Source organism: Sinohyriopsis cumingii, chromosome 5 (assembly GCF_028554795.1).
Source record: "Sinohyriopsis cumingii isolate HCF-2022 chromosome 5, ASM2855479v2, whole genome shotgun sequence".
Classification (NCBI taxonomy): Eukaryota; Metazoa; Mollusca; class Bivalvia; order Unionida; family Unionidae; genus Sinohyriopsis; species Sinohyriopsis cumingii.
The window spans coordinates 44,131,682-44,275,860 of record NC_142965.1 but is presented as its reverse complement, the minus strand read 5'-3'; the positions used below and the strand labels follow the sequence as shown (position 1 = coordinate 44,275,860).

Below are 144,179 nucleotides of genomic sequence, written 5' to 3'. Positions count from 1 at the left end.
AGTATTCTGAGATCAGATTGAAAGGATTTGTCATGAATTTGTTACCTCCCATCCACACGCACAGGATGTGACATCATTTTCAGGCAAAAAGAATGTTTCCTGTTGCTTTGGTTTTAAAATTAGGGTAGTTAGGTAGGTTTTTTAATAAAAAACATATCTTATAATGATTAGTATATATAATGTACTAAGTGTTTCAAGTACTAAGCAAAACTTTCTCAGTTAGATGCACAAATCAGTTTTGGATATATATATATATATATATATATATATATATATATATATATATATATATATATATATATATATATATCTCTGTGTGTGTGTGTGTGTGTGTAGAAGTGTTAAGAAGCACACTCTCACCACTCTCAGGAGCATCACTGGCTCACCTTTCACACAAGACCTGCATCCTCATAGCATTGATGACAGCGGGCAGAATCAGCAAAGTACATACCCTTTCAATGGACCCAAATTACATGCAGTTCTATAAGACAGGTCAATTTCTCTCATGATGGGATCCTATTTACTCACCAAGAACTGGCTTCTATCCATTGGTAACCAGACTTTTGTAATTTGTAATCAAACAACTGTCTATTCTGGACACTTCATCACAAGGCCATCTACAAGACCCAGGATGGGCTTTTAAGTGGTATCTTATTAGGTCAGAGGCACTGCATTAAAGGAGATCACATCTAGTTTTACCTCTCAAAAAAGAAAAGGAAGATATATCAGTGAAGACTTTCATCCAGGATTAAGTGGGTTATTCACTCTGCATATCAAGAAATAACCGCAATGAATTTAGTATGCAGTTTGGCTAAAGCAGTTGCCACCAGCATTTGATAGGAACCGTTTTCAGATATTCAGGCCATGAGATGGCGATTGGAATCCACATTCTCCAGCTTTTATCTTCAAGATGTGTCAGCACCCAGATCAATCTATTGTGTACATGGTAATTATTTTTCTAATACATCTTGGTTTACAAGATGTTGGAGGGTGTATGGGTGTAACAAGGTGAACATAAATCTATTTCCTAATAAGCAAATATTTTACTTGTACTAAACAAGCTTTTGAGTTTCAACATCCAGCCATCAGTGTTGCCAGGTTTTACATATCTCGTGTATTGTATCTCTCTTTCTGTCCCTCGTACACACAATTCTGCTGAATCAGTCCTATATTTTTTGTTTTAAAATCACACTTGATAAAGTGTTTGTGATTATAAAAATGTTCATTAAGAAATAATTATTTATGGGCTTTAATTTTTCTCCAAAGGAGATTTGTTGTTAGTGTTGCAAAGTTAGCACTCACCTGTGTATATGGTCATTCTCCCTCAGTTTACCATTTTCTTGGACATGATCATAAAATGAAGTTTCTAAAACATGTACATTCAAACAGTTTGCAATGAATCCTTTATGGTTTATGATAAAGGAACATTCTTCACATTTTCTTTTCCAAGACAGACTGAGATTGGCAGAAAATATTCTCTTCCTGGTTGGACATTGGCAAACATTTATTACACATGCACCTGTGTGGGAGAAACATTAAAATTAATGGGAAATAACAATATTTTACTTTAAGGCACCTTCATGACTGTTGATGTATACTTTAGGTTAGGACTTTATATTCCACAAATCCCATATGCTAAATATATTATGATTAGTGTGTAACTGGTAAGTTACAATGTAAATATTATTCACTATTTTCATAACTCACTTCAGATAGTAAATTTTCACATTATCATATCTTCATCTGTTCATGAGAAAATGCATAATGACCTTGACACAGATTACAGGATGGAATGACAAACTGTATAATGTGAAATAAAGGGTCAAGAAATGAAGAAAGAAAACTGGTATTATTCATGCAATAGAAGTATGCGGTATGGAGCTCTCTCCCTCTTCAGGTTTTTTAGACTTGCTTGTTTGCAAATACCTTGTGAACTTGGGCTTGAACATGCCAAATTAGAGCTTTTCCTGTGCATTGGGCATATGTATTTGTAATATCATGTCAACTGGTCTCCTTAGAGACCCTCATCAAGGTACGTATGTACAGACAAAACTGGAATACCATGTATGTACAGCAACAAAAAAACCAGTGTGTAGCACAAATCCACTAGCACATGTATAATTATTTTCATCCCCTTACCTAAAGAAAGACACACACACAGACTAATATCCAGTAGGGCCTAAAGATAGGTGTTAGTAGAGAAACAAGTTGAGGGGGATAGAAATTGGAATGTAGGAATAAAGGGCTTGCTTTAGATTTTATATAGTTACATAAATCACATTTTCAATTTAACTTGTATCATAAGTAATTAATCTTCATGTATATCAAAGTGAATTGGAATTGTGTTACTCATCGAAATGGCATGTAATTTCAGATAATTGTTGCTGGTCTTGTTTATTCAATTCCAAATTTGCTGTTTATGAATCCAAAGCAAGGAAATTAGTTATCTATTAGTTTGTATATTTTTTATTAATTTACAATATGAACTGTTACTTAAACTTGATCTAGAGAAATAAAACATAATATTAGATAACTACTGACTTTTACAGGTGCTAGTTCTGGCATTGGAGCTGGGACTGCAAAGCTTTTTGCTCAGCTGGGTGCTCTGTTGGCTTTGACTGGGCGTGTGGAAGAGAATTTGAATAAAATTGGAGAAGAATGTGAAAAACTGTCCCCAAGCCATTCTAAGGTGATTATTTATCCAGTTAGTGGTGGCTCACTAAAATTGCCCTTAGTTCGATTAATAAAGCAGATATGGTCATGTGTCCCATGAAATTGGGTCAATTTTGTTTATCCATTGCGTTGTCAATATTATCACAGTCATGAACCAATCAGAATTCACTTTTCATTCCTTGGAAGAGGTGGTTTACATGCTGCTAACACACAAAGCCCTGTAACTTAGGTCACAGATACAGTTAAAAACATAATTTATTTTTAGTATCATAAAAGGCAAAATGACACATATTTTCCCATAAGAATTGGATCCCCTCAAACAGCTGTAAACTGTATACAATATATTGAACACTTCAATATTACAATCAGTTTAAAAGAATTCTAAATTGTTTATTATTGGCATTTGCTGCTGTAAAAGTGTTGACCCCCCCCACCCCCCGATGTATTTTGAACAATAGGTATGTGTTAAATGTACAGACTTTTCACACCAGAAATATAAGTGACTTTAACTGTAAAAGCCTGAAGGATGATTGTAGATCTCAGGAGGTTAGAGGTCATGGGGCCCCAGATGCTATTGGGGTCTAGATCTGAAAGTGATTCTGGCAATTTCCTGGCTTGTTTTTAGAGACCACTGAGAAACTAATTTTAAGGGAGAAATGTTTTATTCACTGCAGGATATAATTCTTGTTAGCTTTCCATAAATTCTTCAGTAATCCAACAATTATAAAACAGTTGATTAAAATTTACATGTTTAGCAGCAATGTAGACAACAAAAAAACGAATTTGCAATGATGGATATACATTTTGAAATATAACATTGTTGTATTTTAATTAATGTCTCTTTTTCTTTTGCCTCACAAGTCTCTTCGGTGAATAAACTTTTTTATTTTCAATTGTCAATATTGGGTATTTTTTGTATTGAGTTTTTTTTATCTCTTATATTTTTCCTACCATGAATGTTTGTGCAGTTCTCTTTTCCCTGGTGACCCATACATAATCTTGTCATTGCATATGCCATATCAAACAGTGCATACTATACATCCTGGGATGTTTATTTTTTGACTGTTGTCCAATAAAAAATCCTCCATTATAGTCATTTTTTTGCAGCCATTCCCACTTGTTTTTTATTCCTGATTAAAGTGATTTGAAATTTGCATACACATGACTAGTTATTTACTAAACCATTTCTAACTGACCTATCACCACTTGTCAGTCACTCTGTTTGATTTGATCAGTCAGCAAGTGTAAATTAGACACACTTCCATGCATTGTTTATGTCCACCATTTTAGTCTGACAAGCTGACTGCCATGATAATTTGTTATAGTAAATATTTATAAAATTTTGAAATGGTTTATCAATTTTTCAGTTATTGATGGTGAAAAGGAGTCAGTCAGGGTTTTGTAATTCAAACAGTCAGTATCTAAATTATCTAAATCAAGATGTTGGATTTATTCCTTTACAGCAACATAGACAAAACTTGGATAAACAGTTGTAGCTGCACGCACGATCAGCTAAACAAGGACACAATTGATGGCAATTACCAAGTGTATGTTTTGGACAAAAAACAATTAATTCAAAACCTGAAGAAGAAAAAAACCAGAATTTGACCAGGTATACAAAAATAAATCAATGATGTGTGAAAGCCAAAAATCCAGAGCACTTGCATTATTGTCACAGGCAAAGGGTGTATATTTTTTTTCTAGTGGCATCATGTGCAAGAATTAATTATTGTTCATTTGTTTATGGTGTATTTCCTTGGGTACTGTAGTTATTTCACCACAATGATGATTGTATAACAGCAGTGCCTTTGAAGGCACTTTATTGTTCTTCATCATGGATGGCAGCATATCTTGTACTAATGTCAATTTTGATTTTACATTTAACTTGATTTTGTCCTATCCTTCATAGTTACATATGCCTGCATGTCTACATATCCATCCCAGAAGGCTTGTTTAGTACAATTACACAAGTACCACTATACACCGATGAATTCAATTTTGTATGCATGTTTACTTCCAAAGGTAGATGACCTTATTAAATTTTCATGCTACATGTATTTGGATAAGTTTTGGATTTTTTATAAATGCTTTGAAATTGAGTCACAAATCTTGTTTCTAAGTCGGGTGGGTTTTTATTGACCTCATTTTTTGCATGCAGACAGACAAAACTGGCAACTGTTAAACAAATTTCCTTTTGCTGTACTAAAATATCATCTCATCAAATCAGTCCTTTCATGGTATTGTCTTACTGTACTAAAATATCATCTCATCAAATTAGTCCTTTCACAGTATTGTCTTACTGTACTAAAATATCATCTCATCAAATTAGTCCTTTCACAGTATTGTCTAACTGTACTAAAATATCATCTCCTCAAATCAGTCCTTTCATGGTATTGTCTTACTGTACTAAAATATCATCTCATCAAATCAGTCCTTTCACAGTATTGTCTTACTGTACTAAAATATCATCTCATCAAATCAGTCCTTTCACGGTATTGTCTTACTGTACTAAAATATCATCTCATCAAATCAGTCCTTTCACAGTATTGTCTTGCTGTACTAAAATATCATCTCATCAAATCAGTCCTTTCATGGTATTGTCTTGCTGTACTAAAATATCATCTCATCAAATCAGTCCTTTCATGGTATTATCTTGCTGTACTAAAATATCATCTCATCAAATCAGTCCTTTCATGGTATTGTCTTACTGTACTAAAATATCATCTCATCAAATCAGTCCTTTCACAGTATTGTCTTGCTGTACTAAAATATCATCTCATCAAATCAGTCCTTTCATGGTATTGTCTTGCTGTACTAAAATATCATCTCATCAAATCAGTCCTTTCACAGTATTGTCTTGCTGTACTAAAATATCATCTCATCAAATCAGTCCTTTCATGGTATTGTATTACTGTACTAAAATATCACATTAAATCAGTCCTTTCATGGTATTGTCTTACTGTACTAAAATATCATCTCATCAAATCAGTCCTTTCATGGTATTGTCTTGCTGTACTAAAATATCATCTCATCAAATCAGTCCTTTCACAGTATTGTCTTACTGTACTAAAATGTCATCTCATCAAATCAGTCCTTTCATGGTATTGTCTTAGTGTACTAAAATATCATCTCATCAAATTAGTTCTTTCACAGTATTGTCTTACTGTACTAAAATATCATCTCATCAAATCAGTCCTTTCATGGTATTGTCTTACTGTACTAAAATATCATCTCATCAAATCAGTCCTTTCATGGTATTGTCTTGCTGTACTAAAATATCATCTCATCAAATCAGTCCTTTCACAGTATTGTCTTACTGTACTAAAATATCATCTCATCAAATCAGTCCTTTCATGGTATTGTCTTACTGTACTAAAATATCATCTCATCAAATCAGTCCTTTCACAGTATTGTCTTGCTGTACTAAAATATCATCTCATCAAATCAGTCCTTTCATGGTATTGTCTTGCTGTACTAAAATATCATCTCATCAAATCAGTCCTTTCATGGTATTGTCGTACTGTACTAAAATATCATCTCATCAAATCAGTCCTTTCACAGTATTGTCTTGCTGTACTAAAATATCATCTCATCAAATCAGTCCTTTCATGGTATTGTCTTGCTGTACTAAAATATCATCTCATCAAATCAGTCCTTTCATGGTATTGTCTTACTGTACTAAAATATCACATCAAATCAGTCCTTTCATGGTATTGTCTTGCTGTACTAAAATATCATCTCATCAAATCAGTCCTTTCATGGTATTGTCTTACTATACTAAAATATCATCTCATCAAATCAGTCCTTTCACAGTATTGTCTTACTGTACTAAAATGTCATCTCATCAAATCAGTCCTTTCATGGTATTGTCTTAGTGTACTAAAATATCATCTCATCAAATTAGTTCTTTCACAGTATTGTCTTACTGTACTAAAATATCACATCAAATCAGTCCTTTCACGGTATTGTCTTACTGTACTAAAATATCATCTCATCAAATCAGTCCTTTCATGGTATTGTCTTGCTGTACTAAAATATCATCTCATCAAATCAGTCCTTTCACAGTATTGTCTTACTGTACTAAAATGTCATCTCATCAAATCAGTCCTTTCATGGTATTGTCTTAGTGTACTAAAATATCATCTCATCAAATTAGTTCTTTCACAGTATTGTCTTACCGTACTAAAATATCTCATCAAATCAGTCCTTTCATGGTAATGTCTTGCTGTACTAAAATATCATCTCATCAAATCCGTCCTTTCATGGTATTGTCTTGCTGTACTAAAATATCATCTCATCAAATCAGTCCTTTCATGGTATTGTCTTGCTGTACTAAAATATCATCTCATCAAATCAGTCCTTTCACAGTATTGTCTTACTGTACTAAAATATCATCACATCAAATCAGTCCTTTCACGGTATTATCTTGCTGTACTAAAATATCATCTCATCAAATCAGTCCTTTCACAGTATTGTCTTACTGTACTAAAATGTCATCTCATCAAATCAGTCCTTTCATGGTATTGTCTTAGTGTACTAAAATATCATCTCATCAAATTAGTTCTTTCACAGTATTGTCTTACTGTACTAAAATATCATCTCATCAAATCAGTCCTTTCATGGTATTGTCTTGCTGTACTAAAATATCATCTCATCAAATCAGTCCTTTCATGGTATTGTCTTGCTGTACTAAAATATCATCTCATCAAATCAGTCCTTTCACAGCATTGTCTTGCTGTACTAAAATATCATCTCATCAAATCAGTCCTTTCACGGTATTGTCTTGCTGTACTAAAATATCATCTCATCAAATCAGTCCTTTCACAGTATTGTCTTACTGTACTAAAATATCATCACATCAAATCAGTCCTTTCACGGTATTATCTTGCTGTACTAAAATATCATCTCATCAAATCAGTCCTTTCACGGTATTGTCTTACTGTACTAAAATATCATCTCATCAAATCAGTCCTTTCATGGTATTGTCTTAGTGTACTAAAATATCATCTCATCAAATCAGTCCTTTCAGGGTATTGTCTTACTGTACTAAAATATCATCTCATCAGATCAGTCCTTTCACAGTATTGTCTTGCTGTACTAAAATATCTCATCAAATCAGTCCTTTCACAGTATTGTCTTACTGTACTAAAATATCATCTCATCAAATCAGTCCTTTCATGGTATTGTCTTACTGTACTAAATTATCATCTCATCAAATCAGTCCTTTCATGGTATTGTCTTGCTGTACTAAAATATCATCTCATCAAATCAGTCCTTTCATGGTATTGTCATACTGTACTAAAATATCATCTCATCAAATCAGTCCTTTCATGGTATTGTCTTGCTGTACTAAAATATCATCTCATGAAATCAGTCCTTTCATGGTATTGTCTTGCTGTACTAAAATATCATCTCATCAAATCAGTCCTTTCACAGTATTGTCTTGCTCTACTAAAATATCTCATCAAATCAGTCCTTTCATGGTATTGTCTTACTGTACTAAAATATCATCTCATCAAATCAGTCCTTTCACAGTATTGTCTTGCTGTACTAAAATATCATCTCATCAAATCAGTCCTTTCACAGTATTGTCCTACTGTACTAAAATATCATCTCATCATATCAGTCCTTTCACAGTATTTTCTTGCTGTACTAAAATATCATCTCATCAAATCAGTCCTTTCACAGTATTTTCTTGCCTTTCATACTCTCCTTATATCTAACATGTTTATCCTTTCTTAGTAGAATATTTCATGGATTATATTAGTAGCAGTCCTCATCATTGCTGATCTCACCAATTGATGTATTGTTACTCGATCCATATTTCCTTTAGATTCAGCCTTAAGTTTCATCAAGTTAGAAAATGTCCTCTGCTGCACGAACCAAGGGTGTTGGCACTCATTAAAAATATATGCCAGGGTACTTGGGTTACTCAGAGAGTTTATTTGAAAATGATGCAAAATTCTAGATTACATCCATGGGTGACTACCCCATACTAAAAATGTCCTCCCTGGGTACCAAGTGTATTTTAATGGAACAGCCTTAAGTTTAAATTGTTTCCTACCTGTGGGTAGATACAGGTTGCTAACTTCCAGAACTGCTAAAAATTGATATTATCTAGGTCAAATTTGGAAAGTTTGATTTATAATCAACTTTACAGGAATGGCAAATTGCATATTCACATAGTTTTGAACTTAATTCCAAATACTGAAATTCCTTTTTCCATCCATTAATGAATTTTATGTAATATTTTGGTTGTTAAGATTTTGCCATTTCAGCATTGGGAGATAACTCATGCTTAGATATATGGAAACTGTAAATACTGAAGTCAATCTAACCCATTTTATGAGTTCTTTAGTAATGACTGAGCCAATGTCTTTAATCCTTTCCAAATGACTTCTGATCACACACAGTATCATCCATCTCAACAAATTTTACTGTAAATACAAAACCAAACTTAGTCTGCCAAAAGAATCCTTGTAATGTTTAATGTTTTATAGTGCTTGAGCTCTTTGTAATCCAAACATAATCAATTCACATCTTGAATCCTTTGTGAATTACTACTGATCACAGATAGCATAATCCAATGATTATTTTGTGGCTATCGTCTAAGTGTTGTGCTCAAATAAGCGATTTTACCGCCACATGATCAGATGATTACAAGTTTTTAGCTTAAATATACTATACACTGGAAGCAAGGTGGAGGAAAAAATGAACAAATATGTGTTCTGGAATTTTTCTTTTTTCTTAATAATTTTGAGTACATGGGCAATTTCAGTATGTGAGGGGAGGGATGGGAGATGCCCCTTATTTCAGGAGGAAAACTTTCCCAGCCAGAAGAGTCACATGTATGATATATAGAGGATGGTTTTCACTTAATTTGAATTCTTTCTCAGTTTTAATGTTTCTCTAGCTTTTGGTCTTAAACCTTAGTGAAATCATTTTGAGCAAGATTATGGAGAAACCATTTGACAGAGGCAGATGAGGCTTGGTAGGCAAGAGTATGCAGAAACAATTTGATAGAGGCAGATGAGGCTTGGTAAGCAAGAGTATGAAGAAACAGTTTGATAGAGGCAGATGAGGCTTGGTAAGTAAGATTATGGAGAAACCATTTGATATAGGCAAGTGAGGTTTGGTAAGCATGTTATGTATTGATGTAGTGGCAGGAGGAATGGGAGCTGCTCATTTCAAATGAGGTTTGGTAAGCAAGTTTATAGATGTAGGAATGGGATGGATGGGAGACACCCCTCATTTCAAATGAGATTTGGTATGCAAGTTTATTTATAGATGTAGTGATGGGATGGATGGGAGACACCCCTCATTTCAAATGAGGTTTGGTATGCAAGTTTATTTATACATATAGTGACTGGAGGAATAGGAGACACACCTAATTTCAAATCAGGTTTGGTATGCAGGTTTATGCATAGATGTATTGATAGGATGGATGGGAGACACGCCTCATTTCAAATGAGGTTTGTTGTGCAAGTTTATGTATAGTGGGTGGGATGGGAAATGTTCATCATTGCAAATGAGGTTTGGTACGCATGTTTATCTTTTTATGTAGATAACCAGACTAGATATCAGTGCTATTTACCAATGTATTCACTTAAGTCAGTTTCAGCTGCAAGCTTCATTGACCATAGTCTGATGGCAGTCAGTCTGATGACAGATATTGGTCTGTGTTGTTTGCAGTGATTTCTAAGCAAGTATATCCATACGTTTTTCTGACAATAGGTCTTAAACTTTGGTGAATTCTTGTTTAACAAACTTCTGCAGAAACTATTAGACTTTGACAAATGAAGTTTGGTATGGAAGTTTATGTATATATGTAGATCGCCAGATTAAATTTTGGTGCTGTTTACCTTATACATTCACAAGTTAGGTCCAACTGCAAACAACATAGACCCTTATCTGCCATCACATAATAGTCCAGTAAATCAGGACATATGTTATTTGTTATACTGATTTCTCTTAACAAACTGCAAAGACCCAGATCTACCAGTGCATTATGTGATGTCAAATCTGGGTCTGTGCAGTTTGAAAATGGATCTGACTTATAAGTGAGTATATATTATATATGGTAAGTGATTATTATTGTTTTTGCAAGCTTTAAAAGGTATTTTTACTTTGTGGAATTGGATTCTGTTTTAATATGTAGTGGGAGAAAACAAAAACCTAGAATTGGTTCCTCCTAAAGTTTTTTTTTTGCATGTAAAATGCCTTGCATCAGAAAAACTGGTGATTATATTGTTTGAGTTTGTTCAGAAATGTTATGAGAGTGAATACAGTTTAAAAAATTTTTATTGGTTTTTATTCTCCATTTTTCAGCCATTTCTAGCTGTGGGAGATCTTGTCAATGAAGAGGACATGAAAAGAATTGTGGCTGAAACTATAAAACATTATGGAAAATTGGATATTTTAGTGAGTTCTCTGTGTCACAAAAAGCAAAATATGTTCGTTTTGTAAAACCGTTTCTTTCTAGTTGAACTTGATTTACAAGATATAAACTGTCAGATTGTTCACCATGAATTTTAATATATACTGCATGAAATCTTATATTATTGGAGAGGGTCTATGAAGCTCAGTAGTAATGAAGATACTTTGCATGGGTTGACTGCTTGCAAGCACTGCGTGCAAAACTGATGGCTTCTACTCTGAGATTGATGGTAATTGTTGATTTTGCTAAAGTTTAAAAAGATGAAAGTTGTTTGGAGTAAGCAGAAGAAATTAAACATTAAATTTTGCATGTGAAATATATAATTTTTAAAAAAGGCTTCAGCAGCATTAGGATTGTTATGACCAGTGAATTCCAGTGGCTGCTAACTATTAATTCAAACAGATCGTTTCCTCCATTTGAGGATCACTAAACATAAACAAATTAGCAGTGGAGAATAATAGTACTGCATAAAAATAATAAAAGAACATGTTGTAGGAGTCAGTAGCAATTGCTATACTACATGACTTTGTGTTACTTTGTGATTCATGTTGCTAGTCATACTAGACACAGTGTTTCCCTTTACACACATTTGTTTGCCATGCATTTTTTTGATGCAAAGGATTTGCATAATACGATCAGGATTTCATGCATTGTGTATATTTCCAGCATGGGCATTAACTGGTTCCCCACTTTGTCTACTGCCTGCATTGCACTCCTCTATTCATAAAGCGGAGTGCAACGCAGGGCACATACGCAATAAGGAACCAGACTAGCACAGGCAATGTTGTGATGGAGTAGTTTCCCCATCTCTCGCGAGCTCTTCCGTGATTTCCATCGAGCTCAGCAAAATGTTGTCTTTATGTTTAACCTCAATGCTTGTTGCACTTGAAAGTTACCTCCAGATTAAAACGTTGTGCACTAAGAATCATTAGCAAAGAAGTGAAAGAAGCAGAACACAAAAGAGTAACTGTGAATCTAACTTTAATGAAAAATGGAGAAAATAATTCCCTTGACTGGAATACGGCACATCCATTAGGATTACCAGTGTGACTTATGATCGCATCATTGCGAGGACTGCAAAAATGAATAATCCTTTCGCGACAGGGTTTAAGAATTTTTAAAAATCTACCTTCATTCACCACAAGATATCTGGAGAACACATAACCCAAGACATTCTTTCACAACAAAGAAATCAGTAAACTTGCAGAGAAAAATGCGTTTATTTGGATTGCAAAGTCAGGAGGTCAGTGCAGATTTTGTTGGTTTTTAACTTTGCTGTAATAAAATAGTTCAGGTGTAACTTATTAGAAACAAGATGAATCATTAGCCTCCTTGAGTTTTGGATAAATTTGTTCTAAGATGAAGTACAATGAAACCGATGATAGTACACATTTTATGACAGTAAATCAACTGCCATCTGGTTGCAAAAGATTTATTATGCTTTTTGTATTGGCTTGTATGTAATGTGTTGGTCTATAATATTGCTTCAAAAAGATTATAAGGAGACTGTTAAATGTATGATTTTAAAAGAAAAATGAACTAATAAAATTATTCATTGAATGGACAATGCATTTGTTTGTTAATTGTGCATGTTGGTTTATTTGTATGTTTAGAGAGAGAGAGAGTATGCTGCGCAAGTTGCATTATCCTATTTCAAGCTTAAAAAAATACGAGTCAGAGAAACAATTTTGACCCCCACATTTTTTATTTGACCCCCAGTTCTGACACCAAGGTATTTTTTTACCCTCAGTTTTACCCCCCTGGGGGATACACTGTAGACATTTTACTTTGTGATTCATGTTGCCAGTCATACTAGACATGTTACTTTGTCATTCTTGATGCCAGTCATACTACACATGTTACCTTGTGATTCATGTTGTCAGTCATACCACATATGTATTAATTCATATTGCCAGTCATACTACATGTGTTACTTTGTGATTCATGTTGCAAATCATACTACACATGTTACTTTGTGATTCATGTTGTCAGTCATACTACACATGTATTAATTTATATTGCCAGTCATACTACATGTGTTACTTTGTGATTCATGTTACCAGTCATACTACATGTGTTACTTTGTGATTCATGTTGCCAGTCATACCATATGTGGTACTTCGTAATTCATGTTGCATCTTACTACATGTGTTACTTTGTGATTCATGTTGCCAGTCATACTACACGTTGCTTTGTTATTCACATTGCCAGTCATACTGCATGTGTTACTTTGAATGATTAATTAATGTTCCAAAGGCAACAAATTTTGAGTTAACAAGGATAACCATGGCTCCTGCCTCACTTGACATTGTGGATGACACAATTGTGGTTGCCATTACTGTTTGGAGGCAGATTTGAGGAAGTGAGGAGACAAGTAGCTCAGGAACTGCTCCTCTAACTTAATGCTCAATCTTCATAGACATGAAACCCAGTTAGCCGCAACCATACAGGAGAGATGATTAGAGACAAAGAGATAAGAGATTGTTTATTGCCCAATCACATAATAATTTTTTATTCCAGTCCAATGTTAGGCGGTAACAATCCACCTAGTTTCGGAAACAACCTTATTGAGGGGGCAAGAAACAGAGTTTCTCATTTCCCAATCCTCCTAACTCCCACCATTGACTCACCACCCAGCCTACCCATGGACAGCCTACCAGTGGGAACCAGGTTCCTATACTTCCACTAATGTTGGCTTACTCTGTTTCTGCAAGGTGACTGAGCAATCCAAGTCATTTCAAAAGGGTTTTAATTTATTAACCTCCTCCTCTTTCATCTTGTCCACTTATGACGGAAGTACTGTCAGATCAAAAGAAGATGAAATTGCATTAATTTGTAAGTGAGCAGTGGAGATTATTCAGAAACTGTAATCTCCAGAGTTATATTCCAGGCTCTTTCTTGTGCAAGAGACCAATGGCAGTTTCAGGCTGATTACCAACCTAAGCTGCCTCAATCAATACATAGTTTCACCAAAATTTATGGGGGCCCCGAGTGGCCGAGTGGTCTAAAGCGCTCACCGTTCCGGATCACTGCCATCTCACCTCTGTCTGCGTGGGTTCGAGTCCAAGGCTCGGCTAGCGTGGGTACGTGGGAAAGCCTGCCAGTAGCTTCTCGTGGGTCGGTGGTTCTTCCTTGGGTTTTCCAGGGTTCTTCCTCCACCAGTTATACTGGCCGCCATGTATAGCCTATATTGTGCTGAAAAATGGCGTTAAATCCTAGAACAACAACAACCAAAATTTATGATGGAGACAGCTTGATCTATTTGACTCTACATCAGAAGGGACAAGTTTGACATCACTCTCCATCAGAAGGGACAAGGTTGACATAAGCCACCATCAGAAGGGACAAGTTTGACATCAATCTCCATCAGGGGAGACAAGTTTGACATCAGTCTCTGTCAGGGGAGACAAGTTTGACATCAGTCTCCATCAGAAGGGACAAGTTTGACATCAATCTCCATCAGGGGAGACAAGTTTGACATCAGTCTCCAACAGAAGGGACAAGTTTGACATAAGCCACCATCAGAAGGGACAAGTTTGACATCACGTGCCATCAAGAGAGACAAGTTTGACATCAGTCTCCATCAGAACATACAAGTTTCACATCATCCATCAGTCTTCATTGGAAGGTAAAAGTTTGCCAACAGTCTCAATTTGACCAGTGGAATGTTTAATGTACTCATTCACCTGGTGTCACAGAAATTCCTTTGATTTGCAGATTGGGGAATCATTTACCAATTTCATGCTCTTTTGTATGGTCTAAAAATCAGTCCATGTGTAAACTTAACAGCTTTATATTCATCAGGAATCAGTAAATCCTTTTGTATGTTTTTTTCACATGCATCTGGTCATGAGGTTTCAGTTTAAATATTTATAAAGACAAATTTCCAATATTTGGTATGTTTTGCAGGTAAACAGTGCTGGCATAATTGAATTAGGGTCTATTGAAGCAACTTCTTTGAAACAGTATGATCATGTTATGAATACCAACTGCAGGTATAGTGCTCTAGGCTTTTATTCTTAATGCTTTCTTATCTGGTCAGGCTAAATAGATATACAAAGTATATTGCTTATCTTCAGTATATATAATGCATCCATATATAAACAGATAAATATGTTACACACATATATACCTTAATACACACATATCTCTTTGTTACATAACTAATTATTAAATAGCTGTCAGCTTTAATCTTTTCCCACTGTTATTTTTTTTGTCCTTGCCAAAGACTACAAGTATGCAGAATATAATTCTATGTGTTTTAACATTTTATTTGTTCCATGCCAGCCACAAAACTTGATGCGCAATTTTTAATTCTACAGGTATATATGTACTTCTGGAATTTTTAATTCTTCAGGTATATACATACTTCTGGAATTTTTATTTCTACAGGTATATACATACTTCTCGAATTTTTAATTCTACAGGTATATATGTACTTCTGGAATTTTTAATTATTAAACTTAGGGATACATTAATGATCCCCAAATGTGGTGAATTTTGAGTTTCATAATAATACTTTGTCTTCTGTTAAAACTAACTCAGTAGGAAATTACATTCTCATTAAGAACTGACATCAAAATGTATCAATACTGTTTTCACAAGATGAGATAAATGAAATAGAATCTGTTTGGCTTCATTACAAAAAGTACATGAGGAAGAATGAGATTTTCATTGTAAACAATCTACTATTATTAATATGGAGAAATTCTACAACTAAATCTGTATAAAAAACTCTGAAGTCCTGTATCCTCAGTAGTAAAGATGGGATGGAAAAATTTTGATTTCCAGTCCTTGTGTGAATAATTATAATTTATAAGTGTTCCATTTAGTTCCATTTGAACTGGAATCTTTTATTTTCATCACATGGTACTATAGCCTGTCTAGATGTGTAAACATACAACATAGCATGAAACTCTTCCAACACATTTTATGATGGAGTCTTGAAACTTTAGGATGTGATTGGATATGATTAGTAGGTGTGCACCAGTTTTAAAAGTTGGATTCATCATCAAAGGGAGATGACTGGAGATGATGAAACTTTTACATAAATGTGTATAATGGGTGTGTTTGGCATAATTGAGAAAAGAAGTTGGCAGAATGCAGATTTGTCATAAACGGCTAGTTTTAGATATAATTCATAAATTGATATAAAGTTTTTTAGAGGTAAATAATGACCTTTTAATTTTCAGCAATGCAAAGAAAAGAATTACTGCTCATACTTCATATTTCTTTAAAATGTTAGAAAAGTTTGCCATGTAAAATGTACACAGTAACAGCAGGTGTATGGACAAAGAATTGGTTTATGTAAAAACAGATAAATTTTAGTGCATTTTATGTCAAGTTTGTGGCTTCCTTTTCATGGGGCCTCTGAATTTCTCCATTGCAAACCAATGGTTGTATATACAAGTTTAAACAGCCAAAAATGTCACCAATAAAAATATCACCAGATGGTATAATTTGCAGCCAATAAGGAAAAAAATCTTAATTTGTGACATTGGCAGAGCCCTGTGCGATCCCTAAATAAACTTTTTACACATTATTTTTCATACTTTTAAGAAGAAAAAACTATTTTGTTTTGTGTCTGAGAAAAATACATATAAAATGTCAGGAGCCATACCACAATTGTCTTGTATTATTCATACATGATCTCATCCCTAAAATGCTAATAAACTTTTTACATTTTATTTGTACTTTTATGAAAGATTTTTTTTTTTCATATACGAGAAAAATACATGTATGAAATTTTGAGAGCCACACTACGACCATGTTATATCCGAATTCATGATATGGGGGTGCTCACCAGTTATTATGTACTTTTGAGAGAGTGACGTATGTAAGGTGAAGTTGTTTGCATTTAAAACATGCACAATGGAGAGAATGTTGGCAACCCTCTATGCTACATTAACGTAATGTGGATGATATTTCTTTGAATAGTGTACTTTTGGAAACTGTACATGATCTATGCACACTGCTAACTAAAATGACTGCTCACTTGTGCTAAAAAATCAGCCTGAATTAATTTAAAGCACTCTATCCATAGCAGCTATTAAAATAGGGAAAATTTTTATTTTGCCAGACTAGACAATACCATCTTCTGAAAGTGCAGTGAATGAATTAGCAAATATATAAAACATAAAAAAAATTATTGGCTTTTTTTAAATTCAATTTATCTCTGAAGTTCAGGAAGTGAAAATGACCAAGTGGAGCTAGCACTTTTTTGAAAGGTGCACATCTGGAGTAAGGCCAAGCTGTATACTCTATAACCCATATTACACCCATCAATCATACACCAAAATAAAGGGAATTAAAGGTTTTTTGAATTATACCTAAGATATACAAGGTCTTTTTTAAATAGCCAGTATAACCAGTGAGGAAAACCAGGGAAATTCTTTTTCTTTAAAATTCTAACCATATGCAAAATGCAAAACTGTAGAGCGCCACCTATAACAGAGCATGCTATAGCAGGGTCACACTGTAATATGAATTACAAAGTGCAGATAATTACTTTTGGACTAAATCACTATTTTGGGATTGCTGTGATTCATTTAGAGACATTTTTTTATTATATCATTGTGATGCATCAAGACTGTTACCATTTCCACACTATTCCAGGCTGTTGGTACATCAGCACATTCAAGATTGGAACTCATTTAAAAGACCACTGGAATTCATTCAGAATGCTCTTTACATTTGGACTTGTCATAGAACTTTTAGGACTGTTTTGGGATTTAATTCACAATATTGTAAGTTTATTTTAGCTTTTCACTTTGAATTCTAGGGTAATAATTTATTTTTTTAATTTTACTAAACTTTGTTTTCACTCATTTCTGTTACTGAGTTTAAGACCATAGAGTCATAACACTATAAATATGATTTAATAGCTGTGACTTTGTATGACAATCAGAAGATATAATTTTCTCTCTTACGCTCTCTTTTTGTTCAGCATTTCTATGTAAACATGTGGGGTTTTTCATTCCAGTTTCCAAATCTGCTAGCATACTGTATGTCCAAGAGTGCTGTTGATCAACTTATTAGATGTTGTGCTTTAGGTGAGATACAATTAAACTCATGTGCAAAAGAAAATGACATCATTATCAATTGTTCAGTTGTCAAGTTTCATGAGTAAGTTACCAGCTATGTATTAATAGTTATGTTGTTGTTGTTGTAGGGTTTAACGCCATTTTTCAGCACACAATAGGCTATACATGGCAGCTAGTATTAATGGTGGAGGAAGAACCCGGGAAAATCCCCCAAAAGAACCACCGACCCACGAGAAGCTACTGGCAGGCTTTCTCACATACCCACATTGGCCGAATCTGAGACTCGAACCCACGCAGACAGAGGTGAGATGGCAGTGATCCGTAACGGAGAGCGCTTTAGACCACTCGGGGCCCCTAATAGTTATGTAGTTGAAATTAAACTGTTCTGCCAGCAACATTTACCCAGGGCTGTGTGTGCACCACTACCTTATATACTTACTTATAAGTTGTTACAAACAGCATAGACCTTGATCTAACATAATGCACTGACAGATCATGGCCTTTGTTGTTTCTTGTACTGATTGGTTCTAACAAGCTGCATAGAACCAGATCTGCTGGCACACTTGCTGAAACGTTTAACAAAACACATTCATTGTATTTTCTTTTGTTTAAAAGTTGACTAGAAAAAATATCCTTGCATAAGAAATGTATTATGTGAGAAGGGCACTTGCGGCATGAAAACTGTGATTGTCCATAACTCTGTGATGCAAACAACACAGACCCTGATCTGCCATTGCATGTGAAAGCAAATCAGGGTCAATGTTGTTTGTTCTACTTATAAGTAATAACTAACTGCATAGACCCAGATCTGTCATTGCATCATGTACCAGAATATCTGGGTCTAAGTTGTTAACAAATATATTTGTTTCATATGCTGGTATATATGGTATATGTCATAAATTGTCAGCTGACTATAGCATGACAGATCATGGAGTAATTGGTCTATATTCTATTAATTGCTGAAGTTACTTGACATATTGGGGTTTCTGAAATTTTTCTTTCTTTTGTTTTTGTCTTCCAGATTTAGCACCAAAGTAAGTCAGAGTAAACAGTGTCAAGTAAGTTGCTCCAAAAAACTACTGTTGATACTTTGGTTAGCAGAATACTGTACCCCTCTTGACCCCCGTCCCTAGCTATTGAGCTTTGGCCAAGTCTCTAAGAGTAAATACAGACCCAGGGGCCGACATTAGCATATGTTTGCATTAGTCTTTTTATATATAATAAGTGCATAATATGTTCCCCCTCTTATAAACCCACTCCTTCTGCAGCAGAAAAGTAATTTTATAAAAGGGATGGCCTTTCTTAAGGGATAACAAATTAAAGTAGAAGACGTAAGCAAGAGATAACTAATTCTGAAACATTTTTGTTTAAAAATTAATGCATGTGGAATAAATGTGAAACTGTTACTAATGACATTTGAAAAGGAATTGATGAGTAATCATTTGCCCTTAAAAGGAATGTTCTATTGTGCACAATACAGCACATCTTAGGTGTTAGCTTCTCAATCATCTACATTACCTGATCACATTATATTAGGATAACTTCATTTGCCACCTCCAAATCCAGCCCTCCTAGAAATATGAAAAGCCACTATATATCTATCTATCCATCTATCTATCTATCTGTCTATCTGTCTGTCTGTCTGTCTATCTATCGATTGATCTCGATCTCTCGATCTCTTTCTTTGGGGCCCCGAGTAACCGAGTGGTCTAAAGTGCTGTCCGTTTTGGATCACTGCCATCTCACCTCTGTGTGGGTTCGAGTCTAGGATTCGGCCATTGTGGGTATGTGAGAAAGCTTGCCAGTAGCTTCTCGTGGGTCGGTGGTTCTTCCCGGGGTTTTCCAGGGTTCTTCCTCCACCATTAATACTGGCCGCCATGAATAGCCTATTGTGTGCTGAAAAATGGCGTTAAACCCAACAACAACTCTCTCTCTCTCTCTCTTTACTGACAAAGGGAAGCAACTCTTACAAGCTAACTCCCTTCTCTACCTGCTATGTAGTTACCTTTCACTGTCATGCTGTAAAGATGACCTCCACAAAATCCATTTTAATCTTGTATTTAAATTTCATGATCCACATTTTATTTTCAGTGGCATAGGCAGTCAAAATGTTGTAAATGGTGCATATGATGATTGTACCATTTGTTATTGTCACATGTGATTTTATCTGTAGCATGTAGTTTCACCACATTTTTATTTATCAACTATCACACTTTTAAGTCATTTCAGTAATGTGATTTACTATATATGTATATATTGCAACTCTACGTACATGACTGTATCTACAGTATGAGTAATTTTTGTTCATGACTAAATTGTACTGATCATCTATAATCAAGATATTAGATAACTAAATATTGTATACGTGAATAGTTTTAAGATATTAATAGTGTAGATTGCATGGTATCAATAAATAGCTGTTTAGTTAATTGTTTACAATAATTAATAATATATTAAAAATAAAATCTATTTACAAATTTGGAGTTATTTCCCATTGGATTGTTGGGTTCTTAGAAGAATTAAGTTATTTCCCATTGGATGGGTTACATCAGGTAGGTTCTTTTACAGTGTAGGATATTTGCAAAATGTTGTGTAGAAACAGGTGCAAAATGTGTTTTCACCCTTATGCTTTTGCATATAAGGAGGTTGGGCTGGACAATTATTTCATTCTTATTTTCTATCATAACATCAGTCTGCAGATGATTTTAATGTTGTGTTTAGATATTATTTGAGAGGAAACATTTGTTTGGATTATTCAGTTGGAATTATAAAGTGCTTTTTGGACTGAAATATAATTCTAGTACTATTGAAAAGACTTATGAACAATGCCATTGTGGTAAATCAGGACTTTTGGCAGATCAGTATATTCAGAGATATGGAAATTGGAACATTTGATTCTTTTAAATGTGTGTGTGAGTTTATCTCTCTCTCTCTCTCTCTCTCTCTATATATATATATATATATATATATATATATATATATATTTTAGGTACATGTTTGTTCCTCTTTATTACAGAGATGACAGCCAAGTACAAGAAGTGTAAACAATTTAAGATTGTGGAAGAAATACATGGGACATGTCTACACATTGTTATGACTTTAGGATTAAAATATGTAACAGAAAGACACTGAAACCAGCAGTTTAAGTAATTAACAAGCAGTTTATTTTGCTATAATGCAGAGTGAAAATTCAGGATATAATATTGTGAATTAAATTCCAAATAATCCTAAATTTACTGTCACAATTCCAAAAATAAAGAATGTTCTGAATGAGCTCCAGTAGTCTTCATTGTCCTGATATAACATACTGATGCAATCCAGACTGCCTTTTCAATGAGTCCACAAAATACAAAGTACAAAAGTCAATGAGTGCTTTAGTAATTCCAATGAATACTTAAAATAAATAATTCCTCATGAATTATATCTAATATCAGCAACACAACTGCAAACTTTGAACATGGATTTCCACAGACTGATATAGATCATAAATTAATTATTTATCAAATCCCTATTTATACACATTTTCACTTGTAATAGAATATAAAGCAATCCAACAGAGAAATCTAGTATAATTTTAAACAACTTTGAACTCAGGTGATATGTAAACATTCTGTTTACAACTTACAATCATTGAAGAAAACAAATTTACAGATCAAAATAGAATTGCTAGCTGCCACTCATGTAATGTGTATGCATTTTGGTCAGAAATAATTGGTTCAGTATTTTGACAAGGTGCCTCAGGTGCTGCAGAACATGCGTTCAACAGTACCCCATAGCAAGATATAACATAACACCTCACATCTGATTATTAATTAGTCTTGTGGTGGACGTCAAGCTGCAGGGACCTATATTTCCCATTTTATAGACTTTGGTGAATCTTTGGCATTTAGCCGCACAACTTATTTGCATGCTATTTACATTCTATCTTATTTAGTCACTTGAAACTTGCCAAGTTATGCATCTTGATGAGTGCTATACACTCATTGAGAAATTGGTCATAATGTCGTGTCACGAGAGTCAGTATTTCACAGGTCAAGGTCATGTTAATCAGAATTTATTTTCTGTATTATAGTTGCTGTTTACAATAACTTATCGAGTCTAACCAATAGACTACTATAGTACAAGTCACACAGGGGCCCCGAGTGGTCTAAAGCGCTCTCCGTTACGGATCACTGCCATCTCACCTCTGTCTGCATGGGTTCAAGACTAGGATTCAGCCAATGTAGGTATGTGAGAAAGCTTGCCAGTAGCTTCTCGTGGGTTGGTGGTTCTTTCCGGGTTCTTCCTCCACCATTAATACTGGCCACCATGCATAACCTATCATGTGCTGAAAAATGGTGTTAAACCCCACAACAACAACATCAACCAGTCACACAGGTTATGTAAGTGCATTTACGCATATAAGTGTAAAAAATAATTTTATTTTTAAAACTTAATCGTAATATAGTTATAACAAGGTTTATTTGGTCATGATTTTTTAGTGATGTACACACTAATTGTCATAATAAAAATTCCAGACAAAAATTGTCAATCGCTATGGACTTTTACAATGGCAGTTCAGCAGTACACTGGGTAAAAAAAAAGTCATAATTGGACTGAAAGATTACTGGTGCAGGGGGAATCAAGCATACGATCACATGAACAAGAAGTCATGTGCATGTTCAACCATCTCCTGTTTAGTTGTTCAACTATAAATGGGACAGAGGAATAACATACCATAAGTTTTATTCTTAACATGTACATATGACATTTCTTCATAATGATACTATAGCATGATGTAAAATCTAACTAAAACTGAATTGACAGCTGTCTAATCTTTTACATGTATGAAAGCACATACATGTAGAGGAAAAATAGGTATTACCAGTATGTTTGAATTGAAATAAAAGATATGACATAGCGTACAGAAGATATAAACAAAGTTACATAATTGCCTCCAATTGATTGGACTTGTGTACCAATTTTCTTCCTGCAGGTATTTCCCCAGGCTTTGTTTATAAATGACATTGTCGCGTCTCTGTTTATGTTTGTAGAACAAAAAATTTCCCTACCACATGCGTGTACCCTCTTATTTCATAGTGCTCGGCAAAACCAGTTTAAATGAAATCACTCCACTTGCTTGACTATGCCTAAAAGTGTCGAAGTACGTTATCATTGAATTTTCCTTTAAGCATTTTTCAAGGAATTTATACAATAATCTTCGATGAAATTTAGATGGACAATGTGCAAAATAAAGTGAAAAAGTGCCATTTAAAGGTATGTGTAATCAAATTCTTCAAAATGACATGTAGCTGCAAAAAGTGACTTAGACTGCATGCATGAGCTATGTTACTTGTACTATACAAGTTTCACAGAGGTGAGCTGTGTAACCAATGATTACATTCTGATTATCTGACCCATTCCCCCTACCTGATGCCACTCCACAGCCATGACTGTGCCCCATATAGTGTAACCCAGAATCCATTACTTTTCTGTTTTTACTATGACTGCATGTTCAAAGTTAAACAAAAAGTTTCAGTGTTGTTATATCTACAAATTTCGGATATTAGACCTTTGAAACCCTGCTATGGATCACATAGACAGACGTACACCATGGACTCTAACTTTATTGTAGATGGATATTACTTGAGCAACCTGTGTTCCAAGTTTAATGGCCAACCTATGTTCCAAGTTTAATGGCCAACCTATGTTCCAAGTTTAATGGCCAACCTATGTTCCAAGTTTAATGGCCAACCAATGTTCCACGTTTAATGGCCAACCTATGTTCCAAGTTTAATGGCCAACCTATGTTCCATGTTTAATGGCCAACCTATGTTCCACGTTTAATGGCCAACCTATGTTCCAAGTTTAATGGCCAACCTATGTTCCTAGTTTAATGGCCAACCTATGTTCCAAGTTTAATGGGCAACCTATGTTCCAAGTTTAATGGGCAACTTATGTTCCAAGTTTAATGGCCAACCTATGTTCCAAGTTTAATGGGCAACCTATGTTCCAAATGTTGAAAAATATGCAACATATTTTCCTACTCTGTTTCATACTTTTTCAGCCCAGGTGTGATTGTGACAGAAATCCACAAACGAGGAGGATTAGATGAAGAAACCTATCAAAAGGTGAAATTAATGAACTAGAGGTTTTGATACATTTTTAGATCAAGTATAAATCTTTCTTGTATTTCTGGTGTAAGGATTGATAGAAATTGTGATTAACAGTCACATGACTGATAGAAAGTGAGGTTAGCAGCCAGATGATTGATGGAAAGGTAGGTAAGCAGTCACATGACTTACAAAGTGAGGTTAGCAGTCACATGATTGATGTAAAGTTAGGTTGGCAGTCACAATCATTTCGTCACAAGTGGATAACATAATTAATATCTATGTTTAGTTCAATTATTACATTTCCTATTCACTCCCAGAGTTGACTGTGCTTTTCTCCATTTACCTCATCTGATACCTAATACATGAATCATGACCTATGGATTGTCCATTCAATCTAGTGGACATGGACACAGGGACAAGTTGTTTAAGTGTCCAGTGCAGATAATGGATGTCCACTACATGTGGATTTTCCATAAGTTTGCTGGACATCCACTCAATCTAGTAGAACTCCATCACTGATTTTATTGCAGCTGCTGTGGGTTTTCTAGCACTCCCTTTAATTTAATTGTATTCATTCTGCTAGCTGACATAATAAAGAAACAATTGGAAGAAGCCCTGTTGCCATAAACCTGATCATGGCAGGTGTCAATTTAATACCTTTACCTGCACAAACTATTTTGTAGTTTCATTTCATAAACCTGACCATGGCAGGTGTCAGTTTCATACCTTTGCCTATACATACTTTGCAGTGGTTACCTGTATAAACTATGCAGTGGTTAATTGTACAAACTATGCAGTGGTTACCTGTACAAACTATGCAATAGTTACCTGTACAAACTATGCAGTGGTTACATTTCTTGAGTTATTTATCAATGGCCTGGTTAGAGATGCACACCTGGTTAGGGATACACACGGACAAATGCAGGATAAAATACAAGATTTTAAATTTCTTGTGTTTCCTCAAAGAAAACATGCCTAGCTACAGTGTGCATCCCTGTTGATCAAATACTTGTACATGTAGCTTTCATATATTTATATGCAGAAATTAACATACTGCTCAGCACCACATGGTAACTTTGATGTTTTTAAAAAAAAAAATTATATTTCATTAAGTGTTTGTTGTACTTAGTATTAATTTGTCACTTTCACTTTAATGTCCCTACTGTTTCTGAAACCTCCTTTAAAGGAATTATTGAAAGCAGTATACAGATAAAACATTAAATGCTGCATTTATCAGAAATGCATAAAACATTTATCTAAGATAGTTATAATGTATTACATTCATCCTTTAGATAAGATATAAAACAAGTTTATATCAAGTAAATAGTTCAGTTACATTTATCAAATATAATAATTGTCAGGGACATATGTACCGGTAACAACTTTTGAGAATGAAAATATCCCCCAAGACTAATAATTATGACCAATGGTGTTTACAAATGCCATTCAATTTACATGTTGTTGTTACAGAGTTTAGCGCCATTTTTCAGCACGAGATAGGCTATATGTCGCCCAGTATAACTGGTGGAGGAAGTACCCTGGAAAACCCAGGGAAGAACCACTGACCCACGAGATGCTACTGGCAAGCTTTCTCACGTACCCACATTAGCAGAGCCTGAGACAATTTACACGTATATCGTACATGCATGATGAAGTACAAGAGATACAGTAATGTCTGTGTTATAATTCTTTTTCAGTTTTTTTAGTAAGAATTATGTGTCATCATATAATGAAGCTTTGAAATGCAAGCTATGCTAGAAATGTTCTTGTGTAACTTTACACACATAATCAGAAGATGACTGTCTGAGAGCATGACAGTGTTTAATTGTGCTGAATTCATCTACACTATATTCAAGACTGCTGTCGGTCATTGTTCAAGCCATAAGTTAAATGATTTTTATGAGAAAGATATCTTTCTTCATCACTTTTTTTAATCTACTATCAAGAACCAGCCGATGAGTGATATTTTTAATTCGAGGTCAGCCACTGTACTTGTTAAAAATGATCCAACAGGAGGGTATTTTAGCACTGATGTTTTAGATAAAACAATAACTTCTGAATGGGAGGTTTTTTTTGTTTTTGGAGAAAAACTTTTTAAACATAAAATTGGTTTCCAGAACTATATAAAACAAACCATATAACATTGTTGTTGTGGGGTTTAATGCCATTTTTCAGCACACGATAGGCTATGCATGGCGGCCAGTATTAATGGTGGAGGAAGAACCCGGGAAAACCCCGGAGAGAACCACCGACCCACGAGAAGCTACTGGTAAGCTTTCTCACATACCCACATTGGCCGAATCCTTGACTCGAACCCACACAGACAGAGGTGAGATGGCAGTGATCTGTAATGGAGAGCGCTTTAGACCACTCAGGGCCCCCATAACATTGTTAATTTTGCCATTAATTTTTCAACACAGAATATATAATGCAAATCTATGTTAGTAGCACATAGCTTTGATATATTTACAGAAGCTCTACTACACTACAGGATTTCTTTTCGTTAAATGCTTCTTTCTTTGTGATAAAATTTGTTTATCATATGCAAAAATGAGAGAGTGATTATGTACCATAATTTTAGATTGATGATGCAGCCAAGAGTTGACCAATACTTCTTGTGCTTGCTAGAGCTGAAACGAATACCAAATTTGCCTATTCACTGAATGTATTCTAATAGTATTTCAGTATTTGTCAGTATTATTAAAAGTATTAAATCCATCTGCTTTTCCTTGTCTGCTTTGGCATTTATATGCACACACACAAACACACACACACACACACACACACACACAAAGTCCCAGCCAAGCTACATTAAAAACACAGTGAACTAAGTGATCAAAATCTAATTACTAACCTATGTTTTCTTTGTTTATGTTAGATAAACTGGCCAAAGCATTCAGTGTATGCTTTTTATAGGCCATTTTACAGTTAGATAGGGACACAGCATTCAGTGTATATTTGTATAGGCCATTTTTACAGTTAGATAGGGCCAAAGCATTTAGTGTATATTTGTATAGGCCATTTTACAGTTAGATAGGACCAAAACAATCAGTATTTAATTTTATAGCCATTTTATAGTTGGATAAGGCCAAAGTTTTCAAAGTATGCTTTTCATAAGCATTCAGTATACTCTTTTTTTTTAAGGCCATTTTACTGTTGCATTTAATGTGTAATTTTTATCCGGCATTTTACATTTGGATAGGGTCTAAGCATTCATTGTATGTTTTTTTATATAAGACATTTTACAGTTAGATAGGGGCCAGAGCATTCAGCATTCTTTATAGGTCATTTTACAGTTAGTTAGGGTCAGAGCATTTAAGTTATACTTTTTATATTCCATTTTATTCATATAGGCCAAAGCATTCTGTGTATTCTTTTTATAGGCCATTTTACTGTTAGATAAGGCCAGATCATTCAATATATACTTTTTATAGGCCATTGTACAGTTAAATACAGCCAAAACATTCAGTGTATATTTTTATAGGCCATTGTACAGTTAAATAAAGCCAAAACATTCATTCTCTATGTTTTATTTGGCATTTTACAGTTGGATAGTGGCCAAAACATTGTGTGTGTGTGCAATTTTATAGGCCATTTTACATGTAAGATAGGGACAAAGCATTTAGTGTATATTTTTATAGGCCATTTTACAGTTAGATAGTGGTCAAAACATCAGTTTATACTTCTATATAGCTTTCTAAAGTTAGGGGTTCAGTGATGTGACTTAAAAGAAAATAATAAGATGAAATGAAAAGTCACAACACAGCATACATGGAGTGGAGTCAAGTATTTGCAGAAGTTAGTTAAATGGTTCTAGGAATTTAAGCTTGTCCATTCCCATGTTAATCTTTTTAGTGAATGCAACACTTTATCTCTAGGGAAACTGTTAATTTCAAAATTAAACATCTTGCAGCAACTGATAGAGATTTCTCACTTATTATAACAAATGATATATGTTAATTTGAAGAAATAAAAATAGCTTTTTATAATATAAACTTCAGAAATCATAATATTTTGGACATTGCTTCCCATGATACTTATATAAAACTCAGATTATCTTAAAATGGGAACTGTTGTGTCTTTTGTAAGGATCATACTTTCTCATGCATTTCATTTTTCAATACAGGATAATGTTTTAAACAAAATTATTATGTGTTTCTTCATGCAAAATCAACTGTAACTGATCTTATTTAGTGTGTCCAAAAATATTGGGTCAGGAATAAAATTACAGACTCTTGCTGTACATACAAAATAGTAAGAGAAAATGTTTGGGTGTCCAGAAACTTAGCCCCAAAACATGGGAAGAGACAGTATATATTTATGTACTTTTTGCAGGATGAGAATTTATTTTAGCATACCACATAAAATCTGATGGGATGGCCCTGTGTCTGTCATGTATCATTGTATTTTGTCTGGTCACTCTGGAGTCTGTACTTCTGATCCAGCTTTTATCAGACTGGGAGTAAGGGCTTATATCATCAAAGTATCTGATCCAGCCTGGGAGTAAGGGCTTATATCATCCAAGTATCTGAACCAGCTTTTATCAGACTGGGTGTAAGGGCTTGTATCATCAAAGTATCTGATCCAGCTTTTATCAGACTGGGAATAAGGGTTCATATCATCCAAGTATCTGATCCAGCTTTTATCAGACTGGGTGTAAGGGCTTGTATCATCAAAGTATCTGATCCAGCTTTTATCAGACTGGGAGTAAGGGCTCATATCATCCAAGTATCTGATCCAGCTTTTATCAGACTGGGTGTAAGGGCTTGTATCATCAAAGTATCTGATCCAGCTTTTATCAGACTGGGAATAAGGGTTCATATCATCCAAGTATCTTATCCAGCTTTTATCAGACTGGGAGTAAGGGCTTATATCATCCAAGTATCTGATCCAGTTTTTTTCAGACTGGGAGTAAGGGCTTATGTCATCAAAGTATCTTATCCAGCTTGTATCAGACTGGGAGTAAGGGCTCATATCATCAAAGTATCTGATGAGTTTGATAATCAATGAGATCCACACAAGTGGTCATGCATCTGATTAGTTAACCTTGTGATTACAACCTTGGAATATCTGCTTATATCATCAAAATCTGGGTTGGTAAGGAGTGAGATACATGCAGATTAATGAGGTAATCTAGGTAAGGCAAGGTCAGTAAGGAGAGAGATACATGCATATTAATGAGGTAATCTAGGTAAGGCAAGGTCAGTAAGGAGAGAGATACATGCATATTAATGAGGTAATCTAGGTAAGGCAAGGTCAGTAAGGAGAGAGATACATGCATATTAATGAGGTAATCTAGGTAAGGCAAGGTCAGTAAGGAGAGAGATACATGCATATTAATGAGGAAGTCAAGGTAGGACCAGGTCAATAAGGAGAGAGATAGATGTATATTGATGAGGTAATCAAGGTAGGGTCAGGTTGGTAAGGAGTGAGATACATGCAGATTAATGAGGAAATCTAGGTAGGACCAGGTCAGTAAGGAGTGAGATGCAAGTATTTTAATGAGGTAATCTAGGTAGGACCAGGTCAGTAAGGAGAGACATAGATGCATATTGATGAGGTAATCAAGGTAGGGTCAGGTTGGTAAGGAGTGAGATACATGCAGATTAATGAGGAAATCTAGGTAGGACCAGGTCAGTAAGGAGTGAGATGCAAGTATTTTAATGAGGTAATCTAGGTAGGACCAGGTCAGTAAGGAGAGACATAGATGCATATTGATGAGGTAATCAAGGTAGGATCAGGTCGGTAAGGAGTGAGATACATGCATATTAGTATTAAAATCAAGGTAGGACAAGGTCAGTAAGGAGTGAGATACATGCATATTAATGAGATAATCAAGGTAGGCTCAGGTTGGTAAGGCGTGAGATACTTGCATATTAATGAGGTGATCAAGGTAGGCTTAGGTTGGTAAGGTGTGAGATACTTGCATAATAATGAGGTGATCTGGTATATGTTGGACTAAATTAGTTACTACTCTAGAAACCATATTTCTGATCCAATTATGACAAACTTTGGTGACCGCTCTAGTGGCCTAGTGGTTAGAGTGTCTGCCCTGGATGCGGGATGTCATGGGTTCGAACCCCAACAGAGTCATACCAAAGACTTATAAAAATGGTACTAACAGCTGCCTCGCTAGGCACTCAGTATTAAGAGGTTAGTGTTAGGACAGGTCAGCCTGGTGTCAGGATAATGTGACTGGGTGGGACATCATGCTACATGTCTGCAGCATGGTGCCCCAGTGCTAGACATCACTTTAAGCTGCCACACTGCAGACATTGTAGCAGTATGACTGGAAAATTGTTAAAGCTACGTTAAAAAAATCTAAACCACAAACTTTGGTTATCTGCTGATATTGTTAGGCTCTTGAATGAGTTCAATAATTCCAAGATGCTGGCATATTGGTGAGGTTTTCTTGCATCTGATTGGATGAGCTTTTTGCCAGTCTGGAGGCCATATTTTTTATCCAGTTTTGATTGAACTTCTGGGTTTATATAATAGCATGCATGATATCAATAATGAGTGAGATCCTGAAATATTAATGAGGTGATCTTGCATCTGTGTCACTGAGAAAGTTGCCATTACAGAGACTGTATTTCTGAGCTGACGTAAGTATGATAAAATAGATCTAAGTCATGATGATCCTACATATGAGCATGATCAATGCATATTGATCAGGTGATTGTGCATCTGTTTGGCTGATCTTGTCAGTGTTTTGGTGATCAGTGCATATTGATGAGGTGATCATGCATATAATTGGCAAATCTTGTCAGTGTTTTGGTGCTCAATGCATATTGATGAGGAGATCGTGCATCTGATTGGCTGATCAATGCATATTGATGACTTGATCACATCTGATTGGCTGGCTGATCTTGCCAGTGCTTGAGTGACTGTTCCAGATTAAGAGTTTTATTAAACTTAGTATATACCCTTATATTATGCAGATGTCCATTGTTTTATTACAAGTGAGATCTGTGCATATTAATGAAATTCAGCACAGTTATAAATAGTTATTAATTCATATGTTTTATAATGCCTTTGTTTTCTTTTAACAATCCTTCTTGTCTCTAAAGTAAAACAGGGGAAATAACTCATACTATTGACTATTTTGAATAACATTTTTGGGGCTTCACCTAGTTCTTCCCCTTTCAAAAAGATGCAAAACCAGATTTTAAAGAAACATTTTTACAGTACAAGATATATACATCTGATGTAAAGAATGGATACGGATTAGCAAAATAATACCTTATGGCTGTTTTTCTAATATATCATACTTGAAACCATGATGGACATTTTAAGTATGGGATAGTCATCACTAGATGCAGTTTAGAATTTTGTATCATTTTCAAATAAATATAAACTATTTGAGTAATCAGAGTACCATGGTATACATTTTCAAAAACTGCCATTCCTGGGTACCATCTGTGTTTAAATGGAGCATTGTTAGAGATTAAAATGAATAATTTTTCATTTATAAGTGTTGAACAAAGGCACAAAACTAAATTGTAACAAGTAACAGTCAGAATAGTTGAAATAATTGGCTACAAGATTGGTTTGTAAGAGCAATGAATTATCACCATCTTAAGACACCTAGTTTGTAAGAGCAATGAATTATCACCTTCTTAAGACACCTGGTTTGTAAGAGCAATGAATTATCACCATCTTAAGACACCTGGTTTGTATGAGCAATGAATTATCACCATCTTAAGACACCTGGTTTGTAAGAGCAATGAATTATCACCTTCTTAAGACACCTGGTTTGTAAGAGCAATGAATTATCACCATCTTAAGACACTTGGTTTCTAAGAGCAATGAATTATCACCATCTTAAGACACCTGGTTTGTAAGAGCAATGAATTATCACCATCTTAAGACACCTGGTTTGTAAAAGCAATGAATTATGACAATCTTAAGACACTGTTATAATTATATATTTTTGTAGACAAAGATAACTTTGCAGTATTTGATTTGATGCATTCGTGTTAAAACCAATGTACAAATTGGAGTCTATCATAAACTATGTGCATTGTTGTCCTTAGAGATCAGAATTTCTTTACACTAGGGGTGGGGGGAGTAGCTGCATTATTTTCAGTAATGATTTTGCTCCAAGAAGAACACTTCCCCCTGAACAAATGTCTAACTTGAAAAATTTATTTGCAGACAAATTAGAAATTATTCACAAAAACTTCCCCACATTTGATGTTCTTAAATATCTGGAAGCAAGTTTTGTATGTTGAATAAAAGAGTATGACAATAGCTAGTATTACCATGTTAAAGGACCTGAAATATTTGTAATTGTGCTAGCACATGTATTGTGCATTATTTTATGGTATTGTCATAATTGATTTCATAATTGATGCTGTGTCTCACAAGTTATCTAAAATTTGCATCTTGTACCTTTTAGCTTGTAATAAACAAAAGAAACTATCCCAATATACTTTTCTCATGAAATGCTTCCAGATTTAATTACTAAGAATAAAATCCCATGGCTTTAAAACAACAAAAACACCTGTGAATTATAATTTAAATTTGTGCATGAAATCCACTGATGAATTTTGAGCGAGAGACTATGCATATTATATCTTTATCTTTGGAAAGAAATTTTATCAGACTTGAGTAAATCTGGTAAGACTGACATGATACAAAGCTTGTGAGATACTTACATAGTTGTGTTCTTATAATTCAACATTATCCCACATTCTGAAATGGTTAACTGTTTAGTAATGTCTGCCAGGTGAGTGATACCAAGCCCACTTGTGCCTCATGTTGATAGTGTGCTATGGCAGACAGACTTTTATACCCCCCTCAACTGTTGTTATGAACCTACTGTTTGTACTTGCAGTTGTGACATCGTGCTTTGATTCTTTTTTTCTTTCCATAAGTCTTTCTGTCCATCCCTGGAGTTTTGTTACCACAGTTATCAATAATGACATCACACAGACTAGGTTAATTTGGTTGGCATGTTTCTATCTATATGTAGATGATCTGTTATATCTTCATGCAGTTTAAATGGTTTTTATATATTTGTTACAAGGTGGGTATTTTTTTTCATTGGGTGTGAAAAGACAATATCAGGTAACAATTATATACATACATATGCCCATGAGTCTTTTTTACCCCAAGGAACTTGGCCCCTGGGTTATAACATGAACCTTTTGAAATACCCACCATGTAACCACATGCACATTTATGGTATCAAACAACAAATTTATACATACAAGAAACCAACATGGACCCTGGGGTCCATCATTTATCTCCTGGAACCCTGGTTTATAACTTGGAAATTATTGAGATCCCATTCTATAAACCATATATGCACTTAGTGGGCATCAATGGACAAATTTATACATGCAAATGACATTTCCACCCTCAGAGATTCAGCCCTTGGATCAATACCAGGAAATATTTTTAGATCCCATGCACCCTGTAACCATATACATGTATGTACACATATTGGGCGTATAAAAATGAAATTAAGGTATGCAGCTAAACTTGGCCCTTGGGTCTGTGCTCACCCACTGGGACTAGACTCTAGAGTGACTGGTTTGGGAGGAGAGTACAATGTGGGAAGTACAGGGAGAAGTGTTTTACAAAACACTGAAGTTTAATATTCTTTTGTAAATTTTGGGGGGGACTTAGACTTTGTCAGTGCTAACTTCAGCGCACAACTATACCAAAAAAACGGAATTGACCCAGATGATCTGATTATTTGAATGAATTGGGTATATTTAATACTTAGCATGATTACACAGATGACACTAAACCATGGAATGGATATTGACAAGAAAATAACCAGATTTTTTCTGCCATTTAAATAATTTGCAAGCTTTGTCACATCCATTGGGTTTCAGAACTATGCCTTTTTCCTTCATCAGTAACACACATTCTGCATTCATAGATTTATTTACATTTAACGATTTTTAGTTTCTCTTTGTTCAGTCTCATGTTTCCTTTTCAGTTTTTGGAGAGAACAAAGTTTACACATGCCCTGGGTCGTCCTGGTCAGGTGGAAGAGGTTGCCAACATGATAGCTTTCCTGGCTTCAGATGATGCATCCTTCATCACTGGTGTACAGATTCCAGTAGACGGGGGCAGGCATGCCATGTGCCCTAGATAATGGATGATTTGTATGATTGGCTTCTTAAAACTGCAACTTTACAGTGAAAACATGATTTTATTGATTACTTATTGCAAGACTCTACATCTTGAGCGGCAGTGACTGAGTGGTTTGCATGCTGGATTGACAACTATAAAGTGCAGGTTTGATTCCCACCATTGGACCATCCTGGATCAGCTACCATACTGTGTCCTTGGGCAAGGCACTTTGCTCCCAGCTCCAATTGTCTCTGCACCATATAACCTACTCCAGCTGTAAAGCTTCAAACCAAAGGCCTTTAAATCTAAAAATTAAAATTATTAAATAAGTTTCAACAGTTTCACAAGAGACACTTGTATTCTTCAAAATATTTTGATAAAACATTTATGCAGAAACATAATTGATTACTGATGATTTTTTGTCTGTGTGAATGAGTTCTGTTGATGAAAGATGAAAGCATTTTATAGACATCTAAAACAAATCCTGCTGATGCATGTACCCTTTTTGTTTCAGAATCATATGAGCTTTATTTGTCAGAACATGGGAGTCAATAAACAAATTATCACATCTTCATATTTGTTTTACATTAATATTCTCTAGGTACCTATCAAAATTTTACTTTAGAGAATGAATGCACTGTCAGTTGAATAGTAGTCAAGACATGGATACACTTAGTGAAAGTAAAATAACACCAGACATTTAAATTTCTGGTTTAATACTCTTACATATGTAAGCAAAAGATTTATTTATTCTTTGTCGATGTAAGTCATTTAATAAACAACTGTCAGTAATTTTATTTTATTCTAATGTGAAAAGATGTTTATGTGTGAAAAAAATCAACCATTATTTTTTAAGGTTGTGAACAGTTAATGTACAACATTGATTTTATAGAAATGAAATCTGGAAATATTCAGTATTTACATTGTTGCCAGATGGTAGTATGTTACTCGAGAAAAACATGATTTTTTTTTTAAACTCCTGAAACCCCAGTGAGTTTGCATTTATAAAAACATGTTTTCCAAAAAATCTTAATAAAAAAAAGAAGAAATATAAGCAAGACCTTTGTTTGTAATGCTTATAGAGTCATCATGACTTCACACTTAATTCACATGGAGAATCATCACCCCTAAGCACTTTGTACACTGTCATAAAGGAAGTTTAAGATTAAAGGAACTCAGTGATTCATTTCCACTATTTTACAAATTACTTAATTGACTGACAATAGTTTGGATGATTTTGTGTGTTATAGTCATTTGAGGATTGCTGTGTGAGAGCCCATTTGGCTAATTTACAAATTACTTAATTGACTGACAATAGTTTGGATGATTTTGTGTGTTATAGTCATTTGAGGATTGCTGTGTGAGAGCCCATTTGGCTAATTTACAAATTACTTAATTGACTGACAATAGTTTGGATGATTTTGTGTGTTATAGTCATTTGAGGATTGCTGTGTGAGAGCCCATTTGGCTAATTTACAAATTACTTAATTGACTGACAATAGTTTGGATGATTTTGTGTGTTATAGTCATTTGAGGATTGCTGTGTGAGAGCCCATTTGGCTATTTTACAAATTACTTAATTGACTGACAATAGTTTGGATGATTTTGTGTGTTATAGTCATTTGAGGATTGCTGTGTGAGAGCCCATTTGGCTAATTTACAAATTACTTAATTGACTGACAATAGTTTGGATGATTTTGTGTGTTATAGTCATTTGAGGATTGCCGTGTGAGAGCCCATTTGGCTAATTTACAAATTACTTAATTGACTGACAATAGTTTGGATGATTTTGTGTGTTATAGTCATTTGAGGATTGCCGTGTGAGAGCTCATTTGGCTAATTTACAAATTACTTAATTGACTGACAATAGTTTGGATGATTTTGTGTGTTATAGTCATTTGAGGATTGCCGTGTGAGAGCTCATTTGGCTAATTTACAAATTACTTAATTGACTGACAATAGTTTGGATGATTTTGTGTGTTATAGTCATTTGAGGATTGCCGTGTGAGAGCTCATTTGGCTAATTTATTGAGGTAAAGTACATGTAGTGGAACAGTCCAATTTGTTTGAAACTAGGCAAGTCAGAGATGAATGTTGAGCAAACAAGTTGTTGCACTAAGTTGCCCTGAATGAGAATGATTAAGGAATCTCAGTTAAGATTTTTGGCTACTTTGTGATCAGTGACAACACTTCTTTCATTGCTGCCCTGTCTATGAAAAAACATGGATTGAACATTGCATTCTCTGTTGATAACTTTGTTTTCCCTAAATTAAAAAATGAATTGTGCTTACAAGTCGTGTCCAACTGCAAACAAACTAGACTCTGATCTGCCATTGTATAATGTACAAGCAAATCAGGGTCTATGCAGTTTGATTTACTGATAACTATTAATAAATTACACACAGCAGTTGTGGTTCTATGCATTTTGCAGTTGGACCTGACTTAGAAGTGAGTAAATACAGTAAATTATTGATTAGACCAGACTAAGAAGTGAGCATATTGCAGTCAATTATTGATTGGACCAGACTTAGAATTGAGTACATACAGTAAATTGTTAATTGAACCAGACTCAGAATTGAGTACATACATTAAATTATTAATTGGACCAGACTTAGAAGTGAGTATATCCCAGTAAATTATTAATTGGACCAAACTTAGAATCGAGTACATACAGTAAATTATTGATTGGATCAGACTTAGAATTGAGTATATTGCAGAAATTATTAATTGGACCAGTCTTAGAATTGAGTACATACAGTAAATTATTGATTGGACCAGACTTAGAAGTGAGTATATCCCAGTAAAATATTAATTGGACCAAACTTAGAATTGAGTACATACAGTAAATTATTAATTGGACCAGACTTAGAAGTGAGTATATTGCAGTAAATTATTAATTGGACCAGCTTTAGATTTGAGTACGGACAGTAAATTATTAATTGGATCAGACTTAGAATTGAATACATGCAGTTAATTATTGATTGGACCAGACATGGAATTGAGTACATACAGTAAATTATGAATTGGACAGAACTTAGAAGTGAGTATATTACAGTAAATTATTAATTGGACCAGACCTAGAATTGAGTACATACAGTTAATTATTAATTTTGACAGACTTAGAAGTGAGTATATTGCAAGGAAATTATTGTTTGGACCAGACTTAGAATTGAGTACATACAGTAAATTATTATTTGGACCAGACTTGGAAGTGAGTACATAATTGGACCACTTAGAAGTAAGTATATTGCAGTAAATTATTAATTGGACCAAACTTAGAATTGAGTACATACAGTAAATTATTGATTGGACCAGACTTAGAAGTGAGTATATTGCAGTAAATTATTGATTGGACCAGACTTAGAAGTGAGTATATTGCAGTAAATTATTAATTGTACCAGACTTATAATTGAGTACATACAGTAAATTATTAATTGGACCAGACTTAGAAGTGAGTTCATACAGTAAATTATTGATTGGACCAGACTTAGAATTAAGTACATACAGTAAATTATCAATTGGACCAGAATTAGAATTGAGTACATACAGTAAATTATTAATTGGACCAGACTTAGAAGTGAGTTCATACAGTAAATTATTGATTGGACCAGACTTAGAATTAAGTACATACAGTAAATTATTAATTGGACCAGACTTAGAAGTGAGTATATTGCAGTAAATTATTATTTGGACCATATTTAGAAGTGAGTACATACAGTAAATTATGAATTGGACAAGACTTATAAGTGAGTTTATACAGTAAATTATTGATTGGACCAGACTTAGAATTAAGTACATACAGTAAATTATTAATTGGGCCAGACTTAGAAGTGAGTATATTGCAGTAAATTATTATTTGGACCATATTTAGAAGTGAGTACATACAGTAAATTATGAATTGGACAAGACTTATAAGTGAGTTTATACAGTAAATTATTGATTGGACCAGACTTAGAATTAAGTACATACAGTAAATTATTAATTGGGCCAGACTTAGAAGTGAGTATATTGCAGTAAATTATTAATTGGACCAGACTTTGAATTGAGTACATACAGTAAATTATTGATTAGACCAGACTTAGAATTGAGTACATACAGTAAATTATTAATGGACCAGACTTAGAATTGAGTACATACAGTACATTATTAATTGGACCAGACTTAGAAGTGAATACATACAGTACATTATTAATTGGACAAGACTTAGAAGTGGTTACATGCAGTAAATTATCCATTTGATTTATGATTACAATATTTAAAAAAGTACAACAAAACTTGTCTTGAGGGTCCTTTCTGAAAACAAAAACTGGTTTCTTAGGGTGGGTGGTCTCTTGTTAATATTGGACCAGAAAGAGGTATTAGAATTAATAGAATTCTTTCCTTTTCTTTTGTATATAGAATCAAGTTATTGTAGCTTGGTGCTAAGCATGCTGAACTTGCAACCTAAAGAATGGGTATTGGAATCCTTTCCTGACTAGGTCAGTTTAACCTGCCATGATGTGTTTCTGGGCAGGAACTTCACTCAGTACATTATGACATTTCTTGACTAGGCCAAGTTGACCTGTCAAGATGCATTTCTGCTTCTTGACTAGGCCAAGTTAGCCTACTATGATGTGTTTCTGGGCAGGAACTTCACTCAGTACATTATGACATTTCATGACTAGGCCAAGTTGACCTGCGATGATGTGTTTCAGGGCAGGAACTTCACTCAGTACAATACGAAGTTTCATGACTAGACTGAGTTGACCTGCCAAGGTGCATTTCTGGGCAGGAACTTCGCTAAATACAACATGACCTTTTATTACTAGTCAAAGTTGACTTGCCCTGATGCATTTCTGGACAGGAACTTCATTCAGTATAATATGACGTTTCATAACTAGACCGAGTTGATTGGCCATGATGTGTTTCTGGGCAGGAACTTTACTCAGTACAATGTGATGTTTCATGACTATCTAAGTTGGCTGCCATGATGTGTTTCTGGGCAGGGAACTGGACTCATATTGATTCATTACATAATGACCTTTCATGACTAGGCCAATTTGGCCTACCATGATGTGTTTCTGGCAGGGAACATGGATCAGATTGACTCAGTACAATAAGACCTTTCATGTGCCAGTGTGTAGTTAAACTGCAGTCATTGCCTTTTTCCGAATCATTTTAGTATCACAATTCTTTGTCAGTAATAATGATGACAGCTTTCTGAGAATACTACATATAGGGAGTGCCAATGAGGAAACACATGCCATATAATTGATTCACTTTAGAAATCCACAATAGTTTTCTTCCAGTCTTCTCAGTATGATAAACTTTGAACCTTTCATTGCACCAGTGGAATATCTTGCATTCTGAGTGCTGTAAAACCTGTAGTATAAGCACAGATGCCAACTATTCCAGATTTTTTTGAATTACTATGAATTTTTTGTGAAAATTGCACTTTACAAATTAATATTGATTTAATTCCAGAAAATTTTACTTATATGTAATTAAAATTTGAATATATGTTTTCTGTGTGGATACAGGTAGAACATCATAGTTTGGTAGACTAGTTTCTGTGTACAAGAAACAGTGCAAGAAGTAAGTAACTGATCTGACTAAAAGGTACAAACAGCAGCAGATATGAAGAGAAAAGAAAGATGCATATAATTTGCAAGGAAGACTAAATTTATGGGTTTTTTGGTCCAGAAGTTTGCAAGAATTCAAGAACTGGAAATTGGAAGACTGGATACACCATTTATTCACAGTGCATCTTAATTGTTCCAGACTGTATATAATTCACTTTGGTTTCATGTTTGCAGCACAGGAACACCGGTTCTTTTAGTGATCAGGCTATGGGATTGATTCAGGCTATGGGATTGATGGCCTTGCATAAGTTCATGTCATGGTAGCCAACATAAACTAATCAGATGGTGGGATTGAACCTAGACCCTTTCAGTTTTAGTCCAGCACATTAACCACTACTGTGGCACATTCTGACTGTATAGTTGTGTATAGGCTTCCAGGAAAATGCAATAATTATCCTGAAGACTTTTTGATAAATGCATTATCCATTCTAGACAGGTCAGTAGATTTCTAAAAATTAATACTAGGATTCCTCATAAGTGTGATAATGAGTTGGTATCTCAGAATGAATATGTTTATTTTTGCGAGGTTGTAATAACTTATTTTTATGTGCACTTGTCAATGGTGTATTGTATACTGGTGAATATTTGTATGTTTTTAACATGAATGCAATTGATTATATGTTGTTAATTGGGCATCGTGTGTCCGTTACTACTGTGGAGTCCATATTTCTGATTTCACTCAAATTATGGAAAATCGAAACCTCAGATTAGTTTCATAATAAGCAAGATCTATGCATATTAAGGAGATGATTTTGCTATCAGCTTGGTTAACCATGCTAGCACTCAGGAGGCAATATTTCCATTCTGTTTTTGATCAAAACTGGAAGTGTGTGCTTCTATCGTTAAGATCTTAGATGAGTTTGATCAAACTGAAAGTGTGTGCTTATATCATTAAGATGAAATGTGTGCTCATATTTTAAAGATCTTAGATGAGTTTGATCAAACTGGAAATGTGTGCTGATATCGTTAAGACCCTAGATGAAATGTGTGCGCATATTTTTAAGATCTTAGATGAGGTTGATCAAACTGGAAATGTGTGCTGATATCATTAAGACCCTAGATGAAATGTGTGCTGTTATCGTTAAGATCTTAGATGAGTTTGATCAAACTGGAAATGTTTGCTGATATCATTAAGATGAAATGTTTGCTGATATCGTTAAGATATTAGAATATGTGCTTATATTGTTACTGCCTGACCCACTAAAAAGACGAAAATTTGTCTTATCTATTCGATATAGACAGAGGGCAATAACTGTTGCCCATTACCCCACCTTGCCACCACCAGGTTTCACTAGTTTTTAAGTTTGATTCATACAGCAGCATCATACATGACACCACCAGTGAATTCAAAGCCAGATTTGTTTTACATGCATACAGGATTTAGAATTTATGTGGATTAATATTCATTCCTAAATGGATGATAATATTACTATTTGAGTTTTGAGAACATTTGACACTTTCTCAGACTGGGTAATGTTTAGACCACATGGTACAACCAACTATTGTTGATGCATGCTGATATGAACAGTTTCGCTCGAACTGCCTATTGCTCACTCATGCATTTAGTGATGGGTGTTGTTTTAGCATGAAATTAAAATGCTACATTATTAATTTATACAATTTTGTTGTGTTTTATCTCATTGATTTAGTGAAACCTTTTGACAGAGGTAAGAAATGCAAGAAGTTCAAGGCTAAGGAAGATACGTGCATGTCGTACTTTGCATGTACAAAAATGTACTATGTCAGTACCATGCAGTGTATGAATTATATGGTACTCATTAATTTATTAATTTTCGTTGTATTTTGTTTTATTTTATCATTGCAGTGAAACCTGTCAGTGAAGTGTAATAATTCAACAAGTTCAACGCAAGAAAGAGGGTGACAATGACATACAATTTTTAAATTCCTGCAAGTAGTTATGATACAATGGAGGAGTGTACTGCCATTTTTAAGCAGTGTGTGCTTAAGTTCCCCTGCATGTCCTAGCATGATCTTTGGGCCTGTAAGTCCGGGCATATGGGGTTTTCACAAATCTATGCTTTACTACAATATATCTATCCATTATCATCATACCAGTTGAGCTGTCCATCCAGCACGTCTAGCCATCTCGACCAGGGGATCTTACTGAAAGTTCCGTTTGTGTCACCAGGTCTACAGCTTCATCTCTCTACAATTATGGAAATCCTAATAATAGATTTTTCTGCCATAATGTGCTTACAGCAACATGCCATTTCTGTTACTGGAAACGTAGTGATAGATATGTCCATTTAGTCAGGTTTACGGCTTCATTTATCTAGCCTGGCATAAAACTAATCAAACAGATCGTGATAGAAATTTTAGTGATTGATCCGTCCGCCCAGCCAATCTCATGGTACGGCCAGTAATGGTACCAGCGGGAAAGCCTTCCGCAAGGCAGATTACCATGCTTGCCATACTCCCTGCAAACCAGCCATCCACACCGGAACAACGAAATGGAGCGAGTTTCTCCTTTATACTCTGCTTACGCAGTTCTAAGGATGATGGCTATGCATCATCATTGCCATAGGGAATTGTTCATCCTCAAACATTCCATTGCCGACCATACTGAATTCCCTGCAGTTTCTCGCCACATCAAAAAAAACGGGTTCGGTAAATTGTAGCCACATCTTCGATGATGGATTTGGCCTCCTTGGAGATTTTCTGTCTGGCGGGAAAACTCGGCCAGCAAATACATATAAGACTCGACGGCCCGAATAGTTCGGGTTCTTAACAGCGGTGTTACGAAACACCCAAATCCACTCAAATCTACACCAAATCGCATTTTGTCTGTCGTCTCATCTCTAAATTGCAAAGGTACCTCCCCTCCCCCCCCCCATTTAAAAAAAAAAAATTAAAACAAGTCTTTTTCCACAAATCGAATTATTTTTTTATTGTGCAGTTTTACACAGTAGTAGTTAAGGGGGATATTATAGGGTCAATGGGATTTATCATTACAAATACCCTTGGGACAATATAGGGTCTATGTAAATTTAGCATGGAGAAAAATCGTGGGACAATATAGGGTCTATGGGAATTAACATGGCCAAAAACCCATGGGACAATATAGGGTCTATGTAAATTTAACATGGTCAAAAAACCCCTGGGACTGTATAGGGTCTATGTAAAATTGAAACAGGGAGGGTCTCTATCTCTAAAAAATAAAAAAAGGGGTAGGCAATGGAAAGGCTATCTCTTTTCGAGAAATATGGCTGGCCCTGAAAAGGGCCTTTGGGTTTTCTTCTTCTAATTTCTTCTTTTCCTCCACCAAGTTCTTATTTTATCTCCTACACTCTTCTTCTCTTTCTTTTTTTTCTTCTCCTCCTCTTCTTTCTTCTTCTTCTCTTCCTCCTCTTCTTTCTTCCTCTTTTCATTTTCTTCTTCTTTTTCAATTTTTTCGTTCCAATTGCGTATTCTTATTCTTTCCTCTTCATCCTCCTTCTCCTCCTTGATCTCTTTCATGACACCACTAATCTTGTCCTTTGCTTTCCTTAAGTTATTAATTTCCATCTTCACACGATGGGGACTATAGGAATAATGGTCTTCAACCAGTCTTAATAGCATCTGTTCCATTATTCCTAAGTTGTCTAAAACGTCTTGCAAGGTTTGTATTTTGTCGATTTGGTTTGACGCCATCTTCTTTTTATTCTTTGCAGAATGGTTTGAACAACCAACACTGTGGGTTCTTATAGTGAAAGCGCGGACGTGATGGAAAACATCCCCCTAAAAACATAAAATTGATCTTACCTAGATCATGACCCAACAACGCGCGGACGTGAAGGAAAACATCCCCACTTTTCTCATTTCATATAATATAACCACAACTATACTCTCCACATACGCTAGAAACAATAAAGAAACCCATAATCTACTATTCACACAAACTTACTTCATCATTTACAAACACAAACACACAAACACATACACTTCCACTATTAATAAAGAGTTAGTGTTTATATTCACACTACTCTACCTACACACATTGGCAAATCGATCGTTATTTCTTTTCTAGAGTATTGGGTAGCCCTGAAAAGGGCTGTTTTGTTTGGAACTTCATGGACACCTGGTTAATGGTGGCACCTTCCAGGCCTTGCGCCACATACACATCTTATCCCCCAGTTACTTTTTACCTTTTGGGGGGAGAGAGCAGAGGCAGGATATGTCGCTTCAGAATCCCAATTTTCGCTCTCTGGGATTTTGAAATTTCTTCTCTCCTTTTCCTCCTCCTCTTCTTTGTTTCTTCTTTCCTCTTTATATCTTCTTTCTTCTTCTTCTTTATATCTTCTCTCCTCCTCTTCTTTGTTTCTTCTTTCCTCCTCTCTTATCTTTCCCTCCTCGACAATGGCTTCCGCAGCCAGTTCATTTAATATGCGCCTGGCATATTCCAGATGCACATGAAGCTCCAACAGTTTCTCAAGTCTCGTGTTCATTTTTTGGTGTTGATCAATCAACAAGGGTAGCTGGACTGCCGAACGAGTTTCAATTTATACTGAAAGCGCGGACGTGAAGGAAAACATCCCCCTAATAACATAAAATTCATCTTACCTAGATCATGACCTAAAAGAAACACTCACTCACTTTTTATGCTACCCATCACTATTTTAAAATTTTTTATAAATCACTTCAATAGACTATCCACATACACAAATCAATCCAATCTAACCCCAAATATACACCTCAAACACTAAGAAAAGATATCATTTTAATCTACTATCCACACCAACTTACTTGAGCTCTTACTAACACAAACACACCAACACTTACCCTCACATTTTTAAAAGCAAGAGTTAGTGTTTATTTTCACACTACTCTACCTACACATTTTGGCAAATCGATCGTTATTTCTTTTCTAGAGTATTGGGTAGCCCTGAAAAGGGCTGTTTTTTTTGTTTGCTATGGCATTCTTTTTTAGTTTCTAAGAATGCGATGTCCTCTGAGGATATACTTTCTGGCGATAGGTCTGCTTCTTCGGAAAGAGAAGAAGAACTCTTTGGTGTCGATACGGCAATCGACAAAGCCTCTGTCAGCTTCAGGTTGCTGTTGCTGCTGTCTCTGAAGTCTGTACTTCTCTGTCCATTCTTCTTTTTCCCTGTTCATTTCTTCTCTGAAGAGCTCTTCTATCAGGTCTTCAGTGATTTTTAACATTCTCACATTCTCTATTTCTTCTGGCTTCGGTATCAGACTGTGTCTGACCCTATGCAAATTCACGTAGGCTTCGTTGAGCTTAGCTAGTTTGGAGCACATCTTCTTAGGAGGATGAGTCGACAATGGATGGTTAGACTGGAAATAACCCGGTTCTTAAAGTCAAAGCGCGGACGTGAAGGAAAACATCCCCCACACGGTTTTCGAGCCGCAACGTTTAGTGAGTGTCATGAGAGGGATAGTAAGAAATGAAAGAGCATCAATCCAACATTCTTATAGCTAAACAAACCACAAAGGCATTTTTTTCATAACACAACATTTTTTATTCAAAAATCACTTAACACTAAACAACAACTCTAACATTTTTTAACAATAATCCAACACTATAACATCAAACAATTTTTTTTCAAATCACTAACATTTTTTTCTCAATGTACAATCTACTTTAAACAAGGCTGACAACGTTGTGAATGAAATCGTGATTTCCACTGTTGGAAATCATTAGGCCATTGATGGACACTACGTTTCCTAGCTTGAGACAAAAGATAAGCATAATGGTCACAAAACCATCGATCTACTTTCACATCGTTTCTAGCAGAAGAACGAGGATCAAAATGAGTCACTAAATGTTCTAAGGAATAGCCCAGGCTGCGATGATGCAGAAAATACACACAGTACTGTCCACACACCAAGGAATCTGTGCCTTGTAATTTCACATTATTGAAACGGGTGATCTGAGCATTTCTTCTCATAAAGTCGATGATATCGTCTTCCAAAGGGGGCAATCCGTACGAATCGAAATATTCCACACATCCTTCTTGAGGAAAGTAGACGGCTACCCAGTGGGTTCCTGGGAGATGACTGTCGTCCGTGTTGATCACGTAAGCTTGATGGTCTTTAGGTTTGCGATGAGGGAGTTCATCTTTAGTACAGACGACAGGATTCCAAGAAGCCGTATACGAACTGTGGTTCAAAAGGTAATGAAGTTCCCAGGTATCCATTTGTGTGGTTTTTTCTTCTTCTTCACAGGTAATAATAAGTTGTCAATTCGATCCTGACTTTTTGCTTGAAAATGTCTGACGAATAAACGGTTATTCGTTCTGTTTCCTCACTCTGATTCAGGAGAGCTTCGATACGATGGATCTCTTGAGTGGTTAATGGTGGACAAGAATGTTCACGCAAGTCTTTATACCACTGGTGCAACACGTCTTTGTCCGAGATGAGACTCCAAGCTTCGTCCAGATACTCGTCCAATTTTTCTTCTTGACTCAACATCAGGCATTTATCGTGTTGAATTTGACTGGGATGATCGTTTTGACATCCATAGCAATTTTTCTTGATCAATTCTGTTATTTTGTCGACCAAGTGTTTGGCAAAACAGGAGACTAAATGGGCTTCTTGTTCTGGCCATCTTGACTTCATCATGATTACTTCTTCTTTTTCCAGGGTCTCCTCACATTCCATCTCCAAAGTTTCTCCACTAGGTAAAGAGGGATAACAGTCTTCCATGGCTTCTAATAATCTAGAATGACTTCTCTCAAACTGTTGATTTCTATGGTATTATCGAATTCGGCATACAGGATGACGTTCACTGTCTCTGGCAGAGGATTTGCAAACTGAAGTTCCACACGAATCTGGCCGGATTTTATAGGGTGGAAATGTCCCTCGTCGCTGCCTTGGTCTGGAGTGAAATCAAAAGCCCACAAAGCATAGCCTCCTGCATAATCTTCGTACGTAATGCCGTGACTGGTGTTGGTTCCTAACTGGCCGGTGGCTTCGTACAGGGACAAGTACGATCTCAAGTAATTCTTCTGGGTAAAGTCAGGTTCGAAAGGTCGGGTACACAAGGTCTTGCCATCGCGACTGACTTCGATTTTCTTCACGTTGAAGTGTTGAAAGTGGAAAGGATTTTCATCGAAGGCTCCGTTGAAGGCTGAATTCTCGACCATACCAAGGATTAAACGCTTGGGTAACTGTCCTTGGAACAGATGATCTTCGATCATGGAATGATGGTTAGCGGGAATGGTGAAGGTTTTCACTTCTACGCGTCGTATGGGATACTTGGCGGTTGTTCTGCTTAACGTTTGACTGATGTCGTTTCCCACTTTGGGTAGCACTTCCACGCGTCGTACGTAGAGTTTGGCCTCTTCGATTTTGCTTTTAGGAGTGCCAGTCTTAGTAGCAGTGTCATCAGCCAACAAATGGAAAGCGACACTGCTGCGATTCAGTCTCAAGCGGACATTGACGCCGTTTAGCAAATATTTCTCTTGCAACCACATGTCCAAATGCAAACGATCCATCAGTTCTAAACTCTTTCCATCTTTGATTCTGTTTTTTCTTTCCCCAAAGCCATCATTGGTACCTGCGTCACCTATCTTAAACTTGCCCGCTTCATTAGATTCCCATACCACACAGGCATTGAGATGAGTATCCTTGGCATCTATTCCGTACGTCAAGAGATTTTCCAGGTAGGCACGGTAAGGGTATGTATCCATGCTGCTACTGACCAGTTTGTTATTCAAGTATAAGTCCACTGAGCTGAACAAGGAATGCATGAAATTGTTGACAGGAGCTATATTCTCATCGTCTCCTACTGTACCATTATCCTTATCTTGAACTTTGACTTTCAAGTACAAGTAACTGCTATTCAGATCGATGTAATCTTCGGGCTGTCCTTTGATTTCAAACTCGATGGGAGCGGAATCGGCCAATGAGGAGACGGGATGAAATTCCACCCATTGGGATTCTTGCATGGTCATCATGGTGGGGGGCATGGCAAACAGATCCAGTTCCGTCTTGGAACAGGCGCAAGACTCTCGGTGCATCATTTTTTTGTTCTTTCTCAATAATCGAAAACGTCTAAGTCTCGAACGGTTCTTCTTCTTTTCTTGATCTATCTCGCTTGAAGTCTGGTGAAAGGGTGTTTTCTTCGTCGTCTCTTTCTGCCTTGTCCTTGCTGAATGCCTGACTCGGTAGCGTGCAGGGCATTTATAGGTGTGTCTCGTCGACCCAAAATGTCTTTGCCCGTTTTCAGCAAGACATTTTTGCCAGCCCTCATGAAGGCTTCTTTAGGGTTTTGTTTGTCGATGATGACATTTTGGAGAAATTCTTTGCCTTGCGTCAGTGCCGCATCTTTCAAGGCGTGCAATCCGCGTGTCACCATCGGTTTCAAGACTGGGGCCACCGAACGAAAGGCCGATTTTAACATATCTCCTAAACCGTGTCCTCGCTGTCGAGCAACCCCTTGGTACACTGGATACATGACTTATTTACGAGTCGTGAGAGAACCGTTTTCGAAAATGGAGTTTCACCGTGACTTTTCCTTTGGTGAATGGAATATTTTGTCCCAGATCTCCTTTTATAGCAATGTTGACCGTGTCCAAATACGACTTGCTGACGGGCAAATAATGAGGATGGACAAATTCGCGGTGAACGTGGTAAGTGTTTCCACCTTCCTCCTCAGTGGCCATGGCAGAATTTACTTTGAAAGGAATGACACGCAGTAACGGTACGGAGGTGTGTCCCACCACGTTGTACTCCACCACATCGGAGTACACAAAGATCAAATTCAGTCCCTGGTTCAGTTCTACCGGGAAACGAAAATACCTCGCAAAATGCCCGTTGTTGTCAATCTCTGCCATTTTAATCGTTTTGGTATGCTTATCCGTGACCAAATTGAGGTCTCCACCCAGAATGTCATACAATCCAGGGCAAAATTTAATACGTATACTTTTTTCCTCACTTTCAAATTTGATGAGTAGACGGTGAGACAGTTTGTGGTACTCCATGGTGACACGTTTTTTTAGTCCGGTCAGAACTTTGTCAAAGGCTGCATAGAATTTGTCAGCGATGGCCTCCACCAGATGTTGACCACTAAAATAATGGCCTGAGTTAATTTTAAAGTGATAAACGTAAAGAGGAGGAGAAGTGTCACTGCTGCGGGGTATTGGGGTCTTGGGAAGTGATTTATGTTGAGAAGTGGTCGTCATGGTTTGCTGCACTGTTGGGTCAAGAATTTCGACGTCAAAAGTGTTTTGAGTTTCAGTGATGTTTTTGATTTGTGTTGGGTGAATCATTTCTACCAAAGCCACTTCCCAATGGGCTTCGTGATCTAAGGGGATGGCCTGAGGTAATTTGGCCGTGTAACAGCACAACGTGTTGTGGGGAAACACCTCCATGGAACTGTCACTGGGTAAGGTTAAGTAAAATTGGTTTTGGTGACTCATAATTCCAGAGTTCTGTGGCTGTCCGAGGGGTTATTACTGGACGTCAGAGGCGTGTCTCCACCAAAAATGGGGTTCTGGTTGTGGTTGGACTGGTGACTGGCACTGGCACTGGACACAAGGTTCCCGTGGTTTCCGTTCGAGGAGAATTTCAGGGAAGGATTGGGAAGCAGGTAACCGATGCAACTGCTCAATAAAATGGTCCACAATTGTTTGTCTCCTTGTTGCAAACTCAAATTGGCAATGGCTGCCCCGATGACACAATACACCACGAAGATTTGGCAGAAAAAGACGATTTGCGTTTTAGGCACACGTTCTCCACACCACACCCACAAGGGTTGTTTTTGTAAATCTTGCACAGAAGAACTAGGTGAAGGAGGAGTGGTCGACGTAGCTGCGTCTGTGTGAAAAGGCATGATGGTCACTTCTTTTTATAGTCGATGACTTGCGAAGCGTCGATCCAAGAATCAAAACTGGGTGGATATCCTTTCCAACGTACTTTGACTTCTTTGACACGTCGTTTGCCCACTTTACGGGTTCTGCGTTCGAGAATGCTTTCGATGTCGTACACGTCGTCTTCTTTTTTGGTAACACGTTGTAACTCGGGCAAATAAAACGTTCCTTTGAGTACTTCTCCGTTCATGTCTTCCAATTTATAGACGGCAGGATGACGGCCATGCACTCGTCCAGTGACGCGAAACAATTCGGTCGTCCAGTTAGGTAAGTAACCTTTGTCGAAAGTGCGTTTGGTTTTGCCAATGCGTACCCAATCTCCTACGGTCAACTCTCCACTTTTCTTGGGGACAGCCCTCGTCGGGGACGTACCGAACAGACGCTCGAACACCAGCACTTCGTTGTCGGGAGTCACGTCTTGCGGGGCACGTCCGATGCTTCGATGGTAAGATTGGTTGTACGCTTGCACCAGGTGCGGTAAGATGTCGATGTACTTCAGAGTGTGGTGATGCGTAAAATATTTCCACATGCGTTCTTTCAAAGTGCGTTGAAAACGTTCCACGATGCTGGCTTTGGTTTCGGGATTCTCGGTGGTAAAAAAATGAATGTCACGTTTCTTTAATTCTTTTTGGAAAGCTTGGTTCAGAAATTCGGTGCCTTTGTCCGTTTGCCATCGAAGAGGGTGACGACCGCTTTGTTTCAACACTCGTTGCAGGGCTCGCACTAACTCGCTGCTGGATTTGGAAGTCAAGGGCACGACCCAGGCAAATTTGGAAAAGACGTCGATGACACAAAACAAAAATTTGTAGCCACGATTGTAGCTGGCCAAATGAGAGACATCGGCTAAATCGGCTTGCCATTGATGATCGATGCCTTCCACTCGGGTGCGACTTCTGGCAAACTTGCGTCGAATGGGTTTGTGTAAAGTGTAGGTAGCTTGTTCTTGTAACCATCGTTGCACTTGAGGTAAACGGAGACTTTTCAGTCGCGTTTTGGCAGCACGATACAATTTTTGAACTCCTGCGTAACCTGCAGGATGGGAGGGATCGTAGTAAATGCTGGTTAAGACTTTTTCCATTTTTATTTTGTGTTGGTTGGTGTGTTAATAAGGCACCCACTCTTGGAGGATGCTACTCTTTTTCTCTTGGGGTATTTTCTTGGATTGCAATGCTTTGCGTGTGCGACCGGCAATAGGTGTCGAAGAGGAGGAGGAGGATGTCTGAGCGGGGGATATCGGTTCTTGTTTCACTTCTGTCTTCACTTCTGTCTTCACTTTCTTTTTCTCTTGTGATGAAGAAGGGGTGGCCATCATCTTTTTAATCCATCCAATTCTGGAGGTAGGTGGTGTTGTTAACTTGCGTACTTTTTCTGGTGGAGTTTGAAACCCTTCTTCTCTTCCTTTTTCTGTCTTGGTCACTGGTACTGGCACTGGTACTGGTGATGGTGCTGGACTTTTCATCAAGGTCTTAAAATCTTTCAGAGTGGGTAGAGCTGTTTCGTCTAAAGCTTTCTGGCGAAAGAGTTGCAGTCGTTGCAAGAGTTGACCGTACTTTTGCGATTTTTCTGTTTCGGACAAATCTTGGCGATCCATCAAGGACTGCAATTCGTGTTGTAACTGGGACATCTCGCTCAAATTGGGATTGGGAGGTAAATGCGGGGTGCGTTGTTCTTGCCACCGATGGTATTCCATCCATCGTTTGTAAGGCACTAAAGCTAGTTTTCGTCCTTCCATGGGGTTGTCAGGGGTCGATTCTGAGATCTTGGGACTTTCGAAGGCCTTTTTATCTTGCTCCCACCAGTCCTCCCAACATGGTTCCCAAGACTCCTTTCAGTATGGGGCCTAACAAGAGAGGCAAAATGCCTCCACGTTGGACCAACATCTTCTTTTTTTGACGAATGGGAATTTTCTTTTGAACCATTTGGCGAAGAACGTGACGATGTTTGCCTAAGCATTGTTTCTGGTGTTTGGACAAAGGGATCGTGCCTTTCAAAACGTTCAAACAACATTCGCACACGGTATCGATGACCTCTTTGGAGGCCGTTTGAATGAGTTTTTTTCGTAGGGGTGGAGAAGCTTTGGACAGGACAGATAACAGGTCCCCATGTTTGGCTAAACGTGGTGGCAGTCCTTTCCTTTTCTTTCCTTGGGGTTTTCTGGAGGGTGACATCTTTGAGTCTTTAGGAGCACCAAAAGAACACTGATACCCTACTTGGTCACAGTCCTTTTTTATACTGGAACGCGTCGCCACTGATTGTCTTTACGGCGTATCAACTTCATGACAGGCATGACACGTCGTGCAGGGGTACGTAACGGACTAAATCGAGTCAGTTCTTGCTTGGACAAATCCAGTAAACTTTGTAACATGCCCGATCTTTCATGGACTTTGATTTTGGGAGAAGGTACTTTGTGAGCAGCAGCCACTGCCACTAAATTGGAGGGTCCTGCCACTGGGGAAGTTCTTTTGGGGGTCATCAACGGAGAAGTTCTTGGTGTGATTAACGTCTCCAAGTACTCTTCAGTTCCTGGTGACATCAACGGAGAAGTGGATAAACGTGAGGCTGTCGGAGACACAGTCACCGCTGTGGCAGGTCGTGGTTTGCGAGTGTAAGGCTGCGTCCTGGCCGAAGTGCCTCTCTTGCGACTAGTTTTCTTCTGTGGACTTTTCTTTTTCTGGGGACTTTTTCTCTGTTTCTTTTTCTGGGGGCTTCTTTTCTTTTTCCGGGGTGGTGTCTGGTAAGAGGAGCGTCCCGCCACTGGAGAAGTTCTTCTCTTTGGGGACCTGGTCTTTTTCTTTTTCTTGTTGGGGCTTCGTTGGACTTTTGTCTTCGGCATAACTTTGGGGGCATTAGGATCCCATCTTAAGAGTGAGCGAATGATGACCCCTCCTGGAGTACCGCTCCCTCCAGGTTTCAAAATGATTTGTTTTTTGGTTTGAGTGTCGATGCGGGGATCGGCCAGTTGGACCAAAGCGACTTTGTTTCGATCGAAAAAGCGTTTGGTTTGATGAGGAATCTGAATGATTCCTTGGAGTAATTGACGTGCCGTCACCGTGAACCATCGTAAGACTTCTTTGAGACTAGCTTCTAAGACACGAGCTCGTGTTTGTGGATCTTTTTCTCGACTGATGCCATACAAGGCACGAATCAATTTGACGGGAAGATGCGACTGAAGGGACGTCATGTTCACACTGTGTGAGACAGACGAAAAAGGGTCTGAGGTTTTTATAGATTTTTTTATGGGGAGTGAAATGAAGTCGAGGACGGAGACGTGTACAGGACAGGCCCTCCGTCTTGGCACCAGTGGTGAAACAAGTGGGTACGAAATCGCAAATCCTCGGGAGTGGTAGGTTTCAAATCGACGAGTAAATAGGCGTGTGGCGTTTGAGTGGCATCGTCGTACGCCTGAGTCAGCCAAGGCGTTCCTAACTGTTTGGCTAAGACTTGCACTTGCGATTTATCTCGAGGACTTTTAAACAAGACCACGTAATGTGCATTGAGACTGATGGTGCGATGGGCTTTACTTTGTTGAAACAAATTTTGGGTGATGTAAATGACACTGGCATTACGGTGATGCCCTTTGCGCGTGAACCACAATTTAATTTCTTCTTCGTCTTCTCCTAACATGTCGTCGAAAATGACCAAATGGGTTTGACGGGAGTCAGAGACGATGCCGTCGTCTTCTTTAGGAATGCCTTCCACAAACACGATGGAATCGCCTTGACTTTCTCGCAAGAGGCTGTACGTCGATTGCCACTCTTTGTAACACCACACGATCCGTTGAGGGGGCCGATCGATCAAATGATGTTTATGTTCGATCAAACGTTTGACGAATTCGGTTTTGCCTGAACCGCTAGGTCCAGCAATGAGCATGTTAAAGGGATGGCGAAGATACAAAGCCTCCCAACTGGCACGATCTAAGTGTTCGTCGATGACTTTGACAGTAGAGGAAGAGGGAGCAGAGACAGCAGAGGTAGTCATGGTGTGAGAAATGTCACTTGTGACACGAAAAACAAACAAGACAAGAGTTTATATACTTTTTCAGTACACGTTTATTGAATGTTTTTTTCAAACACGAATACGAAAGACAAAAATACATAAAAGCCAAAGGCTTAAGTACAAGGATAAAAGGCACATGATAACCATGAACGTGGAATAAACACAAGTGTCTGTACAACAACATGTTTTGGGTAATGTTCTAACCAGTTCTATAGTAGGGGGTAAGGTCACACAAGTGTCCTCCCGAAAGGGTCTTTCAGGCCTGTCCACGACAGTCCTGTCCTGGGTGACGGGTTCTTCTGGCACCGTCACTAACACGGGTTGAAAAGTAACTTTTTTCCTTGAACAACTCTCGTGCATGCTGGGCCACTTCTTGGGTCCAAGACTCAAAACCCCATTCTTTCCAGGCACGGACATCTGTCCAATGGGGATGTAAGTCACAAGCTACACACACATCGTCATACACGTCTTGGGTAGCTAAAAGTTGACGAATCTTTTTTTCCTGTTGAGGTCGAGAAGTATCCAGATGAAACCGCAAGGCTTTGAGCAAAAGAAGTTTTTCGTGACCATTTAAGGCCATGGAGGTGGTAAGTACTGATCGTAAAGAGTCCACAAGGAATCGGCTGGTAAACGAAATCCCAGAAAACAAGTCACTAAGACACACACCACTTGTCGTCCCAAATTGAATGGATACAGTTCTTGTAATAATTGATGGTAATGATCCACAGTTTGAATATGGTCATTGAGTTCCTTCCACGGAATCTGTTGGATGACATGTGACATAAACCGTGGCATGGCAGCCTGTTTTTATATTCTCTTTTCTTCGGATGCAATACACGTACTTTCTAGCCAGAGATCTTCGTTCTCCAGTAGCGAATCTAAATCTTGCATACTGTAACCGAAACGTCAGAGTTCGTTTAGGTGTTTCCTCTTCCTCTAAGTAGATTCCACGTAACAAATGTTGGTAATCCTTTAACTTGTCTTCCTCAATGCGTTGCACTAGGTGAATCTCGAAGTAACCATAATCATGAACATGTCGATCATTAGCGACCTCAAAGTTTTGAACAAGGTCTGACCATTGAAAGAATTTCTGACGAATCAGTTCTCTTATACCATTCAGGTACCAGTGGTTAAAGATCTGGTGACGTATCGGATGCAATTGTTCTTTACGTTTCACTTGTATTTTCACCAGCTCTCGGTAAATCCTTTCTCTCAATTCCACAGGCAAAGCACGAATGTTCTCTTGTAAAGTACTCATGAATAGGTCAGTCTGTACAATTCACAAAAGTAATCCACATAGTGAGTAATTTCTGACCACTGCCATTCAGGGTAACGTCCAAGAATGTCACTGAACTCTTTTGATGTAAACGGTCTAAAGCGATATAATAGGATGAATGCACCCTTGACCCAAAGAAATCTAACACACTGGTTGACTTTTTTCACTTTCCTCTTATGAATTTCTCGACACAAAAGTTCTACAGTGACCCATTGAGATTTCACTCTGGCAAACCCCTGCCAAACTTCCTTGTAAATCTTCTCTTGCAGTTCTTTAGGTAATGATTCAATATCGTTTTTGAAATGAAGTTTAAATACTGGTCTCGGTGATGTCCAACATTTGACTCCTAGCCAATCTGGTTTCTTCTTCGTCAACGACATGGTAAGTTACTTCAATGTCTCGGTCCCACTAAGGGTAAGTAATGACAATTCGGTGACCATCGAGCATGTTCTACGTAGGCCGAATCTTGCGGTTCCCAGTGGTGAAGTGACACACCGCAACTGAAGCACTTGACTTTATCTCCTTCGCCCAAGTAGAAAAATCCGGCTCTGGCTAATTCTTCGGGGGTCGGTCCTCCCAGATACTTAGGCCATTTTCCTTTGAACGATTGAAGACGATTTTCAAAGTCGCAGTATTCCGACAAACGCACAGGGAACGAATATTCGTCTTTCACAGGTTCGTTTCGATGAGGGTTGAGTGACATGGGTAGGAGTTTGCTCAGGGCTGGATGACATCCGTAGGGGGGGTAGACGTGAAGGTGAACATTCCCCTTTAAAACGAAACCCAGTAAAATGTCCAAGAGGACGAGCGGCATCAGTTTCGCATCCCACAGGTTTGACACGCACAGCATCACTTTCCATGATAGGGGTAGGGACACTAAAGTTCCCATGATGCTTTACGGCATCGCTCAGGTCACAACGTACAGCATCGTACCCATCGCAAGGCTCACAATCGCACTCGTCTGCAAACTCCGTTACGCAATTACAATGGTAACCACATGGACAATCGCAGTTTCCTTCCGGACATTTTCCGTCGCAATGCCTGGGTCTTATCCATCCAGTATTAGTCACACTAGAGGAAGATGCAACTTTTTTACAATCCCCAAACTGGAACGATGTCTCTTTCAAAGTATTCATCTTGTTCGCTCGATCTTGGTAGTCACAATGAACTATCGATCTTGACCATAGCCCCCTTTTTATACTAGTCGCAATGCAGTCTCCAGCTTGTACATCTTTCCTTTTTTACGTTTTTTATGTCTTGTTTCGGAAGGTACCGTCTCTAAGGTACCGTCAACATTGTACCGTAGTGTGATGGGTGGAAAGGCCAAAGAAAGGTAAGAGCAGTGCGGAGACCATCGAGTATGTTCCAGAATAGCTGAATCTTTATAGATACATAGATCCATTCGTAACTTCAGTCCGCAAGCGAAACACTGTACCTCGTATCCCAATCCTGACTCAGGTCCCAAGTAGACAAATCCTGTTCTAGCTAAAACATGCGAAGAAGGTAATCCTTCCCTATCCGTAGGCCATTTCTGAAACGTGTCCAATCGACGGGCACAATCACAATAGTCAGGTAAGAAGACTGGAAAATGGTAGGGTTTGAACTTGGAGTTCTCATCGGGTTTCTCACTCGATTCTTGCTGTGGCGAAGTCATCTTTCTGGTGGGTGACTATCCTCTTACAACCAATGTTTTATACCAACGTGTCCATACGGTAAGGTGAAATGATTGGGAAGTCACACTCGCTTCTGGTACACGATCTGATAGACTTTTTCCAAAGGTCGACTGACGATGTGGTGAGTGGGTAAACGTACAATCTTGTTCGGTTGGTAAGTGGTCACTTTAAAGTTTCCATCCTCTCCCGATTGTAAGGCTTCTTTCAATACCCCAAAGTTGACCACTCGACTGGTACGATGATTCAGAGTCAGTCCTTTCACTTTGCACGTCGTGTGCACTTCTCCTTGTTTGTCACGGTATTCGTAGCCGTAATTTTTGGGACCACCACTGACGAAACTTAGAATCTTGTCGTCGGGATGCTCGTCTGTCCAGGCTCCTAAACGGTCTCCTTCGATGTTAGGGTGATGTTGAATCGGGTGATGGATGTAAATGCAACTGTCCGTGTCAAAGTACAGGACGCGTTCTTCTAACAGTTCTAAAGCTTCGTACAATTTTAAGCGAGCATGAGCTGTCACGTAAGCCGCAATGATGACATTTCCAAAAGGGTCGTCTTGTACAAAGTCCAGATCTTCTTCGTAATTGACCAAGATCAAATCCTCTCGAACGACGTCCACGTGTTTCATGTATTTGGTTTTGTCGTGAATCATCTGGAAGTAGCGGGAAGGTTCTGTCAAATATTCCGTCTTGGGTAAACACGGGCGTTGTGCCATTTTACCCCACAAGCAATTTAACATCACGTTGGCAAACGATCGCCTGCCTTCGTTTTTCTCGATGTGGTCTAAAGTGATGCCTTCTTGTTCGTAGTATTTCTCTTTGAATTTTATTTGGTCTTCGGGAGTGTGACACCAGGAAGGATAGCCGCTTGCTTCTTGCTTCAGTTTCAAAAAGGCATCCACGTAGTCTGCGAAAATGCCTTTCTGAGTAGGGTCACCCTTGTGGTATTGTTGTGTCTTGGGAAAGTGGCAAATTTCGTACACTTCTAACAGTTGGTATCCCATGTCCAGAGCTTTGAACAATTCTACGCTGACCCAGGTTCCCGTCAAGGCACGTTCTTCCTGGCTGTGCTGACAAGGTTGGTCTTGGTTGCACGTTTCGGCACAAGTACGGCACAAGGGAAACATCAGTTTGCCTTGACAATGGTGAGGTAAGACGGGATGGTATAGGTTCGTGGGAGGCAAAACTTTGCACTTGATCAAGCCTTCGTATTGTCGAATGTTTTTCAGGTCGATGTGTTCCGTCAGCAATTGCGGGTGCCCTACGGGAAAGCGACAATATTTGCACACGTAGGGATACAGCGAACACACGTCCAAGTATTTGATTTCTTCTCCTTTCTCTTCGTCGGCTTGGTACAGCAAACAGGTGGCATTGGTCCTTCCTCCGTACAAACTATCCCTCGGGTTCAGCGGGTCCATGAACTGGTAACTTTCCACGAGGCGTTTAAACTCGGGATCGGTTTTCATACGGTGATCGTACTCGTGTTCCCACATTTCCACCACTTGGTATCCTTCCTGTTCTAACTTTAGGCGACGTTGACAAGTGTCTTGGTACAAGTCTTCCATGGTTCGTTGCAAAAACTGATTTTTAGTGTCACGGTCAGGGTAACAGACGGGACATCCGTGAAATAAGCAACCGTTAAACTCGTACACGATCTTGGGGTTTTCTAAGTCCCAGCCATCTGCCGAATACGTTCCGATGGTCTTTTCGCCCCCTCCGTTGCGTGCATGCTGAATCCACTTGTCTTCCTTGTCGCACAAGTAATGTAACCAACGTAGGGCTTTGACCGAGTATTGACGTTTGACATAGTGGGTCGTTTGAGGACTGATGACAGCCACGGTGTTTTCAGGCATGAATCGTTGGCGGTACACTAAGGAACACGCTTTGGCAATGGTGCAAGCTTCTTTCAAAGGATCGACCCCTCCGTGTTCCATGAACAGTTCTCGAAATTTTCCACAGCAACGCCGTAAAATGTCCACGTCGGAACGACAATACTTTAGCATTTCTTCCTGAAAGTCGAAAGGGTCCGAGGCGTGAGCCTGGTACCAAGCGTAGAAAGCTTCTCGTTGTTCGGTACGCATGTTGTCGGGGTCGTAATAGTGAGCCTCAGGTAAATGGGGTAGAACGGCGTGTTGATTGGCTTCCGTATTGAAAAAGTGTGGAAAGTACCCTTTAGCCATTTCTGTCATTCCAAACGTTTTAGGCATTCGACTCAAAGGCATGGCCAAGTAACTCATCGAATCTTTAAACTGTACTTGTCCCACTTGCATGAAAATGATTTTGGCTCCGTTCAAAGTGACTTTAGGACGCTCGGTGCCTTGTTCCGTATAGTACCTCAAAAGAAACTGTCCATCGTATCCGGATAAATTGTGAGCCATCACCGTGGCATGGCGATGACAATCTCGGTAACGTTCGATGTCCTCTTGGCTCCATGTCTTGTCGATGGGGTCTAAGACCCATTGGGCAAAATCGGCTAACGTGTTAGGCCCCCGAAAGATTTTTTCACGCCCTCCGGGAATTTTGCTGCAGTGAGGGCAATGACTGAAGATAGGTTCTTGAATGCACTTCTCGCACGCTCGATGAGCCACGCAGAAATTAGAAATGTGAATGCCGGTCTCTTGCATGCATTCGAAATCGAGAAAGATGAAATTGCCTTTCTTCTTGTGACCGTCCTCTTTCTCTGGTGGGGGTTGGTATTTTTGCACGTAACATTGGAGTTTCAAGTCCACGATGTGGTGACAAATGTGACATTTTTTCTTTCCTGAACATACGTGTGCCTTGGTATTATTGGTACGTATGACTTGTTCACACGTAGAGCACAATCTCAGCAGTTGACAAGCGCATTTCTTCTGTGAACCTTGCGTCTTCAAATGTTGTTGGTAACAGGTAGGGCTGACAAACGTGCGCAGACAAGTCGAACAAGGCACTGGTTCTTCGCTCAGACAGGGTGAAGAGGCCAAACATCCTGTGCATTTCGATCCACAATGCTTGTGTTGCTCTCGATTATTATAACCATGGTCACATTTCTCACAGTAATAACCGTATCCCAGGAATCCGATGATACTGGTAATGGTATCGAAATGTTCATCGTGATGATAAACGTGAATGTATTTTCCGTCCTTAAAATCTTGCCCTCGAAACAACAGAGACCCGCGCACTTCTTGAGGGTGCACTTTCAAAGTGTATCGTGGAGCTAGGACATCTTGCAATTTTTGCATCTCAGGAATGCCACAGGGTGTGTCTTTGGACATGCCAGCTTGTCGTAACAGGAGTTCTGCTTCACTTCGTTGTTTGGCTCGGTCCGATTGTCGAATGTTCTCCCAGTCTCTTTTCCATTCTGCCGTGTCGTTCTTGTTGGCATAGGTTCGTCCCACCACGATGGCACGGGCTAAACATATCTGGTCATGAGGATTGTGAATTTGGACGAGGCTACGCTTAATGCTGCGAAGGTCGTTCACCAATAACATCTTTTTGCGTCCGGTCCCTTGAGGAGGAGAGACGTGGGTCATGTCCAATGTGGCTTTTCCATCGGTGATGTCAAACTGGTCATTAGATTGTTGCACGTGTTGAATCTTGTCCATGACTTTGGAAGCGGTCAATTCTGCAGGGGTGATAAACTCGATCCAAACAGGGGATTTCAAACCGTCGTGTTGTATGGAAAGTCTCAAGCGATCGTCTTCTTTGGGTTGACATTGTCGCTTGAGTGAAGTGAGCAGAGAATCCCACACTCCGGTGATGAACCCTTCTGCTTTCTCTAACGGTACTTCGGACTTGAAATCTTTAAACTTCACCGTGTATTTGTAAGCCGTGGTTCTAAATTTTCTAGAGGAACGCTTTTCCGTCTCTCGAATGGAATAGTATTTTTCAGGGTTGACTAAGGGTAGTGAACTTGGTTTAGAGGTTTCAAATTCTGGTTCACTCATGTCCTCTTCAAAATCACTGGCATGAATTTGTGCCAAGATTTCAGCCCTGGTTCGAGGCGATAGATCACGTTTCTGCCTCTTACTTTCTTCTTCTTTCTTCTCGAATGAATAGGATCGTTTCATCTTGAAAGCAAAAAGTCAAATGACTCAAGTTCAAACACCATGAGCTACTTTATAGTCATAGCAGACCAGCGTATATAAAAGGGTGTGTGTCTTATCCTTTCACTATTCATTTCACTCTCAAGCCGAGCACAACGATGGTAGAGACTAACCAGATGGAACGTTTCGTCAGAGCTTTGCGAGGGGTCATTAGAAAATTCTCTTCAGACCAGCCTACGGACTACTCTCCTTCCTTTAGAGATAAAAGTCAAGATACTTGCTATATCTGTCAGAAGAAAGGGCATTGGTCTTCAGAGTGTCCAGACCGTCAAAAAAGAACAAAAACAGGGACTAAAAAAGACAAAAGTCAAGATACCTGTTATTATTGTAAAGAAAAAGGACATTGGTCTCCAGATTGCCCAAAAAAGAAACAAGAGGAATCAGAAGAAAAGAGGAATTGTTCAGAAGAAGAGAGGGATTCTTCGGAGGAAGAGAGGGATTCTTCGGAGGAAGAAAGAAGACAGGTGAAGAAAAAGAAACAGGAGAAAAAAAGAAAAAGGGAAGAAAGCGAGGAGGAAGAAGAAGAGGAAAAGAGTGTGACGGTGAAAAAATTCAAAAAACAGAGAGACTAAACAAGGAGAAAGAAGAAGTCAATGAACTTTTAATTAAAGTGTTGTGTTGTGAATTGTGAATTGGATTGTAAAAAATGGAGAAAAGAATAAATTAATGATATAAGGTAAGTGTCTTTGAGTTGTGATTTTAAAATAAGAAGCTACACTCACGCACTCATACACAGACACGTACTATAAGGGTAAAATGGGTGGGGTTTATTTTTGGAGTTATTGGCAAATTGAAATTGTATTTCTTTTCGAGAAATGTGGGTGGCCCTGAAAAGGGTCTTTTTTGGTGTAGGGGTGAGTTTAAGCAATCAACTTTAACTGCCTTAAGCCTTTGCCACGGCCAAGGCCTACTTCTGGACTACGTACTGTTGATGATGATGATAATGATTGAGTTGAAATCACTAAGGGTGGTACGGTAGGCTTAGTCACAGGGTTGACGTGTTTAGCTCGGGAAGGTCGTATTCTCTTCGGTCGTGATAAAGAAGTCTGATACATTTGTTTCAGACTTCTTAACTCCGCTAAAATGTCCAACAGTACCGTGACCGTTTGATTTTCACCCTCTTGTTTCTTTGCTGATACTTCTTCTTCTTGCTGTTGCTGCTGTTGTTTTTTTCTTACCTCTTCTTCTTGCTGTTGCTGTTGGAGAAAAGCCTGTTCCGCTTCCTTTTGTCGTTGTATAAATTTCTCCAATTCTTCTTTCTGTCTCTGTCTAAAATTCTCCACTTGCGGTAATGAAGAAGGTAACGAAGGTTCCGGAACAAATTCTTGCGAGGAGAGAAAATCCACAAAATCCCAATTCACCTCTTCTGAAAGTAAGTCCGGGTTCCCTTGGGTGGTCTCCGCTGCTGGTGCACCCCATTGGATCGTTTTCTGAGTTTCCGTCATGTTGAATCACTGTCGCATAGATTGACTGCACACAAGCGCTAGCAGATCTATATTGACTATGTGACGTCACAGACTGCTCTCTTCGGATTGGATGCGGCTGGCTGAATTTTGTAACGCGTGTTCGGATTGGTGAATGAACTCAATCCGTTTCAATCCTACCTGTACCTATAAATAAGTGCCGTTGACTGCATTGATTCACCTGTTTCTCGGAGCCTCAAGATGTGGACCGACGTTGAATCTTCAACCTTTGTGTCAACAATGATGTTCAGAACGGACATGCTCATGTATGTCCGGTCCAAGTGGACTGTTGTTGATAGGACAGATACAAGTCTATGGATGAGGAGAGTTTATATAGAAAGACAAGGATGTCTCAAGAGGGTACTTGTGTATGGACCGGCAGTTAGGAGGATTTTAAGAAGAAGAAGATGTAACAGATGCCATCTATGTTAATATTAATATTAACATAAACCCAAAGGCCCTTTTCAGGGCCAGCCATATTTCTCGAAAAGAGATAGCCTTTCCATTGCCTACCCCTTTTTTTATTTTTTAGAGATAGAGACCCTCCCTGTTTCAATTTTACATAGACCCTATACAGTCCCAGGGGTTTTTTGACCATGTTAAATTTACATAGACCCTATATTGTCCCATGGGATTTTGGCCATGTTAATTCCCATAGACCCTATATTGTCCCACGATTTTTCTCCATGTTAAATTTACATAGACCCTATATTGTCCCAAGGGTATTTGTAATGATAAATCCCATTGACCCTATAATATCCCCCTTAACTACTCACAGTTCTATTGGGTTAGGTCTGTTTAGACTGACGAGAAACCTCTAAATTGGTATCATATTTGTCAAATTCGGTGGTTGTTTAAAATTGATATGACTTATTTGCCAGTATGGAAGACGTTCGTATAGGCAGGCATGAAGACGTACTTAATAAGATACGTACACATATTATATACTGTTGTATAGTTTTAATTATATGCTTTAATTCGTCACTGTTCTATTTCTATACAAAATCAGAGCCACATGTTCAACAAAATATCTTTTCTAAGGTCACGCTCAACCTTTCAACAACACGGATTGATATAATCTATGTATCTTCAACGGCTATAGGTCGTGTAATCTGGAGAAAGAAAAAAAAAACATTGGATATTAAAATTTCAAAAACGTTTTGAAAAGTACGAAGAGAAAAGCAAATTTTTTGTTATATATCAAACACATTCATAACAATGTAGGACGAAATCTTCAAGAAAACGGGGCATGTGTACTGGTCCGTAAAACAATAATCCAAATCATTTTAGAAAAAATGGAATAATATTTGCCTTAGATGAAACGGAATTTGATTCAAAATGTCAGAATTTGGAACCCTATTTAAAGCAATTTCCAGTTTTCAAATCATACTGGCAAAGATTCCTGTAGGGCAAAATCAGCAACAATATCAGATATATCAGTGCCTGCAGCCTAGACTTTAAGTGTCTCAAGGATTCCGAAAATGTTGGAAAAGAGTCAGGCCAGCGGAAACGGCCAGCACCCGAACGGACTAAAAAAATATTATAAATGACCAATTGGAGAAAGAAATGTACTTACAGATTATTCTTTTTCACCATCTTAATATTGAATCAATGTAATAACAAATCAAGTTAATTATGTAGGAGTGTGTGTGTGTGTGTGTGTGAGAGAGAGAGAGAGAGAGAGAGAGAGAGACAGACATACAGACAGGCAAACAGACAGAGACACATTGTACTGATCAAAAACCAATAAAACCCTAATGTTATCTAATAAACAGAATGTAAAAAGAAACAAAACTGCAATATTACATACGTGCTAATTATACTACAATTTTAATTTTTTTTTTTTTTTTTTAGCAATTATAGGATTATGAACTTTTGGTGCGAGTTGAATAGCAGAAAGATAACTCGACCTTTGGGCAAGCGAGGCCAGGTGTTAATTATAAGAGTTAGAAAATGTGAATAATAACAGGTAAATTGCTTCTTGTTGACGATTACGAAAAAGAAACCAATGAAAGAACCTGCCGAATAAGTTGGTCAAGCGGCAAGTTCTCAGTTACTCAATTAATTTAAACATCATATTAGTTCACAATCAACCAGCTGAAACCAGCCTCGATTTGTTTTTCATTGCATAATGAGTACTGACAATTGCCAGCGTGTTTTCTTTGGAATTTGTGTAAGTTTCAGTCTTTGTATTATTCATCATTAATAGACTAAATGACAGTCTAAACAAAACATTACTGTTAATTACAAGCAACTAAATACATAGTATATAATCTTAATGTTTCGTGAGCTCGTCTCTCATTTTGAAACAAAGCTTACATTTCAAATCATTCACAAAACGCGTATCAACAATTGCTGGACTGCCCGATTCTTTTCCTGTAGAGAAAAAAAAATGCTGGCCATTGTGGAATACTGCGGCAAAACGCCAACCATCTTTAAAAAGCACGGAAATTCTAAGAAATCGGAGCCATATGTAAGGACAGACCCAAAAATTATTCAGAGAGCAGCTGAAATGGCAAAGCATGAGAACGTCAGCAGCGTTCTCACAAAACTTATGGAAGACAACAGTTTCACTGCTCCGAAATCGATGAAACAAATAAACGACAAGAAATTCAGAGACCGCAAACGAAAACGTGAAGAAAATATCAACTCCAGAATAAATATAGCTGATGATGTGGTTAGTGTTTTAAGTGAGCTTCACACTAATCCAGTCATCCAAGAAATAATTTTGACTAAACACAAAAAACCGGTTGTCATTGTTTATAGCAACCAACAGATGGATGATACGATCAGAAACTGTGAAGGTGATGACGGGAGTGTTCTAGGTGTTGATAGAACTTTCAACTTGGGAAATTTCTATGTCACAGTCTTTTCCTACAAAAACCGATGTGTGATAAGCAATAGAACAAACGATTTTCCGGTAATGTTTGGGCCGTGCATGATACATTTTGATGCCGAAAAGGAAACTTACGGGAAATTTTTCTCACACGTAAGCGATCGATTTGGACACAAAGCGCGATTAACCATTGGAAGTGATGAAGAAAAGAGCATGACAAACGCCCTGAAAGCCAAATTTCCGCATGCAAATTTTTGTTATGTACCAAACACATTTATGACAATGTCCAACGACATCTTCAAGAAAATGGGGCATGTGTACTGGCCCGTAAAAGAATACTCCAAATAATTTTTGGAAAAAATGATGGAGTAATTTTTGCCGCAGATGATACGGAGTTTGAATCAAGATGTCAGAATTTGGAACCCTATTTAAAAACAATTTCCAGTTTTTAAATCATATTGGCAAAGATTCCTGTTGGGCAAAATAAACACTTACGTTTTCCGCCCATTACGCGAAGGAGTCCATGAACCATACGTTAAAAGCAGCAGTTAATCGGGACAGAAACAAATTCCCAGAACTTATTGAAGAGATCGGAACTATTATGAAAAACCAAATTCTGTTTCTGAGATGTGCTGTTTATAGCAAAGGAGACTGGCGTCTAGCACCTTCAATGTAAAAGCATGTTATTCCACAACTAATATGGCATGGTATGCCACAAATGGAGAAAGACAGGCATATACACAAATTCATGCTGGCAAAACCACCACCAAAAACAAAATCCAGATATATCAGTGCCAGCAACATAGATTTTAAGTGTCCCAAGGCTTCCGAAAATGTTGGGAAAAAGCCAGGCCAGCGGAAACGGCCAGCATCAGAACGGACTAAAAAATATTATAAATGATCAAAGAAATGTACTTACAGATTATTCTTTTTCACCATCATAATATTGAATCAATATAACATTTTCTGTATGACAATAAAATATTTGCAACATTTGTTTTTGGTCATTATTACATATTTTATAGGTCATTTATATGGAATCCTTTTAGGGACAATCGCTACATCTTGTAGTATTTGGCCGGGCGATGGAGCGATGAAGTGATGCGATGGAGCGATTTGTCATTTATTTATTAATTGAGTGGAGATTAAAGTCGAAAGATTGCACTAGGGTGTGGATTTGGGTGGATTTGGTGTGGATTTGGGTGGATTTGAGTGGATTTGGGTGGATTTGGGTGTTTACTTAGCAGAGCAGCTCAGCATTCATTAGGCGAATGTGTTGATTGCCTCTGCCAGTAAGCTGATACTTCTTGTTGTCTGTTTCCTCTCCCATTACGCTTTATAAAATAATAACTTTTTGATATATAAAAAAATTACACTCTGGCTTTAATGATGAATTTGACCTGCCACTGCTGTTGGCGGCAAATTTTAAGAAGTTTGAAGACAGGCAGCTCCAGAACTACCCCAGCAATTAGTCCTTGTTTCCTCTGACCCTTGCGATCCCATTTTTGATAGTTGGACATTTATGTTGAGTGTAGGGTCAGAGTCCATTCCCTATCGAAATGTTGGAATTCTCTGACACCATTTGGTGTGGGCATGGGGTAGCCGCTTACTAGCCGGCCCAGTAAACTTGAACGACCTTTCATCAAAATATACCAGCATGAAATCGATAGTAATATGATTTATTTTCTCAGAAATTGCGTTATGTCTTTAATCCGCTGAAGGACCAGATGAAAGTAGTATATCGTTGCTGAAATTTGACCTGGATCTGGCCATTATTATTCCTAGTCACGTGAATGCACAACTCTCGCAACATACATGTCAATGATATCAGAGGTCAAAAATGGGGTGACAAGGGTCAGAGGAAACTCGGACTATCCTGCAAAGTGCCACTCCATCTTGAGAACCAGCCACAACGGACTAAAAGTCAAGTAAAGCGACATTTTAGTCCAAAGTGCCGCTATGCTGTGTCAGCAGACGACCGCCGAACCAGTCTGAGTCACTCTTACAGGGGTGGTGAAAAAAAAAACAGGTTTCTTCACCCCAAGTGGCCTGTCTCCCGCCACTGAATTACGACCCACACCGCCCGCAGACAGTAAATGGTGGTGGGCGCAGACTCCTAAAATTACGATAACACTGGACCAGCCATTTTACGCAAAAGCAATGAGTCATCTAAGTCATTTTAGTGGGTTTCGGTTTCGTTTATCCCAACCTCTTCTTCTAGCGGATATCCTATCATATCGGAGATGGACGAAATTATTCAGCAGGAGATGTAGTCGCTCATCGCCAAACTGGAGGTGCAAAACCACAATCTCCTGGGTCTTAGACAAGGCTTCTTTTTTTCAGCCAGAAGGCGAACATTAATTTGCGACCGATTATCGATCTGAATCTCCTCAGCCGATACTTTCTACCACCGAAATTAAACATGGAGACGGCGAGATCAATCCATCTCTCCATCAAAAAGGATGGGTGACATACTCAGTCTTAATCTGACCGACGCCTGTTTTCATGTCCCTATCCGTGCAGCGTCACGAAAATTCTTTAGGTTTGCTTACCGCGAAACGGTTTTATCAGTTCAGAGCACTACCCTTTGACCTCGGTATCAGCCCTTCTACTTGTATCAAGATTATGGATTGCAATATTACCCTGTTCGGGTCGACCTCATATAAAACGACGGCATCATACATGGACGACATCGTCCAAAACGTATGGTAAATTCGATTCTACTCCAAGCCAGGAACGATCTCCTTTCACTTTTACCTTACCTATGCTTTCTTGTGAACCTGGACCAATCCGATCTTCATCCATCCCTGTGTTTTGGCCAGCTGCAGATGGAATTTATCAACACTCGCAATTGGCTGATCGCATAACACGGATGGTAGAACTGATCGAGTAAGTTTACAACAGGACTTGTATTTCAGCGAGAGTTCTTGCAACTCCTCGGATTGTTCGATGCCGCAACGGACTTGATTCAGCTTAGCCGTCTTTTTATATGCCCCTTACAGATGACGTTGCTAGCTCAGTGACGCCATTTCTCCGGTCCTCATTATCTCGGAATACTGTAGTGTTGACCTACCTCCTCAAATAGGGAGGCAGCAAATCACCCGTGTGTTACGATATGGCAGTTTTTACCTGTGAACAGCTCAATATTTGAAAATCAGAAATATTCGTGTTAGACTCATTTGTACTGGCAGACCCTGTCCAGGAGGGGGCAGCTCATTCACACAGAATGGTCTTTCCATTCATCAGTTTTTCTTAGGATTGACATACGTTGGGGCGTCCGATGATGGACCTTTTTATGCGACAAGGCGGATTCACAATTCGCCCACCTTCGTCTCTCCAGTTCCAGACCCAGACGTATTGGTTGTTTTCACACTGTCAATCAGTTGGGAAGGGTTCTGGACCTTGGCCTACACTCCCATGGTCTTTCAACCGAAAACAATCCAGAAGATACGAGGTAAGAACTATGATAGGACTTGTCCTGGGTCACAGATCTACTCGATTTAGCGATAGATATATCCAGGAAGATTCCGGCACGGCAGATTCTTTTCAAGCACCAACGGTCGCAAATGCTCATCCCCTACCCAGGACCGTCCTGTCCAGCACGCATGGTTCTTGCCTGGAAAGCTTTGGGGAACAAACAGTTAAAGCCTTATATTTTGGATACATTTGCCATTTCAATACAACTGGACGGCGTTTTGCTCTGGCCCTCTGAGGAGAACAAGCTGGTTCCAGTTACTATCAAAGGCTGTCGCTTAATGTTCTCTGACACATTCAGACATCATGGCAGACATGATATCGTTTGTAATAAAGACTTTTCGCATTGTTAGCTAAGTGTGATTGTTTTTCATCGACCAAACTCACTCACCCTATTTCCTAAATGGAATTTATACTGGGTTCTTGTATAACTCAACTCAAATAAGTTTGAGGCTTTGGCCCACCCTTTGCCCACCCTTTGCTTAAACTTTCATACAAAACATGTTTCCTGATAGCATTAGCTTCAACATGTATGGTGAACAAAATGCATACCCTTTCAGTTGACTCAAGCTATCTTAAGTTCAGATCAGATGGTCGGTGGTCCTCTTGAATCAACCAAGTTTTGTAGCCAAGAATATGTTACCGACAGTTGGCAATCAACGTGTTGCCCTATGGTTGCTCTTCTCCATAGACAAGTCGATATCAATGGCCATACAGGACCCTGTTTGCGCTCTTAAGCACTACTTGAAATGCACGGTGCCAAGTCGAAGCACGGGCAAACAACTAATTCTTCTGGTGAAAGCTGGAAAGCAAAATGTCATTCCTCAAGCCCTATCTTCGTGGCTGAGGTAGGTTATACTTTCGGCATACTCTGAAATATCACAAGATAAGAGTCTCATCATGAAGAATTTAGCTCATGAGATTAGAGCAGTCTCTACGAGGTTCAATTTACTAAACACGTATACCTAAAAATATCCAGAGAATTCGCTATAATAAGAAATGATGGAGGGTCCATTTTACGAAACCAATCGATGCTATCGTAAAGTCTCCTGAATGCTATACGTCATGACGTCTGCTCTTAGAAATTGGCTAATTACTCTTGTCGAGAAATGTCTTCTTAACAGCAACTCCCCATAATCAACAATCATTAAAATGTAACAGCTAATAGCACATACCCTGGGTAAGTGGTTTCCAACCTGTGGACCGCGGACCCGGGTGGTGGGGTTGGGCGGCGGGTTTGTTCCAAGGGTCTATATTTTTCTATTTAACGGAGCCTAAATAGTACAGCTATCTATTAGCAAGTGGAAACCGATAATTTTTTTTAAAGCAAAGAAAAATCCTCATGCTCGAACAGATTGGGAACCACTGCTGACCTTGGTTTATTACACATGATTTTATCTGGGGAAAGCTTAGCATTCATAATCCTTCTAAAAAGCGATTTGCATGAAACTAGTACATCATCTTTTAGTAAAGAACACATAAGATTTTATATGAGAATTGTCAGGTACCGGGGCTAGCACGCATATAGAATGTAAGTCGCAGCCACTGACACATAAAACCAAATATATCCCGGTTATCTATTCTTGAATTTTCGAGAATTTCGGCCGTAATGATGTGTTCATTTTTCAGCTATGAAAGTATGCGAAAATCAAAAGTATTCAAGAAAGACAATGTCTTCAAATGCAAACAAAAACAAGTTTGTATTGAGTATTCAAATATTTACAGGTTTTACCGTAGTTATTATATTTTACTGTTTTGTTTATTTTCTGAATAAAACTTGGGAATTTCACAAAAGTTTAAAATTCCTCAATTGTATTATAGGGAAATAAAAACTTCTTATCTCCATTTTATTAGTTCATATGTTGAAGTGTTTCCATTTTCTTCCCAACGTATACATTCGACAAACATCCTCATGTTATATAAGGGTATCATAAGCATATTCATTAAAAAAACAAGTCCTAAATTTTGGGAGAATTCTTTAATCTTTGAAACTGGTTTTTCAACATGTGAACATTCCATATATCATAGAGAGAAAGCAATGGGGCATGCTAATTTGCATATGTACGTACAAGTTTCTTTCTATTGTAAGTTAATAGCTTCTAAACCTGAAAAAAAGGGGGGGGGGGGCTTCACGTAAACGTAAAAAAAAAATTATAACACGCAACGGGTCTCATGACCGAGCGATCATCAATCAACACCTGCGTTAGTCCATCTTAAAGTCAATATTTCACATATTTTCAACAACCTCGAGATGCCAGTCGTTGTCAGCTGAAATGTGCTTAAAGGCTCAAATACCATAAACATTTTTTTGTTCTAATCAACTAACAACTACACACTCACGATACCCAAATTTCACACTTGCATATTTTTTCTTGGTTCACATTTGTATGACCTAGCAATAAATGTTTCCGTGCAATAGAGTGGTACTTTACGCCATGCATCACAAAACACGACTCAAACACCTAATTGGGACTGTCTCAAATTACTAAACACGTGTGCGTTAAAATATACCAAAAATTCGTTATGTTAAGAAATTAAGGAGGGTCCATTTTATAAAACTAACCCATATATCGTTAAGTCTGTGATATGAGGGTCCATTGCATAACACTAATCCATGATATTATAAAGTCTGTGATATGAGGATCCATTTTATAAAACTAATCCATGATATTATAAAGTCTGTGATATGAGGATCCATTTTATAAAACTAATCCATGATATTATAAAGTCTGTGATATGAGGGTTCATGTTATAAAACTAATCCATGATATTATAAAGTCTGTGATATGAGGGTTCATGTTATAAAACTAATCCATGATATTATAAAGTCTGTGATATGAGGATCCAATAGCTATTTTCTCAGATGTAAGAAAGCTATAAACAGACAAGCAAGTGCAAATAGCACGTACCTTGGGTTTGTTACAATTTGTTTTTTTTTATCGTGAAGTGTCATCGATGATAAAATCTGTGTTGCCTTTCTGAGGACTATCGCGAAATTAAGGACTCTTAAAGCTTTCTTTATATATATATATATATATATATATATATATATATATATATATATATATCAGCATTACTGTGTTGCCTTTCTGGGGACTATCGCGAAATTAAGGACTCTTAAAGCTTTCTTTATATATATATATATATATATATATATATATATATATATATATATATATATATATATATATATATATATATATATATATATATATATATATATATATATATATCAGCATTACTGTGTTGCCTTTCTGGGGACTATCGCGAAATTAAGGACTCTTAAAGCTTTCTTTATATATATATATATATATATATATATATATATATATATATATATATATATCAGCATTACTGTGTTGCCTTTCTGGGGACTATCGCGAAATTAAGGACTCTTAAAGCTTTCTTTATATATATATATATATATATATATATATATATATATATATATATATATATATATATATATATATATATATATATATATATATATCAGCATTACTGTGTTGCCTTTCTGGGGACTATCGCGAAATTAAGGACTCTTAAAGCTTTCTTTATATATATATATATCAGTATTACTGTGCAAAATCGTTCCGAATAAGCAAAATTAATTTTCTTTTTTTTTCTTCTCACTATATATAGATTAAGGCAGTAAATATGTACTCTTCTGAACCTATTCTGAATAAACGGCCACCATTCTTCTCGAAATGTATATTTAAATATTGCTTCTTAGTCAGCTCTTATATATATATGTATATATATATATATATATATATATATATATATATATATATATATATATATATATATATATATATATATATATCTGGAATTAAGTCCAAACACAATGGTAATGAATTTCATAGGTACGATAGTCCTTTCTTTGACCTTTGTTATTCAGCTTTGTTGGGATAACGACACTAAAATGTTTAGTTTACCCGTTTTAAAACCGCTTGCACATTTTTTCCTATGTTCTTTCTTCTGTTTTTTTTTTTAATATATCTTTTGTTTGTAGATTTTCCCTCTTTCATTCAGGCATGTAGGAGTCAAAAATTTATCTTGCCTTTTGTGTTGTGTGTTTTGTAGATCTAAGTTGTTTCACTCACCCTGACGAACAGCTCCTTTAGCTAGAAATGTTTTGAAACATCAATTGTTCATTGATATTTTCTGAAACATATCAACATCCCCAATTCTTTAAAGAGATGTACAAGGGAAACAGTGCGTAGGCTTAGATCCTGACTCGCCAAATCGGAAATTGATTGATGGATCTAAGTTCCTGGATGTGCTAAAAATACTTATTCAATTATAGTACGAGGACAAAATTGCCCAGACAAGACTTGGCTTTCGGTAAAATCTACTTACTAGACTACATACCAATATGTTGATGCAACTACACGGACGTTTTGATCTTGTATTGCTTGGGGAAAGAAGAGCAAGGAAATGAAACAAGGAATCTCAACAGTGATCTTCTTGCTGCTGTTGCATGTGGACCAAAAAAAAATATAATCGCTCCACTTAGGATAAAAAGAAGATCTCTGATATAAATTAAAATATTACCAATATTTCATGTCATAAAATGGGAAGCCATAATGCAAGCGCATCAGACTGACACTACGCAGGTATAAACATTTCGCGATCATCTTATTTTGTACGGAAGGAAAAGCAATAAAATCAAGTAGGCAGATTTTTACGACACTTATAAATGTAGACTATAAATTAATTGCTGTACTTCGAACTAGTATAAGAATGTATCTGGTATATTTTAATTATAATTGATGTTTGATAAATAGAATGCAGGCACATAAGAATAACATTTAGCATCTATGCATGTCGCTGGTTCAAATAACAACCAGCAGTAAACCCAATCTACTCCAAAAACACGCCCGCGGAATAAGGTGTCAGACTGATTTGATATAAGGTATCAGACTGATTTGTGCATGGTGTCAGACCGACAAGATGCAAGGTGTCATGCTGATTTGTGCAAGGCGTCAGACTGATATACAAGGTGTCAGGCTAATTTGATGCAAGGTGTCAGACTGATTTGTGCAAGGTGTCAGACTGATTTATTGCAAGATGTCAGAATGATTTGATGCGATGTGTCAGGCTGGTTTGATGCAAGGTGTCAGACTGATTTGTGCAAGGCGTCAGACTATTATATGATACAAGGTGTCAGGCTGATTTGATGCAAGGTGTCAGACTAATTTGTGAAAGGTGTCAGGCTGATTTGTGCAAGGTGTCAGACTGATTTGATAAGTGGCGCATAATGCATCTTGCTAGCAGCTGTCAGTATCTATCTTCGCTTCCACAGCGGCTGTGCCAGGTTTTTATAACAAGAGAGAGAGAGAGAGAGAGAGAGAGATCACACCAAGCGCCTTGCCGACAGATTTAGAGTTTCATGACTCGGAAGCTTCCATTTCCAAGCAAGACAAAACTTTTTCGTTCAGTGGAGAAGGCCGAAATCACGACAAGTTGAGAATATGTTTGTGTGTACTTCTGTAATAAGATCTCACCAAACTGATTTTTGGATTGTTTGTTGTTGTTTTGTATTTTTTGGATTTTTTTTATTAAAAAATATTTACATCTTTTTCGTTCAGTGGAGAAGGCCGAAATCACGACAAGCTGACAATAAGTTTATGTGTACTTCTGTAATAAGATCTCACCAAATTGATTAGGATTGTTTGTTGTTTTGTGTTGTTTTTTTGTTTGTTTGTTCGTTGTTTTTTTTTAAATATTTATATCTACTGCTATTAGAGAATAAGTCTCGTCCTTTCTGTCTTGGCATGAAAAAAATTACCATCTAATAATTGCATTTATTTTTTAAGTTTTGTTACTTTGGGAGGGTGTCTTGATCATATCACACTTCGTAAAACTTTCCAGTTTAACTGCGGTAATTCTGGAGATTTCTCATAAAATGTTAACATAATGGACCTAAACTAAAAACAAGATCATATTTCACTGACTTGCTAAGATACTAAGATGATCTTATTTTCCCCGACACTTAAAGGGAGATATCATGAAAATATCTCGTTTTTGGACAGCTACTTTGCCCTAAAAATGAAGAATATTTTCTCCGAGGAATGTTTCTGTGGCAGTGCAGAAATATGCGGGGGTACTGATCGCTATTGAATAGTATCGCGGCTGACTACCAGTCTCACAGCCAACATTTACACGCGTTAGAGAAGAGCAACACAATCTTCGTGACTGTAAGCCTTTTTACCCTTCTCTCCATGCTCCTATTGTGTTATCACTCTGGAAGTAGATAGTTGATCTGATGTAGGTAGCCATTTAGTTCGAGTTCTAATGAGACTGGAAGCACAAACAAAGGACATTTAATACGTACTTACACAAACTAGGTGTTAAGAGCCCACCAGCAATTTACTAATTTCGGAATCCATTTCATTTTAATTAATCCTTGCATTCAGGAATATATCTCTCAACAGTTTATTGATTTCAAGGAGAATTTTTTCAACAACTGATGGTTCGTGAATATATTTCTGGTAACTATGGAAACCATGCTACACGCAATGGCCTAGTTATTAGGAAATTCCCTTAAAAGAGGGATGAGTGGAAGTGCAAGTTTGGCGGAGTCCTCAACAGGGTCCAGTGGGGCCCTCAAGCCGTATCTCAAGAGAAAGAAGTCTTCTCTTGGAGAGACTAAAATAGCAATTCTAGGATACGAAGGTGTTGGAAAAAGTGGTGAGTAAATTTGATAACACAAAATACCGATTAGTATTACAGATATCGTTATTTAACGTTCATTTATAGCACGGCTACTCATATTTTTATATCATTTTTTTTCTCTTTTTTTTTTCTCTCTCTCTCTCTCCACCACTTTCATATTCTTCACCTTTTTTATATACTGTGATAATGAAATGCTAATTCGAGTTTATGAACACAGTGTTGCGCGCGCGCGGTCATGCGTGGGGTCCTGACTTTTGGATTTTAATATCAAAGTCAAAGTACAATATTTATTTAGCTGTAATAATAATAGGATAGTGGAAGGAGGGGGAGAGGATAATTATATAGATTGCATCATAGTTAGATGTAATAATAGTATTATAGTGGAACGAAAGTGAGAGGATAATTATTTAGATTATGTCATATTTAGATGTAACAATAGTAGTTAAGTGGAAGTAAGGGGAGAGGATAATTATATAGATTATGTAATATTTAGATGTAACAATAGTAGTATAGTGGAAGGAAGAGGAGAGGATAATTATATAGATTACGTTATATTTATATGTAACAATAGTATTATAGTGGAACGAAAGTGAGAGGATAATTATATAGATTACGTGATATTTAGATGTAAAAATAGTAGTATACTGGAAGGAAAGGGAGAGGATAGTTATATCGATTACGTCATATTTAGATGTAATAATAGTAGTATAGTGGAAGGAAGGGGAGAGGATAATTTATAGTGGAAGGAAGGGGAGAGGATAATTTATATAAATTACGTCATATTTAGATGCAACAATGGTAGTATAGTGGAAGGAAGGAGGGATGATAAGTGGATAGATTACGTAATATTTACATGTAACAATAGTAGTATAGTGGAAGGAAGAGGAGAGGATAATTATATAGATTACGTTATATTTATATGTAACAATAGTATTATAGTGGAACGAAAGTGAGATGATAATTATATATATTTAGATGTAACAATAGTAGTATACTGGAAGGAAAGGGAGAGGATAATTATATCGATTACGTCATATTTAGATGTAATAATAGTAGTATAGTGGAAGGAAGGGGAGAGGATAATTTATATCGCTTACGTCATATTTAAATGTATAATAGTGGAAGGAAGGGGAGAGGATAATTTAGATAAATTACGTCATATTTAGATGTAATAATAGTAGTATAGTGGAATGAAGGGGAGAGGATAATTATATAGATTACGTCATGTTTAGATGCAACAGTGGTAGTATAGTGGAAGGAAGGGGGGAGGATAAGTGTATAGATTACGTAATATTTAGATGTAACAATAGTAGTATAGTGGAAGGAAGAGGAGAGGATAATTATATAGATTACGTTATATTTATATGTAACAATAGTATTATAGTGGAACGAAAGGGAGAGGATAATAATATAGATTACGTCATATTTAGATGTAATAATAGTAGTATAGTGGCAGGAAGGGGAGAGGATAATTATATAAATTACGTCATATTTAGATATAACAATAATATTATAGTGGAACGAAAGTGAGAAAATAATTTTATAGATTACGTCATATTTAGATGTAACAATGGTAGTATACTGGAAGGAAAGGTAGAGGATAATTTATATAAATAACGTCATATTTAGATGTAATAATAGTAGTATACTGGAATGAAGGGGAGAGGATAATTATATAGACTACGTCATATTTAGATGCAACAATGATAGTATAGTGGAAGGAAGTGGAGAGATAAGTGTATAGATTACGTTATATTTAGATGTAACAATAGTAGTATAGTGGAAGGAAGGGGAGAGGATAATTATATAGATTACGTCATATTTATCTCTAATAATAATAGCATCGTGGAATGAAGGGAAGAGAATAATTATATAGATTACGTCATATTTAGCTCATCCTATGTGACTTAAATCCAGAACTTTATTTCTGTAAACATCAATGTAACATGAGGTATTTAAACGTACTTTATAGGAATTTTGAGCCAACATCATGTATAGGGCGAAACATGACGAAGATGTTGTTTCATTGATTCTATTGCATTTTTTAAAACCCAGTATTACCTCAAGAAAACACACACACACGCACGAAAAGAAAGCAAAAATGCTGTAGTGTACGCCTGTTGGAACAAATTTCTAAAATAGTTGTTAAAGTCAAAATATTCCAGCACCCACACCCACCCCAACCATCGATCCTACTGATATAAATCATATATATCCTTGGAATTCGGGGAGGGGGTAAGATTTAAAGGTAATATTTTAATAATGGTCATGTCCCCTGAGCGAACTTCAAGGTTAATGACTTTTAATTCTTGTAGCTGATGCCCGTTTAAGTAGCATGATTTTATGACAAGGTTTTGAATTTAAAAATGAGAGTACTTTAAAACTTAGTCATGAATACGTTCTCCATGAAGCAAGAAAATCAGGTGGGAAGAAGATGATAAATACCAACATATTTCTTTTTGACACATTCTTAAAACAGAAACTAATTTTAATTTGTATTCGTATTAGTAGCATATCATTATTTTGCTCTTATTATCAGAAACACTTAATGAGAAAAAGAAAACATTTTGACATTCAGAGTTGCCAAACACTTCGGCGTATTTTCTCATCCACAACAACGAGCAGGAATTACAGTTATTTCATTGCTGTGCAGGGAACCGACCTGACTATTATCCCCGAGGTACTGCGGACAACGAGGCGTTTTAATGCCCGAGACTGTAGGTCTTGAACATTAAAAGAACTGATTGCCCACAACAAAGAGGGCGAATAGTGTGGTCTGTTTATTACAGAGTCATAAAATATGTTTTATTAGCTAATTTAGCTAGAGCTTACATCAAAATCATAGCAAACATTTAGTTTCATATGGTGATGAATAGATTGATGTACATAATCATGTCTAAATACCATCCACGCGCGCTTTACCGAACAGAGCAAAATTCCGTAGGTGAATTTCCTAGGGGGGTACGTCTAATGCAAATTTTTCGTTTAAAGAGAGCTAGTTCGAAAAATCTCGTCGTTAAGAAATACAGGTTTAAAACTTTAAGACAAAAAAGTAACTAGTATATATATATATATATATATATATATATATATATATATATATATATATATATATATATATATATATATATATATATATATAGAGAGAGAGAGAGAGAGAGAGAGAGAGAGAGAGAGAGAGAGAGAGAGATATTTTGATTGCTAGATGACGTCAAATTGTCAGCAGCAGAAAATCGCGAAATAACTTTATTTTGTTATATGCATATTAATTTTCAGCCTATATATAAATGAAAAGAAACTGCATACAATTTCAACCGTTTTATGAAATTTCGTCTCATATCCTAATTATAATTACCTTTTGAGCATCTGCGTATGAATATCAGTTTTTATTATCGAAGCGCATGTAGTTCCAGCCTCGTTTGAGAGTTATGGTGATATGGAATCGGAAAACATCAGTATCGCTTTCATTGTTCGAGGAAGTGACGTCAAAATTCTGTCTCTTTCGTAAATAAACAAAATGTATAGGTATATAACAAAAGATAATACTTATACTTAAATCTTCATTATCAGTTTCAATTTGAAATTAATATGACACTCATGTTCTTTTTAGCTGTTATGTATTTACAACCAACAATTATCTTACCGCCAAAATCCAGCTAGATCATCCATTTCGGATTATTTCAGTTTTGTTAAGCCGAATGTTACCGACAAAAAATAGTATCGATTGCACTTAGAGACGTATCGATTTTGAAAAAGAGACTCGCTTTGTCCTGATTCTTGTATGAACGCTTCGTCGCAAGCCATAGTCGATAATCCGCCTCGCCCCTTTATTACTCATAGCTGCATGTGCTGTAATTTCTTGCGCAGCATGAAAAGAATCGCAGGTGTTGCAAGACGTTAAAAGCAAAACCAAGGGAGCCCTTAAGAATAAAAGTTGACATATTTTTTTTTAATTTGGAAATTTTACTAATTCTGTGTTAGTCATACAAACAAATTGCAGCTAGAGCTACTTCAGTGGCTCGCAATGACATATCCATACGATTTTTACTACATATATTCCACCCCACCCCCCACTCCCGACCGTGGGCCAGTTGAGGTAACCCAAAAATCCATTACAGTATTATGTTTCTTCCCGCCATGACTGCACGAATTAAATTTGATTTAAAAAATTTAAAACAAAAAGTAATTGTAGTTACAAGTTTTGCATGTTTCACCTTTCACCCTTTCCAACATGGCCAGGAAAGAGGAGACCAAAATCGTAACAACCTCGCACATGGTTTGCACAAAAAACAACCTATGTAAAACGTTTTACAAAGCGATTTTGGAGGCGATAAAGCTATAGACAAACGGATGGACGGAAATCAGATAGATTAAAAATATCCAGTGCTAAAACCCGTTGATAATATAATACGTTTTGTACGTTGCTCTTCACGTCTCACATGTTATCGTGATCAGGTCGTAAGTTGCCGAATAATATTATATATATATATATATATATATATATATATATATATATATATATATATATATATATATATATATATATATATATATAAGCCGCTGCACGTTACTCATATAACTGTTGCTAATTACCAAAGGTTAAGTATTCGCTGATGCTATCTAAACGCTTCATTATTACTATTACTGGCTGGCACAGGTGCTGTTACAATGAGAAATTATTCAGAACACATGTGCCCCTCTATCTTAATACCTCACACGCTATTTGAAAATTGCTCGTTTATACTGATATTAATTTTCTTGTGTAACCTGAGAGTTATGAACCCGGTTCTGGTTCCCTTTCCGGAGTCATACGAGAAAGAGGGGTGGGGTGGGTGGGTGTACTAGCAAGTTGGTGTGTATATTTCTGTATATAAGCATTTTCGGCTTGTGAAAATAAAAGAAAGGGGATGAGGTTTGCACATGTGGACTCCGATGCCATTCTAGATGACACTGTGTCTACCATAACTATATTTTATTCTTCCACCGTTTGAAGCATTAAAATACGAAAACATGATTCCAAGAGTAATTGGGTTCATTGCCAATAAATACAGTAATGGAGATATTAAGTTAGGTTTCTTGTTACCAAGACAAACAGTTCATATTAAATCCAGTATGTTCTGTATCTGAATACATTCCGCTATGTCACTCACAGATTACATATCGCTATGTCACAACGTCGATTACACCTTGTTTTGCTATTATACATATTATATCTCTCTGTCACTGCACAGATTAAGCCTTGTTTTATCACGGTACCGATTACATATCACTATGTCACTACACTGATTACATATCGCTACGTCATACACATCGCTATGTTACTACACCACCATACTACAGGGGCGCCAGCATAATTATTTTTTTGGGGTGGGGTGGGGGGAACATGTAATGGTCAGCTATTAAATTTTACGGATGTAGGCCAAACATATTTGGAGGTGAATTTCGGGGGTAGGGGGCATTCGTTGTCTCTATGTGTAGGTGCTCCTGTTATACCAATTACATTTTGCCATGTCACTGTACCGATCAAATCTCGCTATGTCACTATATGGATTCTATCTTGCTATACTGGATCTAATGTTTCGACAGGAAGTTGAGCTTTGTCGAGTTGTCCACTTTTAGAACGTGATGAAGACCGCTAATTTGTTTGATTTACGACTAATAGGCGTGGCTGTGAATCTTTGTCCTATCTTGACTAAATGTGTATACCTTCGCATTTGACACCAATTATCTGCATTCCATTTCTTTAGCGAGAATTGTACATGTCTTATGAGATAGTTTCAAAATCTGAGATAATATTATATAGTCAGTAACAATTCAAAAGAGTTTAAAACTTTAATGCTTTTAACATAGTTTGTCGCGAGTGAAATCGACGGTGTTTTCATGTATTAATAGAGTTTAGGACTACAATTGCTTTCAACAAAATGCTTATTGTGAGAACACATTAATATCCATAAATTTAGTTCTCATTCACTTTTGTCACTTGCTACTTTGAAGATCATATCTGCTCAAGGGACTGTAATAGCTAGGTCAAGAAACTATCATCATCAAAGTCAAAATGTTTTCAAGGACATTGATGTTCAAGGTCATTCAATGTCATAGCTGGATGCGTGAAATGTGCTCATTATCTAGATTAAGTAATGTTCAAAACGTGCAATACGTAGGATAGTGTATATGGAGGACTGGAAGGGGGGGGGGTCAGTGATATGAGAGTGACACGTGAAAGAAGAATCAATAGAGAAGTCTAAATTTCTAAAATAGGACATTTTAAAAAATGTAAAGTTACGTTCTTCATTCGTACTTCATTGTTAAGCCACACGTGCACTGCGGATTCCTCTGCCGCTGCTTTGTATATAATAATTGAAAGTTATTGTATCCGTTGGTAGTATCCAAAAATGACCTGTACATTAAACTTCGTTTTTAGCGGACAGTCAAGGGACTAACGTATTTGTTTCTAATGAGCAAGTGTCCGTTTTATTCAAGATCAAACTATATAATACTTGAAATGGAACTCTGAAAATATGTCCCTCAAGGACAGGTTTTACCGTACTGTAAAGTGTATCGGTTCGAAATAGAAGTGTATAATCTGCACATATTGTGGTGAATAATAATAATAATAATAATAATAACTTCTTTTATCGAGGCCATCATTGTATACACTAATTTTTACTGAGGCCCTCATCAACGATAAAGAGACGTGTTAAGAAAAATCTCGGGACACATACACAAATTGTCAGATATGCTAAACACATTCAGAATAAATATGACGTGCAGCAAGAAGAAAGGATGATAAAGAATCAATTCTTTAAATTAAGCCAGAAATTGTTTCTTCTATATTCAGAATACAAAATACGCCAGCAAATAATTATTCAATTGTTTGATGAACACATACAAATTCCATGAGATTTAGCAAATATAAACTACATTTAAAACAAAAAGGTACACATAGTTCACGCATGCCTAAAAGTCGACTACAAAACAGATCAAAGTTGTTTTGCGTGAATTACAAGATTTAATAACAATGCAATGATTCTTACATGAAATGTCAGAATGCAAGATATTAGTAACATCAAATATAATTAATGACTAATTCATACACATGTATATGCTTAAAACTAGTCATGCAATACATTTACAAAAATCATTTGCATGTGTAAGTGTATGTCCTTAAAATGTATTCTGTGAAGGTCTTTTCATTGATATTAAAGTTCAATCACTTTATCTACACACATTTCACAATTTACAAGCCCAGCCTGTCAGATTTTTTCCTTTCCCTCAATGAATACCGTCTTTATGTTCATGCTAATAATATAGATGTGGTGCTAGTTACAGATTGTTCTGCAGCCTAGGGTACATTAGTTTTTACAGCTACCACATCGAGTTTTTCCAATGTTCTGCTTTTTGTACATTTTGTTACTATTGTATTTTTTTTTTATTTTGTCCTTATTTTTAGCATGTTTTCTACGATTTGGCTTTACGACAGTGAGACATATTCTTAAACTGTCTTTTCATTGCTAGTTCTCAAGGTGTTACTCCGTTTACTAAATGTGGTCTTGTGCGGTATTTCAGAAACAAAAATTGTTAACTGATGGTTTATGATAATTTTCCAGACTTCATATTCTCTTCAATAACTTGCAAGCTCATTGCTTTTTCAAAACTTTGCACTACTCGTCCTGCAAGACAATTGGATGCTGGGTGGTAGGGTAGAGTGAGAGCATGCGCACTGCGGTGTTTTTTCTTCTTCTTAGTAGTGAGTTCCATGAATTCACTTGATGTGAACTGAGGACCGTTTTCATTGATAATTTCGTCCACGATCCACGTGGTTTCGAACATAGTTATAAGCTTTTTAGTTTTTCTTTCACCTGCACTTTTCAGTGAGAAAACATCTATCCGATTTGAAAACTGCCAACAGCAATTAGGAAAGACAGATTACTAATGTCAGCAAAGTCAATGTGTATTCTTTCTATAGGACGTATTGCCCACTTCCACCTGTGCAATAGTCCTTTTGAGTGTGTGTTCCTAAAAGATTGACACACAGGGTAAATGTTGACAATGCCTTCGATTTAAGTGCCTAGTTTTGGCCATAAGACCTAGCTTCTAGCCAAAGTTTTAATTCCCAGATACCGATTTCTCAAGCAATCTTCACTAAGCTTTTCTGGCACTATTACTTTTAAACCCCAGAGAACAATCCATTGGTCCACTATAAGTTTATTTCAAAGTTTGGTTTGAAGAACGGTTTCAGTTCCTTATCATTGATGATGTCGACAACCATTCAAAGGATTCTCATTAACACGACTCACAGTTGGACATTATCTCGTTCCTTCAGCAATGTTTTGATTGTAAATAGCAATCTCATTAACGAAATATACATTCACAAACACCTAGTTAAATGATCCTTTGATTTTCTGCACTTAATCTCAAAGTCATGTGCAGACAAAAGTATTGCCCACCGTTGCAATTTCACGGATGAAAGTAATCAAATATCCTGTTTTGGTTCAAATATTGTTATCATTGGGTCTTGATCAATAATCAGAATCAACCTGCACCCATACAAAAATATTTGTGAATTGTTCTACTCAAGAAACAAAGCATAATGCCTCTTGATACAGTTGTAGGTAAATTTTGTCTGCCTGTGCCAATGTTTGGGAAGTTTAAGATACTGGTCGCACTGACCCATTTGGCATATTGCGCGAAGTAACGGCTCCCAGTCCATAAAACGATACTTCACAAGAGAGACTCGGTTCCTGTATAGTGTCATAAATGTACCAGCAGATCACTGCTGGCCAACAACTGCTCATTTCTAGGAATGCGTTAAGACATTCAGCTATCTACATTCAGTGTGAATCCTTACTAAATAGTTGGTGTAAAAGATGTAGTAATGTTTCCAAGTGTGGCAGAAATTATTCGTAGTAGCTGACGAACTCTAAGTAAGTATGACTTCGACTCATTACCATTTTCTGGAGGGATTCGGCGCTATCACTATTGCCGCAACTTATTCTTCAGTACAGTGAATACCCTCGGCACCTATCACATGTACATATACACGACCTATTCAGCCATGAGTACACATTTGTCCATTCTGAGTTTAATGTTATGTTTGTCCAGACGCCCACACATCTCTTAAATTTTTGTGGCCTCATTGTTCAGCAGTGGTTAGGATTTCTGCATGTAACACCTGGAAGTCCTGCTAGACTGTGTCCGTGACAAGCAGAAAGATTGATGTGCTGAGCTTACCCCTTAGGCTAGCCTTTAAATCTAAACAGTCTTAAATCTGTATTGTCAAATATTTCCTCAAATTTTTCTCAAATTCTAGCCGTGTATAGGCTTGTGACAAGTCTAATTTTGATAAAACAAAATTCCTCCAGCTAGTAAAACTAACATGAATTCAGTCTATATTTTCTTCACTGAGAGCCTTGTTGCCTGTGACTTTGAAGTCTCCACAGCCATTGGCCGGTTAAGGAACCACAACAAATGGAGCCGCCCAATCGCTGTTCTCAATTGTTTCAGTTACTCCATATGCTTCCAATTTCATTATTTCCTCAGTAACCTTAAAGATAATAGACAATCTTTACAAAAGATTATGTGCGGGAGATAGTCAAGCCTTCTAAAGATTAAGTGCGGGAGATAGACAAGTCTTACAAAATATTAAGTGTGGGAGATAGAAAAGCCTTGCAAAATATAAAGGTACACGACAGGTTCTGCACCTCCTTTCATAGCTATTTTTGCTATAAACCCTTAAACAGGTTTCTTATCTTTTAATAAAAGCATCTTATACTCAAACTTAAATTTTGCCAATGTCTCAACCTCAACTTTGAAATTATTTTCTCCAGGTGTATTGTATTTATTGTCTTTCCACAGCAAGTGTATCTTATTTACTTTTACTATGAACACTTTCAACTTCTTTTCATCAAGATTTTCATACCGCACGGGTACCCTGCATTTTGTGAATAATTCAGTGATGTTTAAGCGTACGATTAAAGATGGACATTTGTTTTAGAGAGTTGGTACTGCTGTAAGTACTCGTTGTATGTCTCGTCGTTAATTTTCATGGTCACACATCCAGTGTCCAATCCCACATTGATGCTAGTTTCTGGTAATTTCAAGCTGTCAATGTATTTCTTGCTGGAAGTTCTATCGGATGTCATATATACAGAGAAAGGTGCAAATTTAGTCTGATTCCGCCCTGAAATGGTTGCTGGCCTCGGGTTTCTAGTATTTCCTTGCCAAATGCCAGATTTATTTGCTAGTGTTACATTTAGTTGATTTACATTTACATGTTTTTGCTGTGTGAACATCTCCATTACGATAACAAACAACTTTTGTCTACTACTGATATTTGCAATTTCCCTAATTTGGTCCTTTCCTAGTGCCTCTGGGTTGTCCACCATGCACTACCTTCTTACCTGTTTGGGTACAGTTCATTTCAATGGCTGATTCTTTGTTGTTAAATTCCTTTTCTGCCATTTCCATTGCTGTTGCGGTCAATGGTCAACACAGCCTCCGACACCAGTTTATTTCGAATCACTTCTGATCTTAATTCATAAACCAATCTGTCCCTTAGTGCTTCTGCCAAAACGCACCAAATTCACAGTTGGTTGCAAGCTTCTTTAACTCAACAGCCAAGTTGGGAGACCGATTCTCTCTCTCTCTCTCTCTCTCTCTCTCTCTCTTGTCGTTTATTAAATTTAGACGTTTCCGATATTATCAAGGGTTTTGAATTGGATATGATTCTTTAGGACAAGCACTAACTCGATAAATGTTTTGTCCTTCGGCAAATCTGGCTGGGAAAATATGGTAGCCGTGTTAGTGTTCCGTTAGATTGGAAACACGAAGTAGGTGAAAGAGCTGGGGATCGCTTTGTGGCAATCGGATTAGAAATTCCAAATCGGTTTTGTATATTTAATTTGTATTTTGTGCTGGCTTTTGTCTATGATTATATGTTATGTATATTTAATTTGTATTCTGGGATTGACCATTATCCATACTGAGGATGGGAGTTTGGGCCTACCGTACTAATGTCATGTTTTTATATACAAAATAGTACATGGCTAATTTGTGTCTATGATTTTGGATGATATTAAGATCATTATTACTTAGAATTAAACATGTTCATATGGCATTTTGACCTTGGAATTTTTTAAAACAAGGGATATTGGTTACGAATTTGAAGGGAAAAGGAATCTCATTCAGGTTCCGTTATTGTGTCTTAGTTTTTTTTATATAAGGGAGAAGTAAACAAATTCATTATTCCATATCTTAAAATCAATATTAATGAATTTTAGTTGTGTTCAGTTATTGAGAGGATTTATTAATTTAAATTATCAATTTGAATAATAAAGTACTTATTGAATTTAGGATTAAGTTACTATTTAAGAAATTATAGTGAATTTATTCAAGGACATTTTGGATTATATCATAGCGAAACATCAAGACTTTTGGCGCATTAGCACATTAAAGACCACTGGCACATCAGAAAATTCAGGATTGGAATTCACTGGTAACACATTTGGAACTCATTCAGAATACTCTATACTTTTGTACTTGTGATAGAACTTTTAGGAATATTTGGGATTTAATTCACAATACTGTAAGTTCGTTTTAAATCTTCACTTTGTATTCTATGGAAATAAACTATTTGTTTAATTTTACAAACGTTACTCGTTTCCGCTCTTATATGTTACTTAATTTAAAGCCTCAATGCCGCCATTACGTGCACAAGGTCGTAACGCCAAATCATCTGAATAATACTGAATCTTTGAAAATACTGGTCCTTAATATCGTTGGGTTCCATTAAAAACAGAAAACATCGACGCTCGATCACATTATGGATCATGCAATTTATCCCTGAACTGAGAAACCATGTGTACGAATTAATCCGATTTTGATCGATGACATCCGTGGATGAACCGATTTCAGTCGAAAGCTGGAAAACAAGATTTGATGGCGTTACCAATTTAATCATAAGAAGCTAAGCCCACACTATGTCGGATTCTCTTCAGCCCATGACCCCCCTTCAAAGCATTCCAGCGCCCCAGATGATCACCAATATGCACAGAGTCTTATTTTTATTTGATGCACGCTTTTCTTCGCAAATCCGCTAAAAAGGCGGGCCTGCCTCTCTTTATTCCTTCTCGAATTAATTTGTGTTGTCATGACATTAGATTAGTCGTTTGTCGAATGTATCACATCACTACTTTTGGAGCACTCCCAAAAAAGAACGAAATCACTTCGTCCAATGAATTAAGGGTGGCAAATCTTAATTCTACATTGAACCCAAGAGACTGATATTTCAACGAACAGTTTTTATTCAGATAGCTTTTTTAATCAAATCATTTTCTTAATTTCCTTCGAAACTTTAGTCAGATTGGAAGAAAGATGAAATTGATGACAACAGAGTCGTAACAAAATCATTGAATGAATTGATTAAGTTTCCTGCATTTGTTTTTGTTTTTTTAATATCCTTTAAGCTTTTTCGTTTTTTAACTCAGTAGGGGGTACAAACAGTCGCGGGTATAGGCTGGAACTATATATTCCGATATTTTCTCTTCCTTCGACGAATTCCCAGTGAGTTTTCTAACTCTCTGCCATTTCCCAGTTGCAGATTAAATGTCCTCGACACTGACTTATGTTCAATATACTTTCTCCTCATCGCCAATGTAATATTTTATTTTTACCCTTACATTTTAATACGTCTCTTGAAGAACCAACCAACAAAACCGATAGTAACCGAATGACTGCAATGATTGCTAGACGGTGTTAACATGCTTATTACCAGTACCATCAGTGTATGTTTGGGGTAAAGACTGGTTCCTCATAACAAGTTATAGGTCCAATGAGAGTAGTTAATGGGGATCTTATAGGGTCTATGGGATTTATCATTACAAACACCCTTGGGAACATATAGGGTCTATGTAAATTTAACATGGAGAAAAATCGTGGGAACATATAGGGTCTATGGGAATTAACATGGCCAAAAACCCTGGGACAATATAGGGTCTATGTAAATTTAACATGGACATAAACCCTTGGGACTGTATAGGGTCTATGTAAAATTGAAACAGGGAGGGTCTCTATTTTTTTTTAAAAAAATAAAAAAATAAAATAAAAAAATAAAATAAAAAATAAAATAAAAAAAAGGGGTAGGCAATTCAAAGACTATCTCTTTTCGAGAAATATGGCTGGCCCTGAAAAGGGCCTTTGGGTTTTCTTCTTCTTCTTCTTCTTCTTCTAATTTCTTCTTTTCCTCCACCAAGTTCTTATTTTATCTCCTACACTCTTCTTCTCTTTCTTTTTTTTCTTCTCCTCCTCTTCTTTCTTCTTCTCTTCCTCCTCTTCTTTCTTCCTCTTTTCATTTTCTTCTTCTTTTTCAATCTTTTCGTTCTATTTGCTTATTCTTATTCTTTCCTCTTCATCCTCCTTCTCCTCCTTGATCTCTTTCATGACACCACTAATCTTGTCCTTTGCTTTCCTTAAGTTATTAATTTCCATCTTCACACGATGGGGACTATAGGAATAATGGTCTTCAACCAGTCTTATTAGCATCTGTTCCATTATTCCTAAGTTGTCTAAAACGTCTTGCAAGGTTTGAATTTTGTCGATTTGGTTTGACGCCATCTTCTTTTTATTCTTTGCAGAATGGTTTGAACAACGAACACTGTGGGTTATTATAGTGAAAGCGCGGACGTGATGGAAAACATCCCCCTAAAAAACATAAAATCGATCTTACCTAGATCATGACCCAACAACGCGCGAACGTGAAGGAAAACATCCCCACTTTTCTCATTTCATATAATATAACCCAAACTATACTCTCCACATACGCTAAGAAACAATAAAGAAACCCATAATCTACTATTCACACAAACTTACTTTATTAGTTACTAACACACAATCATATACACTCCCACTATTAATAAAGAGTTAGTGTTTATTTTCACACTACTCTACCTACACACATTGGCAAATCGATCGTTATTTCTTTTCTAGAGTATTGGGTAGCCCTGAAAAGGGCTGTTTTGTTTGGAACTTCATGGACACCTGGTTAATGGTGGCACCTTCCAGGCCTGGCGCCACATACACATCTTATCCCCCAGTTACTTTTTACCTTTTGGGGGGAGAGAGCAGAGACAGGATATGTCGCTTCAGAATCCCAATTTTCGCTCTCTGGGATTTTGAAATTTCTTCTCTCCTTTTCCTCCTCCTCTTCTTTGTTTCTTCTTTCCTCTTTATATCTTCTTTCTTCTTCTTCTTTATATCTTCTCTCCTCCTCTTCTTTGTTTCTTCTTTCCTCCTCTCTTATCCTTCCCTCCTCGACAATGGCTTCCGCGGCCAGTTCATTTAATATGCGCCTGGCATATTCCAGATGCACATGAAGCTCCAACAGTTTCTCAAGTCTCGTGTTCATTTTTTGGTGTTGATCAATCAACAAGGGTAGCTGGACTGCCGAACGAGTTTCAATTTATACTGAAAGCGCGGACGTGAAGGAAAACATCCCCCTAATAACATAAAATTCATCTTACCTAGATCATGACCAAAAAAAACAACAACGCGCGGACCTAAAAGAAACACTCACTCACTTTTTATGCTACCCATCACTATTTTAAAATTTTTTTATAAATCACTTCAATAGACTATCCACATACACAAAGCAATTCAATTTAACTCCAAATATACACCTCAAACACTAAGAAAAGATATCATTTTAATCTACTATCCACACCAACTTACTTGAGCTCTTACAAACACAAACACACCAACACATACCCTCACATTTTTAAAAAGAGTTAGTGTTTATTTTCACACTACTCTACCTACACACATTGGCAAATCGATCGTTACTTCTTTTCTAGAGTATTGGGGTAGCCCTGAAAAGGGCTGTTTTTTTTGTTTGCTATGGCATTCTTTTTTAGTTTCTAAGAATGCGATGTCCTCTGAGGATAGACTTTCTGGCGATAGGTCTGCTTCTTCGGAAAGAGAAGAAGAACTCTTTGGTGTCGATACGACAATCGACAAAGCCTCTGTCAGCTTCAGGTTGTTGCTGCTGTTGCTGTTGTTGCTGCTGTTGCTGCTGTCTCTGAAGTCTGTACTTCTCCGTCCATTCTTCTTTTTCCCTGTTCACTTCTTCTCTGAAGAGCTCTTCTATCAGGTCTTCAGTGATTTTTAACATTCTCACATTCTCTATTTCTTCTGGTTTCGGTATCAGACTGTGTCTGACCCTATGCAAATTCACGTAGGCTTCGTTGAGCTTAGCTAGTTTGGAGCACATCTTCTTAGGAGGATGAGTCGACAATGGATGGCTAGACTGGAAACAACCCCGGTTATTATAGTGAAAGCGCGGACGTGAAGGAAAACATCCCCACACGATTTTCGATTCGCAACGTTCAGTGATTGTCATGAGAGGGATAGTAAGAAATGAAAGAGCATCAATTCAACATTCTTATAGCTAAACAAAAGACAAAAGCATTTTTTCAAAACACAATATTTTTTATTCAAAAATCACTTAACACTAAACAACAACTCTAACATTTTTAACAATAATCCAACACTATAACATCAAACAATTTTTTCAAATCACAAACATTTTTTCTCAATAGACAATCTACTTTAAACAAGGCTGACAACGTTGTGAATGAAATTGTGATTTCCACTGTTGGAAATCATTAGGCCATTGATGGACACTACGTTTCCTAGCTTGAGACAAAAGATAAGCATAATGGTCACAAAACCATCCATCTACTTTCACATCGTTTCTAGCAGAAGAACGAGGATCGAAATGAGTCACTAAATGTTCTAAGGAATAGCCCAGGCTGCGATGATGCAGAAAATACACACAGTACTGTCCACACACCAAGGAATCTGTGCCTTGTAATTTCACATTATTGAATCGGGTGGTTTGAGCATTTCTTCTCATAAAGTCAATGATATCGTCTTCCAAAGGAGGCAATCCGTACGAATCGAAATATTCCACACATCCTTCTTGAGGAAAGTAGACGGCTACCCAGTGGGTTCCTGGGAGATGACTCTCGTCCGTGTTGATCACGTAAGCTTGATGGTCTTTAGGTTTGCGATGAGGGAGTTCATCTTTAGCACAGACGACAGGATTCCAAGAAGCCGTATACGAACTGTGGTTCAAAAGGTAATAAAGTTCCCAGGTATCCATTGATTTGTGTTTTTTTCTTCTTCACAGGTAATAATAAGTCGTCAATTCGATCCTGACTTTTTGCTTGAAAATGTCTGACGAATAAACGGTTATTCGTTCTGTTTCCTCACTCTGATTCAGGAGAGCTTCGATACGATGGATCTCTTGAGTGGTTAATGGTGGACAAGAATGTTCACGCAAGTCTTTATACCACTGGTGCAACACGTCTTTGTTCGAGATGAGACTCCAAGCTTCGTCCAGATACTCGTCCAATTTTTCTTCTTGACTCAACATCAGGCATTTATCGTGTTGAATTTGACTGGGATGATCGTTTTGACATCCATAGCAATTTTTCTTGATCAATTCCGTCATTTTGTCGACCAAGTGTTTGGCAAAACAGGAGACTAAATGGGCTTCTTGTTCTGGCCATCTCGACTTCATCATGATCACTTCTTCTTTTTCCACGGTCTCCTCACATTTCATGTCCAAAGTTTCTCCACTAGGTAAAGAGGGATAACAGTCTTCCATGGCTTCTAGTAATCTAGAATGACTTCTCTCAAACTGTTGATTTCTATGGTATTATCGAATTCTGCATACAGGAGGACGTTCACTGTCTGTTTCAGTGCTTCTCCAAACTGAAGTTCCACACGAATCTGGCCAGATTTTATAGGGTGGAAATGTCCCTCGTCGCTGCCTTGGTCTGGAGTGAAATCGAAAGCCCACAAAGCATAGCCTCCTGCATATTCGTCGTAATCAATGCCGTGACTGGTGTTGGTTCCTAACTGGCCGGTAGCTTTGTACAGGGACAAGTACGATCTCAAGTAATTCATCTTTGTGGGATCAAAGTCAGGTTCGAAAGGTCGGGTACACAAGGTCTTGCCATCGCGACTGACTTCGATTTTCTTCACGTCGAAGTGTTTAAAGTTGAAAGGATTTTCACCGAAGGCTCCGTTGAAGGCTGAATTCGAGACCATACCAAGGATTAAACGTTTGGGTAACTGTCCTTGGAACAGATGATCTTCGATCATGGATCGCTGTCCAGCAGGAATGGTGAAGGTTTTCACTTCTACGCGTCGTATGGGATACTTGGCGGTCGTTCTGCTCAACGTTTGACTGATGTCGTTACCCACTTTTGGTAACACTTCCACGCGTCGTACGTAGAGTTTGGCCTCCTCGATTTTGCTTTTAGGATTGCCAGTCTTAGTAGCATCAACATCAGCCAACAAATGGAAAGCGGTACTGCTACGATTCAGTCTCAAGCGAAGATTGACCCCGTTTAGCAAATATTTCTCTTGCAACCACATGTCCAAATGCAAACGATCCATCAGTTCTAAACTCTTTTCTTTTAGGATTTTGCTTCGTCTTGCCTCAAAGCCGCTATTGTCTTTATTTATTATGTCAAACTGGGTCGCTTCGTCATCTACCCACAGCACACAGGCATTGAGATGAGTGTTCTTGGCATCTGTTCCGTACGTCAAGAGATTTTCCAGGTAGGCACGATAAGGGTAAGTATCCATGCTGCTACTGACCAGTTTGTTATTCAAGTACAAGTCCACTCCACTGAACAAGGAATGCATGAAATTGTTGACGGGAGCTATATTCTCACTGTCTGTTACTTCACCATTATCCTTATCTAGAACTTTGACTTTCAGGTACAAGTAACTGCTATTCAGATCGATGTAATCTTCGGGCTGTCCCTTGATTTCAAACTCGATGGGAGCGGAATCGGTCAGTGAGGAGACGGGATGAAATTCCACCCATTGGGATTCTTGCATGGTCATCATGGTAGGGGGCATGGCAAACAGATCCAGTTCCGTCTTGGAACAGGCGCAAGACTCTCGGTGCATCATTTTGTTCTGTTCTTTCTCAATAATCGAAAACGTCTAAGTCTCGAACGGTTCTTCTTTTCTTGGCCTTTCTCGCTTGAAGTCTGGTGAAAGGGTGTTTTCTGCGTCGTCTCTTTCTGCCTTGTCCTTGCTGAATGCCTGATTCGGTAGCGTGCAGGGCATTTATAGGTGTGTCTCGTCGGCCTAAAATGTCTTTACCCGTTTGCAGCAAGACATTTTTGCCTGCCCTCATGAAGGCTTCTTTAGGGTTTTGTTTGTCGATGATGACATTTTGGAGAAATTCTTTGCCTTGCGTCAGTGCCGCATCTTTCAAGGCGTGCAATCCGCGTGTCACCATCGGTTTCAACACAGGGGCCACCGAACGAAAGGCTGATTTTAACATATCTCCTAAACCGTGTCCTCGCTGTCGTGCAACCCCTTGGTACACTGGATACATGACTTACGAATCGTGAGAGAACCGTTTTCGAAAATGGAGTTTCACCGTGACTTTTCCTTTGGTGAATGGAATATTTTGTCCCAAATCTCCTTTTATAGTAATGTTGACCGTGTCCAAATACGACTTGCTGACGGGTAAATAGTGAGGATGGACAAATTCGCGGTGGACGTGATAAGTGTTTCCACCTTCCTCGTCAGCCACCATGGCAGAATCCACTTTGAAAGGAATGACACGCAGTAACGGCACGGAGGTGTGTCCCACCACGTTGTACTCCACCACATCGGAATACACAAAGATCAAATTCAGTCCTTGGTTCAGTTCTACCGGGAAACGAAAATACTTGGCAAAAGAGTCGTTGTCAGAAATGACTGCTAATTCGGGGCTTTTTTTTTTTCTCCTATCTTCCTCATCTCCGTGTCACCGCCCAATATGTCAAACAATTCAGGACAAAATAAGAAAGACATGAATTTTTTGGACCCCTCAGAAAATTTCATCAGAAAGCGACGAGCTATTTTGTGGTATTCCAGGGTGACACTTTTTTGGACATTCCCCAAAGCTTTATGGAACACGCCATTAAACTTGGAGGCTATGGCGCTGACCAAATGATGACCACTGAAATAATAGCCTGGGAGAATGGACAAGTTGTAGGTGGACGTTTTAGTGTTTGGATCATAGGTTTTATTGGTATATGTGCCAATCTTATCCAACTCATCTTGCAATGGTTTGTCATGAATTTCCACCTTAAAATAATTTTGATTGGGAAGGACATTGAGGACTTGGGTTGGGTGAATCATTTCCACTAAAGCCACTTCCCAATGGGCTTCGTGATCTAAGGGGATGGCTTGAGGTAATTTGGCCGTGTAACAGCACAACGTGTTCTTAGGAAACACCTCCAAGGAACTGTCACTGGGTAAGGTTAAGTAAAATTGGTTTTGGTGACTCATAATTCCAGAGTTCTGTGGCTGTCCGAGGGGATATTACTGGACGTCAGAGGCGTGTCTCCGCCCAAAATGGGGTTCTGATTGTGGTTGGACTGGTGACTGGCACTGGCACTGGCACTGGACACAACGTTCCCGTTCGAGGAGAATTTCAGGGAGGGATTGGGAAGCAGGTAACCGATGCAACTGCTCAATAAAATGGTCCACAATTGTTTGTCTCCTTGTTGCAAACTCAAATTGGCAATGGCTGCCCCGATGACACAATACACCACGAAGATTTGGCAGAAAAAGACGATTTGCGTTTTAGGCACACGTTCTCCACACCACACCCACAAGGGTTGTTTTTGTAAATCTTGCACAGAAGAACTAGGTGAAGGAGGAGTGGTCGACGTAGCTGCGTCTGTTGAGTGAAAGGGCATGATGGTCACTTCTTCTCTTTATAGTCGATGACTTGCGAAGCGTCGATCCAAGAATCGAAACTGGGTGGATATCCTTTCCAACGTACTTTGACTTCTTTGACACGTCGTTTGCCCACTTTACGGGTTCTGCGTTCGAGAATGCTTTCGATGTCGTACACGTCGTCTTCTTTTTTGGTGACACGTTGTAACTCGGGCAAATAAAACGTTCCTTTGAGTACTTCTCCGTTCATGTCTTCCAATTTATAGACGGCAGGATGACGGCCATGCACTCGTCCAGTGACGCGAAACAATTCGGTCGTCCAGTTAGGTAAGTAACCTTTGTCGAAAGTGCGTTTGGTTTTGCCAATGCGCACCCAATCTCCTACGGCCAACATTCCACTTTTCTCGGGGACAGCCCTCGTCGGGGACGTACCAAACAGGCGCTCGAACACCAGCACTTCGTTGTCGGGAGTCACGTCTTGCGGGGCACGTCCGATGCTTCGATGGTAAGATTGGTTGTACGCTTGCACCAGATGCGGTAAGATGTCGATGTACTTCAGAGTGTGGTGATGCGTAAAATATTTCCACATGCGTTCTTTCAAAGTGCGTTGAAAACGTTCCACGATGCTGGCTTTGGTTTCGGGATTCTCGGTGGTAAAAAAATGAATGTCACGTTTCTTTAATTCTTTTTGGAAAGCTTGGTTCAGAAATTCGGTGCCTTTGTCCGTTTGCCATCGAAGAGGGTGACGGCCACTTTGTTTCAACACTCGTTGCAGGGCTCGCACTAACTCGCTGCTGGATTTGGAAGTCAAGGGCACGACCCAGGCAAATTTGGAAAAGACGTCGATGACACAAAACAAATATTTGTAGCCACGATTGTAGCTGGCCAAATGAGAGACATCGGCCAAATCGGCTTGCCATTGATGATCGATGCCTTCCACTCGGGTGCGACTTCTGGCAAACTTGCGTCGAATGGGTTTGTGTAAAGTGTAGGTAGCTTGTTCTTGTAACCATCGTTGCACTTGAGGTAAACGGAGACTTTTCAGTCGAGTTTTGGCAGCACGATACAATTTTTGAACTCCTGCGTAACCTGCAGGATGCGAGGGATCGTATTAAATGCTGGCTAAGACTTTTTCCATTTTTTTGTGTGTTAATAAGTCACGCACTCTTCGGTGATGCTACTTTGGGTGGGACGAAAGGGTGGTTTGGAAACGGATTTACGTGTCCGATGGGCTACGGGGGTAGAAGTCGAAGGTAGTGGTGATGGAGGTGGAGGTGGCAATGGCATGGCTTTGGTTTTCTTTTCTTTTTTCGCTTCTGGTTTCCCTTCTTTCTTTTTCACTTCTGTCGAAGGAGGCGTGGACATCATCTTTTTAACCCAAGCTTTCATTTCTTCTCGTTGGGGTGTGGGGGACGGGGTCAACAAGGATGCTGCAATCTTACTCGAAATGGGAGCTGCTGACGGTGTTTGAAACACTTCGCGCATCTCTTCTTCCTCAGGTCTTTGTGGGGTAGCATCTCTGGTGACCCTTGGGGATGGTAGTGGTGGTGGGGGTAATGATGATGATGGTGCTGGACTTTTCATCAAGGTCTTAAAATCTTTCAGAGTGGGTAAAGCTGTTTCGTCTAAAGCTTTCTGGTGAAAGAGTTGCAGTCTTTGCAAGAGTTGACCGTACTTTTGCGATTTTTCTGTTTCGGACAAATCTTGGCGATCCATCAAGGATTGCAATTCGTGTTGTAACTGGGACATCTCGCTCAAATGGGGATTGGGAGGTAAATGCGGGGTGCGTTGTTCTTGCCACCGATGGTATTCCATCCATCGTTTGTAAGGCACTAAAGCTAGTTTTCGTCCTTCCATGGGGTTGTCAGGGGTCGATTCTGAGATCTTGGAACTTCCGAGGCCTTTTTATCTTGCTCCCACCAGTCCTCCCAATATGGTTCCCAAGACTCCTTTCAGTATGGGGCCTAACAAGAGAGGTAAAATGCCTCCACGTTGGACCAACATCTTCTTTTTTTGACGAATGGGAATTTTCTTTTGAACCATTTGGCGAAGAACGTGACGATGTTTGCCTAAGCATTGTTTCTGGTGTTTGGACAAAGGGATCGTGCCTTTCAAAACGTTCAAACAACATTCGCACACGGTATCGATGACCTCTTTGGAGGCCGTTTGAATGAGTTTTTTTCGTAGGGGTGAAGAAGCTTTGGACAGGACAGATAACAGGTCCCCATGTTTAGCTAAACGTGGTGGCAGTCCTTTCCTTTTCTTTCCTTGGGGTTTTCTGGAGGGTGACATTTTTGCTTGTGGGTTCCGGGACATTCACCGAACAGACACTAACGTCGATGACTTAACGCACACCCTTTTATCTTTTTTTTGGGACTATCGATTTGTCATAAAGGTGACAATGTTTTTCCCAAAATCGCCAAGGAATCCTCCCCTTTGTTGACGCCTCTTTTTCTTGGAACGACTGTGTCTTTTCTTAGGGTAATGTCGATGCTTGGCTAAGCGCTTTGTCGGATGACGCGTCTGCCTTTGTCTCTTTCTTTTGTGGCTTCTTGGAGGTGACATCTTTTTTACAAGTTCACTGATACCCCGACTTGGTCACAGGCTCTTTTTATACTGGAACGCGTCGCCACTGATTGTCTTTACGTTTTATCAGTTTGAGGACAGGCATGACACGTCGTGCAGGGGTACGCAACGGACTAAATCGAGCCAGTTCTTGCTTGGACAAATCAAGTAAACTTTGTAACATGCCCGATCTTTCTTGGACTTTGATTTTGGGAGAAGGTACTTTGTGAGCAGCAGCCACTGCCACTAAATTGGAGGGTCCTGCCACTGGGGAAGTTCTTTTGGGGGTCATCAACGGAGATGTTCTTGGTGTGATCAACGTCTCCAAGTACTCTTCAGTTCTGGGTGTCATCAACGGAGAAGTGGATGAACGTGAGGATGCCGGAGACGCAGTCACTGCCGTGGCAGGTCGTGGTTTGCGAGTGTAAGGTTGCGTCCTGGCCGAAGTGCCTCTCTTGCGACTAGTTTTCTTCTGTGGACTTTTCTTTTTCTGGGGACTTTTTCTCTGTTTCTTTTTCTGGGGGCTTCTTTTCTTTTTCCGGGGTGGTGGTGTCTGGTAAGAGGAGGGTCCTGCCACTGGAGAAGTTATTCTTCTTGGGGACCTGGTCTTTTTCTTTTTCTTCTTGGGGCTTCGTTGGACTTTTGTCTTGGGGATAACTTTGGGGGCATTAGGATCCCATCTTAAGAGTGAGCGAATGATGACCCCTCCTAGAGTACCGCTCCCTCCAGGTTTCAAAATGATTTGTTTTTTGGTTTGAGTGTCGATGCGGGGATCGGCCAGTTGGACCAAAGCGACTTTGTTTCGATCGAAAAAGCGTTGGGTTTGATGAGGAATCTGAATGATTCCTTGGAGTAATTGACGTGCCGTCACCGTGAACCATCGTAAGACTTCTTTGAGACTAGCTTCTAAGACACGGGCTCGTGTTTGTGGATCTTTTTCTCGACTGATGCCATACAAGGCACGAATCAATTTGACGGGAAGATGCGACTGAAGGGACGTCATGTTCACACTGTGTGAGACAGACGAAAAAGGGTCTGAGGTTTTTATAGATTTTTTGATGGGGAGTGAAATGAAGTCGAGGACGGAGACGTGTACAGGACAGGCCCTCCGTCTTGGCACCAGTGGTGAAACAAGTGGGTACGAAATCGCAAATCCTCGGGGGTCGTAGGTTTCAAATCGACGAGTAAATAGGCGTGTGGCGTTTGAGTGGCATCGTCGTACGCCTGAGTCAGCCAAGGCGTTCCTAACTGTTTGGCTAAGACTTGCACTTGCGATTTATCTCGAGGGCTTTTAAACAAGACCACGTAATGCGCATTGAGACTGATGGTGCGATGGGCTTTACTTTGTTGAAACAAATTTTGGGTGATGTAAATGACACTGGCATTACGGTGATGCCCTTTGCGCGTGAACCACAATTTAATTTCTTCTTCGTCTTCTCCTAACATGTCGTCGAAAATGACCAAATGGGTTTGACGGGAGTCAGAGACGATGCCGTCGTCTTCTTTAGGAATGCCTTCCACAAACACGATGGAATCGCCTTGACTTTCTCGCAAGAGGCTGTACGCCGATTGCCACTCTTTGTAACACCACACGATCCGTTGAGGTGGCCGATCGATCAAATGATGTTTATGTTCGATCAAACGTTTGACGAATTCGGTTTTGCCTGAACCGCTAGGTCCAGCAATGAGCATGTTAAAGGGATGGCGAAGATACAAAGCCTCCCAACTGGCACGATCTAAGTGTTCGTCGATGACTTTGACAGTAGAGGAAGAGGGAGCAGAGACAGCAGAGGTAGCCATGGTGTGAGAAATGTCACTTGTGACACGAAAACGAACAAGACAAGAGTTTATATACTTTTTCAGAACACGTTTATTGAATGTTTTTTTATCAAACATGAATACGAAAGACAAAAATACATAAAAGCCAAAGGCTTAAGTACAAGGATAAAAGGCACATGATAACGATGAACGTGGAATAAACACAAGTGTCTGTACAACAATCACATCTTTTGGGTAATGTTCTAACCAGTTCAACAGGGGGTAAGGTCACACAAGTGTCCTCCCGAAAGGGTCTTTCAGGTCTGTCCACGACAGTCCTGTCCTGGGTGACGGGTTCTTCTGGCACCGTCACTAACACGGGTTGAAAAGTAACTTTTTTCCTTGAACAACTCTCGTGCATACTGGGCCACTTCTTGGGTCCAAGCCTCAAAATCCCATTCTTTCCAGGCACGGACATCTGTCCAATGGGGATGTAAGTCACAAGCTACACACACATCGTCATACACGTCTTGGGTAGCTAAAAGTTGACGAATCTTTTTTTCCCGTAGAGGTCGAGAAGTATCCAGATGAAAACGCAAGGCTTTGAGCAAAAGGAGTTTTTCGTGACCATTTAAGGCCATGGAGGTGGTAAGTACTGATCGTAAAGAGTCCACAAAGAATCGGCTGGTAAACGAAATCCCAAAAAACAAGTCACTAAGACACACACCACTTGTCGTCCCAAATTGAATGGATACAGTTCTTGTAATAATCGATGGTAATGATCCACGGTTTGAATATGGTCATTGAGTTCCTTCCACGGAATCTGTTGGATGACATGTGACATAAGTCGTGGCATGGCAGCCTGTTTTTATAGTCTCTTTGTTTCGGAAACAATACACGTACTTTCTAGCCAGAGATCTTCGTTCTCCAGTAGGGAATCTAAATCTTGCATACTGTAACCGAAACTTCAGAGTTCGTTTAGAAGTTTCCTCTTCCTCTAAGTAGAGTCCACGTAAAATATGTTGATAATCCTTTAACTTGTCTTCCTCAATGTATTGCTGTAGGTGAATCTCGAAGTAACCAAAATAATGAACATTTCGATCATTCACTAACTCAAAGTGTTGAACAAGGTCTGACCACTGAAACAATTTCTGACGAATCAGTTCTCTTATACCATTCAGGTACCAGTGGTTAAAGATCTGGTGACGTAACGGATGCAATTGTTCTTTACGTTTGACTTGTATTTTCACCAGCTCTCGGTAAATGCGTTCTCTCAACTCCACAGGCAAAGCACGAATGTTCTCTAGCAAAGTATCCATGAATAGGTCATACTAAATCCTCTTTGGTCTGACACAAGAAATGTACTCTTTGCACAAACATGGTTTCACTTCAGTGTCAAATTTAAATCGTTGAGTCACTAATCTACACATTACAATTCGTTCAGAAGTTTCCTCTTTCACTAAGTTGACATTGTGTTCAAGATGTTGGTAATTCGTTAACTCTTCCTCTGGAATTCGATGCAGTACGTTTACAATGATGTAGGTAGAATCGTCCATACCAAACCAATCCTTTTTAAAACTAGAGGATCGTTGATCAATGTCTGTCCGATGGAACACTTTCAATTGAATCAATCCTTGTATAGCCTTCAGGTACCAGTGGTTCAAACACCGGTGACGTAACGGATGCAATTGTTCTTTACGTTTCACTTGTATTTTGACCAGCTCTCGGTAAATGCGTTCTCTCAACTCCACAGGCAAAGCACGAATGTTCTCTTGTAAAGTATCCATGAACAGATTATTATGGTAAGAAGTTACTTCAATGTCTCGGTCCCACTAAGGGTAAGTAATGACAATTCGGTGACCATCGAGCATGTTCTACGTAGGCCGAATCTTGCGGTTCCCAGTGGTGAAGTGTCACATCGCAACTGAAGCACCTGACTTTATCTCCTTCGCCCAAGTAGAAAAATCCGGCTCTGGCTAATTCTTCGGGGGTCGGTCCTCCCAGATACTTTGGCCATTTTCCTTTGAACGATTGAAGACGATTTTCAAAGTCGCAGTATTCCGACAAACGCACAGGAAACGAATATTCGTTTTTCACAGGTTCGTTTCGATGAGGGTTGAGTGACATGGGTAGGAGTTTGCTCAAGGCTGGATGACATCCGTAGGGGGGTAGACGTGAAGGTGAACATTCCCCTTTAAAACGAAACCCAGTAAAATGTCCAAGAGGACGAGCGGCATCACTTTCGCATCCGACAGGTTTGACACGCACAGCATCACTTTCCATGATAGGGGTAGGGGCACTAAAGTTCCCATGATGCTTTACGGCATCGCTCAGGTCACAACGTACAGCATCGTATCCATCGCAAGGCTCACAATCGCACTCGTCTGCAAACTCCGTTACGCAATTACAATGGTAACCACATGGACAATCGCAGTTTCCTTCCGGACATTTTCCGTCGCAATGCCTGGGTCTTATCCATCCAATATTAGTCACACTAGAGGAAGATACAACTTTTTTACAATCCCCAAACTGGAACGATGTCTCTTTCAAAGTATTCATCTTGTTTGCTCGGTCTTGGTAGTCACAATGAACTATCGATCTTGCCTAGGGTTCCTTTTTATATACAGACCAATACCGACGTGACCGTACGGTAAGGTGAAATGATTGGGAAGTCGAACTCGCTTCTGGTACACGATTTGATAAACTTTTTCCAAAGGTCGACTGACGATGTGGTGAGTGGGTAAACGTACAATCTTGTTCGGTTGGTAAGTGGTCACTTTAAAGTTTCCATCCTCTTCCGATTGCAAGGCTTCTTTCAATACCCCAAAGTTGACCACACGACTGGTACGATGATTCAGAGTCAGTCCTTTCACTTTGCACGTCGTGTGCACTTCTCCTTGTTTGTCCCGGTATTCGTAGCCGTAATTTTTGGGACCGCCACTGACGAAACTTAGAATCTTGTCGTCGGGATGCTCGTCTGTCCAGGCTCCTAAACGGTCTCCTTCGATGTCAGGGTGATGTTGAATCGGGTGATGGATGTAAATGCAACTGTCCGTGTCAAAGTACAGGACGCGTTCTTCTAACAGTTCTAAAGCTTCGTACAATTTTAAGCGAGCATGGGCTGTCACGTAAGCCGCAATGATGACATTTCCAAAGGGGTCGTCTTGTACAAAGTCCAGATCTTCTTCGTAATTGACTAAGATCAAATCCTCGCGAACGACGTCCACGTGTTTCATGAATTTGGTTTTGTCGTGAATCATCTGAAAGTAGCGGGAAGGTTCTGTCAAATATTCCGTCTTGGGTAAACACGGGCGTTGTGCCATTTTACCCCACAAGCAATTTAACATCACTTTGGCAAACGATCGCCTGCCTTCGTTTTTCTCGATGTGGTCTAAAGTGATGCCTTCTTGTTCGTAGTATTTCTCTTTGAATTGTATTTGGTCTTCGGGAGTGTGACACCAGGAAGGATAGCCGCTGGCTTCTTGCTTCAGTTTCAAAAAGGCATCCACGTAGTCTGCGAAAATGCTTTTCTGAGTAGGGTCACCCTTGTGTTATTATTGTGTCTTGGGAAAGTGGCAAATTTCGTACACTTCTAACAGTTGGTATCCCATGTCCATAGCTTTGAACAATTCTACGCTGACCCAGGTTCCCGTCAAGGCCCGTTCTTCCTGGCTGTGATGACAAGGCTGGTCTTGGTTGCACGTTTCGGCACAAGTACGGCACAAAGGAAACATCAGTTTGCCTTGACAATGGTGAGGTAAGACGGGATGGTATAGGTTCGTGGGAGGCAAAACTTTACACTTGATCAAGCCTTCGTATTGTCGAATGTTGACCAGGTCGATGTGTTCCGTTAACAATTGCGGGTGCCCTACAGGAAAGCGACAATATTTGCACACGTAGGGATACAGCGAACACACGTCCAAGTATTTGATTTCTTCTCCGTTCTCTTCGTCGGCTTGGTACAGCAAACAGGTGGCATTGGTCCTTCCTCCGTACAAACTATCCCTCGGGTTCAGCGGGTCCATGAACTGGTAACTTTCCACGAGGCGTTTAAACTCGGGATCGGTTTTCATACGGTGATCGTACTCGTGTTCCCACATTTCCACCACTTGGTATCCTTGCTGTTCTAACTTTAGGCGTCGCTGACAAGTGTCCTGGTACAAGTCTTCCATGGTTCGTTGCAAAAACTGATTTTTAGTGCCACGGTCAGGATAACAAACGGGACATCCGTGAAATAAGCAACCGTTAAACTCGTACACGATCTTGGGGTTTTCTAAGTCCCAGCCATCGACCGAATACGTTCCGATGGTCTTTTCGCCCCCTCCGTTGCGGGCATGCTGAATCCACTTGTCTTCCTTGTCGCACAAGTAATGTAACCAACGTAGGGCTTTGAACAAGTATTGACGCTTGACATAGTGGGTCGTTTGAGGACTGATGACAGCCACGGTGTTTTCAGGCATGAATCGTTGTCGATACACTAAGGAACACGCTTTGGCAATGGTGCAAGCTTCTTTCAAAGGATCGACCCCTCCGTGTTCCATGAACAGTTCTCGAAATTTTCCACAGCAACGCCGTAAAATGTCCACGTCGGAACGACAATACTTTAGCATTTCTTCCTGAAAGTCGAAGGGGTCAGAGGCATGAACCTGGTACCAAGCGTAGAAAGCTTCTCGTTGTTCGGTACGCATGTTGTCGGGGTCGTAATAGTGAGCCTCAGGTAAATGGGGTAGAACGGCGTGTTGATTGGCTTCCGTATTGAAAAAGTGTGGAAAGTACCCTTTAGCCATTTCTGTCATTCCAAACGTTTTAGGCATTCGACTCAAAGGCATGGCCAAATAGCTCATCGAATCTTTAAACTGTACTTGTCCCACTTGCATGAAAATGATTTTGGCTCCGTTCAAAGTCACTTTAGGACGTTCGGTGCCATGTTCCGTATAGTATCTGAGAAGAAACTGTCCATCGTATCCGGAGAAATTGTGAGCCATCACCGTGGCATGACGATGACAATCTCCGTAAATTCCGATGTCCTCTTGGCTCCACGTCTTGTCGATGGGGTCTAAGACCCATTGGGCAAAATCGGCTAACGTGTTTGGCCCCCGAAAGATTTTTTCACGCCCTCCAGGAATCTTGCTGCAGTGAGGGCAATGACTGAAGATAGGTTCTTGAATGCACTTCTCGCACGCTCGATGAGCCACGCAGAAATTAGGAATGTGAATGCCAGTCTCTTGCATGCATTCGAAATCGAAAAAGATGAAATTGCCTTTCTTCTTGTGACCGTCCTCTTTCTCTGGTGGGGGTTGGTATTTTTGCACGTAACATTGGTGTTCCAAGTCCACGATGTGGTGACAAATGTGACATTTCTTTTTTCCTGAACATACGTGTGCCTTGGTACTATTGGTACGTATGCCTTGTCCACACGTAGGGCACAATCTCAGGAGTTGACAAGCACATTTCTGCTGTGAACCTTGCGTTTTCAGATGTTGTTGGTAACAGGTAGGGCTGACAAACGTGCGCAGACAAGTTGAACAAGGCACTGGTTCTTCGCTCAGACAGGGTGAAGAGGCCAAACATCCTGAGCATTTCGATCCACAATGCTTGTGTTGCTCTCGATTATTATAACCATGGTCACATTTCTCACAGTAATAACCGTATCCCAGGAATCCGGTGATACTGGTAATGGTATCGAAATGGTCATCGTGATGATAAACATGAATGTATTTTCCGTCCTTAAAATCTTGCCCTCGAAACAACAGAGACCCGCGCACTTCTTGAGGGTGCTCTTTCAAAGTGTATCGTGGAGCTAGGGCATCTTGCAATTTTTGCATCTCAGGAATGCCACAGGGTGTGTCTTTGGACATGCCAGCTTTTCGTAACAGGAGTTCTGCTTCACTTCGTTGTTTGGCTCGGTCCGATTGTCGAATGTTCTCCCAGTCTCTTTTCCATTCTACCGTGTCGTTCTTGTTGGCATAGGTTCGTCCCACCACGATGGCACGGGCTAAACACATCTGGTCATGAGGATTGTGAATTTGGACAAGGCTACGCTTAATGCTGCGAAGGTCGTTCACCAATAACATCTTTTTGCGTCCGGTCCCTTGAGGAGGAGAGACGTGGGTCATGTCCAATGTGGCTTTTCCATCGGTGATGTCAAACTGGTCATTAGATTGTTGCACGTGTTGAATCTTGTCCATGACTTTGGAAGCGGTCAATTCTGCAGGGGTGCTAAACTCGATCCAAACAGGGGATTTCAAACCGTCGTGTTGTATGGAAAGTCTCAAGCGATCGTCTTCTTTGGGTTGACATTGTCGCTTGAGTGCAGTGAGCAGAGAATCCCACACTCCGGTGATGAACCCTTCTGCTTTCTCTAACGGTACTTCGGACTTGAAATCTTTAAACTTCACCGTGTATTTGTAAGCCGTGGTTCTAAATTTTCTAGAGGAGCGCTTTTCCGTCTCTCGAATGGAATAGTACTTTTCAGGGTTGACAAAGGGTGGTGGACTTGGTTTAGAGGGTTCGGATTCTGGTTCACTCATGTCCTCTTCAAAATCACTGGCATGAATTTGTGCCAATATTTCAGCCCTGGTACGAGGCGATAGATCACGTTTCTGCCTCTTACTTTCTTCTTCTTTCTTCTCGAATGAATGGGATCGTTTCATCTTGAAAGCAAAAAGTCAAATGACTCAAGTTCAAACACCATGAACTACTTTATAGTCATAGCAGACCAGCGTATATAAAAGGGTGTGTGTCTTGTCCTTTCACTATTCATTTCACTCTCAAGCCGAGCACAACGATGGAAGAGACTAACCAGATGGAACGTTTCGTCAGAGCTTTGCGAGGGGTCGTTAGAAAATTCTCTTCAGACCAGCCTACGGACTACTCTCCTTCCTTTCGAGATAAAAGTCAAGATACTTGCTATATCTGTCAGAAGAAAGGGCATTGGTCTTCAGAGTGTCCAGACCGTCAAAAAACAGGAGCTAAAAAAGACAAAAGTAAAGATACCTGTTATTATTGTAAAGAAAAAGGACATTGGTCTCCAGATTGCCCAAAAAAGAAACAAGAGGAGTCAGAAGAAAAGAAGGATTCTTCAGAGGAAGAGAGGGATTCTTCTGAGGAAGAAAGAAGACAGGTGAAGAAAAAGAGACAGGAGAAAAAAAGAAGGGAAGAAAGCGAGGAGGAAGAAGAGGAAAAGAGTGTGACGGTGAAGAAATTCAAAAAACAGAGAGACTAAACAAGGAGAAAAGAAGAAATCAATGAACTTTTTATTAAAGTGTTGTGTTGTGAATTGTGAATTGGATTGTAAAAAATGGAGAAAAGAATAAATGAATGATATAAGGTAAGAGTCTTTGAGTTTTGATTTTAAAATAAGAAGCTACACTCACGCACTCATACACAGACACGTACTATAAGGGTAAAATGGGTGGGGTTTATTTTTGAGTTATTGGCAAATTGAAATTGTATTTCTTTTCGAGAAATGTGGGTGGCCCTGAAAAGGGCCTTTTTTCTTTATGGTGCAGGGGTGAGTTTAAGCAATCAATTTTAACTGCCTTAAGCCTTTGCCACGGCCAAGGCCTACTTCTGGACTGCGTAATGATGATAATGATTGGGTTGAAATCACTAAGGGTGGTACGGTAGGCTTAGTCACAGGGTTGACGTGTTTAGCTCGGGAAGGTCGTATTCTCTTCGGTCGTGATAAAGAAGTCTGATACATTTGTTTCAGACTTCTTAACTCCGCTAAAATGTCCAACAGTACCGTGACCGTTTGATTTTCACCCTCTTGTTTCTTTGCTGCTACTTCTTCTTGCTGTTGTTTTTGTCTTACCTCTTCTTCTTGTTGCTGTTGCTGTAAGAGAAAAGCCTGTTCCGCTTCCTTTTGTCGTTGTATAAATTTCTCCAATTCTTCTTTCTGTCTCTGTCTAAAATTCTCCACTTGCGGTAATGAAGAAGGTAACGAAGGTTCCGGAACAAATTCTTGCGAGGAGAGAAAATCGACAAAATCCCAATTCACCTCTTCTGAAAGTAAGTCCGGGTTCCCTTGGGCGGTCTCCCCTGCTGGTGCACCCCATTGGATCGTTTTCTGAGTTTCCGTCATGTTGAATCACTGTCGCATAGATTGACTGCACACAAGCGCTAGCGAATCTATATAGACTACGTGACGTCACAGACTGCTCTCTTCGGATTGGATGCGGGCTGACTGAATTCTGTAACGCGTGTTCGGATTGGTGAATGAACTCAATCCGTTTCAATCCTTTCTGTCCCTATAAATAAACGCAGTTCACTGCATTGATTCACCTATTGTAGGAGCCTCAACATGTGGACCGACGTTGAATCTTCAACCCTTGTGTCAACAATGATGTTCAGGACGGACATGCTCATGTATGTCCGATCCAAGTGGACCGTTGTCCACAGGACCAGCAGCAGCCTGTGGATAAGAAGAGTCTATATAGAGAGACAAGGTTGCCTCAAGAGGACTCTGATGTATGGCCCTGCTGTAAGACGAAGTTTGAGGACAAGAAGATGTCGCAAATGCCCTTTATGTTAAGGGTATATTAACATAAACCAAAGGCCCTTTTCAGGGCCAGCCATATTTCTCGAAAAGAGATAGTCTTTGAATTGCCTACCCCTTTTTTTATTTTATTTTTTATTTTATTTTTTTATTTTATTTTTTTATTTTTTTAAAAAAAAATAGAGACCCTCCCTGTTTCAATTTTACATAGACCCTATACAGTCCCAAGGGTTTATGTCCATGTTAAATTTACATAGACCCTATATTGTCCCAGGGTTTTTGGCCATGTTAATTCCCATAGACCCTATATGTTCCCACGATTTTTCTCCATGTTAAATTTACATAGACCCTATATGTTCCCAAGGGTGTTTGTAATGATAAATCCCATAGACCCTATAAGATCCCCATTAACTACTAATGAGTTATAGAAACTTATCTGCTAAAGCGTTGCATTTTGTTTAAGAAAGAGTAATTGTTAGGAACGATATATTACGCATTATGTGTTTTCACTTTCATAAATGCAAAAGCTGTAATTTGATTGGTGAACTGAAGGTAAATAGTCTCAGTTTTAATCAGATGGGGACTACGCGTATCATACAATACATTACACTGTTCAGTGTAAAAGAACACCAGTTCCATCTGATAATACATTTTGACAAGTGTTATTATTAATTAATTGAAAAGTATTGTTAGATTGAGTGCTCAAATTTCCTACGGAAATATCTTCGTTAATTTGTCTGCTTGGTACACATGTTAATTCATTTCGTGGTGACCTTTTTGTTCAAGGTTATAACTGAATCTATCATTGTGTACATTTTTTTCAGTTGAAATGATATATGTACAAGACAGAATTTACACCAACACAACACAGAATTCATGAGATAGATATAGTACATGGACACGTGTGAACAATACAGAATTAACACTGGTACAATACAGAATTGACACATGTACAACACACTGACACTTACACAAAACATAATGGAGATTGTTACAATATTGGACACATATGAACAATACAGAATTGACACAGGTACAATACAAAATTGACACAGGTACAACATACTGACACTTACACAAAACAGAATCGAAACAGGTACATTGCATATTTTTTTACATTTGGACATTCTTGGATTTTTTGGTTGTTTTGATTATGCTTGAACGGCATCATTAGTCAGATCAAATGCCCTACCCTTCGTTATGAAAATAAGGCATGATGGTAGACAGGCTACAGCCGATGAGGACACGTCGCTGACATGAAATCAAGAGGAAAATAATAAAGTTTCTAAGAAAAAAATAGAAAAATGTTTCTTTGATTCTAAGAATTAGGTTCTTTTATTGTAGCGAGGAATGTTTTAAAACACAGAAATAAAACAAAGTGAAAAAGCCACACTAGTTTTTTGCTTTATCTCATGAAGTTTCTGTTAGGACAAGCTTGATTGGCCCGACTAGAAAAACCCGCCCCATGCGCATGAGTCATAGATTACCTTAAGCTGCCCTAGACAATCATGGTCGAGGTGTACCAGATGCTGTATCAAACCAAATAATGATAACAATGAAAAGCTACTGATTGCATTGGAGATATGCCGAGAAAATTTGCACGGAGAAAGGGGAAATATATTTGCATTGGAACAATATCGAACACCTGTCTAACACGAGCTATTATCAGGAGGAGGGGGAGAGTGTATAAGAAAAAGATATTGCTAAAGCAGTATTTCTGGTCTTATTGGTCAAATAATGATCACATAAAATATAAATTTATCATATTAGATCGACAAGTAATTTCTGTTTTTCGTGAGGAGAAGTGGATGGGTGAGAGGACAGGCTACACAAACGATGTAGCAATGTTTCCAAGTGTGGCAGTATTGTCTGTATTTACTATTCAACAATTAACAACAAAGTGCTCAACAAACATAAAAATGAAAAGATTACATTTTTTTATTTAAAAAAAACCAAACATGTATACTAGTTAGCCAATTATTATTTCAATGAATGATTTTACAAATGGACATACGAACACTTTACAAATTTACAGCGGACAGAGAGAAGAGATATTTAAATATGCAAGAGTCATAGCTCCATAAACAAAGCTCTGCTAAATTCACATTTCATGATATCTGACAGCAGACCATAAACATCCAATACTAACGAAGTAATTCAAAACATTTCCATCACTGTACTCCTCGCTTACCAGTACATTACACATGTAGAGATAAGCAAGGTTGCATCATATCATATACCCTTATTTACTTGTACAATATGGGTCCCCGAGTGGCCGAGTGATCTAAAGCGCTCTTCGTTACGGATCACTGCCATCTCACCTCTGTCTGCGGCGGTTCGAGTCTAAGATTCAGCCATGTATGTATGTGGGTATGTGAGAAAGCTTGCCAATAGCTTCTCGTGGGTCGGTGGTTCTTTCCGGGGTTTTCTCTGGTTCTTCCTCCACCATTAATACTGGCCGCCATGTATAGCTATCATGTGCTGCAAAATGGCGTTAAACCCCACAACAACAACAACCTGTACAATATGAAATGCTGGACCCTGTCATTCCCTTACCATTAGGTAGCATGTTCCGCGATATGGTCTGACAGTAATTTGCGAACTTCCAGCAGAAATAGGTTTCTAATTGCTTTACTATATTTGTTCTCCCTTCTTTCTTTCTTTCTTTCTTTCTTTCCTTCCTTCCTTCCTTCCTTCCTTCCTTTCTGTATGTATGTATGTATGTATTTTATATTATAATGGTCAGTGTATTTTGACATTCCCGTCATTCACTCAGCGTTAGAGTGGCCGAGTGGTCTAAAGCCCTCTCCGTTACGGATCACTGCCATCTCACCTCTGTCTGGGTATGTGAGAAAGCTTTCCAGCAGATTCTCGTGGGTTGGTGGTTCTTTCTGGGGTTTTCCCGGGTTCTTCCGCCACCATTAATACTGGCCGCCATGCATAGCCTATCGTGTGCTGAAAAATGGCGTTAAACCCTACAACAACATACAACAACACTCAGCGAAAGCGGTATGTTTTCATTTTAACCGATAATTCGACAGCATTTTTTCCCGCAGGAAAGCTATGAATATTTACGAAACAAATGGATCTTGATTTCTGAAAAATGCAATGATAACAGGCTGCAATAATGGTCAATTATAAACCTAGACCTGCTGGGTGTGGTGGGGGAGGGACTGGAAATAACTATCATTGTATTATAAACCTGGACCTGTTGAGTGGGTTGGCTGAATATAAATCATTGGATTATACGGCAGCACCTGCTGCAAATACACACCATGTGGCTTATACACTGTAGAAAAAACATCTACGTTCATTCTGAAAGAAGTTAATACAAAAATAAATAGTGGAATTCTGAACTTTAATTTCAAGCTGAAGACGGGTCGTGACCACTCCACATGATCAAATGTCAACGTAATACTTTTCATTTTTTTTATATAAAGTAGGGCAATATGTGGAATATAGATGGGACTGATTTTCACCAAATATCGAACGAATTTTTTTTATACTGTTTTGCATGTCTTGTTTTCACGAGTATTGCTTGATTCAGTAAGCCACTAAGTTTCATATTTATCGTTTCTATTTTTTCACCTGTGAAAACTATATCCTTATATTTTCACCTGTGAAAATATAAGATTTCCCATTATGCCATCCGACGCTTGATTTTGTGTGTCTACAAAAGTAGTACCTGCAACAACAAAAAAAACAAAAACCGAGTACTTTTTGTGAGCTAGAACAAATGATTAGAAACTGTCTTAGATTACAGACATGGAAATTAATAATTAATAAAGAAATATGACCCGACGTCGTTCGCGCCTCTCTGAAGTTATTTTCCCCTACTTTCTTGACAAAAAAAAACCAAACAAAAAAGACACACACAAAAAACAACAAAAACAAAAACATTAACCAGTTATGGTGCATTGCTGAATAGCACTTGCTTTGTTTTCAGATAGGGTCAAATAGTTTACAAAATGACAAAAATACAATTTACTGCAACATATTATGTAAACCCAATCCAACCGCTTTCTAAAGTCACGTGTTTATGTGATCAGCCAGTGAAAGTGAGGACAATTTATGAAAAGTGGATGGGAGTGAGTGTGTTGTTCGGAAGAGTGAGTTTAATCTCGTAAACTTCGATCCTTGAGCAGGTTTGGTATGTAATACAAAGCAAATTTTCTTTTCCTACGTTATTACCCGATATATTTCATCCTTTGGTACCAAAACAAAACTGATATATTTTAACTTGTTTCTTCGCCACTCCTTCAACTAGCACGTTTTTGGTGTCACATGATGAAATATATCAATAACTAACGTAAGAAAAGACAATATCCAAATACTCATCCTCTTTCTCTCTCTCTCTCTCTCTCTCTCTCTATATATATATATATATATATATATATATATATATATATATATATATATAGAGTATGGTTTATTTTAAGTTATATTATGCTTTTCTGAGGACGTCACAGCTCAACCGCAATAAATGGCAAAAGTTATGAGTGTTGTGCAGAGCGGTGATAATTAAATTCTAAGTCGGAAAAGTTCACAATAATTCACAAGTCGATTATCAAAATGTCAAATAGGAAAGTACGTCACTAATGCAAACCATCTGAGAATCAGAGAATTTAACTGGTTTCCGTATATTTAAGCATATAAAATACATGTCCATAACGAGATTTTGTTATTATGCCTTCAAGGAAAGGATCAAAATGACCGGCCACGTGACTATATTACTTATTTCATGAAAGTTAATATACTATAATTTATAGCAAAATCAAATACAGGATTGCATTTGTCTTACGAGTTGACAATATTTTGTAAAAATGTGAGCTTGATTATCCAATGATTAGTCCCTTTGCATCTTCGCTAGCCAAGGTTCCGATAACCTTAGTCCTACAATGTAAGACACAGCACATGTTGATTTTGTTTTAGTGCTCTGTCTTACTATCCAAATAATGGCCTTGTATAGCGTGTTCCGATGTCGTTGACATCGGAATGAGTAATAATAATAATAATAATGAGGACTTTGTATAGCGCCTAATCTTTAGAAGCTCTAAGCGCTTTACAACATTAGACAACACCTATAAGATAAAAAAAAAAACATAGAATAATATGATTACACAAACACCATGAAATTAGAAAACAAAAAACATTAGTAGTCAAAGTTTCAGGAATATCTCACACATTTGGCAGCATATATCGACACTCTTTCACTAATTTATGTATAATTAATGTACTTACTGTTCTGTCTTTATCCTGGCGTAATAAAAATATGACACTTGCAAATGGACGCATTTTCATATTCCGTTGACGTACATTTGAATTTGTTGCAATGCGACGGTAGTCGAGGTATGCCAAAGTATGTTTAAGTAGGCTCATGTGGCGGATATGTTTCTTGGACGAAATGAAACGTTGATTTACAGTTCCAATAGGCATAATGTATTTTTATTCGTTTCTTTCAAAAATAATATTTCAACGTAACCCGATTTTGGCATTCCCGCCTTTCATCGCTTTCCAGTCAAATGAAATGTAGGCCAACGAAACTTGAAAACAGGTCCGTTTCCTTTGTGAGAATTTGAATTTATTTTAAAAGACGGCATCAGAGTAACTATAGTCTGACTAAAACATTATGACTTTACTTTGTAGAAAAGCCCCGTTATTTTAGTTGCCAGTTGTGTGAGATATTCCTGAAAATTTGATTTTCGTTACGATGTTAGCCGACATCAAAACAAACTACACCGCGCTGTTAGTTAGACTGTAAGACCCTGACGCCCAAAACATAAATATCAGCGTCAAGGTCTTACATGTAGGACTACGATAACCCTATTTACACCTTGGCGGATTGAACAGCTATATTGGAGCTTTGTCCTAGCAACATCTATTGGATTTCAGTAGCTGCCTCCCTTAGCATGTAATGCCAACTAACCAATAGCGTGATGCATTTTACATCGGCCGAAAATGGTGGTGGCAATTGATCTAAAAATGGTACTTTGTAAGTTTAACATCGACAGTATGACTTTGTACCAGAGGGAAGCTATTACAGGTCTATTTGAGTGAAAGGTATTTATGCAAACACGGACCGGTACTCTAAAAGTACTTATTTATCAGTCCATTCAAGCTGTGTGCTCCCCTTGTCTCGATCACGTAGGAACAGTGTTCAAATTTGAACAACTTAATTTTGATTGGATGCGGTCGCTTGCCGCCGCACCAATGAAGTTCACAGACCCGAAGCACAGAACTATCTGCTCGATATGCCAAGGTGTAGATAGGGTTATCGGAACCTTGGCTAGCGAAGATGGTCCCTTTGTGACTTGTTCGTTTCATTCAAAGTAATCTTCTGAGCTTTAGAACTTGAACTTCGATAAACATTTACTCCCTTTGATAATAAATATTCGATTTTGGATAATAACAAACTTCAAACAGGAATCGTATAATTTTTTCTTCACTTGGACAATATCACATCTTAGAGTCAATGATACATCGAGCCACCCACTAATAATGCGTTCGTTATTTTTATTTATTTAATGTTTAATGGTAGTACTAAATATTTAATATTACAGGTATGAAAATGTTCAGTGTCTTTTCTCTTTGAACATTCCATGCAGGTATGAAAATGTTCAGTGTCATTTCTCTTTGAACATTCCATGCAGGTATGAAAATGTTTAGTAGTTCTCTGAGCATTCCTTACTGAATGTACAAATTGGAGTTTGAAACCTCCCAGTGCAAATAAGTACACAAGGTATGAGAAAACCTGGAGAGCCAGAGTAAACTCAATTCCATTAGAAAAGTTCGATCTAAGTTTGTTGTACATTGATCTCGTAATTACCTAGTAATGGCACCCTCTTTCCATTTGCTTATTCCATTTAAACGTCTATGCAACACTGCTTGCTCTCAATGAAGATGAACGTAAAGATTCATTTGATGGCTTTTGCAGAAACTCCCTCGTTTATCATATCCGTCTGAAGAAAACAAAACATTCCGTGAAAGATGCTTTTTCACTAACAATGTTATAGTTTATCCGTTAGTGTCATTTTGTGGTTTGATAATTGACTTGTCAGCTAAGAGTGGAAACTGTCAATCAGCTATCAGGGAATATGTCTTAAGCAATGAGAGACACTGACATTTGTCAAAATACACTTACCATCAAAATTTCAAAGTGGAAAGGTCGCTGAAAGAGCGATGGTTATTGCAGTTAACTAAGAGTTAATGTGCGACCGAGATGCCGTGGAGCTTAAAATAAGTTGTAATATTCATAAACTTGTTCCCATGGACACATCTACATCTGGATATTCTCTCAACACCAATATTGAAAGTCAGACGTTGAATTTTGTTTGCTTGCTTAATATCAAGTTTCGAAATCTGAGGCTTCTATCATTGCTATATCTGAAGGTATCCAACCACTCGTATCCTGTCACTAGTACATTAAAAATACGAAGATACGGTTAGATTTCCATATATTTCACATAATTGACTACTAATTCCATGCAAATTTCAGACAATTTCTGTCCCAGAACAAGATATATAAGAACTATATTTCCATTGTGGATTTATAAATACGTGTAACAACGGTATTAGCACTGCATAATGCTACCGATAATAATAAGGCACACGTGTAATTTGCAGGTAACAATAGCAAACAACGAAAATTTAATCGAATCTGCCATAAACCTCAGCTCTATTAGACAACACCCATATCCAATGCTGCAAACTATTGTAGAAACAACTAGCAATAAAGCAGTCACAACTATGTAAAGGCCACCTTCATTTACAACCTTGAATCACAACTTTATATAGGTCACATTCAATCACACTATGTATAGGCCACTTTCAGTCACAACTCTATATAAATCACCTTCAATCACAAAATCTATATAGACCACCTGCAATCAAAACTCTGTAAAGGCCACCTTCAATTTCTATTTAGGCCACTTTCAGTCACAACTCTATATAGACCACCTGCAGTCAAAACTCTGTATAGGCCACTTTCAGTCACAACTCTATATAAGACACCTTCAATCACAACTCTATATAGACCACCTGCAATCAAAACTCTATATAGGCCACCTTCAGTCGCTTTTCAAAGGTGGATGCATGCGAAAAGGCTTGCTTGCAATCGAAGTAATAAAACTAATTGTTTCTTGCTGGAATCAATAAAGTGTAACACCAAAGTTTACAAAAAATATTATCATTGTACATGCTAGGCCGATAAATCAGCCCTTCACCTGTGATGATATTGATTTTCGGGCGATAGGCTGATATCACCTATTTATTAAAAGCTGCAATCATCTGCATCAAAATTTGGCTGCACACATCGATGTATATTGTATACACTTACCGGTATTTCTCGTGGCTGTGCAGCTACCGTCGGCTGAAGGGTTCTTTTGGTGACATGTAGATTATATTTCCTGAGCAAATCATGTGTTTGGTGACTCGTAAATCCACCTGGAATAGCACAACCATCTGTCCTGTGGCCATTTTGAATTTCGCGCTTGATATGGCTGCTACCAATTACCGGTGTCTAAAGTGTACACGGGTTTGTTCCGCAATTATTTGCATGCAGCAAAATTGCATATTTTAATGAACAGGTGACATCAGACCCACAATATCGACCAAGAGTATCAACATAGATTTGTGGGGTTGATTTATGGGGCTATGTACATGCCTATCCTTTTGTGCTTGTTCCATCGTCCTCCAAACTCGCTGTCTCACTGACAAACAGCTGAAGCGCCAATTGGGGCGCCAAACAGTTGATAAAAATTAAATTGCAGGAGAATCTTTGGCAGGGCCATCATTGTCGTCCCTGGCGCCATTTACCTTTAGTTCGCAACTGACTGACAAGTTGATCATGTTATTTCTTTGCACCCTGAATTTATAGCCGAGACATTCTCCCCAACATATTGTGTTGGTGACAACAGTCCTATCTGTGCCGCAAGAAACACGGTTTTAGAAACCATTCGACCACACCACTATTTGATACCGAGCCTATGAAACCTTTGCAACCAATCTGAAATATGATCTAAGAAATTGTCAACCAACTTTGATAAATCCAGACCTTAATGTACAACGTTGAACAGCAATTATTGTTTTGGCAGTCCTAGGTCGCCATGTTCCAATTAAATGAAAACGGGTTAGGAGAATATTGTAACCAGACTGGTTTCACTATGAAATAAGGGAAGCCATGAAACTCCATGATTTCTATGACAAACAGGGTGATATACAAAAATTCAGTTTATAAAAAAAATTCTCTCTAAAGCTGACAAGGTTCATTTATCAATATTAATTACAAATAAAATAACTACAACAAATATGAAAACATTTTCGTATATTTAATTTAACTTTAAATGCTGATGGTTTCCCTTCAGAATTGAAACCGTTAGTCACATTAATACAGAACCACCAAACAGCGCAAGCGAACAAAATACCTTTTCAACATCATTAGCTCCAACGCTTGGAAAACATTCTTTTATATCACAGGATTTTTCATGGACTTTTAAGATTTAAAAGTTACTTCCAATCTATCATTCCTGACCTCTTACATATTTGTTCAATATGTTAATAATATTTTAAAGAAACATGTTGCTCAAGCTACTACCTTTCATCTTTTCTTTTTTTAAAAAAGAAATAAATGCAATCATTTAGATAACTCACAATCAGGCTTCAGAGAAAAACATACATTCTAAACTGATATTGCAAAGTTGTTTGGTACGTGGCTACAGGGGCGGCGCGATGGATAGGGTGGGTGGGTGAAAGGGGGCACGGTCTGAGCCTCTTTTTTTGCAGCTGAAATTTTCATAGTATTTCACCTTCACTTTAGTGTAGCGGTGACAATTCTTCATAAAACTTATATTTGGAAGGGGGTTGGAGGTTGGCGACTAACAGAAACTGTTCTCTGTATCAAATTAAGGGCGCCACTTAAGAACATTGCTCACAAGCGCCTCGAGCCCGCTGCCACTGCGCGGCTAGCAGCTAGCTGTAGAAGCCGGACAAATAATCGGAGTAATTTATTTAGATTTTAGAAAAGCGATTGATTTACAAAATCATGAAATGTTGATGAAAAAAACTCAAGACATACAAAATCACTGATGATTCGATTGCTTGGCTTGACTCTTTCCAAACAGGAAGTCAACAGTGTGTTGCTATGGCCAACGATACACATATACCGGAGTACAACGCAGGATCATACGAAGTAGCATACCAGATAGCGAGAGGTTGACGATGTTCGGATCTTATACCTTTTGGTCAATGGTGAAATCAAAGACAATCCGAATGCTAACGACAATCCGAATGCTAACAATCAGAAGTCCATATTTAGCTGATCTGCACTCAAATTATTTAGTATATAACTTCACCTTGTATCAAGTATTTGTTTCAACTTTAAAATCATTATATCATTTCCCCAGCTGAATGCCAATATTAACCAAATTTATCTAAATCACAAGAAACTGACAAGCATGTTCTCTGTGGGGATATTGAAACAAACCCGGGACCTAACGAGGTTACTTAAATTTCTTTATTTCATTTAACTATTAGGAGCATCCCACAAAAACTTGATTACTTGGAAAGTATAGCTGAGGATTTTTCAACTTTATGCTTTAGTGAAACATATTTAAATTCTAGCATCCATATGGATTGTGTAATATTCAATGGGTTTAAAGAGCCATTTAGAAAAGATAGAAACTGTCATGGAGGCGACATCATGGTATGCGTTTCTGATGAGCTATTTTGCAAATGTCTTAAAGATTCGAACTTTGGCTGTCATGATATTGAACTGAAGTGGATTGAAATTACGTCACCATCGCATAAATTAGCCTTAGGGGTATGGTATAGATAAAAATTCTCCCCTATCAATTTCTGGGAACGTTTCGAAGCTTCAAACATCGTTAGCGACAAGTATAACCATATAATTATTAAAGGGCAAATAACACCGATTTACTTTTCCGTGTATTTCTGCAAAATTAGTTAATTTAATTGCAGTATATAGTATACAAAATACGATGACAAATCCTACACGAGTTACTTCTACTACCCATCCAGTCTTAATATGTAGTGTTACAGGCATTTTACAAACTGATGGAGAATTTAGTGACCATGATGCTCCTAATATAGCAATCAATCGTATCTTGCACATGCAAACGGCCTGTATGAGCCGTGTTTGAATTTACCGATTTATAACAAATTAAACACTCTGATAAGATCTATTGCTAACATCAAGAGATATTGATGTTGCAACTGATATATTCACAATAAAATTATTAGAATTCTCAGTTCTGTATATTCCGTATAAAACTGAAACAATTCGCCTAACCAGTAAACTGTGGTTTGATAACCCATTAAGAAAAATGATAACCTACCGTACCTAGTGAAATGACCCGTTTTATTAATCGAACCCTAGATATTATCCATACTAGACTGCGACATGATCATGTTCATTAAAAGCTGATCTTTACCTTGTTCATTTTCTTGACACCCCTTTTTTGTTCCAGCGGTGGGATCAAGACTACCATGCATTTCTTCATGCTCTGTCCCAAGTATAGTAGACAATGAGATGAGAAAATTACTCTCAGTGCCATATTCAACTGTTAGGTTAGATTTGCTGCTTTGAGAAAGGGCAATGAAAATTAAAAATATAGAATTTTCAATATGTATGCTAATATGCTAATATACAAACATATAACCCATACCTGACGATTTCGTTAACTTACTCAAGTCAGGATTATTCTCACTGTGCCCCCGTGCCTCTCTGTCTGTCTGTCTGAATATATATATATATATATATATATATATATATATATATATATATATATATATATATATATATATATATATATATAGCGTGTGTGTGTATGTTAGTGTGGGTGGGTGAGTGTCCTGTAGACATCTTGGATGTTCCATATATTTCTAGAGCGATCGGGTGCTTCCTTTTAGTCTTCTTTACGAATTTACTTGAAGGTCGATATTAAGATGTGTACATACGTGCGTACATGTGTATTATCCATATCAGACACTAGTAAGATGTTTTACCTGTTCATATACTTTGCTCTTTCTAGCTTTAATATTCAATTATTTGAGCACTATGTGAATTATAGATTGATTCTGAACCAAATGTATTAACCTCAGAATTATTATTATTATTATTATTATTATTATTATTATTATTATATGCAGACCTAAATGGTAGAATGATGCTTAAAGTATGACATACATGTATTTAACATAATTTCAACAAAAAAAATACTTGCGGCCGAGTGAACTTGCTCCAGAATTTAATTTTTGCGATGTGTCAATGTATTTTAATTTTCGGCAATCTCTCTCTCTCTCTCTCTCTCTCTCCCCAATTAACCTTAAACTTCTGCAAATATTTGGAGAAGATTTTCTCACTCATCACCCTATTCTATTTTTGTCGGTTGCGGCAATTGCTACCGTTGTGTTGCTTACACTGTTCCAGGGCCTCATGTATAATATTTCACCGGCACACGTTTGATGTGTACAGCAGCTGTTAAACCTTACAACTCAGTTCTCTGTACCTCTGCTTTTTCTGCGATATCTGTTTACTTATTTCTCTTGGTACGAACCCTTATAGATGGAAAAAACGTTGACCGTGCTTCCTTCTCGGATTTTTCCTAGAGGACGCAGGAGTCACTACGACCGTTTCGACCTCGAATAACAATTATGACACTTAACTTTTAACTGAAGACAGCATACAATCAACGTAAAGCACAACACCAACATAATAATAATAATAATAATAAATTGAGAATGAAATATTTCGTACATTTAACTTTTCTCTTTATAGCTTTTAATTGCACCTTTCAAATAGGCAGACAATACCAAAACATGGTCAACATCACATTTATGCTTTTAAACACACAAACACACACGCACGCTCACACAGAGGAAAAATAAAGTTTGCTTGATATTGACCTAGATATCAACAAGTACAAATATATCATCAAACGCTTAATTATCCTTGAGTGATAGAAATATCTTCCAAATTTCATATACTAGTCGAGCAATAGAATTTGTCAATTATACTTTGAATCAATTAGCTAAGGCTCATTAACATTACTAATGCTCTGAAACATTAATAATATATTTAGCACATAATGTTGTTTACATTAAAATGTGTGAATAAATTCGTTTCTGTATGCTTAAAAACGTGGGCACTCAAATAAAGGGATACCAGAATGTTTGGTCTGGGCTACGGTACTCAAATAAAGGGATACCAGAATGTTTGGTCTGGGCTAGGGCACTCAAATAAGGGGATACCAGAATGCTTGGCATGGACTAGGGCTCTCAAATATGGGGATACCAGAATGCTTGGTCTGGGACACGATACTCAAATAAATGGATACCGGAATGCTTGGTCTGGCCTACGGCACTCAAATAAGGGGATACCAGACTGCTTAGTCTGGGCTACGACACTCAAATAAAGGGATACCAGAATGTTTGGTCTGGACTACGGCACTTAAATAAGGGGATACCAGAATGCTTGGTCTGGGCTACAACATACTTCAGCCTGGGGCACATACCAGAATGTCTAGTCTGGGTTACCATATACTTCAGACCGGGGCTTGTACCTCATACTTCAGACTGGAGCACCAACCACATACTTCAGACTTAAACACCTACCACTTACTTTAGACCAGGACACGTACCACATACTTCAGACTGGGACACCTACCACATACTTCAGACGGGGACACCAGCAACATACTTCAGACTGGAGTACCTAACACATACTTGAGACTGCGGCACCTACCACATACTTCAGTCTGGAGCAACTACCACAAATGTCAGACTGGGACACCTACAACAAACTTCAGACTGGGGAGCCTACCACATAATTCAGCCTGGGGCACAATAAGTAATGACTGCTCTAAAACAATTGTCGAACCATTAGCAAATAAGGCTTTCAAACAAAATGTATTTTTCAATCTCATGACACTATAGCACAATATGTTAAGATTGTATCCAGGATATGAGTTGTCACACTCATCAATGCAGTAAAACAAAAGCAAGAAAACCGACAACGCCGATATAGTCAGATTACAAAGCATACTTTTGTTTAAATACACGTTTTATTCCTCATAACGCATCCGCATCTAAAGTAGCATAACTGTGCAATTAATTACGTCTGATTAAGCTCAGCTAAACTGTAACAAATCGGAACGCCAATCACCAGAGTACGGAATATAGGTCACCGTTATCTAGTTTTGTCTCAAGGATGCATTTTAGTTACTAATGCCATTTATATATCAAGTTTACTCACCTGTTAGCCATGCCCTTTTTAAAAAAAAAGAGCTGAGATGACCACAAATATTAAAAATTAGGTATACGCAAAACGGTTTGACAGACGAACATGATTAGAGATGAGAATCCAAAATTGCTAAGATCATTGATGCTTTGACAGTATAACATCTAACAATAAAGTTAAAATAAGTTTTGAACTTTAAACGCATTTATCACAGCTTTCAACTTTCCTTTCTCTCTGCCGTCTTCTCTCTCTCTCTCTCTCTCTCTCTCTCTCTCTCTCTCTCTCTTTTACAATGTATCCTCAAGTTTGGAATTTAAAGGAGAAAATAATAATGATTTTGCAATTTCAGATGTATAACACACGGCCAGCGTGGTAATTCTGTAGTTAAAACATTGGACTCGTACCATGAAGGGTGACGATCAGATCATCTAGGAGCGGTTACTGTGGTGTGTCCCTTGAACTAGTTCTTAACTCTACTAGCCTCCGCACGATACAACCTACACAGGTTTACTGCATAGTGAAAATGCCCAACACCACCCCCACCCCACCCACCCCCCAAGAAAACGTCGACAGAGGGTTATCATGTGTGCAAGAAATCATGAGTACAACAAACAACTTAGACCAAGAGCTGTCAGTGCATCGTGCTGGTACGCTGTTGGAAGTTGGACACGGTGCTACATAGATCATGGCGATACTACGTTCATGTGGTATTTTTTTCCCCCAAACATACTATTTTAATACTTCATATATCAGCTTTAAGAGCTGCAACTTTTGGATTTCTCTTCATTGTAATATTGAGAACCAGCTCAGAGAGTTGATGTCCCTTCCACGTCCACTCCCACCCACTTACTCCGTCCAAAATTACTTTCTGTTAACTGAATCCCTAAAGATAAGATTCCAGTATTCTGTAATATGTATCCGAAAATCTGTACCTTTTCTCTTCATCCCTAAAAAAGCCACCATCGTCCCCTTGTTCTAAAACAATAAATACTTGCGTCTCAAAATCCCTTAGAGGGCTGCTTTATTTTAAAGCTAAAACTTTAAACATAATCTGAATATTTGCCATTGTTTTTTCTATTTCCAGCGTTATCTGTAAGGTTTCTTACAAAAAGGTTCATCGGTGAATACGACCATTCCGCAGGTACGTACTTATATGCACATTATGAAATACTAATCCAGTTGCGAACAGAGTAGAACCAGAACAGATCATAAAATGTCGAGACTGATTTTGAGATCGAGGTTTTATGTTCAGACAATCAAACATATTGTTTCAAATATAAAGTGATTTGTGATTGGCTGACGCTATATCTTTGCTCAAAAAACTAGTCTCAAGATCTTCGTGATGTCTTGGCGTACATAAAGTGTACGCTGATCAGGCTGTTCGCTTGAAAAATAAAATCAAATAGTGTAGACCCTGATAGGCCGACACATGTGACATCTCATCTGAATCAACGCTTTTCGCTGCTTGCTGCGTGTTGCACGCGACTTTCAGGGATGCTGAATTTTTCTCATAGAATTCTTCTGGATTCCGCAGTATTACCTGGCCATTTCCGTTGTTTACACAGTTAATATGAAACATATGGACACGATCTAATCTATCTGATTACTATATATATATATATATATATATATATATATATATATATATATATATATATATATATATATATATGTCAGTATGGTTATCTTTCCATTTCTTTATCATTATTCCATCAGAATAATTTGATGTTCAAGCAAAAATGTGGTATGATGAAAACACTCAGTTTGGTGTGCAAAGAGTAATATACAGCCAGCCCCGATATTACCTACCCACCTCCAACCTTTTGGAATGATTTTTAGAATATCAGTCAATACATTTCAAGACTTTTCTTTTCATCTTTTATTCCTCAGTTACATTATGGGGGCAAGCGATGAATTAATGATGCACATCACCACTTGAAATTTAATGCTGATTCCTCATTCCTATTTCTTTCTCAGTCACAAAATGATGTACTATTTATGAATGGTCATTGAGGAAGTAGTTTTAATTCTAGGGGAAACACAATCCATTCATATCGAAAATGTTTTTCTATGTTCTTTTCCAGAATGCAAGTACAAGCACAGTGCAGTTGTAGACGGAGAAAATACGGCATTCGAAATATTAGATACACGTTCGTTGGTAAGTTTTAGCAAACTTGTGGTTTACTTTACGCATGAGAATGTTCGAAATGCCAAAACAGGATTATATGCACGTATACTGAATTTCAAACTGGTTCATATAACATGTAAATAACTAACACACTTGTTTCGAAAACACACACACACACACGCATACACTTATGCATTGAGGGAGAATTACAAATATACACCAAACAGAACAGAGAGTGTTATCCGTGGATGCAACAAGAGAATGCTTGATAATACAAGGCAGAATTAATATTTAATACAAATATTACTATCATACAGGTTCGAATATTTTAACATTCGTACTCTACGGAGATTCGAACGCAGGTCCGCAAAAAACGGTAACCATCGCACGCACTAGTCCATATTCCATCTCTTATAAGCACCAAACGACGATGTTACTAAGTCGGTGTTAAATGTACCCATGTGTAGTAGACCCACTCGTACCGCGACTCATTAATTAATTCTCATCTACCTAAGCAGTCATTCCGTACTGATAGTGGTAATGGCAGTAGTAAAGGGACGGTGGAAATGGTGGTGTGGCTCAATTGATGCACTGAAGAAGAAGAAGATGTTGATGAAAATGGTTGTAATAAAGTCGACGACGACGACTAGAAACGCAACAATTGTGTTAGTGGTAGCGATACACTTTATATCTCTTTATAAACGCCATCATCCCCACCGCCAGCTGCTGATGTTACTGTAACTGCTACTACTTGTGTTAGTGGCGGTGATAATCCTTCCCCTTCACTTCCTTAAAAACCACCATCACCGCCACCAACTACCACTGTTTTAATAGTTTACAATTTGTGCTATTGGTGACGATATGCCTTTTCTTCCGCCTTAAATAGCCACAACCGCCAACTATTACTACTACAAATACTATTTCTATAACTTTTGCTACTGGTGATAGCAATACACATTCTACCTTACATATATAAAAAGCAACAATGGTAACTACAACTACTGCTACTCCTACCATAATAACTAGTTTGGCATTACACATTCCTTTGTCATTCCTTAAACACCACCATCACCAACCACTGGTACTACTACTATAATTGAAAATACCTGCGTTAGTGGTAGCTATACACCTCCTCTTCCTCCTGACACCCCACCACCACCACCAAGTACTACCAGTAGTACTGCTTCTACGACTGCTGCTATTCATGTCATGACTGGGATAAGCCTTCTTCTCTCTCGAGTGGCCCAGTGGTCTAAAGCGCTCACAGTTCCAAATCACTGCCATCTCACCGCTGTCTGCGTGGGTTCGAGTCGCAGGCTCGGCTAACGTTGGTACGTGAGAAAGCTTGCCAGTAGCTTCCCGTGGGTCGGTGGTTCTTCCCGGGGTTTTCCAGGGTTCTTTCTCCACCAGTTATACTGGCCGCCATGTATAGCCTATCTTGTGCTGAAATTTTAGTGTTAAACCCTACTACAACAACAACAACTCTCATTCCTACAACACAACCGACAACAATTTATATCACCACTCGTGGTAGTGGTGACGATACATTTTCGTATCCTTCTAAAACAACAACATTGACAACAATAACTACTTTTTCTAGCAGGAGTGCTAAGTGGGACGTCTTAAAACATCTTCGAAAAAACATCCATGGGATAGTCAGACCATATTTAACCAAGTATTTATGTCTTTTTTGACTTTGGCCTAAAAACCATATGTACTAGCATTTGGTAAGTCAATCCGGGCTGAAACATTTCCATATCAAAATTATCGGGTCTATCGTTTTATTTTGTGAAGAAAAAAAAGTCATTTAAAAGTTGATCAGTTTCTTCCATCAATGGTGATGTAAGTATACATCAATTAAATCCATTTAAATTATAAACGATTGAAAGCCCTGTTAAATTGTAGCTAAACTCGTGTGTGTGTGTGTGTGTGTGCATTTAAAAGTATTTGTGAGTTGTTTTGTCTGTCTTTACTACTGGCGGTCATATTTGGTAGTTTCTTGTCACCATATGTAAATTCTTGACACAATTTCCACAAACGTTTAAAAGGTCAAAAGACTTTTCAACGCTGAGTTAAATAGGACCGAATTTGCTTTTAGTGGTTTTCCATAGCTATTCTGGCGTACATACTATCCTGATGACAAGCTGACGTCACTAATACGAAAGTGAAATATCTGAAGGCCAAAACGTGTTTCAGGCAATGTTTAAGGAGTTATCTAACTTGTGTGATATTATTTTTCAATGTGGCCATAATTAGTGCCGGATTCATATTACGAATACAAAAAGGATAGGTTCTGAAATTAAAATGTGCATTGTTGTTCTGAATGTTCTTTGAAGAATTTGCTCCAAGCTTTTATTTTTATATCTATTGTTTAATTGTTTTAATTTTTGTTAATGGCGGATAAATATGATGCATAAAAATTGGAAAGGCTTGAAAATAAGATGATTTCAATAAAAATGATGAAAGTGCGATTTTAAAAAAAAAAGAAACTGGGGCTTTCTGTTTGTAGTAATAGTGGCTATATTTGACAGGGAGTGGCATTATGTACAAATTTAAAGGCCTCATAAACAGGGACGTCATTTGGGGGGAGAGCAGGGGTGGGTGGGCATTTGCATGTGCTGTAAAATGTAAAATTGCTGTTGCCCATATACGAAAATTAACAAGCCCGTCAAGTTTTGCCCCCCCCCCCTCCCCGCGAATCTCAGAAAAGCCGTGTTAAAATTATTCAAGCAGATTATAAAGAGAAGCCAGAAGTAGCTCAGATTCATGACATATGACGCGCGACGCCCAAAAGCTGATAAGGTATAACAAAAAAACCTTCTACCAGGCGAAATACTGCAATAATAATAATAATAATAATAATAATTTTATAGTCAGGAGACTGCGGAGCCCGGGAAGATGTGTTACGGTGGGCTGACGGCTTCATGTTGGTGTACTCCGTGGTATGCCGGAAAACATTCGAGGTGCTTCGGGATCTGCATAAGAAAATTGAGGAATTCAGACGAGGAACAACTGTCCCTATTGTTATCGTGGGAAACAAATCCGACCTTGCCCATATGAGACAAGTCACACAGGAGGAAGGTATGCGCGAATGTACGTGTATGAGCTTGTTTGATTGGAAGTGCGGTTATGTTTGTGACAAATGTATTGGAACAAAGAAAGCAATTTAAGTCAAAGAAACTAGTGTTGATCATCAAATAGATGCCTAGCAGGGCATAACAAATATGTCTGGAGTCCAGAAGCTACATAATGCTAGGTCTAGGCCTCCACATATTTCAGTCTGGGATATAAGGGCTACCGAAGTGCTAGGTCTGGGCTCCCACATATTTCAACCTCGAGCCCAGGGTCTACCACAATACTGGGTATAGGCTACCATATATTTCATTCTGGAGCCATGGGGCGACCACAATCCTGGGTATGGATTCCCACATACTTCTCCCATACCACAGTGCTTGGTCTTGGTTACTATATACTTGAGGCTCGAGCCCAGGGGCTACCACATTTCTGGGCATGGGGTTCCATGTACCTTCTGCCAGGAATCTAGGGACTACCATAGTGTCGGGTCTTGGCTACCATGCATATCAGCCTGAAGCTCATGGGCTACCAAAACTGTGGGTATGGGCTTCCACGTCCTTCTGCCAGGAACCTAGGGACTACCATAGTGCTGGGTCTTGGCTACCATACACTTTAGCCTTAAGTCCAGGGGCTACCACAATGCTGGGTACGAGCTTTTATATATTTCAGTCTGGGACACAAGGGCTACCACAAATGCTATCGCAGTGCTAGGTCTTGGTTACCATATACTTCAGACTGAAGCCCGGAAAGGGTACCATAATGTTTGGTCTGAGCTTCCATGTGTTGGATTCATGTAGCCCAGTAGAAATATGAAATCACGATTTGTTATATGTCTTTATAACATAATTATGAAAGATGACTGACAAGGCAGACAAATAATAATTAACTCATTACAAAGAAAGAAGAATTAAAACTATACATATTATGTTTTACTGCCTTCTATACGCTACTGATTATAGACGAGGAAAAGCTTCTTTCACGAGGCAACCATTTGATTGTGAACATTTTCCACCCAGCCTAGAATCTATAACTTTAACACACTGCGTTAAGACCATTTTCTGGGAGGTTAATTTTTTTTTATATTCATTAACTTATTTCTCAACTCCTGAAATCAAATGATAAATTCTAATATTTTCAAAATTATTTGCAACAAATTTCAGAAAGTCGAGGTAGTAAATATTTCATGCATTTTCATAATAAATATTTCTCCAAAAAGCAGAAAACTACACCGTTTAGAGATTATACTGACTGCGTAAATCAAAAGCGGTTTAAAAGAATGGATGTGGAGTAAATAGCCTGATCCAGTGAACAAAAAGCAACAACGGAGGGGGGGGGGAGTTATCGTCTAAATCGTTGATGTTTTGGTGGCATTAGTTCAGCTGAATTCTTATCATGAACCCAATTATTCGCACCATAACCAAGGCTACAACACACCCGAACAGCAATTAAAAGGTATAACATTTTTCTGGTAGCAAGCTGAAGTCATACCCCAGGATGGTTAATACCCTGGCTGACCTGAATGGTAAAATAATGGATAGTTACTACGGTGATAATGGATAGTTACTATGTAGTTACTATGGTGTCTGTAATAAAGCAGGAAACTGACATTTCAAGACTATTTTCAAATTTAGAAATGTACTGAAACCATATTTACGAGAATAAAAACAGAAAATGATTCTTTATAATACCCTCAACGTGAAAGAAACCAGTATTAAAGTAATATTTCACATAAAAACGAGATGAAAACAATTAAAGTAAATACCTCTAACGATTACATCCATGCCTTTATTTAAGAATGACATATTAAGAATATTCCGATTTTACCTCCACAATCGTTCGTGTCAGAAGTATTGCTAAATAGCTAAACGTTTTTGTAAAGTCTTTGTAACAAGCATTTAGTCTGGCTAAAATCACATTATGTGACGTAGAAAACTTGAAGTTGTTACTTCTTGTTCATACAACAATTTCATCTCCCTTATCTCGATTTGTTTTCTTTGAAACAATATTTTGAAACTACACATTCATATTTCGATATTTTTTAAATGACCTGGCTTTACTTATTCATTTTAAACGTATTTAAATATAAGTATGATTTTATACTATGCTTGCCTTTACAACTGTCGAAACATTTTTAACATTGGAAACCGGTCTGACTTTCGTTTTGGAGAAATGAAAAGGGTATAACACTTCGCAGCGGCGATCAGCTTCGCTGGCTGCCCAGGTCAGAGATTTGGTAAATACAAAATACTTTTTTTTTCTTCTCCATTCCTGATGATACTTTTGACTATGCGGTTTAAAATACTGTTGTTTACATTAAAGTAAAATCATTATATCAATGGATGGTCAACTTATTCTGCAATAGCGTCACGCTTATAAGTAAATAGAATCGATAGCAAAGGTGGTAAGACAGACGGTACTTTTTGGCTTGGTCGCTTTACATTAATTTCAGTGCTAAATATTATCAGTTCGGTGCCAACACATAGCAGCCTATCGTTTTAAGCATGCTGAAAAACAAACATAATGAAAACAATAATTTTGAAGATTTTCACCATATTTATCCTTTAAGAACTCGCTCACTTGTTTGATTACTGAAATCAGATCTCAATTGCAGGTCTAAAGATGGCAGCAGAATTAGGATGTCCTTTCGTTGAGCTGTCCGCTTCAGAGGATGTAACCAAAGTTGTCGAAGCCTTCCATACGCTTTGTAGAGAAATTATTGATTATAAGAGACGATCGCGGACATTCCTTGATAGAGTGTTTGGTGCATTCGGTAGGGACAAACCTTCCTCCTAATGCAGGGTATGCGTGTTGAATAATTTATGTTCATGAATAAAAGGATTGTTCGTCCATTTTTTGACCAGACAAGGATTATTATTCGTGTGTTCCGCATATGGTTTCTTACTGCATACATATAATGGCAAATAAATGTTAGATGTGTTTACTTTAGTTGAAGTGTGCTGTTTTTATTTCTGTGTTCACTCACGAAGACGCAAACACAGAATCATCTTTACTGTCACAGTCACAGGTTTTCAAACAAATTGCAGTTCTAAATACATACATACATACCTACCTACATACCTACCTACCTACACACATACATACATACTTTGTCAAACATTCTCTACTTTCGATGCAAAGCACAGAGCGGTGATCTTGTAGCTGAAGGAAACAAGAGTACTGCAAATTAGCCGCTGGTGCTTGTTTTGGCAATTGTAATCAGAAATATGTTTTAATGTTATTATTGTTCGGCCATTTTGTCCACTTTTATTACGACAGAATGAGATCATCGTTATGTCGAACGCTTACTTACCTTTGCATTGAAACATGGCAAGACACCAGAACGTCTTGGCACAGTGCATGTTAACGAAAAGAAATGCTACTTATTTATGAAATAATAAAGTTAAGGACGGCAATTTTATGTCACAATGATAAAATAGTTACAAACAGAAATGAATTTAAAAAAGAATATATTTTCTGTCTGGATCGTGCGAAGCTATTTTCGCTGGGTATGCAAAAGATATGTTTTTAGTCGCGAAATCTCGTCCTTGAGAAGAAATTACTTTAGACTTGACTGTGACCTTGAAATTTGTTCTGATCCAATAGCAAGTAACATCACTTTGTAACGTCGTTCTTATTGGCTGATAATGAATCTCAAGCTGCAAATCTTGAGCCTAGCTTGTGATTTATGAAACTCTTTCAGCAGAAACTCGAGCTCAAAGTCTGAAAATACAATGCTTTGAGTATATTTAGGTCCATTCAATAAAATTTAAGTCTATGAGAGAAACTTATGTGAAGAAAATCATAAAAGCTATATAATTATATTTTTTTTATTCCAGATGAAGTAAAAACACGGTCATAAAATGTTTGGACTATGAGCTTGTGCCCCCATTTAGTGCTCTAAAAAAAGCGTGAAGCCAGCCTCTGTATTCTCCAAACTTTTTATGCACGAAACTATAGTTAAAGTTCACAGTTCTATACTTCTGATAGTTTGTAACTTCAATTAAAATTAAACCTGAGAAATTGAAATTTGAAGATTAACTTAAATTGAACCTGGCGTTCCGGGTTGCCGAGTGATTTACCGATCACAGCCATTTTACTTCTTTCCGCTTGAATCCCATTCTCGGGCACAGCCAAATTGGTTATTGAGAAAGCTTGTCATTAGCTTCCCGTGGAGTCTTCCTAATCCAGTTATATTGGCTGTCATGTATAGCTTAAAATGTGCTGAAAATAGTGCTGAAATGCACAACAAGAATTTGAATCCCTCTCCAAGACCGCTAAACCTCGTTTTACTTTGAGAATCGTGTCGACTTTTGAGCATGAACTTGAGTTGCGTGCTCCGAACGGTTGAGAATACGGGCCTAGTCATAGCAGGCAATAGAACTGAAATGCGCATCTATCAGTGGATGAGAGACCTTCCATGTTTGCCCGTGATGTCACAGGGAGTTGAACCTATGATCTCATAAATGCATTCTTGATTTGCTAAGGTAGAGAAGGTGAGGAAGGTGTACTTGTAATTCCTAAGTTTCCTCTGCAACGATGAACCGATGGCCTGGAAGAGGAAAATATCTGTTTGGAAGCCAAGTTAAATGTTTGCAGGATATAAATGGATGAAATGTAATATCGCGTTGATAAGATAAATTATTAAATTTTGACGCTTGAACTTTGTCAAGGAAAGTTAGATTCCCTTACACCCCGTTTTTAATTTGTTTATTGTGGAATTGGTAGTGATAATAAAATTTGAGAGCATCGGCAGTAAAACATTGAAGTGAGTGATTCCAATACCTAAAACGGTCTTACTAATATAAAGATACGGAACTTGTTTACACGCTGAACAAGAAGAGCTTTACACGGTTAGGAAATGTATTTTTTTCAACAGTTATTTGGTGTATTATTTTTAATGTTTGAAAAGACGAGGAAACTGAGTTTGATTTTCAGTTGAGAAAACTAAACCAAGTTATTGCTTGTATCTCCTCTTCTGCAGACATGTAGCATGATGTCCCACCCAGTCACATTATCCTTCACCAGGCCGATCAGTCCTAACACTGACCTCTTAATGCTGAGCGCCAAGCGAGGCAGCTATTAGTACCATTTTTATAAGTCTTGGTATGACTGCCGGGTTCGAACCCGCGACCTCCCGCTTCCGAGGCGAACGCTCTTGCCACTAGGCCACCGGAGCGGTCCATATGCTATTGTAATGTAGCATTGTATGTTGGACTTAGCTTTGTCCAAAATCAAGTTCATTTTCTACTTGAACTGAATTATTTTTTTTATTTGTTATCTTATTCTGTAAGCAACTAATGCATAGCTAAAATATTCTCTATGTGTATGGGCTTATTATCAGGATCATTATTAACATAATTAATTATGTTTATTTGGGTCTGGGTCTAGGTTATTGGGATTCCCCTAGAGTTTACCAGGTGCATCGGACATTGTCCGTCCAGGTTATATATTATAATTTTAGCAACATACTTTCTAAGAATAATTAACATATTTTTTATAAACATTAAAACCTTTATAGAAGGTTATTCTCCACTAGATAAAGGCGTTTTAATAAAAAGAAAATGCTAATTGTGACGTGAGGACAAGTAGAAGACTGTATGCTATTGTCACTGGAAAGACTGTTCATTCGTGCTTAAGCGGGATCAATGTGTATTATAGTTGTGTTCATTGTTCATTTGGGCTATAATTTATTTCCTCAAATTATTTAATTCAGAGATTATTTTCTCTGGAAATACAGAATGCTCATATAAAATAATAATCTTGAACAGAGACATTCTCTGGGATTTATAGTGAATTTAAGTCTGGAATTATATTAGTGTGTTTCAACAAAAGAATGTTAGAACATCAGCATTATACAGGTCAACACGGACACATCAACACTTCAGCGTTGGTCTTAATTCGGATTTCTTCTAAAGTTTATTAAGAAGTTTAAATAATTGGGATTTGTGTCTGCAATTCAAGGCTTATTTTGGGATTTCATTCTCAATACCGTTAAGTTCCTTTTTCATTTTCACTTTGTATTCTTGGAAAATAAATTATTTGTTGAATTTGACAAAGCTGGTTGCTTTTCACCCTTTCTGTTACTTTTTTAAGAGCATAAACTTGTATGTATGTATGTATATATATATATATATATATATATATATATATATATATATATATATATATATATATATATATATATATATATATATATACACGTGCGCAAATCTGTATGCATGTATGGGTGAGTGGATGAATTCATAGTTGAATCGATGGATCGATAAATGGATAAATGAATATCCGTCTATCTATTCTTCTTTTCGCCTTTTTGTCTTCTATCGAATTCTCCGGTGACCTAAGTGGTTTGAGCGTCAGTTTTGAATGCTGGAGGTCATGAGTTCGAACTCCGGCCGAATCACTTATAAAGGTGGTAGCAGCAGCTGCTTCGTTTGGCTCTCGGAATGATTTCGCCAACATGCTTACCGATGCCTTCGGTGACTATGACACTGGGACTGGCATCAGATGCCGAACCAGTGGCAAGCTCATCAACCCAAGCGGAATACAAGCAAAGACGAAGTTGCAGGAAGTGACAGTTATGTTCTATTTGCTGACGACCGCACCCCGGATGCCAAATATGAGTCTGACATGCAACAGGATATGGACCAATTATCGTCAGCTTGTGACATTTTGGTCTCACAATCAACATCAAGAAGACAGCGTTGATGCACCAACCTGCACCATAAACGCCATACGTACAGCCTGCCATCACAATGAATAGCCAAACTCTGGCAGTATACCAGTTTACCAACATGACAATACAATGTCACGTGCAGTCCACGTCGATAACGAAACCGACGTCAGAATTGCCAAAGCAAGTGTGGCCATTGGCAGACTAAGCTGAAATGCATGAGAGCGCGAAGGCATTAGTCTACGAACCGAACTGAATATCTACAAAGTCATTGTGTTGCCGATCTCTCTTTATCCTTGCGAAATCAGGATTATGTACATATGCGATGCCAAGAGGAAACTGATAAAAATAAGGTGGCAGAACAGATCCAGATAATTATTGTCTGTAGGACTGACCTCGAGGTTGCAAATGATATCGCTGCTCTCGTTAAACTAGTCATCTCTTTAGAAAACTCAATCGAATTAGGTATTTAATATTGTCATTGTTAATCCTATAACTGTACAAGAAGAAACCTGCTCTCGTCGCTAACGAATTCACTATTTCTAAGCGTTTTGTAGTTTAGTTTGTTCACAAATACGTAGTGCTGATTGTTTTCAAGTTTTCTAACCCCTGTCACAGTCAGTTCACAGTTTGTAATCAGTCTACATGCACTTGTGTAACATAGTCTGTGTATGACATATGTGCTTGAAAGAATGGAAAACGAACTTCAGTTCATGACATAGAAAGAACTGCATCCAAGAAGAATCTAAAATCTCAAAGTCATCAATATCAACTTCCTCTATATCCGAGTTTCCTGTTTTGTTTTGTAGAATTAAACAACATTATTTTCAGAGCAGAGTATCTTCCACCAAACTCGCTTTATAAAAAATAGTTTTTCTAAAATTGATTGCTAAAATTATATATTCTGAATTTTGTACCATTTTATTCATTGTTTTGTAAAAAAAACTCTTAGAAATTTTTTCCTAAAGTTTTTTCCAATTAATAACTTGTTATCTTTCTCATGCTGTGCTAATTTAATATTATCTTTGTTGTCATTGTAATGCTGTGCTAATTTAATATTGTCTTTGTTGTCTTTATATTGCTGTGCTAATTTAATATTGTCTTTGTATTGCTGTGCTAATTTAATATTGCCTTTGATGTCTTTGTATTGCTGTGCTTATATAATATTGTCTTTGTTGTCATTGTAATGCTGTGCTAATTTAATATTGTCTTTGTTGTCAATGTCATGCTGTGCTAATTTAATATTGTCTTTGTTGTCATTGTAATGCTGTGCTAATTTAATACTGTCTTTTTTGTCTTTGTATTGCGGTGCTAATTTAATATTGTCTTTTCAGTCTTTGTTATGCTGTGCTAATTTAATATTGTCTTTGTTGCCATTGTATTGCTGTACTAATTTAGTACTGTCTTTGCTATATTTGTCATGTTGCGCTAATTTAATATTGTATTTGTTGTCATTGTAATGCTGTGCTAATTTAATACTGTCTTTTATGTCTTTGTCATGCTGTGCTAATATAATATTGTCTTTGTTGTCATTGTAATGCTGTGCTAATTTAATATTGTCTTTGTTGTCATTGTCGTGCTGTGCTAATTTAATATTGTCTTGGTTGTCATCGTATTGCTGGGCTAATTTCACACTGTTTTTGAAAATAGTAATAGTGCTTCAAGAGTACCGCTTTTTTAAAAAAGAAACAACTGAAAGTGGCGGTTGGACAGGAGTGGGACGTTAACATGCTAGTGATCCTTGTTTATTTTTTGTTTTAAATTGGTTAAAAACTGGTTTGAAGTGGATGAGTGAGTTAGCTCCAGCGAGTTCTGTCTACTAAAATGAAGTTCGATATAATTTCACACGGCAGATATCTTGATCTTTTCAGCAAAAAGCGGCGTATGAGATGACTCGCTCTATAACTTTCATACGCAGATGCTATTTAACCTAGTGGTCATGGCTGGGTCTTAGACTTCAGACAGTCTGGTAGATATATAAGTAGAATAAAGTTTAAGAATGCGTACCGTGTCCCAATTCTGAGTTATATTCTGATAACAGGAGGCTAGCGTAGTAATTTACACCATTTCTTAGATATGATGATATGAACGTTACACATTTTCGGCATTACTCAATGTCTTAACTTTTTTCTTTTATAACAGGGCCAATCGGACATAGACATTTCTGACTGACTCCTGCAGCAATTATGATTGGTGTTAGAAATTCAATTTACATCCATATCCTTCTAGGCAAGACAGGTCTGAATGTACAAGTCACCAACATATATTAATCGTTGGACCCAGTGAAGTACCATAATAATCAAACACTGATAGAGCACAGTAGTGTTAAAGCAGGGTGCGAAGTGAGGTAATTTGAAAATAATACAGAGAATCAGCAGAAATATGTATTCTATGAATCCTCTCAGCTTTTGTACTGATTATTATCGGTGCCTTAAAAGCTACAAGGGAATTAGCGATTTCAAGAACTCATGAAAAGTGTTGATTATACGCTAATGTTTATATTAATAACCAATAAATGCAATGCACATCATTTCATGAAGCCTCGTAGTCGGGAAAATCGTACCCAACGAATTAAAAACGATTTTTAATTTAAAAGAATTGAACAGGCTTACTCAAACATGGTCTGGGTCACTAAATGAGTGTTTTCTGTCAGTTTGTTTACCGGTCAGTGGCATTTAGCTTTATGTTAATCAAATTTAAACAGAGTTTATTTTGTTTTAACTTTGTTGCCTTACGGCTTGTTATGTTGATATATTTATTTTACTTAATTATTTTGTTTAAATTTCAGGTTTTTTTTAAATACACCAACATATCCTAATAATCTAATTAATCTTCTGCTTGCATTTTAATAACAAATCTATCATGTCTTACTGAAATTTTCAAACGTATGCCATATATGTACATACGTTGTATTATGTACATACGTTGTATTATACAGATACGTTGTAATACGTACATACGTTGTATGATGTACATACGTTGTATTATTTTTTTAAGATGCATATCTGCATGCTATATACTGTTGTTTGTCTATCAAGTTGATGTCACTGTTTCCATGGTAAATAATGTGATCCGCATTGTTCTTTTGGGAAATTTATATTATCATTGTACCTGTAAGGTTTAGTATGCCATGATTGTTTTTTGTCGCCTCTGGAAATTAGCTGGTTTGGAGCTATTGTTTTTATGTTACCCAGACTACTGACTTAAGTGAAGTTTTTTGTTTCTTGTACGTATGCCTACCTTGGATGTGGGCGTTGGGCTGTGGCTGCTCTGGATGTGGGCGTTGGGCTGTGGCTGCCCTGGATGTGGGTGTTGGGCAACTTTTACGTTAACACACCTCTACATTACGATTTGTAGGAATTGGATTTTCTTACAGATGATAAGACTGACAAAAAAATAATATTCTGACGCGAGTCCATGTTAACGATGCTTATGGATAAATATGTTAAGTATATGGGACAAAATCAGAGTATATAATAATACGATTTATATTGGATAAACTATTTTACATATGAAATACAGATATTTGCACCCACCCACCACACACAAAACAGACACACGTTGCTATCCTGTGCAATTTTGCGAAAGATGAAACTTGACCACCTCCTCCCTTGACAAAAAAAAAGAAGAAAAGAAAATAGAGTAAACTAGCAAATGAAATGAATCGTGCGAAAACACTCCAGACATTTCGGTACTAAGTGAATGTTGCATGCATGACAAATATTAGAGCTTTTACAATCAGTGGGATACTAATTGTGTTTTATGGACAGCGGAGATTGTTGTGTGTCGTTTGAAACACGTGCACAACAAATAGTTTGGCTGGGATGAAAAATCTAAAGAATTTTGCCAACAATGTTTCTGATCTGCATTGATTAATGGAACAAACCTACGCTGTCAAGAGAGCCGAGAGGGAAAGAATGATTCGTTGTGAAAAACCGAAGCATGGTTTTGGCTACAATACGCTTTGGAAATGGGAGTTAAAGCGTCTTTCCCAAGGGTATACTGACGCAGCCAATCCTATGCTGGCTTTGTTGGGCATAGAAGCCGCGACCCATAGACAACGAGTCCGACGCCCGACACCTTTAATTTAATTGTTTGCTTGTTGTAAATGCTTTTTTTTTTATTCCATTACATGTTATTGATGTAAATTTGTTTACTGGACTTGATATTTTTCAGAAATAAGTTCAGTTCTGTTTGACTTGATTGATTTTTTTTATTTATTTCATTAATGTAAGTACCTAATAATAGAAACATTGTATCTAACTGCTGACCTTAAAATCAGCGATAGTTTTGGTAAACTTTGTTTTAATTTTTAAAACAAAATTCTTTCTTAGAGTAAGAATCATTTAGTTGAGTCAAGGTCATACCTGGACCATGTGACGTGAGGCACGTGATAATTCGTAAACAAATTTATATTTTTTCCAGAAGGATGAACTCTTGCCCCCATCCGGGAGTCTGGTTTGCGTTTTAGTTAGTCTTATAACTGATGTCATGATAAGAATTTTATCAGTCGTGCCTTAACACTTGAGACGTTAAGTTATTTTGTGGCGTCCATTTTGGGGCTGAATTTTTATTTTCTTCAAATTATTGAATTGAAGTGATTATTTTTCCTGGAACGAGAAATGTGCGCTAAATTAATTCTTGGTCAAAGTCATTTACCTGAATTTATACGGAATTCAAAAACTATAATAATATTTTCTGTGATTCAACAAGATACTGTTGACACATGAGTACAACGCTGACTATTGCATACGTCTTCGCCTTCCATCTTGGATTTTCATCGGGATTCGAACTGTGATTCACTTAGAACGTTTCATTGATAGGACTTGTGTTTTTTTAATTCTCGGATTACAATGTGGATTTAATTCGCAATACCGTAAGTTCTTTATTCTTATTTTTCTACTTTGTAGTCAAGGGAAATAAATTGTTAGTTAAATTTTACAAAGCTTGTTGTCTTCACTCTTTTCTGTCACTTATTTCAAGAGCTTTTACTCGTAACCGAAAAGTGGGGTGCTCGTCATTGGGATACGAATTTTGCATAAATATTTCAGAGAACTTTGTTTTTGAAATTTAAATTCCCCTAGTTTCAGATTTTTTTAAATCCCAAACATTATTTCACATTTGAGAAATCTTTAGTTAAATCAACATGCTTTTTTTTTTACAATGTCATCAAAAATAGGGATCTTTCTTTCAAATCCTACCCAGGAGCAGTCAGAATGTTTGAAAAAAGAAGAATTGATTCAGCTTGCTAGAAAATGTGATCTTTCTGAGGCAAAAGCTTCTTTAACGAAGCAAGAAAGAAGAAACATTTTGGTCCTTATTTGGTGGAAAAGAATGTTTTGGATAAAAGCTTTTTTGGTTTCGATCAGTAAGTCTGTATCAGATTTTAACATGAAAGTAAAGGAACTACAAATATTATTGGAGAGAGAGAGAGAGAGAGAGAGATGCATTTACAAGCAGAGAAAGAAGAGAGAGAGACAAATGCAGTTACAGAAATAACAAATGCAGTTACAGAAAAAACAAATGCAGTTACAGAAAGAAGAAAACAAATGCTATATGAAGAGAGAGAGAGAGAGAGGGGGGGGGATGCAAATGCAGAAAAAGAAGGAAGAGAGGGAATATCAATTTAGAAAAAAAACAGAGCTGGCAAGTGAAATGCCCGTTCCCACTTCACATACAAATTCAAGTTTTGATGTTACTAACACTATTAGATTAGTGCTCCCCTTTAGAGAAACAGAAGCAGACAAATATGTTCCTTATTTCGGAAAATATTGCTGAAAGTTTGAGATGGTCAAGGGAGCATTGGACTCAGTTATTACTGTATAATTGCAATGGCAGTAGCTGGTACAGGAAAGTAACATTTCCATTGGTCAGAATGTTACCACGTGATCAAAATGAATCGCGTTCATTTCTGTATGAACTGTAAGGAGAACTACTTTTCCATTTCTATAAATAGAGTCACGTGTACAGCATAATATAAACACTGCCAGTGATGGCAGACACGAAGTAAGCATTAAAGGAAAACAACATTCTAACATTTTAAAAAAACAATAATTGAATAAATTTGGCTTCCATTGGTTGAAGGACTGGTATTATGATGACCTTATTACGATCAAGCAGGACAATCCCAAGTGCTATATATAGCTACGTAACAGAAAACCCCAAACATGTATTACTACGCTCAATTAAGATTTCTATTTTGTAATGACGCAAACAAAATAACATAACGAATAATTGAAATTTCAATTATAAGAGTTTAACGTTGTTTTTTTCTGAGTTTATCGTGGTATAAACTGTCAGTTGCCGACTCACACAGCTTAAACTCAGAAAAAACGACGTTAAACTCTTACGTGCACTTTTTGGCAAAGCCCGAGTCATCTATGCATCTCTTTCAGCACAGCAGTGTGCTGACTATGATCTGGTTATGGAATGCATCTTAAAGGGTTATGAGTTAGTCCCTGAGGCTTATCGGCAAAATTTTAGGAACTATTAAAACAGAAGCTGGACAAACTCATGTCGAATTTGCAAGAGAAAAAGAGCAGTTGTCTGATATGTGGTGCTTAGCCAAGAAAGTTGATCAAGAATATGAAAATCTAAGACAATTCGTATAACTTGAAGAGTTCAAGAACTGTGTCCATAGTGACATTAAGGCTTATCTGGACGAGGTTAAGGTCGAAACTTTAGAAAAAGCTGCTCGTACTGCTGACGAATATTCCTTAGTTGATAAAGTTTCTTTGGTAAGTAAGTCTTCCACTCAGCAGTATTCTGGTCGACAGATATTTCAACCTAATACGAGCACTTCTAAATTTCAATATTTTCCAGTATCAGCAACAAGTTGAAATAAACTAGTTGCCACATAATAGAGTTTAAAGGTTGAATTCCTGTAGAAACAGCCATGCAAAGTTTCGCAAACATAACCGTTTTTCTGTTTTATTTGTTTGTCTTGTCTATGTTTTGTATTTGCCTTTGAAAAAGACTCATTAAAGAGTCGAAAGCGCTCAGGCTAGCTATATACTAGTTTCGCGCGGTTCGTTGTCAGTTTATTGCATTTATCTTAATCAATCCCTGACACACGTGATCCCATGTTGGATCCAGTGCACTTGAAAGGATTGTTATTCGCCATATGATATGTATTCTCTCTCTCTCTCTCTCTCTCTCTCTCTCTCTCTCTCTCTCTCTATATATATATATATATATATATATATATCTGTGTGTGTATTAGTGTTTATTCCCTCGATGCACTCATATAATTTAATACTTTAGAATGTACTCAAACATAGATGATTATATATGACAGTGGGCATGCTCAGCCTATTGCTCATTATCATTTACAGTCTCTCCTTATCAACATCAGTCGAACATTTGCACGTTTGAGTTGCCGCAGATGTCTTTACTTTATGTTCTTGCCGCTGAAATTTGCGTGGTGTGGTTATTTCGGTACTAAATAAATTGCATAATGTATAGTCTTTGAAATTTCATGAAATGAATATATCCGACTTTAATTATCTAGTACCAAAAATTCGAATTCATAATTTTAAAATAATTTCAAACAACATCAGTATTTATATATTGCCAAAAACTGAGCCTAGCCATGGTCGTAGTGGTCGTATATACGGCGACAATATGGCATAAGAATATGCTTTCAAGTCGGTGAAGGAAAGCAAAATAGTCCCCAACATCATATACGTTTGCTTATCTGATATGGTTGCAGAGAAATACGATGTAGTAAGATTTTATCTATTTCATTTTCAGTAGAGTAAAACTGTTGTTCACACACACACACACACACACACACACACACACACACATGAGTGCGCGCAAGTATATTCCTTCACAGAGAGAATGCTTGTTGTAAACCGATGGGCACCTTTTTCTGTAGCTGTCTGATACCAAAGCCTACTTTAAACTGAATTTAAATCCTCAAAGTTTCCAGTGCACAGGAAATCCGCAAAAATGCCATATCTAATATATGAATGTAAATATGTGTGTATGTATGTGTGTATGTATGTATGTGTGTATGTATGTATGTATGGATGGATGGATGGATGCATGCATGCATGCATGTATGCATGTATGCAAGTATCTATGCATGTGTTACATTCGGGTTCAAAGTACACACAAATACCAAGTAAGGGTCCTACAACTTTATGTAAAATAAAGCTAAAACCTTCACAAAAGCTAAAAACCAGTGTTGCTTACAGTACCAAGCCCCAGCTTTATAACTGCCTGCTCTACCACTCTGCTCTTCTTTTAGTAAGGGTTTGATATAAGGGATCTTAATTAATTTAGCATTTGTGCCTTATCCAAGGGCATGAACTGGTCCAGTTTCAGTTGGGAAGATAAACAAAAGAACCGAACTTGTTGACAGTGTCTGGTTTCAAATATCCAGAATGCTGGGATTAATGTCCTGGCCAACTGTTACTACTAGCAGCTAGGATCTGATACAGGCACCGAGAGTAATACCATATCGATATTAGTATGTATGTATGTATGTATGTATGTATGCAGTGCTTGTATGTATGTATGTATGTATGTATGTATGTATGTATGTATGTTGGGCTTTTGCCTTTTTTGCCCTTTTCCTGACTAGTTCCCACAGCTTCTATTCGCCATAACTTTGTATGCAAGCCACATATAATGTGCAAGCCGTTAATAATTAATTCACGAAAGTGAAGATTAATTTACTCGATTTTTATAGTCTGTAAATCTGAAATGCGGTTTCTTATCTGTGCTCAGAGTTGTTGGAGATTTTCCATTTCGGCCAAAATAATCTCGAATTCGGCCATGCTAATTATTTTTTCCTCGAAAGCTACTGAATGCAGTTTACTGATCGTGTTGAGACTGCTTCGTGCCGCAGCAAACCTTTTTGAATAAAAACGTACCCGTGAATGTAATTGTATCGAAACTAATTTGCTAGCACTGCCAGAGACAACGGTTGCTATCAAGATAGCCCCAACAATAACTCCGATTGCCGCACCTACAATGGTTTTTTGTTGCCATGAGTCTTGTCACACCAAGACCAACATTTTCTTCCCCAGAAATCCTACAAATGGCGTCTACGACCAAGCATGTGCGTTTATATTTGACAATCAAACTGGTTATCTTGGTGATGTCATTTCGCAGCTGTTGTTCCGCTTCAACTATTTTTTCACGTAGGTAACATTAAGGGCCCCTTATAGTTCTTCTATTAATAATACAATTGCGTAGTACAACTGCACGACCATCAGACGCTGTTCGGACTCATCACGTCCATGTGCAATACGCTGACGCACCTTCTAACCGATTATTCTTTTACTGCACATCTGTCACATAATTAAAGATTCTCTTCTTAGGGAATATTTAATTTTCCGCGATTGTACGTTCTAGGGGTTTAGCACCCATTTCATTTTGAAACACACTGATTACGCCTTTTAAACGAGAATATCGTCTTTGCCAATAACTGTTACACTTACAAATGCATCCTTGTTGTACAACAGTCGATATTTTTTAAAATTTCAATTGAGTCAGTGTTGGTAGAAAATATTAATTCGTGTACATAACCGGCTTTGATATATTGGTGAATTACGCTTCGCCATTGAAGAAACAATCATGGAGTGTTTTCGCACCTGATGGTGTATTCAACGTTTGAGCATTCTTCACTTGCACGTGCAATGATTCCAATAGTTCGTTATGGCTCATCGGAGTGGTTCGAATAGCCAGTTTCTACTTGACCAATAACACAATTATATGTCCGTTCATTTGAGTGTTTGTTAACACCACTTTGACACAGATATTTATCAAGAAGTTGATTAAATTTGTTATCAAGGTTAGCTCCGGGCACTAATGATGCTGATAATGAAACTGTGTACAGATTTTAATGTCCTCTCTCTCGCTAAGTTATAATAGTCTTACAAATGCAGGCTAAGATGCCGCTTGTCATTTATCAACATTTCCATTCGACCCCACGTACCTTTACTTCCAGTTATGGTAAACAGGTATGCTCTGGACTGGCACACCTTTAAGATGTGACGGTTAGCTCTATTATAAAGATCATTTACACCAGAACTGAAAACAACTCGATCATTTGCTAAGGTTACGTCAGTTTGTTACTCACATTCAGTGATTAATATACCCATAATTTGGTACCATGTAGTTACTGCGTGTGATAGTGAGGGCACGATAGCGATCTGTTCATCCACGTTTTGTTTCGTTGTAGCATTAGTC

The 144,179-nt window shown here is 37.9% G+C and overlaps 2 protein-coding genes across 10 annotated transcripts in view; both read left to right on the top strand.

Moving 5' to 3' along the window:
* The window catches only part of LOC149799046 (uncharacterized), a 36,882-nt gene extending 1,970 nt beyond the window's left edge, over positions 1-34,912 (top strand). Inside the window, exons 2-8 of one of the 8 annotated variants that reach the window (XM_089958016.1) lie at positions 337-946; positions 2,550-2,689; positions 11,002-11,094; positions 15,020-15,105; positions 19,175-19,211; positions 24,200-24,263; positions 34,204-34,340. In XM_089958016.1, the coding sequence (XP_089814142.1) occupies positions 865-946; positions 2,550-2,689; positions 11,002-11,094; positions 15,020-15,105; positions 19,175-19,211; positions 24,200-24,247 (486 nt within the window). In that variant the 5' untranslated portion in view covers positions 337-864 and the 3' untranslated portion in view covers positions 24,248-24,263; positions 34,204-34,340. Of the gene's footprint in view, positions 1-336; positions 947-2,549; positions 2,690-11,001; positions 11,095-15,019; positions 15,106-17,725; positions 18,015-18,092; positions 18,163-19,174; positions 19,212-21,169; positions 21,433-24,199; positions 24,264-34,203 lie in introns of those variants that run through there. The other 7 variants (XM_089958010.1, XM_089958011.1, XM_089958017.1 and 4 more) reach the window with 7 other exon arrangements.
* A 39,803-nt stretch (positions 34,913-74,715) lies between these two features.
* On the top strand, positions 74,716-137,053 carry LOC149799045 (ras-related and estrogen-regulated growth inhibitor-like). Of its 2 annotated transcripts, XM_089958007.1 has the most exons (6): positions 74,716-75,286; positions 123,188-123,244; positions 124,188-124,261; positions 127,105-127,312; positions 129,918-130,076; positions 136,119-137,053. In XM_089958007.1, the coding sequence occupies exons 1-6, from the start codon at positions 75,151-75,153 to the stop codon at positions 136,142-136,144; spliced, it is 660 nt and encodes a 219-aa protein (XP_089814133.1). In that variant the 5' UTR covers positions 74,716-75,150; the 3' UTR covers positions 136,145-137,053. The 2 variants fall into 2 exon arrangements, with proteins under 2 accessions (XP_089814133.1, XP_089814134.1); XM_089958008.1 differs by lacking the exon at positions 136,119-137,053 and having other exon boundaries at positions 74,723-75,286; positions 129,918-130,252.
* Positions 137,054-144,179: the final 7,126 nt, after the last annotated feature.

What these genes read in the sequence shown, in the direction of transcription:
- LOC149799045 (XM_089958007.1), top strand. Translation starts at nt 75,151, where the DNA reads ATGAGTGGAAGTGCAAGTTTGGCGGAGTCCTCAACAGGGTCCAGTGGG. An exon ending in TATTAGATACACGTTCGTTG is followed by an intron (nt 124,262 to 127,104) that starts GTAAGTTTTAGC and finishes ATAATTTTATAG; the next exon opens with TCAGGAGACTGCGGAGCCCG. An exon ending in ACAAGTCACACAGGAGGAAG is followed by an intron (nt 127,313 to 129,917) that starts GTATGCGCGAAT and finishes TCTCAATTGCAG; the next exon opens with GTCTAAAGATGGCAGCAGAA.